Below are 142,631 nucleotides of genomic sequence, written 5' to 3' on the forward strand. Positions count from 1 at the left end.
CGCGCCGGGAGAGCTAGCGGTGTCACGGGATGCCCGCGACTGAGCCCACGGCCGCACCGCGCGATGGTCGTGGTGCTCACGGCCGGCTGCAACGCCGCGGTGCTCGCGGCCGAGGCCAGCGACGCCGGCGATGCTCGCGGCCGCACGCGGTGAGCCCTGTTTCTTCCCCTTCCTTTCTCTCTTTGTTTCTTTCTTTGTTATCTTGAATAAATTAGAAGATAGGGAGGAAGGGGCTTACCTAGCTTCCAGGGCGCCGGCGACGCTCGCGGCCGCACGCGGTGAGTCTTCTTCCTTCCCCTTCCTTTCTCTCTTTCATTCTTCTTCTTTTCTTCAACCTCCCTTCACCAACCCCCCATATTCTCTCTCTCACTCCCAAACCCTCTCTCTTCCTCTCTTCATTCTTCCCCTGTGAAGGAAGAAGGGGGGCTTGGGAGGGCCGAGCCACAGTCGGCGGTGCCACGGCCGAGCTCGCGGCGTCCACAGCCGCGCCTGCGGCTGAGCCCACGGCCGTGCCTGCGGCGGCCTTCTCTTCTCCCACGGGGAAGAGATGCCGGGAGAAGCCGGCGGCACTGCGGAATGCCCGCGGCCGCTCCCTTGGTCTGCCAGCAGTCCCCTTCCTCCCTTCTTTCTTTGTTTCTTTGTTGTCTTGCACAAAACAGGGGGAGAGAAGGCAGGGGGCTTACCTGGCTTTTTGCTGGTTACCGTTGGGCAGTTCTTCCCCCTGGTAGTCCCTCCTTCCTCTTGGAGCTTCAGGGCTCCTTCGCCTTCGGCTCCAGGGCTTCGGCTCTCTCTCTCGTTCAGTGTTCTTGGGGGTCTGTGACTTAGGGTTGCCGGCAGAGGCTTAAACAATTGTTTAGAGGATGAGACCCCCCTCTGAGAGGTCCCATCAGCTCCATTCCTCCCCTCTCCGGGACTGGCCGCCGCCGCCCCCCTGTCTCCGGTGCGCCGGCATCGGCTGCCAGCAGGGGTGAGGGTCACCCTTCCCTGTCGGTCTTATCCCTTCGTTTTTTTTTTCCTGATAATTATTATAATTATACTGGCTACAGTGAAATTTGGGCCCAAACCCTTAACTGGGCCCATTTCTTATTGGGCCTAGTAGATTGTGGGCCCGGACATTACATCCTACCCCCCTTAAAATAAATTTCGTCCTCGAAATTAGTCATACCTTAAGGTTCAAGCTTTAAAAGTATTCAACCATCGAGTCACCCTCGAGATCTCAGTTAGTCTCTCTCTCGGAGTACCTACTGATAAGATTTTGACATACAAAGTCATGGCATCTCAAAACTTGAACCTTTCCATCTATGACACATAGGAGTTCTTTGATCTCTTTCAAAAGAGGACTAATCTTCCAACCTTAGATTTTAAATGCTATGATTCTTGGCCCAAGAAATTAATTGCTCTCGATTAAGTCCACACAACGGTCGTAATCGGGTTAATAGAAATATGTGAGAGCATTAGCATCAAATACTTTTCATAATCTATAATCCTCTTTCTTCTCTTAACTTTGCCTACAATTTAATGATCAACCTTTATCCTAGCAAAACCTCAAACCCCTTTCAAAGAGAAAGATTGAAAATGTTATAGCTAGGTGTAGGGGCCATTCCAGGTCTAAGCCCTAAGGAACCATCAATCCGTTAATACTAAATTTAAGATGCTCAAAATCTTCCAGGAATTGCCACAATAGAAAAACTCACTGGTGAAATTATATAGCTGTCTCCAGATTATTCAGAGAATCAACAACACTTTTCTCCATTAGAATTCTAATTCAAATTTTTCAATAATTCTATTCATCAATACAGTTTCATTATTAGATCTTATCAAAAGAATAAGGTCTAACATTTTCAGATTTGATTCTTTTGGTAGGTGATCTAAATCAAACTTTTCTCTTATACACAAAAATCTACATCTCAATTCTGAATAAGAACTTCGAGTTTCTTTGTCAAAGTATCAACTGCTCTCGATTACCCGATCTATCACAAGATTAGATCATAAACAACTTCAATCCACCCTTGATAGATATTCATCAAAGTCAATTGACAACCTCAATTTCTTTCAATCGAATAAAGGATGGCTATTAATTAAAAAATTCAAGCTTCAAATTTAGGAGGGAGAAGGTTCATACCCACGTATTCTAGATCCAAGATCAAAATCGATGATCTATTAATTCATGTCAAAAGATGCTAAGAAGTTTCTTAGCATGACGTAAAACTGGAGAATCTAGGATAGCACAGTGCTATCCAAAAATCAGAACATTCTCCTTTTATTTATCCAGAAAAATCTTACTACACAGGAAAACAGATCAAATCTTTTGTTATTAAAACTTTCCGAATCAAAAGAATAATACTTCTGGCCAACTTAGATAAATACTTCAGATCACTATGTTTTCGTTGCGCACTCTGATCAAAATTCTTTGAATTCACTAATAACTTTTAATCAACGTACTACTTGTCTACAAACAGGACTATTCAATACCTCATGGATATTTGCACTACAAATCTTTCCTCCATCTAGATTGAATTTTACTTAGCTAGAACTTCTTTTTTACTTTTCCATGAGCGAGCCAAGAAAGGGTATCCCAACATAAGATCCTCTTAAATAAGTGACAAACGCTTTAAATGAATTTTACATTTTCAACAACTTCATTTATTGAAAATAAGCCTTCTTTCCTAATAAGAGATTAGCCCTCAAGCCATCTTAGAACATTTTAAGCTCGGAATTATGTAAACTTCTGAAAATTATTCCTTAGTATCCCAATCTCTTATATTAGGTATCCTTAAATTGCATGAACAATAATCTGCCCTATTTTAGCATTGCTAGAAGGTGATTCTCGATCTCACATATCCGTTAAAAGAAAGAGATGCATACTTTTGTCGTAAGATCTTTATTTAAAAATCTTCTTCTTTTGTGCTCCTTCCACTAGACGATGATATGTAAAATTATCATCCATTACTTTCACCTTCCTCATGAAACAATTTAAACTTGCTTCTCAATGATAAACGAAGGCATTTAGTAATTGCTCATCTATTAGAGATGAAACACTTTATTCCAAATCTTAGAAGCAGGGATTGCTAAATACAAACTCCTGAAACATCATGTGCTATTGGGCATGTTCCCATATCAACTCTATTGCTGATTCCACTCGCATTTCCTAATGATCCCATATCATCATCATTCTCTCTTCTTCTTTTTTTTTGTCAAAACATCAACTAATATTCGTTTAATTGATTTATCACAGGATCACAAACTACTGCACTTTATCCATAGTAGAACATTTGAGCCTAAAATATTCTTCAACATTAAAAATTATTCTCAGAATTTACTAAATGACTTCCAATCGAAATATTAATCTTGCATTATAATTTGCAAAGATCTAATATTTCACATTCCAAGTAAACAAAGGGGAAACTCTTAGATCTCATTTCTCAAATATACTTTCTTTCTATATAATAGTTGCCTGCATAATTGTCATACAGATTTTATCCTCGAAGAATATTAAAAAAATATCTTTCCTTGTCCAAGCCTGAAACAACTTATGAATAAACCCTATCCTGCCATCAAAATAATTAACTTCAAACTAGAAGTATCATCCACAGTACCCAGTACCAAGTTAAACTTCCAATATCACCTATATACTGATACATAAATAATCACAATGTACTTTAATATTCCATGGCTAGTATTCCACTTAACATCAGTCAAAATCTAATTTAATCATAATCCAAAATACAAATTACTCCGTCGAGAAATCTCCAAAATAGCTTTTTCTTATTTTGGCATGGCTCGTTAGCATTCTGATTCAAAACACCAAAATCCTTAGTAGTCTTAAATCTTAAGCTCTAATACCAGACCTGTCACAATCATGCCCCTAGAATGGCTTTGTATTAGCCCTAGCTTCTTTCTTTTTGTTGCTCATTATCACCTATCAAAATATTTGTGTCAAGCAATTTTCGTGACTGACCGATGATACGACCAATAAAATCTTTTCTTTCCTTTCCGGTTATGCGGAATCTCACTAAATGAGACTTAACTACCCATTTCCTTATTAAAGCTTAAAATTTTTACTCATGGTTAACCTATTGCTCTGATACCACTAGAATGTCACGCCCCGGACCCGGATCCGTGACACGGCCGTGCTATTGCCGACTACCGCCCATAATAGTACGCAGCCTCATACCTGGGTAACAGGGTAGTCAAACCAACCGAATCTTTTCATGTGAAAGCATTCTTAGTACAACCTGCTGGTCAGTACCCAAATACAGAGCTTCTATGTAGTTTATGTACATAATAGTATACTTGCTTTACCCCAAAAGAAAGAAGCCCTGATACGAAATTAACGTGTCTCTGGCAGCTATCAGTGGTAAGGATCTGAAAGAAAAAGTAAATAAACGGATATGAGCTACACGGCTCAGTAAGTAATCATACATAATCTTACCGGATCGAACATAACGGTAACCATATTTATGCAGGGTTTGAGAAGCTGACATGCATATTTATCTAATCATCATCATGGCATAATATGTATGCAATTTAAAGGAGATAGCTGTTATAGCAAAATACAACATTGCATAAGGATATATTCAAAAAACCCGTTGTAAAACAATGTATGCTTTGGCCATGCACGTTCATAGATGTCACGGCCCGCCTGCGCAGGGCACGTGACTATCGGGCCCACATGAGGGGGAAACACGGGGCTCCCCTGCCAGATGTTGGCCGGTTCCGGGGCTTCACGCAAGCGTCCTTCACCCCTCACCGATTATGCTTCTCCCCAAAAACACATCTGCAGGATTTGGAAGCACCCGCCTCATATACCCAGGCTCTGAAATGAGCCTCATGATCATGCTTCAAATATCATTTTCATAAAGTATGCATATGAAACCGTGCCCCCGGCATGCCGTGGTCGTGCTCTCAAATGCTACTGCGAAGTCATTCTTGGCCATTGGCGGGACCGGCTCAGTTATTAGGCGGCCACTGGCGGGGCTGGCTCAGTCATTCTCGGCCACTGGCAAGGCCGGCTCAGTTACATTGGGTCAGTAGCTCTTAAGAGTTCATAAATAATGCTCCGTATAGGTAGTACCTCATAGATGCTACGGCGAATTCATTATCGGTCACTGGCGGGGCCTGCTCAGTTATTAGTCGGCCACTGGCGGGGCTGGCTCAGTCATTATCGGCCACTGGCAAGGCCGGCTCAGTTGCATTCGGCCCGTAGCAATAGGAGTTCTTAGGTACCCCCTTACAAGCAATATGCAGCTAGAGCAAATCATTATCATTCTTTACACTCATGCTAAGAAAAATCATAACATGGAACTCCATTCATTTTGCATGTATCACAAGAGCTATGAAAACATAATATGTGCACAACTATGAATTATGTGACTGACATGTACCACTCATGTTCATATTTCATAACTCATATCTTAGCATGTAATGTAATCCCAGTATTTTGTAGGCATAACGGAATATAAAGAATATATCATCATATCTTGTGTAACTAGAGCATGTCAGATACACATATCGTTCTTAGCCTACAGTACATGCATAACATGTTAAATTTCATGTATGATCCATAAAGATTAGGGCAGGCTACTTACATACACGATTCACAACAAGATTAAAACAAGTTACTTACTCTCTTCACAAATCATGTATACAATTCAAATTGTATGAAAAACTCTGGTTCATCTTATAAAACGTAATACAGGATCTACGATAAGATTAAGGCAGATTACTTACAGTGATTCGTTTTCTCCCAAGTTTCTTACGTCCTGGTGACGGATCCTAAGTCACCTACAATCATGTCATAATAACAATATGTTATTTCCTTTTCTACCTGAAATTTAGCCCAAGTCTAATTCCTCTGTATTTGGGGTCTTGGCTGGGCTCATAAGTCTTAATTGGCCTTCCGATTGGCCACTAAGCTTAATTCCCAGCTTAATTGGGTTTAATTTCGGGTTTAGGGTCACTGTGACCCGTTTGGGCCTGAGTCAGGGTCAATCCGGGATCAATTTGGCCCCCAAATTAATTACATTGGCTTGAATTGGGCTTTAATTGGGCCGATTTCCATTAGTTTGGTCTGTTAGGACCAATTCCAGCCGAATTGGGTTTGGGCCTCATTCCATTTGGGCTTAATTTTGGTTAAATTCATAGTCTGGGCTCGTCCAGACTTAGCCCAATTTGATTGGGCTCGGGTTTAGTCAAATTTGGCTAAACCCTTTCCCTTTTTCTTTTTCTTTTTCTTTTTCTTTTCCTTTTTTTTTTCTTCTTCTTTTTTTTTTTTTTCTTTGGGCTTAACGGGTTTCGGACCCGAACCCAGATCTGATCCGATAGGATCTGATCCCACGGCCGCACCGCGCGATGGTCGTGGTGCTCACGGCCGGCTGCAACGCCGCGGTGCTCGCGGCCGAGGCCAGCGACGCCGGCGATGCTCGCGGCCGCACGCGGTGAGCCCTGTTTCTTCCCCTTCCTTTCTCTCTTTGTTTCTTTCTTTGTTATCTTGAATAAATTAGAAGATAGGGAGGAAGGGGCTTACCTAGCTTCCAGGGCGCCGGCGACGCTCGCGGCCGCACGCGGTGAGTCTTCTTCCTTCCCCTTCCTTTCTCTCTTTCATTCTTCTTCTTTTCTTCAACCTCCCTTCACCAACCCCCCATATTCTCTCTCTCACTCCCAAACCCTCTCTCTTCCTCTCTTCATTCTTCCCCTGTGAAGGAAGAAGGGGGGCTTGGGAGGGCCGAGCCACAGTCGGCGGTGCCACGGCCGAGCTCGCGGCGTCCACAGCCGCGCCTGCGGCTGAGCCCACGGCCGTGCCTGCGGCGGCCTTCTCTTCTCCCACGGGGAAGAGATGCCGGGAGAAGCCGGCGGCACTGCGGAATGCCCGCGGCCGCTCCCTTGGTCTGCCAGCAGTCCCCTTCCTCCCTTCTTTCTTTGTTTCTTTGTTGTCTTGCACAAAACAGGGGGAGAGAAGGCAGGGGGCTTACCTGGCTTTTTGCTGGTTACCGTTGGGCAGTTCTTCCCCCTGGTAGTCCCTCCTTCCTCTTGGAGCTTCAGGGCTCCTTCGCCTTCGGCTCCAGGGCTTCGGCTCTCTCTCTCGTTCAGTGTTCTTGGGGGTCTGTGACTTAGGGTTGCCGGCAGAGGCTTAAACAATTGTTTAGAGGATGAGACCCCCCTCTGAGAGGTCCCATCAGCTCCATTCCTCCCCTCTCCGGGACTGGCCGCCGCCGCCCCCCTGTCTCCGGTGCGCCGGCATCGGCTGCCAGCAGGGGTGAGGGTCACCCTTCCCTGTCGGTCTTATCCCTTCGTTTTTTCTTTTTTTTCCTGATAATTATTATAATTATACTGGCTACAGTGAAATTTGGGCCCAAACCCTTAACTGGGCCCATTTCTTATTGGGCCTAGTAGATTGTGGGCCCGGACATTACAGATAACTCATTGTAAAAGGGGGTTATGATTATCTTCTTCCTGGTTTATTAGACCTGAATGATTCAGGAGGAACAGAGACATGATAGTCCTGTATGATTATTCGCCTACTTTAATTAGGAACTCAGGAAAAGAGATGGTAATGGTGCTGTCATCATCAGACATTTTATCTTCGATGGTCTTTGATATTATATTAATCTATAAGGAAGATTCTGTTCCTTATGTTTGGGTTGGACATTAAAATTACCTCTTTGGAAACTTTCAACTAAAATTTCGAGTTTTTTTTTTTACAGAATTAAAATTGCAAGTTACTGGAATGTTTTGTCTACCCTTTGCAGTTGTTCATGTCATTGGTTTGGAGATGGTGATTTTGGGCCCTCTATGGTTTCTGTTTCTCCTTCATATCCATTTACTACCACCAGACGTGTAAGTCGTTGTTTGGCATTTACATATTATGGTAGCAGAATGTCCTGAGATTACAATTGAATAGCATTTTCTTTAATCAAGAAACGGGTATCTGTTTGTTTCCTCGGCATCTGTTTTTCATACTTTTTTTGTGCCCAAATCTTCTGCAATACCTTCCATTACTTGATATTTTATAAAGTAATACACTAATGTCTACTAATACTTAGGAACCAAATTAGTTCCACAGTTTAAAACTAATTACCTATATTATCTACTAACTTATAGTGTTTTTTGTGCTTGAAGATTAATATTAGGTGTACATATGAATATGCATACTTATGCATACTATGTCTGTAAAACAGTCCATTTGATTACTAGTATAAGTGCAAGAAGCCTGAAGGAAGACCTACCCCTAGTCTCAGTCTACCTCGCTGTCTTCATGCCATGATTTTCAAACAGAGGCTGTCAAGCTCGCGAGCACCGTGGAAGATTTCATTTTGCTTCAGGTAAATAGAATACTATGCACATTTAAGATAGATAAGTAGATGGTGTTCCAGTTGGTGGTGAATAAATATTGTGTTCTAGAGGGCAATTATCATATGATTTAGGGGATAATCAATGTCTGTAGTTAGTTAGTTGAGCCTTCATATGCTTGCAGTCAATTTTGTCGGCTTTTGTAAGCCTATCTTTAGATTGTTTCCTCGAAAACCATGGTTTTAAGCTGTACCCACTCTTGAGGTTGATGGAAAGCGAAGTGCAGCAAGGGGAGTCATGACAAGAGACAATACCAGAAAGGCTTTCGGAGGACTCCTGTTAAAGACAGCTATGGAGGGGTTATTAACCACAGATTTAATGGGTCGGAGACTGCCAAACTTAAGAATTTCACAATGGTGGATAGAATTTGACTCTCTTGGTACATACAAGCTGGCTGAAAAAGATAATATTGAAGCTATATGCTTGATGCATATATGGCCAGAGACATCTTGATTAGGACAAAGAGTTTGAGGAGGTAAATTCCGCCGACACTCTGTAGGAAAAGAACCTGCAGGTTGTTCAGCAAACCTGTCAAGGAAAAAGGAGAAGTATGAGGACAAATTGGTATTTGGCATGAGTATGTAGGAAAAGGAGATGTATAAGGACACCCTTCTATGCATATGGATGTGATGTAGAAAATAAAATAAAAATATTTAAGGCATCCGAATTATGAAGTAATTAATGTGTTATTGTCCTTAAAATCAACCAGACATCAGCTGGATCCATGTATAGTAATATAATAAATGAAAATATTTTCTGATACATTTGGGTGGTTTTCCACTGTTTTGCTCAACACATTAGTCCCCCTATCATTTCTCATACCTGCAGATATCATGTCAATATAGGAGATGAAAGTTGTTCTGTTGAATGATTTCTTGGATAAGCGAGTGCAACATGATGATCCATCTGCTTTCTCCTTGTCTTCTAGAATGATTGGTGACGTATTATTTGATAGTCCATATAAGACTGACCTTCAAGGCTGCTGTAGAAACTCCATGCAAGTGCTGATCCTGTGGCTGATGGCCATAAACTGAAGCCCTAAAACGTAATGCTTGAAATCCAAAAGAACTCCAATTCTAGGTATGGTGTTGAATGTGTCCCATTCAGAGGAAGACAAAGGTGAGCATTTCTTAAACATTTAAGAGCATATTGCACACGGAGAAGATATGCTAAATGAACATAATACCATAAGCATCTGTATTGAGAGACACGAGAACTCAAGCCTTACTAAATTTTCATAAACTGTAACCTCCTTTTGAGCCTTGTTCCTGTAATCCAAGGTTCAAATTCCAGTTTAAACTAATCTAGTAGAGCGAAAGCTTGTAATATCACAAATTATCTGAAATGTATGTGTGGTCCTGTCATTAAAGAAAATCTAAGGATTGGTAATATCATGGATGCTCCTTTTCTTAGACTCCTTGTTTTGTTCTTGATGGATAAAGAATTTTGCGCATGACCGGCCACTTGGGTTGGCGTCCTGTCACCGCTGCATATCTAGATTTGTTCTTCCAATTCCCCTTCCCCCTTCCCATAAATTCCTAGTCCGTTTAAAAATAACGTACAACAACAATGCAAAAACAAATCATGTTTTTTTTTTCTTTCAGAAATCGCTACTGAATTTATCTCCTCTAGTGCTCGCAATGTACTTGCAGTGCTACCCAATCTGCGGTCCATGGGACGGCCTTCCTCCTCTCTTCACCTCGACGTCGTGACCTGAAAGAGATCTGCTGCCCGCCCGGCGCCAGTGGGTGTTGCTCCTAGATCCTTTACTAGAGTTGTCATCTTCTTCCTTGTCATTTCTATAATTCAGTGTCTTCACTCTTCTTGATTCAATTAACTCAAGTCGTAGATCAATGCATGGTAATAATCAAGGACTTGATATAGATTCTTCACGGGAAGCTTGGTCATGATTAAGGACCATCGAATGGGCCTTCCCTCTAGGTATTCAGTGAGTGCAAGCTCGAAGGCTTTGTCCTTGTACCAGCTCCATTCATTTTGCGGGGGAAGGAGTCCTGTTAGAAGCCATGAATTCTCTTTCAGAAGAGAATGATAGATTGTATTGTAATTACTCGAGGTAATCAAGGGAGGTGTAGAACTTGGCGATAGTTCTTGAGACAGAGTCTTCCATTCTCAAGCCAAGCGAAGATGCATAGAAAGTCCAAACAGATGTATGATTTCCAATTAAAAGTGGACTGAGGATCGGATCCTTTGATTTGTTGCCTTCCTACGTTTGACTCTTTTCCGTTCGGTCGACATGTACATGACTCTCTATTAAAAAAAAAGGTCATGTATATAACTCTTGAGCCGCGTTTGATTTAGGAACAAGAAAAATAGAAACAGTGAAAATTCTGTCTATTGAAATAGTTATATCATGATTTGTATCGATTTTTATTTGGGATCTTATTTTTGAATAACAAATAGTATTTTTTTGCATGATACTTTGAATGATGGTTTTTTGTCCAAGGAATAGTTTATGACAGTGCTTGCCAGTTATAAACAAGTTTGAGTGGCACAACTATTCTTTGCTATGTTTTCTTTCCAAATATTGTGTGGCGGGCCTAAGATTTATGTGGCCTTGTGCCTACTTTATGCATGATCTGAACCCATGCGACCTTGATGTTTTCAAACACATGCACAAGCTCTCGAGGGAACTGTAGGTCAGTGGGGACTGGTCTTGGTGTCAACCAGATTGAGTGAAATGACCTTTCAGGCTGGAGCAAAAGCTCGGATGTGTTCTGTAGCCTTGAGTTGGTCGATGCCTTGGCCTTGTTTCTTCCCATGCACATGCACATGAGATTCTTTCTTCATCCATCATAGCCTTTTTTTTTATTTGCTGAAAATCCATCATAGCATTCAGAGGGTGTCAGGAGGTATGACTCTCTGATGCCCACCATTTCAACCACATCGTTGCACTTGGATTTAAGCATCTTGCGAGTATGAAAACTATGAAACCACCTTCAGCTAAACTTAAACTCTTATCTTCTCTCAAATCATTGGCATGGCCACAATCAATCGAGTCTTATAATTATTAGAATAACCATGAATACTGTTGCTGGAAATTGGACCCGGGAGCAATCTTCGGTCGAGGAAGAGGGAGCTGCGGGTCACCACGGCGGGGCGGCGACCAGTCGGCGGGCGGCGTCCTCCGTCTGGAGTGGCCGGAGAGAGGGAGCTGGGGGTCCTCACGGCGGGGCAGCGATCCGTCAGCGGGCGGCGTCCTCCGTCTGGGTGCCTGCAGACAAACCGGTGGCCGGGTTTTCCGGCGCCGGCCCTCCGACGCTCAAGTCAGGGAGGGGGCAGATAGTGTAAGGAGGAGATGAACAGTGCTTGTAAGGCGCGGAATTTCCCAACCCCCTCCTGAGAGGCCAAGGCTCCCTTTTATAGGTGGGGGTCGGTTTATCTGTGATGTAACAGGGCGAGGCCATAGTACGGCTCGGCATGTGGCTCAGGTCGGCGCACGGTCAGGCGAATCATTGTGTTGATGTCGGCGGTGAGGGCGTCGTACGACCCGAACCAGTACGCTACCAGGCGAATCATTGCACTGGTGTCGGAGGTATGGCCGAGATCAGAGACTTATCATGGTTGACCAGATTCTGCTGGGCTAACTTGCCGTGGAGAGCCGAGAATCCGTAGATGTCAGGAGCCATGCGCATTAATTGTGGAGTAAGCCGGAGATCCGCATTAATTGTCGAGTAAGCCGGAGATCCGCATTAATAGTGGAGTAAGCCGGAGGTCCACATTAATTGTAGAGTGAACCGGAGGGTTACAGCGGCCATGCGCAATAAATGCTGAAGCAGTGGCAGGGTATGGTCCTCAGTTGGACCTCAGAGGAGTACGGCCGTAGTAGGTGGCTGACAAGGGTAGACCTTGAGCATCAGGACTTTCCTAGGTCGGAGGTCTCGAGGTCGGAGGTCTTGAGGTCGGGCGTTCCGACTTCGGCTGTTCAGGGTCGGCGATTGTGCGGCTTCTTGGGGGCATTTGTGTCACTTGGGGGAAAAAATCTTATTCCCCCAACACTACCCCCTGACTTCCGAGTTCGAGCGGCTTGCGGGCTCGGACGTGGGAAGTAAAGTCTATCATTAAAGTTGGGGGGCGAATCTCGTCCGCGCCCTCGTGTTTCTCGGAGTGTTTATGGCGAGACCCGCGCCCTTGGGCGTTTCGAGGTTGCTTTATTCAGCGAACTTATGGTGGAGCTCGTGTCTTTACGTTTCTCGGAGCGGGTGTAACGGGGGTGGCGTCTCTTGGATCGCCAAGATCGCTTTGTGCGGCGGACTCATGATGAGGGTCCTTTGTAGGGAGCGCGGACTAATAGTCGAATTATCGCCGAAGGTTTTCATAGTTATTGCTCTCGGACTCTGCCGAGATTTCAGTGAATAAGGCTGGAATCTCTGAAGATCGCCTTAGTATCTGTGTTCGGCTAGTGCACTTGCGGCCGGGACCGCTTTCTCAGCTAGACATCGGAGTCTATGTATGGGGGCCGAGTTGGGCCCTAACTTGCGAAGACTTTGTTCAAGTTGAGACTTGACGAGTGGAGACTTGTCGAACGGAGCATGCATAATGTAGTTAGGAGATCGGTCTTAAGCCGACCCATCGGAGTAGCCCGACTTTGGGGCGAGATAGGACTCCAACGTTAGATGATTAGCGGTATGTAGATAAAATTTGACAAGGAGGGCATCGAGTTGGATGTACCTCTTGCATTCTCGGAGTTGTGTTTCACATGGCGGAGTAGGTTGCTTCCCTTCCTCGTCGTTCTCCGGAGTCATTTTGACTTGTAAGGGGGCTCGGGCTTCTCACGGACCCGACGACACCCACCGAAGTTGAGAGGATCTGGGGAGGCTTTATTGATCTACAGTTCTTTTCGAGGTCGAGGGAGCTTGAGACCCTCTGGTCGGACCCCGGGGCGCCCCAACCTTAGTTGAGGAGTCTTGTGTCAGGTCGGCGGGCCTGTGGGCGCTCTACCGAAGTAGGGTGCGCGCTAGTTCAATGGCAGAGCTCTGCTTCAGAAAGTATTGTCCGCTTCGGAGATCGGGGATCGTCGACCGCTCCCGGGGGTCCACTTTGTGGCGCCCCGGGTGGAACCACCCTTTCCACCTCTCACGGCTTCTTCCCGAGGTCGAGGGAGTCTGGTTCTCTACGGTCGACCCTCGGGGCATCCCGACCTTAGTCGAGGGAAAGTATTGTCCGCTTCGGGGATCGGGGATCGTCGACCGCTCCCGGGGGTCCACTTTGTGGCGCCCCGGGTGGAACCACCCTTTCCACCCCTCACGGCTTCTTCCCGAGGTCGAGGGAGTCTGGTTCTCTACGGTCGACCCTCGGGGCATCCCGACCTTAGTCGAGGGAAAGTATTGTCCGCTTCGGAGATCGGAGATCGTCGACCGCTCCCGGGGGTCCACTTTGTGGCGCCCCGGGTGGAACCACCCTTTCCACCCCTCACGGCTTCTTCCCGAGGTCGAGGGAGTCTGGTTCTCTACGGTCGACCCTCGGGGCATCCCGACCTTAGTCGAGGGAAAGTATTGTCCGCTTCGGGGATCGGGGATCGTCGACCGCTCCCGGGGGTCCACTTTGTGGCGCCCCGGGTGGAACCACCCTTTCCACCCCTCACGGCTTCTTTCCGAGGTCGAGGGAGTCTGGTTCTCTACGGTCGACCCTCGGGGCATCCCGACCTTAGTCGAGGGAAAGTATTGTCCGCTTCGGGGATCGGGGATCGTCGACCGCTCCCGGGGGTCCACTTTGTGGCGCCCCGGGTGGAACCACCCTTTCCACCCCTCACGGCTTCTTCCCGAGGTCGAGGGAGTCTGGTTCTCTACGGTCGACCCTCGGGGCATCCCGACCTTAGTCGAGGGATCCTTGCGTCAAGCCGATGTTTCATCGTCCTGCGATACTTCTCGAGGTCGAGGGAGTTTGGGACTCTACGGTCGAGTCTCGAGGCATCCCGATTTTGGCCGGGGAATCTGAGGATCACAGACGACCCAACATTAGAAGAGAATTACAGTCATCAAGATAAGAGAATTATTTGCAGAAAAGGAACTGAGCCCATTGTCCTGATTCTCTTGAACCCCTAGGGGTTTTACTGGTAGTACATTCGTAGATTCTCGGAGTTCCAGCTTCGCAGGATCAGGGTCCCCTCTAGGGACTTTAATTTATACGCCCCTGGTCGTTGCACCCGGGCGATTTGATACGGCCCTTCCCAATTTGGGGCGAGCTTTCCTTGCTCGGTCGGTTGAGAAGCCTCGGCTCTCCTGAGGACGAGGTCCCCCACTTTGAAGAGCTTGGGTTTAACTCTGGAGTTGTAGTATTGGGCCGTTCGCTGTTGGTATCTCGCCATGCGGACCCGGGCAACCTCTCTTGTCTCTTCGACAAGGTCCAAGTTGCTCCTGAGCTGGGAGGAATTGGTGTCAGGGTCGTAATGCTCCACCCTTGGAGAAGGCAGGCCGATCTCCAACGGGATGACGGCCTCAGTGCCGTATGCTAGGTTGAAGGGGGTCTCTCCCGTGGGCAGTCGGAACGTGGTCCGGTACGCCCAAAGGACATTGTACAAGTCCTCGACCCACTGTCCTTTGGACCGATCAAGCCTAGCCTTGAGTCCCTGCAAAATAGTGCGATTAGTTACCTCAGTTTTCCCGTTTATCTGGGGGTGAGCGACCGAGGTGAAACGGTGATCAATGCCGAGCTCAGAGCAAAATTCCCTGAAATGAACATTGTCAAATTGTCGACCATTGTCAGATATAAGGATACGGGGTAGTCCGAATCTGCAGATTATGGACTTCCACACGAAGTCCCGCATCTTTTACTCGGTGATCCGGGCGACGGGTTCGGCCTCGACCCATTTGGTGAAGTAGTCGATGGAGACGACCAGGAACTTCCTTTGTCCGGAGGCTTGGGGAAAGGGCCCCAGGATGTCGATCCCCCATTGGGCAAATGGCCAGGGGGCGATGATAGAAGTCAGCAGGGCCGAAGGTCGGCGCTGGATATTGGCGTTTCGCTGGCACCGATCGCATTTCCGGACGAAATCCGTCGCATCCTTCTGGAGTGTGGTCCAGTAATATCCTTGCCGCAGAATCTTGTGGGCCAGTGCCCGACTCCCCATGTGATTTCCGCAGATCCCTTCATGGACCTCTCGGAGGGCATAGTCCGCCTCGGAGGGGCGGAGACATCTGAGAAGGGGAGAAGTGAATGATCGACGATAAAGTCTATTCTCGTACAGGACATACCGGGGGGCTTGGCGCTTGATTCGGCGAGCCTCCGTCTCGTCATGAGGTAAGGTCCCGTCTTGGAGGTAGCAGACGAGCCCATCGATCCAGCTTGGCTCGGAGTCGATGCACATGGTGGGCTCGGGTTCTTCCGTGCTGGGGATCTGAAGATACTCGAGCGTTGTTCCCTTGGGAAGCTCGCTCATGCGGGAGGTTGCCAATTTGGACAGCTGGTCTGCCCTGAATTTTTCCGCCCTGGGAATGTACTGAATATTGAAAGAATTTAGGGCAGACGTAAGTTCCCGCGCCTTTTGGAGATACTTTTGCATGGATGGCTCTTTAGCTTCAAAGTCTCCTTGAATCTGGTTCACTACCAGCTGGGAGTCGCTGAAGGCCGTCAGGTCTTCCACTTTCAGTTCTTTCGCCAGCTTGAGCCCGGCGATGAGGGCCTCATACTCGGCCTCGTTGTTCGAAGCCGGGAACTCGAGGCGCAAGGCTTGCTCGGCCACCACTCCGTGTGGACTGGTGAGGATGAGTCCGGCTCCACTACCCCCTGAGGTTGAAGACTCGTCCGAGTGCAGGACCCATGGCTGCCTCGGAGCTTCCTCCGCGGATACGGGTGGCAACTCGGGGTCGTCTGGCAGGGTACACTCCACGATGAAGTCGGCGAGTATTTGGGCCTTGATAGCCGGCCTGGGCCGATACTCGAGGTCAAATTCCCCGAGCTCAACCGCCCATTTGGCGATCCTCGGGGCTTCCTCTAGTGCTCAACCTTTCTGTCGAGCTCCCCCACCCGCGGGATTGTCGCCGCGGTTTGCGCCGGCTCACGGCGGTCCGGGGCTGACTCAGCCTCAGAAGGCTGGAGTCTTCTGTTGAGATCCTCCCCCGGTAGCTCTCTCTGGGGGGAAGTCCGTTCTTCGTTATTGGCTCTGGAGGAGCCATGTAGATTCTGGCCGGGGAGAACCGGGCCGTTGGGAAGAAATTCCGGCGGGACCTGGGCCCGCGGGGGAAGCGTTGGTAAAGCTTCCTCGCGTCGCGGGCCCTGAACGGCGGCGGCCAGGGCCTGGACTTGTTGTACTAAAGCATTGAACTGTTCCGGCTGGACCTGAGGAATTGGGTCAGCCGGAGTTGGAGAATTCTGGACGGAGCGTCCAGGACTTTGCGGGGGACACCGGGAGACGTTGGAGGCTCCCTTACTTCTCAACTTCATGACTGCTACTCGGGCCCTTCCTCTAGCGCCAACTGTTGCTGGAAATTGGACCCGGGGGCAATCTTCGGTCGAGGAGGAGGGAGCTGCGGGTCACCACGGCGGGGCGGCGACCAGTCGGAGGGCCGGCGTCGGAAAACCCGGCCACCGGTTTGTCTGCAGGCACCCAGACGGAGGACGCCGCCCGCTGACGGATCGCTGCCCCGCCGTGAGGACCCCCAGCTCCCTCTCTCCGGCCTCCCCAGACGGAGGACGCCGCCCGCCGACTGGTCGCCGCCCCGCCGTGGTGACCCGCAGCTCCCTCCTCCTCGACCGAAGATTGCCCCCGGGTCCAATTTCCAGCAACAAATACAAACCTTGCCTATTTTGTATTCACTTTGCGCGTCTTTCTTCTGTATATATATACTTCAAACATCCTAAAATGAATGTTATACAGTTCAAAATCCCTTCTAATTTCCTTTATTCATTATCATCTTTTTGATCTAAAGTCAAGATATCATCGAGCCCATATATAGTTCTCATCCAACGCTACCCCTTAAAATTATCCTCCCTCACCAAATCATTGCCGAGCCCTGAGAATTTCACTACGTGGTGCAACTGTCGCATGGCCAAGTTTCTCTGCTTGCTAAAATTCTTCTTCTTTTTATGGAAAAGGACGTTAGAATCATGTCTTTTATTGATTAGAGCCAAAGAATACAAGTATAATTTGCTGCCGTAGAAGAAGGCAGCAAATCAAAGAAAAAAGAGTCTTTTATGACAAAGAAGTAGAACAAAGATAAAAGAAGGAAACTCCTCGTGAGCAATCTCATGAAGTGCCACGGGATGACCTTTTCTTATTCTGCTCTTGCTTGACATGGTAAACAGTATTGCCAAGCATTATCTCAGTTATTTAATCAGTTTCATGGCCCTTCTTTTAGAGCAATTACATTTCTGTGCTTCTATTCAAAAATTATATTAAATTGGAAAGACTTGTTAGATTCATGTATCTTTCTTGAAATAGTGTACTTGATAGCTATCTATTTCCATATTATTTTTTTAAGTATTTTATATTTATTAAAATTTTTTATTATTTAAAAAAAAACTTTATTCATTGGATTCGCTTTAGGTCCCCAAATGTATCGAGCCGCCCCTGCTCGTGAGCAATCTCAAACAGAGAACTTCTCCTCAGCTCAGAATAACGCTTCTCACATGTGTAACAAGATCTTTCTTTTGGGGTTTAAGCGATCGGGGACAAAAACCTGGGACTCAAAATTGTTTTGTTTCTTTCCAGAGCCATGATTCATAACCAAATCGATCCGATCTACCATGCGTTCACCGAGAGAGGCAACTAATTTTCTCATACATACCCATGAGCAGTTCAAGTCTATCAAAAAAGATTGCTTTTTTCTTGGTTGTGGGGGGTCTCAGTTCCATCAAATCAAGCCGCGGCATAAGCTACTGCTTCCTGCTATTCCATCTTTAGCAGAGTAGGCCCTGTTTTCTTTCTGTAGCATTCCGTCTCGTCAGAGGGTTGGACCCCATGGACGGTCTTCCGAGATCTTTCAATGCTCCCCCGGAAGTGACCCCCGGTCGCTTCCGCTCCATGGCTGGTCTCCTCGCAGGCACACCACGAAGGAACTGCTTCGCATCTTTATGACTGACCGAGACTGCATCATCAGAGACTGAGAGGGACGTCGCACCTCGTTATTTATCTCACATATATTCCATGCCAATTAAGGCAAGGATAAGATAAATAACCCAGGAGCCTTAAATGTGGCGGTCTCGCCCACCCTTCAGCCAGCTGTAGGAACGGGTCCTGACATCTATAAGCCACTGCAGAGCTAAGGACGCCATGGTATCTATCTGCCTATGGATATATCTCTCCAAGCCTCCATTAGGGCTGGACGTGGCTGTTGCTTAGATCCATCTAGTTTTGCTCCATTAATAGCTACGGTCTTGCCTCGACCGATGGATGTGGTCAGTTTACTGGTAGGCAAGTTGACACCTACGGTATTGACTCCTTCGTTGAAATATTTTTTATGAAAAAAAGTTGATACTTGAAAAAATAATTTTTCTATATTATAAGTTTTTTAAAAAATTATATAAAATATCTGTTATACGTATTTTATTAAAAGATAAGACTTTATCTTTTTTTTAATTTAAGAATATTTTTGAAAAAAAATTTAGAAATTTTATTTTTATAGAAAAATTATTTTTATGATATTTCTTTGTTCTTTCATTGATCATATTTTTCCTCACTGTCGTTCCACAAACCAAATGAGCTCTATACGACTTCTTAGCAAGATTTTTGAAAAAAAAAAAACTAGGGAGGATGGATGCACTGTTAAATATTATCCATAGTAAGATATTTTACCAACTTTAGTCATTTGGTACCCTCTCTTGGCAAGATAATGTAGTCTTACCTCACTCGTACCTGCTTACCAGCTTGAGCCCTTAATACTTTACTTGCCTGACCCTCCTACCCAGTTTGAAGTCTCAAATCATTTTTCTTTTCTAATGCAAAAGATGGCAAGCACATCAAAAGTCTGAAATCGCTTGAATACTCAACCTGCTTACGTCTTCAATCCCATTCAGAATAGGGAGTTCAAGTCAAGGACTTCCTGAGTAACAACATTGTTAGAGAAAATATATGAGGATTTGAAACATCACATAAAGATAGCAATGTTTGAGCAATATAACTACATCGACTCGTACTTAGTCTGGTTAGCAGGTCATGGGTGTCTTAGTCATACCATAGCAAAACTTGTGCTGGTTTTCAAAAGAACAAGAGGAGAAGTGATTGGGTATGAGGGGCCAAAAAACAAAAGAAAAAGCAAAAGTGTAAAGCAGACTTCTTTTCAGCCTTAGCAGCAATGACCTAAAAACAACTTTGCATTGGAGACTCTGGCCTCCTCCCAGGCTTCTTTAATCACACAAAACAGAGGGGAATGTGGGAGCACTGCACAAATCCATTTGAACTTCCAAGAGAGCCCCACCACATCGGATACAGGCAAAGACCGTAGTGTCGGGCATTGTAGGCATGGTGTTTGTTTGTGGTTTGTTTTAATGCCCCTTCTTGCTTAGCTTCACAATTCCTTGTCCACCCGAATCCGACAGCTGCTTTCCCTGTTGCCTGACGGTGGAAAAGAGGCGATGACTTAATCGTTTGGAATTTGGGGGGAAAAAGATCCAGAGAATCGACAAAATCCTAAAAATAATGTTCATTTTACGAGCGATTATATATCTTCAACAAGATTAGAAAGGTGAAAACAATAATTAATAGCAAAAACATTGTTACTAGCAGGGACAGAGTATAATTAATCTGTAATCCCATAGGCATTTTCTTGAATTAATAATAAGTAATTGACAGACAAATCTTAGAATCCGTAAGAAAAAACGAATAACTCTTTATTGATTTGAGTCTTTAGTATAGCTCAAATTCTGAAAGAAAAGAATCATGATTCGTTCGAAAATACTTTAACAATTTGCAAGATATTAGTTACGTGCCTAATTAGCAATGTCACATGTATTTGCTGGACTTCTCAAGACAAGGAGGATGGAAGAAGTGCATCAGAAGTGATTAGGACTTATGACACTTGCCTTGGATGTTGACCTCTCATTCATCTTCACACACACACACACACACAGAGAGAGGGATAAAGGAAAGCACATGAAACATGGGGCTTGGCAGGAGAGCAAGGGGAGAGGCTTTATTGGGAACTTCATTTGGGAGTAGGAGGAAAGTGGAATGTCTTGTGAACTTGCAGCTACTCTCTCTCTCTCTCTCTCCCCCCCTCGTATTGACTTGGTAATGTTATCTTGGACACGGCTCTTGTCGCTCTCATTCAGATGCTATCCAAATAGCCTCCCACCACCTTCAGCTTTAGGCCATCGGAGCACTTGTTTGGGATCTTGCTTGGATTTTGTTTGCATTTTGTGGTGTCCACGTGAAAGACGAGCCCCACACTTGATTGCATTATTACTGTACAGTGGCAGAAGCGTAGCATGAAATGGCTTTTCTTTTTTCCATCTATCATTTTCCTCTCTTTCATTAATTTAGACAACTAAATTAGCACAAAGAAGGTGATAAGAAAGAACACCTTCTTACCAAAATGGAGGAGGGAGATATATCAAGGTAGGAGATATAGATGCATGCCTCTCAAGAAGCCATTTGTTTCTTACCAAAAAAGAGGAGGGACATATATCGTTAGCTCTTTCTAAACATATGCAAAACAAAGGACACCTTCTCACCTGATATTTATCCTCCCTTTCGGCTGAAAGAGTGAGGGTCATGGACTGCGTTTTTGGCCATTTTATTCTCATTTTGTATGATAAATTGTTATCCACTAGTATGGCACTGTACTAGAAGGTAGCACAATGACTTGTCAATTCACTTGCTTGGCCTGTGGCCCTCAGGTATCTTGACATGGGCGACCAAAATTATCTTGGTACTAAAATCCCAATTTATCATATCAGAGAAAGGGGGGACAGATGGGCTTGTCTTTTATGGCTGATGCCTGAAATTCCCTCATCTCTTTTCCTTTTTACCTCGCCACCGACCCTTTTCCTTGAAGATTTTTCAACTGGCACTTTTTGTTTGGTCCCTATGCGGCACAACTCAAGTTAGGAGAGTATTCCTGTGACCCTGTCTTCCCTGGAGGGACTTGGAGCTTAGTATCTCGTCAGGCGTATCTAGGCCAGGTGTTCAGGCCCGGAGATTCCATCTGAAGAAATAGGAGGCAAGAGCCTGGGCCTTTTCTTCCATTTGAACGTGAATCTGAATAGGTTAGAACAAAGTCTTGGAGGAGACAACACCATGGATAGGATAAATTATAGAGCAAATCTAGCATACGTTATGGGATTTTGGTTGTGAATGTCCATGAACCAATCTAATCTAAACTATTGCTGTAGGTGCAGGAAGAATGGCCATGGTAGAATTGTTACGAAAGAGATTAAGTTGGAAGCATCAGACTTGGCCGATTACGAGAGACTTGTAGAAAGATGATAGGGTAGAGAAGGCTATACGATTCAGGTGGATACTAGTTATCTCTTCAGTAACATTGGAGTGTCTTCGAGGCATGGAGATCTGAGAGCAGTGCAGCCTGGATGCATCTTGATTGATGGATTCCTTTAATTAAATTTTGAAAAAAGAAATATTAGAACGCTACAGGATCATGGGATCCCCCCAATGAGTTGTACAACGAAACCACTGAAGAGAGCGGCTGAAGGTTGAGAACAAGATACATTGAGGAGGCTAAGAATTCTAACGAAGCTTAATATAAGGTGATATTTTGAGGAACATTTACCTATCATGATCTAACTTTTCCGCATGGAAAGATGGCAAGACTGTTTGCTATCCCTACATGATATCTAATCCATGCAAATAGCACTGTCGTGGTCTCGTGGATCGCCTAGAAAGAGACAAACGCCTCACGTGTGCATTATGCTCAACTTGCAAGCAGGATCCAAAGATGGGCATGCTTACGTGTCAGAAACCTCACACCTGTGAATACATGGGCAGATACACGTATTCGAGTGTGTGTGTGTGTGTGGGCGAGAGAGAGAGAAAGAGAGAGGATCATACAAAAGATTGTTTCCTGTCACTTGTCACATGAGGTTCCCCACTTTATAGAGGCATCACAAGAACCATTTAACAAATTTGTGCATCATTTTGTTCTTTCTGTCTTCAGTAGTTTTCATGGCTCTGGCTTTCTGGAACTTTTCATGCTTCTTGGGATTAACTAGCTGCTTAACCAATAGAAGACGCTCTTGCTTTGTGGTCCTATGTAAGTGGAAACCTATCTTATCTTTAATATTATCCTATAACTACACTTGCAAGCCTAATGAGGTCTCTCAGTTTACTGTCTCTCAGGGCACATTTCTTGTGTCGTGAGCCAATCTTATGAAATGTTTGTGAAGAGGTTGCCGGAACCTTTGAAGCCTCGGTTTTGGTTTTTCTTTTTTTTTAATTAAAATTTTGAAATTATAAAAACAGGCTATCAATGATTTGGTGGTTAAGTAAGAATTGCATCGCAGTGCTGATCACCAAGCAATCATGCATTGATTGCACTTGGGCTGGGCGAGGTTTACGTTAATAAGGGCAAATCTAGTGCCACGAAAGAAACCTTTATGTTTTCCCTAAATATGTTAAAGTTTTGGTAAGAGTTGCTGAGCAAGGAATTTGCATCATGGAAAGTAAAGATGGAATTTATCAATGAATTTACTATTCAAAACCGAAAAACTGAGCTATTTAGATGATAAGTGGTATATATGTATCTTTTTAATTGCTCCAAAAAAGGAATCTATGCACTTTTAAAAGGATGCATGAGCCCTTCTTCCTCCCTACTCTGTTATGAAGTCATATCTCAACAGTCTCCCTCAGGTTTAGGGCATTTATTTTGGCTGGCCTTATGAACGGCTTTGTTTGATTCAATGAAAGAAGATAAGGAGAAGAGAAGAGCAGGGCTCTTCCTTCCAGCATGAATTACAGCTGAAATTGATCCAGTTAAGCAAACCATCCTCAAGTCCCACACCTTGCAGAAAGGAGTCCTCGTCCCAGCGTCCATGAAACAAGGGATGCTCTTCGGGTCTTGGTTTCATCTAGTGTAAGAAGAAAAGAAGAGAACAGTTCGTGAAACCTCTTCGTGGCTTGCTTGAGCTTGAGCCAGCATTAATCTTTGTTGTAAATAGTTCGAGCTTGCCATGGGGACGCCAAGCATAGTCGCCATTGTTTCTCGGCCAGGCTTAGGCAAATTTTGTGAGACCTGATATCTGTCGAGGATGCACCAAGACCCATTTGGGTTTGGATGTCAGGCCCAAATTGCATAGCCTCTCGCGAGTCCAAAAGTTAGCTAAAGTCGCGGAATCTAGCAAACACCACCTCGGCAATTATCTATTTAGCAATAAGAGAGAGTCCAAAAGTTGTACCATTGCTTATGTGATGCCTCTGCTCCTGATTGATTCTTCTGCAACGTGCTGCTATTCACCAAAATAAACATTTTTAGAATAAGCAAGTGCTGATGCTTGATCTTCGTGAGGGAGAAAAGATAAGTAATTGCTTGAGTGCATCCAAATGAAGTAGCACTCCTGAACAAAGGAGATATGGCAACAAAGTACTCAGTAAACGTCCCTTCCTAGTACCAGGCAAGAGAATTCTTGTGTTTTGCGCATGGCACATATTCCTGTCCTGGTGAACAATCCTGGTTTTACCACAAATATTGCCACTCATTAATCTTTACTCTAATACTCCTAAAGCTCTTTTTTTTGCAACTCCCCTTCCTCTCTCCCTCTCTCTCTTAATTGTTGCCTTGTTTTCAGAAAAAAAAAAAAAAATCGCCTTGTTTTGGAATGGGTGTTTTAGATAACCGTGTTGGTAGTGGGGGAAGGGAAACTTGGACCGCAAATGAGTGAAAAGAGATGACACCAGAGTCACCATTTCTCCCCCTACTAAAAAGGGGGGTTGGTGAAAGTGAAAGGAGGAGGGGGAGCAGAGTGTGACGAGAGGCGTTGCTCCAAGGTGAGGAGACATCATTCCAAGCAAAAGTGCCAGTGTGGGATGTAGTTGGTGGATTCACTCATCATTACAATAATCAAAAAAAGAGATGGCTGGAAGAATACATGGTTCTCGTCTTTGTACCTGGGAACCCCTCCACAGCCCCACCTTCCCTTCATTCCCTCCCCAAACTCCCCTCATTCCTCTTCCCACCTGCTTTTCCGATACCAAATCATCCCCACAAGAAAATCTGTCTCAATGGAGACCATGCACACCTGCATGCAGAATATAAGCCTTAATGAAAGCCCCCTATATGTATAATTATATCACTATCCAATAGTTCAGGGGCCCAAAGACTGAAAAGGAAGAAGATAGGCACATTGCTCATTGCACTTGCGCTAGGAGGCTGGCTGGAGACACTAGTGGACCCTTGCCAAGCTGCATTCCAAGGATCCCACATCTCCACTTGTCAGCCATATGATTACATGCAGCACAAGAATATCTACCTAAAAAAAGCCTATGAACGCCACTTAGTCGACACTTAGGCATCCAAAGTCCCCAAATGAGAAGTTAAGCACATTGATTTTAGGCTCTGCATAGAAAATTTGAAGAGACTCTAAAGTAACCCTACAATAATATAGCTTGAGAAGGATCTCAGACATACTCAGCATAGTCTAATTATGACCCAATATTTCTAATGGATTTGGTTGGATTTCAATTAAAAAAATTGGACGAGTCTCAGAATAGTTTGCTTTGATGGATTCCACTCAGGATTTCCTTAAGCAAACGGTACCTTTACATCTCATGCAGCTGGGTATGGTAGAAGAGAGAGCAGTATACTTATACCCTGGTACGAGAGGGAGCCCTTTTTCATGTTTTTGGGCCCTCCCTTCATCATTCCTCGAATATATCAAGCTTACCATGGGGACCCACATCCCACTTTTTGTCTGGAAGCAGCTGTTGACTCCAGCCGGTACCCTTAAAAAGCATTGCAAGTTCGTATGGACATGCTAATTTTTAGCGAAACCGGCTTCTCCATCCCTATTCCCACAGGGACCATCTCTTGTACATGGTTCTGTGATGATATATCGTTATCAACTCAAATTAATTCCCCTTCCTCAGAAACATGTTTTTGATTGTTCTTTTTATAAAAAAATTGGAAAATGATTTGGATAGCCACAAGGTGTGAACAATAGATTTAATTGGGATCCTTGGGCTGCACTGCGATCTAGTACAGAGATAATAGTACTGCTGTGAAGTGACTGGTTGGACAGTTGTCCTGCCTGTCAATCAATCTATCTCATGGCCATGAGACTGTGAAAATAGCAGCCTTCTTTTGGCCACTCTGACCGGCATCCAGCTTGATAGATGGCATAAGGTAAGTAGAGAAGGAAAGGGCCTGGTACTCTCCCCAATGGCCACCTCACCATTAATAAGATTGCCTTTCAAGTTCTTCGGGGCGGTGGGCAGGTCAAGAACCCTTTGTGTGGTTGCATTGCTGCCTTGACTTGGGGTCATATCACCACCGAAGTTTTTTAGTAGGGTTTAAGGGCCTTAAGAAAAGTATAGTGTGGGGAGGGAAGGAAAAGCTGGAACGATGGGCTATTGGTCTTTCTCGGAACACAGATCCCTATGGAATGCAGGAGGGTGCTAGTGATCTAGCATTCGCTTGGTAGAGCTCGTTCTTTTTGCTTAGTTTAAAGGGACCTCCGATGTTCTCATCAGGTGCTTTTCAAAGAGAATATGCGTTGAGGATTAAATTTGTCCTCCATGGGTGTTTCTCTGAGAGAAGCCGAGAGGGCTTAGTTCTCCGAATCTTTCAGCTTCTTTGCATCAGGTCCTCGTGGAGAGCAGTCTGAAAGAGGAAGATGAAGTCAATGAACAACAGCAGCAGCAGCAGCAGCAGCAGCTGGTTGGGCTTCTCTCTCTCCCCTCAAATGAACATGGAGATGTCCTCAGAACCGCATCACCAACCAAATAATCAGAGTCATCATCACCAAGCGCAGCCCACCCATGCTGCTGTCTCCTCTGCAGTCCCATGCAGCTTCTTTCTGTCTCCACCTCAGCTTAACAGCTCGGGTCTCTGCTATGGAGTTGAAGGGGAGAACGGGGGGCTCTATTCTCAGTTGTCTGTAATGCCGCTGAAGTCTGATGGGTCTCTTTGCATCATGGAAGCACTCAGCAGATCACAGCAGCAAGGTATGTCCCGACTGCTGCTTAATTTTCTTTCTTTAGATTCTTGCAGCTTCCAGACAAGCTACTGTTTCTAAAAACATTTTGACAACCTTCTTTTTCCCTTCCTGTTGAATGTGGTGAAGGAATGGTGCCATCTCCATCCCCAAAACTGGAAGATTTCTTAGGTGGTGGTCCAAACATGGGGTCTCATCATCAGTATGGGAACAACGAAAGGGGAGCAATGGCCTTAAGCTTGGACAGCATATACTACCACCAAAACTCGCAGCCTGAGGGCAATAGAAGCCATCCTCTAGACCTCCTCCAAGTGCACCAGCACCAGCAGCAGCATCCATACTTCCAGCCGCTGCAAGAAGGCTTGTGCTCTGGGCTAACAGGCCATGAGATTTTTCAGGGTCCATTGGAGGAAGAACCAATGGCCGATGATGGAATTCCAAGCTTGAGAAACTGGGTAGCCGGGCACTATGGTACATGCAACAATGGATTGAGTGAGGAAGGGGGCATAGGGACTAGTTCTGTCGGTGCAATGGGATATGGAGACTTGCAGTCCTTAAGCTTGACCATGAGCCCTGGCTCTCAGTCTAGTTGTGTCACAGCTCCACAGCAGATATCTCCTGCTGCACCAACTGAATGTATGGCCTTAGATACACCCAAGAAGAGAGGGACTGGGAAAGGGGGCCAGAAGCAGCCAGTCCATAGGAAGTCCATTGATACATTTGGCCAGAGAACATCTCAGTATAGAGGTGTTACCAGGTCAGTATTGGTGAGCGTGGTGCATTGGTTTCTAAGCTACTCTTTTAGTTATTTTATTTATTTAAGCAAGATGTTGTTCTGGGGTCTTGCCATCTCTTTATTTTATATCATTTTCTTGTTTGCAAGTTTTTTCTACTGCTTGGTTTTTTTTTTTTTTCCATGGGGTGTTTGTACTCTAGTGTGTTCTAAAGGGTTCTCATGTTGGCGTGTGATGATTCTAGCAGCTCTTCTATTTTTTATTTGCTGTCACTTCTATCTCTTGAAATGCTTTATATAGTGATGTTATGGCATATGCTTTGTGAATCAGGCATAGATGGACTGGGAGATATGAAGCCCATCTCTGGGACAACAGTTGCAAGAAGGAAGGCCAGACAAGGAAGGGAAGGCAAGGTTGGTAAACACCCCCCCCCCCCCCCCCCCCCCCCCCCCCCCCCCCCCCGAAAAAAAAAAAAAAAGGCTCAGAAAATCTCATTAAACTTACATTTTATTCCCTTGTTCTTCCCTAATATTTGGGATTCTTACCCACGTTTGCTGACTATTGTATGGAATTCTCCTGTCATATTCTTCCCTGGGGATAATGTCATGGAATTCAATATCTTCTGCAGTTTATCTGGGTAGGCCTCTCTTTCTTTTCAACTAAAATATTGAACCATCTCTTTTTGTTAAAACTTTCTCCTGGCTCCCTCCAAATCCTCTATACTGGTATAGCAACTAAATTTTGCGGTTGCAGGGGGTTACGACATGGAAGAGAAGGCTGCAAGAGCTTATGACTTGGCTGCTCTGAAGTACTGGGGACCATCGACACATATCAACTTCCCGGTATGATTGATCCTTCAAGACTGCTAAGTGCTTACCAAAACTCCAGCATTTCACTCCTTTGTTGTGATCTTATGGCCTCAATTTGGGTTGATGCAGTTGGAAAATTACCAAGAAGAGCTAGAAGAAATGAAAAACATGAGCAGGCAAGAATATGTTGCCCATTTGAGAAGGTAAAATCCCTCTTCTTCAGTCCTAAGCATCCATTTAATATGCTATTTCGAAAAACTTCTCATTTCTTGGTTGTGGTCTTGCTCGCAGAAAAAGCAGTGGGTTTTCCAGGGGAGCCTCTATGTACCGAGGAGTGACAAGGTTTCTCCAGTAGTCAATGTAGAACAACAATCTTTTCCTTTGTTGGGATTTGTTTTTTTGATTAAATTGTCTCTTCCTACTTCTCTGCAGACATCACCAACATGGAAGATGGCAAGCCCGAATAGGGAGGGTTGCTGGAAACAAGGATCTTTACCTTGGAACCTTCAGTAAGTATATGAAGCCATTTAGGTTAATATGTCTGTGTCTGGTGCCAGGCCACATTATTGTATCTGCTCAATCTTACAACTCATCTTTTATGATTGTTTCCAAAAAATTAACAGTTTTATCACGTCACTATTAATGTTGCGATCTTTTTCTATTCAAAATAGTCATGTTTCGGTTTTTGCAAAGCTCTAAGTTGACTGGTTTACAGGCTTGTAATCAGAAGGGAGAACCAAAATGGGCAATTTCTTCCTTATGGTGTTTGAATTATACAAGCTCCACTAAGGCTATCTGTCAGGAAAAATGTTTGGTCCATAAAGTTGACTGTTAAGGTAGTCCTGTTTGATTAAACACAACTCTAGTTCTCACTAGTGAGATGAATTCTTAGGTACTCAAGAGGAAGCGGCTGAAGCCTACGATGTTGCTGCAATTAAATTCCGTGGGGTGAACGCTGTTACGAACTTTGATATAACAAGATACGACGTGGAAAAGATTATGGCGAGTCCTACACTGCTATCAGGAGAGCTTGCCAGGAGAACTAAAGCAATAGAAGCAGGCAACGATTGCGCTTCAGTACAAAACAGCAGCAGAGAGCTTGATCTAACTGAAGAGAACAACAGCAGTGCTTCTGATTGGAAGATGGTCCTCTACCAGTCCCCTCAGCAAACACCACAGTCCTCTGAATCTCTCAATCACAAATCTGTGACAGGTGTAGGTGATCACCGGAGCTCCGCAGCCCTCTCAGTGGCTCTGCATGGCATGGTCGGCATGGAGACGGTGAGTTCAGTCAACGGGGTCGAGGATTCTGGCAAGATAGGGAATAACCACATTTCAAATCCATCCTCGCTGGTGACCAGCCTGAGTAGCTCCAGAGAAGGAAGCCCGGACCGGAATGGTCTCTCGATGCTCTACTCCAAGCCTTCATCCAACTTCACTAGTCCCGCCCCAATGAGTTCTTGGATTCCATCAACCCAGCTCAGACCAACAATTTCCATGGCTCAAATGCCAGTGTTTGCTGCGTGGAACGACGCTTAAGCTTCTGTTATGATGGTAAAGCCATGTAAATTTGATGAAGCAAAAGAAGGAAACACGAGAGAGAAGAACGCATGTTGTATTCGAGAAAGAGGAGAGGAGTCTTGTTTTACTTTTTACCCCTTTTTTTCCAGCAGTGTGGATGAGATTGGTGATTCATGAGGTCCAATGCTAATGGTGGGAGCAGGCTGAGTCCACTGTCAGTAGATTAGATTTCTTTTTGAACACCTTTGGGGCCGTTTGGGAGGAGAATTTTTCCAAGTTGTAGGCCTGAGGTTTCAAGGACAATGATTTCATTGCATGAAATGATGTTTAGTTAGTCTACTTTTGGTCTTGCCAAGTACATCATTGAAAACAGCTCATTGTATCACAGCAATGCAGCGTAATCTTTTGACCAGCATGTCACCCTTTTCCCTCCTCTCCAAGCCTCTTCGTGACCATCATTAACTATGCCCTTTTCCTCTGCAAGCTTTGTCCAAAGGCTTCCAACATTCCGCATTTATTCTAAAGCAGAGAGATTCGCAAATCATGCTTTGCTTGTCCCAGATTCATGATGGTTTTTGTTATGGCATAGCATTCTATGGAAAGACTTTGTCTCCAAAGCTAATGTACGCTTTCCAAGGAAATGTGGTTAACTTTTCTAACTGTTGTTACCCCGAGCTATCTGGTTGAAAGCATGGCTGATGGTGGATTTGAGATAAAAAAAATTCATGTTGAGGGAGCTGAGCTTCACAATGATCTCCATGTAGTTAAAAAATGGAGAGATTTTTCATCGCAAGATGGAACTCGGTCGCTTTCAACTGTAAGGATGTTAGTAGTTGGGTCCAAGTCAGGCATATATATGTCCCTTTTTTTTCAGTTAATAGGTCAGACTATGTGACTAGATCAACAATGGTGAGTAATGAGGCCAGAGTAGGACCAAAAACTCAGACATTGTTCAGACATGGATGCTAATTTATTGTAGCATGGACACTAGAAGATAATAATAAATAGAAGGATTTGGTGAGAAGACATGCTTTATTTATCTACTGGGCATAGGCCCCATGAAGAGGTACACATGCATCAACTGTAGCTGCAAATCTGCTCGCTCACATGCACCATCATAGCCATCTTTTCTTTTGCTAAGAAGCCCCTAAAATATTTCACTTGATCAGTCATGCACCATCATGGCCATCTTTTCTTTTGCTAAGAAGCCCCTAAAATATTGCACTTGATCAGTTATTTTCCAAGATCGAGCAACCTTGGCCTTCAACCACCCAAAAAAAAAAAAAAAAGCTGATTGCCCCCTACCAAGAATAAGAACTCTCTCTCTCTCTCTCTCTCTCTCTCTCTCTCTCTGCATACACCAGCACGAATCATCATATCATTGAATGATATCCATATACACCCCGTGATTTCATGACAAGCTGTCAGAAAACAGTAAAACAGCCCTGCTCAAAGCCACCACCTCGTCCGGATTCTCGTAATTTATATATATGTATGGATGTTTGTATGTATGTATATGTATATGTATACATGTATGTATGTATGCCTATATATATATATATATATATATGTTTGTATGTATATGTAACATACAATCTTACTTGAGGAAAAAATGAAACACTTGTAAGGGATAGGTGGCATAAAAGAACCCTAGAGTTCTTGCTGTAACTTGAGATATAATTAAGCTTGGATAGAAATCAATGGAGAAGGATGTGGTGATAATAATGTTATTAGCAGAAGTAGTTTTGGAGCACAAGTTGAGTAATGCAGTAGAGATATTTGGTGCTCCCGAGGAACCCTTTGGTTTCTACTCATACTCGAGCTAAACTGTGCTTGCCCATTGTTTCCTTTGTATACCATAGGAGAAGGATGCAACAATCAATCTTCTTATATGTGTATCACTTCTTAAACTAAATAAGGGGTCCATTGATGCCCTCATCCTTCCTCATCACATCTAGACACCCATAGGACATGCCTCTCCAAATGAAACAGCATGGACAGAAGTACCAACCAAGCATGTATCTCATTTATGGATCATTCCCCCCCCCCCCCCCCCCCCCACCCTCCCATGTGAGTGCCCAGCTTCAAGCTTCCCTGCCACAAACACTGGAGTTTCGAACCCCTACAAACTGATGGCGATCTGGTGGGACCCCACAATAAAGGCCTTACTGAAGCGGCTCTCGTTATCATTGTGACCCCCCATCGATCCCTCCCGTACCTTCCCATCAAATGAACTCCAAACACCATGCATGCATCTGCTTCTTCCTTGCCTTCAGATTGCAATACAAGCTGTTGCATCCCCCCACCATGCACTGCATGCAACGCTGTGCAAGTGCAGTCTCACGGCAATTGCGTGGCTAGGGATACAAATGGGCCTGCCCTTCTCGTACACTCGGCCCACTTATGGCCCATTTGCTCAATGCAGCCCATCAAGAAAAAGCAGGGAAAAAAAAAGGAAAAAGAACATGAAAGAGCCTCTAAATCATAAGTCTGGTGAAAATATATATGCTTAAAGAAGGATCGAGTCAGCTAGCAAACCAGGTTAGATCTTGCAGGAGTCCGAGTTATCCTAAAATTAGTATGTTAGTGTCTGCCGATCCCTTGCTTATTCTTTTCTCTCCAATTGAATCTATGCTTAAATGCAATGTAGAACTTGGTATTATACTTCCACAAAGATGCAAACGCCAACTTGGTTCAGTACTCTTTCTGCCAGGCAAGAGGCCTGAATGAATTGTAGAATTTAGTGTTCAAACTTGGACGCATAAACGATACACAAAATAATCACTAAGAAACTAAGCTTAGGTTGGAGTCTCGAATTTTGTTCCTTGACATTTGAATTTGGATTTTAGAAGCACTTAACCTGGATATGTCTAAAACTTATCCAATTATTATACGGAAGTCGACATGATACGCTATGTATGCATCAATATAAACAATTGCATGTCTATTATGTGCAATAGGTAAAAATGATGTATTTTTGCAACAAAAATAGTCGAAGAAGTGACACAGTGTTGCCTAAGCTAGATTACCATTTCATAGTGCACTGGCAAGCAGGATCTAACCCTATTTCAATGAGAAGGTATGGCTTGTGCAAATAACGGCTCCTATAATTATATTGTGAAATGTTCTCTGGATATTTTTATTGTCAAAAGACAAATTCTGTGGAGGTTACATTATCCAGTAATTCGACATCACTGAAACGTTTGGAAATGGATTTGGTTCAAATAAAGGAGCACACCTCCTGCCAAAAACCAAAAAACAAACAAATCAAGAATACTGGATGCACACATTTTCTAAATAACAAAACTTAATTCCTATCAATTGATAAAACTCTATTCACCTGCTCCTAAGAACAGTTCAATCCTGTTGTGCCACAAACCCACCTTATGCTTTTTGCTTTTTGCTTTTTGTTTTTTTTTTTGGGTAAAAACTTATGCTTTCTGTTGCTAATCAATGGACAAATAAGAAACTAAAAACTTAGCGGCCTAGAGCAGCCTGAAAGGGAATCTACTATGCGAGTTGGACATTGAACCCGGTTCATATCATTCTTAAGGAAGATTCGGCCACGGTAATTGAGTAGATCCGGAGCCGGGAGCGCATAGTTGATGATCGATCGTTGATCCATGAACTACACAGACTGCTAGGAGAGTGAATTCTACCATGCCTCACATGTTTATAGAAAGATAAACAAAACTGCTGACTGAGTGACTTTTTATGCGGCCCACCACTATAGTGGGTTCGTTTGGATGGACCATAGGTCTGTACTAAGGCCTTTACTACGTAGTTTTCTATTTTCTGATATTATTTATCATATTCACATTTGCAGTGTGTGGGCTGCCGTTGTATCAAAAACAACAATGCGGGCTCATCCCGCTGAAAGATTATAGTGGTTGTATCAAAAAAAAAAAAAGAAAAAGAAAATAGTGAAATGTTGCTTGCTGGAAATATTACTTGATCACAAAATATCAAAAAAGAAGAAAGGCAAAATTTAAGGCCCAGCATTTGGGCCAAGAATAAAAGTAAATAAATAAATGACAAAGCTCTCCTGCCAATAGGGATGGTATTGATGGTACTGCATGTGACGGCCCTGAGTTTGCACCCATGAAATAATAAAATAGCCGAGACCAACTCCTGTGCCAAAAAAAAAAAACAAAAACAAGAAGATTCGTACGGATGGATGAGATGCCTGATGGGGATCCATCAACGTCGCTAATCAAAGTCAGAATCGTTCGGCGCTTCGCGCAGTGCGGCAGCATTGACGGCCGAAGTATGACCCTCACTGTTTTGGTTTTAATTTTTTTAATTTTACTCAATAACCTCACAGCCTTACCGTCCTCGCCTCCGAAGATTCTTTGACCCTGGGCGCCTTGTGGAATACGTACATATATTGATGCATGCATATGCATAATATTATATATATATATATATATATATATATATATATATATATTAATTTTATCTTTCTGAACATGGCATTGTTGATGGTGCATTTTTCATCTTCAGATCCAATTGGTGGATGATTTTGTCCTTCCATCAAATAAAATCATAAGTAAATTATATTTTTTTTAAGTTTATATTTATTACACTTATATTCAATAATACACTTACATCTAGTCAAATTAATGCTATTAGTAAAATTATCCATCTTACATAAAAAGCCAAAATTAATTTTAGATAACGGGAAGAATGTTTTTTTTTAATATTCTTATGTGGCTGCTACATCACTTAAAGTTATTTTTATTATTTTTAAAAAATTTTCTGACGTGATATTCAGAATATTTTTAAATTAACGATTTGACTATTATATTATTAAGTCATGAGCTAAAGTGTTAGGCAAAAATAAACTTCATAAATTTAAATATAGTTTTTTTAATTATTAAATATAAGTATAATTTATTTTTAATTTTAAATAATTTTTTATAATTTATTCTAAAATTATTTACACATGTAGGATAAGCTAATGGGTCTGAGGCTTATCCCAAGCAAACCATCAACTTATCCTGCATGCAAACAGTTTTATCATCCATACGGCAAAATTATTTGCCCGATCGTAGCGCGGAGAAAAAGGGAAATTGCATGACATCCAATTTCGGTGAAAATTTATATATAACCTTTTCTGAATTATATTTGTGAATCAACTTCTTTATTTTTCATGATTCAAGTCTTATGAATTCAGAAGTTTGATGTTTTCTCGAAAATGTACGGTATTTATTGTGGGAAAAATTCATAGCTAAGAAAACAGTAGGACGGATTCTCAAAATAGAAAATTGTAGGAATATCTTAAAGATGAGTGGAATAAAATAAAATAAATATTTATTTTTTGTAATTTTACCTATCGTTAGGACGCCAGGCCTAGGCTCAAAACAAGCTTAGATGATAGGGCTCAGACCCAATTTCGGCCTGGCCCGAATCAAGCCCAAAGGTCCCAGGCTCGGGACCGACCTGGCAGTCGGTAATATTTTAGATACGACTGAGCCCAAGTTGGGCCGCTTTGTATGAGCAACCAGCCTGGGTCCAGCTAAAATCAATCAAACCCTCTTCATTCCTATGTGGATTGGCTTTTAGGATTACTACTCCAATCTGGCGCCTGGATTTATTGGCCCAGGTCATCATGCCAGCCCAGCCCACTGGCAACTCCATTGATCGATTTGATGCCGGTATATGGTATGGTGCCGGTTTTCATATTGGATGTACCGATATAGTAATAGAATGATACTAGTACGAGGCATGAGGCCGAGATGCAGTACCTTGGGCTGTAATTGCAGTTTTGAAGTTCAGGTTGCTAGTCGACTATATATGTTTCTTCAGTTTCCTTGGTACGTGAATCAAGTTACCTCAATGTTTACTTTCCTGATGTCTTATATGGTATAAAGCATATTTCAATGTGAATTCTGGTGGTTCTAACATGCACACAAGAACCATACGAGAACAAATGCACACATCTGTGCATGCAAAACATGCATTCAAGACCTCCAAGCTTTTTTCTTCAACCCTTTCACAATTTACTTATTCCAGTAGCTGTACTTAATTGTTGCAATTTTTCTTTTCCCTGCTACGTCTACAGATGTGTAACCACTACTTGAATTAAAAAAAAAAAAAAAAAAAAGGTTACAACTTTATGTTCCATTAAGATTTTGCTTATCTTCATTCCATTTTGTTGTCTTTACTTCTCTATGATTTTTATCGTTGTATTCAATCTTGTCAAGAAGATAACAAGTCCTCTTCAAACTAATCACAAGGAGCAATTATGGTAAAACAGAAATGTCTCTCAACCACTTTGGGTCCTTGGACCTCCAAGTATGTAGGAATAGTTAACTACATTTCAGAGAAGTGTTTAGAATTGATTTCTGAGGAGCAACCCTGCAGCCTTGGGAATTTTTGTTCATGAATTTAACCTTGGGGTTGTCTGCTATCTTTTTTGGCTAATGTGGTCCAACCAATTGTTTCTTAAATGCACATCTCTTTTGAAAGTGCTAGTTGTTTGCAAAGAGAACTATAGAGCAGCCATTCTCAACATTAGAAGATTGCTGGTAGTTTTATATGACTAAGGCAATGTTATTCCTTGATTTACCAAGTTGTGGAGCTCTTTATAACGAGTCGTGTGAAAAATAACTAAAGAATAGTAAAGTTTGGTTAGGCAAACTTTCTGGAAACATCATAGATGGTGGGACCATGGAAAGACCATGAGGAACACTCCTCAGATGCTGAGACTTGCATCTGGGCTGATTGAGTGAGTTGCTTAGATTTGGAGCCTATCAAAAGGATATATGCTTGATGAGGTGTAAAAGTAGACCTTTATCTTTTGATAGAAAAATGTCTTTACTGTAGATGGTCCATATAATATGTCCTTTCTTGATTTCTATGGCTATACTAGAGCATTATCCAAAATAAATAGCTTTTGAACTTACTGGAGGAAAAAAATTAGATCACTTCTTATGGATTTGTTGAGAATGATTCTGATCTAGTTCATAGCCTATTAGAAGTAGAAGGCGCTCTGGTCGGATTCTCATGGGCAGAAAAAGATGGCAGTCGGTTTGATACTAATCAAGTGACGTTGCATTCTTGGAAGGATATAGTGATTCAGGATTTGTTCATTCCAGAAAATATCTGTCAACTAGATATAGCGATCTGGGATTTGTTCATCGATACATAGTTCAAGAAGGATCATCTGCAGTTCAGGAATATGGTGATGTATATAGGCTTGCAAACACATCAATGATAATTACCATACAGCTGGAAAGATGGTATTAGTTGAGGCTTTCAGGGTCCCATAGAACTGGATTTCCGGGTTGAGATTTAATACTGAGATGAAAAGCAAATCAAATTTGGACTTCCAAATGTGAAATGGGATCTAGAACCTTTACTGTAAGTCTTAGAATACTATCAAGATTAATATGTGGACCTGAAATCTTGAGCACAGGCTCATTTGGTCATTGTATTTTATACTTGGATATCTTCTTTCATGAGATAAGCTGTGACTGATATGCTAGGCCTCTCTTCATATAAAAAAGTTAAGGTAGGCTTCTCTATCTGGCAGCAAACTTCCTAGATTTCATGGCTTGACACCTCTCTTACCTAAAGTTGCTTTGTCTAGGAATTTGCTATCAATTTTAAAGGGTTGCTGAGAGGTTAACTTGTGGTCTAATTATGTGTTGTATTGATATAAATGTGCCCCATAGTAAACCCCATTTTGATGGGGAAAGACTTGGATTGCAAGAAGATGTCCTTTCTACTTACATACGTCACACATATACAAACATAACTTATAGGACTTTCATCTTCTATCTCTGCTTCATTTGTAAGATAATAAATGCATTGCCTTTGGCTCCTATTAAGGGCCATTATCTAAAAAATAGATTATATATATTCCATTCATTCTAGTTTTATTCAAGTAACATTTTGGCAGCTTTCTCACCTTCTGCAGATATGCAGTTTGAATTTAGGATTCTCTTTTTAAGATGCTGACTCTAACATACATTGCATCTAGTCCAGTTATCTTGGTTGATTCATCTATAAATTAACCCCAGGGATTTTAGTTGATACATATAATCGGTGCACTCAATTCTTTCTTTGATAGTTTCACCATGCATCCACCTCATCATTCACAAATTTGCTATACTCATTTTATGCATAACTGCACTTTGGACTGGTAACATCCTTATCTATACAATATATTTGTTTGTGATTTTACAAAACCTTTGTGAATTGTGTATTCCATGCTCTTGGCTAATACCTCATTACCAACTTTATCGCACATAAGCATGGAAAGAGGATGATAAGCTTCTATCCTTCTGCTGTAATCTTCTTTGACAATGAATTACTCTCTCTTTCATAGGATCGCCTGTCCTGTAATGTGTTTCAGATGTACCACTCTTCAATGTGTATGTTTGGTTGGATCCTGTGTTCCATTTTTTCTGCTAAGTAAGCTCTAATTATATGCTCATTGTTGATGTTTGAACTACCGATATTCAGGGAACTTCTTTATATGTAGCCTCCATTATACAAAAGAGTTGTCAATATAAATAACAACGTCTATTTTAGAATTCCGTTGGGGTAATGTACTGGAGATATGATTAAATGATGTAATATTCATGTCTTGTGAATTTCATAATCAAATATCTTGTAATGTGCCATCATTCTCATGTTTGATTAAGGTCAATGTGGACGGTCTCGTAATATTTATTGAGCATATCTAGGTGGCAGACTTCAGTATAATGACTTATTTATACAGAAGAAATAGCAGGCAGTTGCATCAAGATATATCAGATGAATGTTCTTTGGGGTGGTTATATACACTTCGAGTGGTTGTTTTTATTCCCACGACATGAGGATTAGGAGAAACCTTCATTAGATTGCATCAAGATCTTCTATATTTCAGGAGAGAATTGGAAGATGAACAGGTCCATGTACATCAATTAAGACGCATATATTATGTTTCATTTGTGTTATAACCAGGAAGATGAAGACACGAAAAATACTTAAGGGAGTCTTGAGGTTAGGGTTAACAGATATAACAGAGAGGAGACCTTAGAATCCTCGATGGAGATGCAGAAGCAATTTGACAAAGCTCACTATGGCAGAGAATATGCATCAGATGTTAAGCTCAAACAAGACAAGATCCTTGGAGACTAGGCCATTCCACTATGGCATCAACTGCTTTTGCTTGCTTTTCTCGCTTCTAATATAATTTGTGGAGTGATTTATCAGGATACCTACCAGAGGTCTTCTTAGAGTCTTGCACCGAACATATGATAGCAGATGAACTAATGAAGTTAATCAAGTAGAAGGTCTGAAAGTTACTTTCTTGTGAGACAATCCAAGAGGTGGCCATGCTATGTATACACTTGCTGATTTTGATGCCTTAATTACAAAAAAATATGATTAAGATCAAAAACTGGTACTTGGTCCTTCTATTACGGCATGGTTTTTAAAAGTAGAAACATATTGCTGAAAAGAAAGATCTCTCACTTATCAGTAACCACATATTGCTTACTACCTTGAATGCTGAGAGATCTGTCCTCCGTGTTGTTCATTCATTTTCACTTCCTGGCGAGGATGTTTAAATTCTTGGCATATGCAGTATAGCAGGGGGTCATACTAACCAGCCACCTAAAATTGACAGAATTTCTGGTTGGGACAAGCCTAGCCAATCGGTGGGGCCATAAAATCTACCACCTGTCCTCAATTACTTTTTCATGTTTTGATAATGACATGTAATTGCATGGGCACATCTTCAGCATAAGTTTTATCTGCAGGAAGAGAATGTTTTGGCTTCTTTTAATGGGCTGAACATCGATTGCAGGAGGATAATGGATGATTGCTTCTCATTTACGCGTGCATCGATTCATTTATATATATCATGAATCAACATTGTTAATTGAAATTCCACTGCCTTCCTTTTTTCTGCTGTTCCCTTTACTAAACCAAATGTCTTTCATGAGATATTAGCTTTATCTTTGTTATGTCTACTGTGATGGGAGCCACCATCAGTATATAAAAAGCAAGAGATCTTCTTTCGTACATGTAAGAGGCAGCACTCAATCAAAAGCGTACGGAGTGTTGCGTAATCCTAGAAAGGGTGCAACTTTCTGGGAATGCTTGGAATGCTTGCTTGTGGGGGGTGCAACAAAAGATTGTGGAGCATGGGAAAAGGTATTTAGCAAACCATAAAGCAAATGCACCATCCATCCATTAGAGAGTAAGTTATGTTTCATTACTGCTGCTCATGTTTTGAGATTCCTCGCTCTGATATCTTCTCATCGTTGTTGCAGCGGACCGCACCTTTTATGGTGGGCAGCGAGCTCATATTTCAGAAGCTTACTGAATGCATTATAACACACAAGACTTTCAGTTATGGTCAACCCATTGATGTTGATACCTGCAGCCTCTTTACACTAAGTAGTTGCCATTATTCTTATCTATCTATCTACACTTTATGCTAAGGAAGTAGCTGCCATAATTCTTATCTATCTACCTGTGTATCCAGGTTCACACTCCATACATGCTGCAATGCTGGTTGTGGTAGACTAAGTTGTTACCAAGTAGTTTTGTGCTGATAGACTAAGGTGATAGTTTTGCTTTCACTTTCGGTATAGCTGGAGTTGTTGATTTATGTATCGTCTGTACTTTTGAACATTAGCTGATAGGAATTTGATTGCACACTTCCACAACATATCCCAGCAAAATGCTTGAATTTGCTCGAGATTGTCTGCTTTGCAAAAACTATTGAATGTAGTTCCTGCTTGCAGTTTTGCTTCCAGTCTCTGTGGGGCCTAAGAGTCTAAAACAAGCACCGGAGAATGTGAGGATGGGATGCCCTGCATTGCAAGTAATGTAAGAAGTTATGTGACAGGGTGGTAAAAGGGTTCTATTCGTTCAACTGCTTTTCCGTGCATGTTTTTATCAGAACAGCTGCAACTAGCTCTCCTCGAAAACAACAAGACCACTGCAGTTAGCAAAGAACCCTTCTAGATTTATCTTAGCGTGGAAAGTCCTAAAGAAAGGAGGAAGAAACCAGAGTTTGTTGCCAAATGCTGCACTACCTTGAAGATAGGTATCGTCTCCTAAATAATTAAATTAAAACACAAGTCCAACTTAAAGGCCCGAGCCTGTGCAAGCATATGTTTAGTTCCACATTAACTAAGTGCCGAGGAGATATTGGATACTCATACAGGACAAAGATCCTAGGTTACTACAATATACATAGCCCAGTAGACTAATTTGAAGTTAAAATCACGCTGTTTTTGAAGCTGCAACGAGTATTAGCCAAGCATTGGCTGCTTAGATGTGCTATCTCTGAGCATGGGAAACGATATTGATTGACATATCTGGCATTAGTCTATTATGGCTTTAGCGACCAAGATCTCGAAAACCAAAATGTTCTTGTTAACATCGATAAAATGATTTGATGATTCACCTTTTGACCCGAGCATCTTTTCATTATGCATGTCCTTAATAGCCACTGTTTCCACAGCAGAAAATCCTTAACAGAGTTGTAATGGCGGTCAAAATATTGGAGACATGATAACCCTCATGAAAAAGTGTCCATCCATTCTTCCTGCCAAGACTGGCATGCTCTGCTCTACATGGCTTCATATCATATAATTATGGTGCATGCTGATGCATGGGAGGTTCTCTAATCCGAACCACAGTTATTAATCCCATGGGAGGACTATTGGATGCTTTTTGAAGGTGTTTAGTATTCTTTTATCTCACATACGCCAATGGAGGCAGGCAGAAACGTGATCTTCCCTGCCAGGACTTGCATGCTCTGCTCTTCATGTTTTCATATCACTAGAACTGGAACTGCAGTTATTATTCCTATGCAAGGAGCATTGGGTGTTCTTTGATGGTGCTTAATATCTTCTATCTTCTATGTCACATTTGCCTATGGAGATAAGCATGCAGCAAACTGGACTACTCTTACAGATTGTGAAAAAATTATTTTGGAGAGCAGTGCTGAAAAGTTTTCTTGCAAGCGCCGTCTTTATATATCAGCCCTTCGTTTAAGCAAATAATATCAAATTTATAGATCTTCCTGTCCAGCTTAATTTGGTATAATACAATACCATCCATATAGGCCTTGGCTAATTTGTATCAAAATTCATGAGAACTGGGGACTATTGAACTAAAATCAAGTGGGCCTCGTAAAATTGCCATTCCAACACATTCAAGGTTCAAAATAATGGCTGCTATAATAGTTTCAGGCCCTCTCTATTTTGTTATATGTAATATAATAAAAGAGAAAAAGATGATTATAACTGGTAATTTAGTGCTACAATGACTCGTAATAACAGGAATACTGCCTTTCGAAATTCTACAATTTCTTCATAAAAAGTAAGAACTTTCCTAAATTCAGATCTTTGCACAAAATTTGCCTCCAAACGAGTTTGTATTATCTAGAAAAAATAATTTTTATTAAATGTTATATGGTTTATAGATTGTGTCAGGTTGATGTAACAGAAGATATGGATTAGAATTACCCAATTTCATAGAATTTAGTATCATCCATATTGTCCCAAGGTAATTGCTATCTAATTTTATGGTAATCCGAAATATAGATCTTAAAATGAAGTGGGCTTCTTAAAACTGCCATTCCAATGCATCTACTCAAGAACTCATTTTTAAAAGATATTAGTATCTAAATTAAAAGATGCATGCCTATTGTAATGATATGCTCACACCTACCTGCCTACTAGTATCTCACCTACATGCTCGCACGAGTCTTCACATACTTGGAGGACTCCTGTTGGCATATATTTAGTTCTATTTAAATTATGCACTAAATAGATTTGGGCACTTATCTAGCATTGAAGAATCCAACTAGTCATTTTAGATGAGATCCTCGATCACTACACCTATGCTTTCTATAGAATTTGAAAAATTGAACTTTGATACATATTCCAAATCTACAAAGTCATGCTTTCAGATATGCTTATATATAATTCGACATTCTTAAAGATTAATTTTCATATTCATCAAAATTCTCCTAATCTTCCTCAAAGAATTTTAGCAATGTGAAATAGACAGACGATTATTTTTATCTTCTGATGGTCCTTACGAGACCACGAAGCAGTTAGTCATCCATGGAACTTCAACGTGAGATCTCAATCCTCGACAGATGCTGAAATGCGAATCAAATCCATGGGTTCACTGCTCTACAAGCAAACTCCTGCAGCATGGATTTGTGAAGGACAGGAAGGTTAAAAAGATAAGATTCCACATGTTTCTAGTAAAAGAAATGAGGGGGAGAGAGAGAGAGAGAGAGAGAGAGAGAGAGCTGTGGGGGGGCTGGCAGTGGGAAAAATGAGTAGAAATAGTTGGCAATGTGTCAGTAAACAGACATATCCTTCAAAGCTTGGTGTTGAAGAGAAGCACCTTCCCTCCTAAAAAGCAATTAAAATAGACAAGGGAGTACAATAGAATAAGCCCCTTCACTTTTTTAAACCACAGGAATCCATCTAAGACAAACTATAAGACCTCGCATGCTTTGGTTAGATTAGCTCGCTCCAGGCCTTTATAAAAATATATTTTACAGAGGGTAGTTGGCAGTGGTTAACACTTGCAGCCTTTCTTTCAGAAAAGGACCATTTCATCTCTCTGGCAGGTCACTCTCCTCCTACCGCTTGTTTCTAATCTCCTAGAACTGTCTCCCAATTCTTAATTTTCTTGCTATTATATGGTTTCCGTGTGGATACAGTAGAATCTTTATGGAATTCAAGTGCTCATGCTGAAAACCTTTGTATTTTGATCCCTGATAAGTCTCACTGGATGAGTTCCAAGTTCTTCCAATTCTGCTGGGTTAACCTAATTTCATGGTTTGAGGCTTGTTCAGGTGTCCATTGAAGGAAATGCTGAAAGAAATTTTGCTGGCGGGGTCTTTTGTTTACTTTTTTTTCTTCTTGGTTACTTCTTTGCTTGAACTCTAATTCAGAACACAACAATATCCATTTACTTTAAATTACATCTGCATCAGGAGCTTTGGTGGGATCTGCTCTGATACCCATTCAGGTAATTTTCAAGGGGTTTCTATTTCTCGCCAAAACTTTTTTATTTGGATGCCTGAAAGTTTCTGGCATTTATGGTCTCCACAGAACCATAACCCATTCAGTAGGATCTATTTCTGTAGGATTTTCAGCAGAATTTGATGCTTTGAAGTTTTCATGCAGATCCCTTTGGGGGAAATGTTCAAAGAGTTAGCCCATTGGCCTTCCTTAGTAGCTGGAAAGCTTCAAAAATTTCTGCTGTGGTCCACTTGTGTATAAATTTCTGCTGAATTTGATGCCTCAGGGGTCTTTTTGTGGCTGCCTTTTCTGGAAAATTCCAAAGGGCCCTCTTGTTTGTGAAAGGAAAGCTCATGCATTGTGAAAATTTATAGTGAAGGCATTGCTATTTTCCTCTTACTGTCATCCTTCCAAACCTATGTCAGGCCTCTCTTTTCTCTAGATTAATTTCTCCCTGTTGTTTCCCTGAAAACCTTATTGTTGTTGGCTTGCAGCTAGCTTGAGTTTTTAAGTCCTTGAGAAAAAAAACGAAGGTGGTAGCTTTGCTTTTCTGCTAGCATATAGAGCTATATTATATGTTAAGGGATCATTTCTTCTTTGTCTCCTTTATGCTCTGGTGATGAAAGGTTCACTTTCTTGCCTGTGGGGCACTTTGCAGTAGAATATATGTTTTCTTATGGTTTTAAAGTCATCCAGCTGGTGCATTGCAGGGAAGAGTTTTGATCTTTTCCATCTTTCGTGTTACTTGTGTATAGGATTCTTCTTCCAAGGGACTACTTTTGCTTTTTGAACCTTGGTGTAAAGCTGCTAAGGTTAGTTGCTCCTTGTTGAGCCCTGCAAGAAATTATCAGTCAACCTTCATTCATCTCTTGGGCTAAAGATGCTGCCATTTGATTTGCAGCACTTGCAGTATATGATTTGAAGATTCTATACTATATTGAGTCTCAAAGACTTGAGCAGTTGAAGGTGTCGTTTCTTATGGATTGTTCATTTGGCGGCATAGTGCTTTTGTTTTTGGATAATGATGCTAATCTCTTGTTTGAGCAGGAGGAAAAGGGGAGTTCTGCAATTAGCCAATCTTCCCAAATGTATTCAGCTCAGCAATCTGATCGGGCCGCGAGAGCATCTTCGATGACAGCTCCCCGTTCTTCTGTAAATGTTACTGAACAATACGTAGTTACTGATTGGAACTCCCTTGTTCCGGTGGATCAAAATATGGAGTTTGATGGATCATCTAGTATCTCTTGTTGTAATGTTAGGATACCGCTAAACCAGGAAATGAATAGTTCTAATGCTGATACCAGGCCTTCTTCCTTCGGCAATGAGAGCTTTCCTGAGATGGTGAGTTATTTTGATTTATCAAAGAGCTGCCGGATTGCAGGCGCTATCAGTCCTCCAAATTCCCCTTTAACTAACAATCATAGCTTTGAGAAAAATTTCAAGGGGAAGAAAAGGAAATATATGACTGAATGTGGTTCTGTGCATCCCCATTCTCCACTTGATCGGATTCGGGTAGACGAGTACTCTTCTTTCCAGTTTTTTTTTTTTTTCTTCCCTCTCTCTCGTTTTCAACATGCAATTTGTGAGGTAGTTGATAGTTTTTTCGTTTGTCCACACAATACAAGGCTGAGGCTGAACAGGAGAGAGATGTCCCTGCTGAGTCTGACGAAAGCCCAATAGAGCAAGATGAGAGAAAACAGAAGAGTGAACTGAATCCATGCATCATGACTCATAAACAGGCTTTTAAACATGCCAAGGAACATCCGCAAGATGGTGATGCTCCCAAAGAAGATTACATTCATGTCCGAGCCAAGCGCGGCCAAGCCACCAATAGTCACAGCCTTGCAGAAAGAGTAAGTCTTATGCTAGGACATGTCTTTCAGCATTGTCTTCTTATTTTCTCATTTTATACCTAGGTTTAATTTTCATGACATGCAGGTGAGAAGGGAAAAGATCAGCGAAAGGATGAGGCTTCTTCAAGACCTTGTTCCTGGATGCAGTAAGGTAATTCATGAAATCTCTCTCTTCCCATTTATGCCAAGGCTTTTTTCCTAGCAAAATTAAACTGTTCATTTTACTCTGGCAGATTACTGGCAAGGCTGTCATGCTTGATGAGATAATCAACTATGTGCAGTCGCTGCAACGCCAGGTTGAGGTATGCTAGTTAGCTTTCTTGCTCAGTACTGATGTAATGGTAAGAGAAGTTGAATCCTGATAACAGCGACGAATTTGATCTTCGCATTAGCTAATTAATGACCTATCATAAACTGTTGCATATGTTAGAAATTTGTGTGAAACACTCAACTAGGACGTACCATCTTCTTTTTGGCATATTTTTGCTGCTATTAATAGACCTTGCTGCAATCGGAGTCTGCAGTTCCTATCGATGAAGCTTGCAGCCGTCAGCCCTGAACTGAACTCCGACAATGAGCAGAGCCTTCTGAAAGATGTAAGACTGTTTAGTAGTTGGCAGCACATCTCTAATTTAGATCCTTTTGGCGTTTATATGGTTTTGATATTTTCTTGTGTGCCTCATTCTATAGATTCTTCATGCACAAGATGGAGGTTGTGCTGTTCTGGGGTTTGGTCCAAGAATGAGCAGCCTTCGCCCTCGTTTGTATGGGCCATCAACCAGGGGAGTTATGCAGACAGAAATCATTTGCAGTGTGCCCAATTCAGAGGACATGCTTAGAGCTGCCCCACCCCATATTTCCCCAGTGGCTCAAGTACTTCAAAACGTTTCTTTTCACCATTTGTAAAGATTTAATGTTCTTCAATTAATTGGATCTTTGTACACAGATATCAAGTGTATGGCATGATGAACTGCAAAATGTTGTTCGGATGGGCTTTGTTCCTGATGCGCCTGCTGGTGGAGGCACAGAGCACAATGGTATAAAATTGTTTACTGGCTTTGAATCATATGCGAAAGTTTATCTGTGGTTCATGCGTGTCTTTGGGTGATGCAGGTTCCATGAAGGTGGAGCTATGAATCCTCTAGTGGAAACATCTTTATCCTTCTAACCGAGATGGTGCATGTCAGAATGTATTCACCATTACTTGGAATCTCTGTCAAAAGATCCATGGCCCTCTGTTACTAAGGAACATAGTATTGTACAGTTTTACAGGCCTAACCATTTGTCTTCATTTTTTAGAAGACCTTGTGAAATGTTCATGATGATTGTGTATTTCTGAGCTCATATAAGCTGATTCAATCAAAGGAGTTGTCGTTTTGATTGGTATTACATTTGTTGTATGCAATGCTTGGGGGAATTGAAATGGAGTTCATGACTTATGTTAAAAGATGCGTGGGCTAGTTTCATACCTCAAGTTGGAGTGATTTCTCAAAAAATTAGCTGTACTTTACCACAAAAAAAAAAAAGATGCATTTAGGGGAGTGGCTCGTTAGTAGTTTGTGGTGACAAAAGGAGGCTTGGGAGCAAAAGAGCATTAAAGAATGAAACTTCTGCACTCATCTCTTTAATGATTGAAATATCAAGTCGTTGATTCCTCTCATTATGATGCATTTAGAAAGATGTTTTTAAATGCAAGCTTTTTGATTGTTTATGTCAAGGGAAAGCAATAAATAAAACTTGAAATCTAACTGTTGGGGCGTTTATATGGCCCCTCCTTGCAACACGCACCAAGCCTTTGACTTTTCGTTGGAAAAAAATAAAAAAAACAGAGAGAATATCGGCATCAATATCGGCAAAAAAGAAAAAGCTTAAGAAGCATGTATTTGTAGAGTTTTGTTTCTTTGGTGCTTTGTATTACTATCATTATTATTTAAAGACGGCTGTATAGTGCTGGATTTGTGTTCATATCTTGTTTTTTTATAGAGCAGAGTCTTAATCGTCTTGTAGAGGTTTAGTTTTGGTGGTCAAGTTCGGAGATTTATCTGTTTCATAATTATTATTTTTTTCTTCTCTGCTGCAACATTTGTATATATAATTTTTGAATATTGCTTAAAAAAATATTATCTAAGAAATTTATTTAAAAAATATTTTAATCGAGCATCAAAAGGACTTAGAAATTTATTATTTTTTTATTTTTTTAGATGTATTTCTATTAGAATGATATAAATCATCCATTCTACCAAAAAAACATTACAATCGTATTTGTGCACTGTAGGTGGTATTTGTTTGTATTTTGCCAGGTTACTCATCATGCGCGACATTTTTAAGAACGTGCACGTGTGAGCGACACGTGTGGTCTAACAAGGAGCACCAGGTGAGGAGAACCGAGGCGGCTTGAGTCTCGGACGAGGGGATCTCTCTCTGACCATGGCTTCTTCCTCCTCCGTCTCCTTCTCTCTTCCTCGCATTCGATCTTCGCTTCCCTCCAAACCCTACCACCTCCGCCTCCTCCTCCCCTCCCTCCCTCTCCTAGCCTCCGCCTCTCGAGTCCGGACACCGCTCCGGGCCTCCCGGAGGCTCTCCGGCTACCCCCAGGAATCGGTGGTCGTGGTCCCCGATCCTCGCGCTTGGGTCGGCGATCTCCACGGCGAAGGCGGGGACGATGAGGACGACGACGACGACGACGAGGACAACGACGACCGGAGCCTCGATCTCCTCGTGCGCTTCCTCCACAACGTCTTCCGCAAGATCTCGCGGCGCGCGCGCAGGGCCGTCCGATCCGTTCTGCCCCCTCCGATCCCCACTAAATTGGTTCGCTCCCACCTTCTCGTTTTCCCGTCGAGTGATTTTTTTTTGGGAAGGTTGGGCTTCACCTTTTAGAAGTCAATGGAATTGGGCAATTTACGTGTTTTCCCGTTATTTCCTTCTTATGCTAAAAAAAGGATTTTTTTTTTCCTTTTTTCAGATTGCAATTTTAAATTTGGATAAGCTAAGGCCTTCTTATTTTCCCTCGTAATTACCTCTTCGTTGTGGGAGAATTGGAGAAAAAAAACAGAATTGGATAATTGGGAATTTGAAGTGCTGACGTTTCTTGTTTTGTTTTTTTTTAATCTCTCCCAAACAGGTGGGATTTTCGGTTAACGGGGTTTTAGTTCTGGCTTTGTTATGGATTTTTAAGGCATTTCTTGAGGTAATTCTGCATCTTTAATATGCATTTTTTCTCCTTTTGTTATGCTATTTGCCATTCCTTATATGGTATGCAGCTTTACCGCATTAGAAACACCGCTATTTAGTTTTGTTTTTGAGCAGTTTCTGGATTCTATTGCATACTATACTGTGTTTACGATTTTATCACCAACTAGCTTGGGTTCTTTGATGGTAACTGATAAGCAGAAGGAAAATGGTATAAGTTCTCAAATTAATGTTTGTCGGTGGTGCAATCTTTATCCTCAAAAGTGAGGCTAGGCTTAGTTCTTAAAAACGAAGGTTAGCTTAGTGGCTTCCTGCCCTTTATGTCTCAGTTTGTGTGTACTCTCAGATTATGTATATGTTGAATCTGCTAGGAGAGTCCCATGTGTTATCTTTGGATTTAAACTTCCCTAAATTCTATTGTATGTTAAGATGATCAGTAACAACTCTTGAGCTGCCCATGCATTAGAAGTTACCGACTAAGGACTGAGCCAAGAAGCTTCAGCCAATTTAGGAGACATAGTATTACCATAGCTACTACAACAGCTTTAAGAAGAATCAGCTGAGAGTGATGATTCTTGTCCTGATATGATCCAAGTTACTTTTTGTGTACAAGCATAAGTAAACCGGTTGCATTGGGTTAGTTGGGTATAAAATGCTTTCCTGATGTCAATATTGCAATTGTCATGTCTATAAGGTAAGTGTTGAGAGAGATTATATAGAAGAAATTCTAAAGATCGCACTGGCAATCCCAACCACCAACCTTGAAGAGATAATCCAGACATTAGAAGACACAACTTGTATGACTATCTCTACTTGTTACATCATCCACGTCTATCTCTGGACATCCTTGATCCAAAGAACTAAACGAAAAAAGAGCCCTACACTATCTGTATAGCTAAATTTTCAGCACAATTTTATGTTATGCTGGAGAGATTGCTTTTTAACAAGAATAGTCCTTGATATGATGGTCTTATTTTCATTTTTTCAGAGCTTACTTTCAAGCAATTATAGGTTCATTGGAAAGCCTATTGGATGCATGCGGCTCAACTGGCTGCATCTTTAAGTGCTTCATGGATATATTTTGGTCAAACAATCTTTTATTTGATTTTGCACGATTCTTGATTTAGCCCAACGTTGTTTCAATATGCAGTACCCATGCCTCTCAACTCTATCTTGGCAATCTTCTAATTTCTATTCATGATTAAATATTACCTATTATGTTCCCATATGTATCATTATCGCATTTTCAGTTGACACGACTATTCTCATTAACCAGCAGATATAGGAAGGTTGCACTGCACAGATTCCTTGTGATCAATGTGAGGGGAAAACATTTGAATATATGGAGATTACTGTATGAAGAGCGCGGGGGGGGGGGGGGGGGGGGGGGAGGGGGGGGAGGAGGGGGATGGGGGAGCATATGCCTTTTAGTCTCCTCTCCAGTTCCCCTTCTAACTGTTGCAACACAATGTCCATGCTGTCTCCATTGTCTATCATCATCTTTGTGGTTTCCAAAATTATGGGCATCATCGTAATACCAAATTAGTGCTGATACTGGCACCATAAATCCAATCATTTGGCTCAAAAGGTGTATTCTAGTTCTAAATTGTAACAACCAAATTCTAGAACCCATCTAAACAATCATTAAAACAACAAACAATAAAAAGAAAACAAAGGGTAAAAAACTGATGTCCTAGTGAATTACTAGGATGCTGACCCATCCCAAGTGTCGGGATGATACTGTCATGGTACTGCGTCTTGACACGTTCCCTGGCCAACACTGAGTCTGAGACCAGGGATTCAAAACCCTGTTTAGGATCTTGATACTCGAAAATTTATGGAGCCTTTCTGCTTCAATGTTTTCCATTGCTCTGTGACTGTGCGTCTGACAGCCTCTAACCTGTTCGAGAAAAGCTTTACTCTCTAGGATCTTGGCAAATAGAGATGAATGAAATATTTGATCCTAGGTTTGGTGGGTGGGACAATTGTTAGTGATGTTCCTTTTCCTATAGGATTAATTCTCTTTGGATTCTCTCTTATGCTCTAATGGATTATAGGGCTTAGGCTTTCACTTTTTTGGGGGAAAAACTTAAAATCTATCATAGCCTGATAAGTTTTTCTTTTAGGCTCAAATTCCTACTGAGTCTATTGTACCTCAAAATCTTTTATAGTGCTTCCAGTGCATTCATCACTGTTATTCCAACAGTAATGGATGTGATTTTCATGATGCAAATGGAAAAATTTTCTTTGATATTCCTATCTCAATCTACTATGTTGTGATACTTTCTGCCTGCATGGTTCCTTACTTCCTGATGCAGTTGTGTTCTTTAATTTAGGAAATTTTGTTTCCTGTTGTGGTAAGGAATAAACTCAATACATTCTTGAAAACCCTCAGATCTCTTTTTTTTTTTTGGTTAACCAACCAACAGGAAAGATAAAATTGAAGGTTTTCCTATTTCCTTTTCCACCATGCCAAATAGTGAAACGGTTAAGGTCCCTCTCCTTGCACCAGAGAGCTGAAGACATCTGTTTTCCACTTTCATTTTCCATGCAAAGGACCTGCTTTTTCTTCTTCTTTTTCTTTATCTTCTGTTCCTTCAACAGAAGTAGTAATATTCACTTAGCGGTCCTCAAGGATATTCTTTACTCCCTAACTTCATTTGATGTTATTATACTCTGAACATACATTCAGCATGTTATGCGACATAGTGAAAAGCAATTGTCTTTTTGCACTTACAACATGAAGGATTTATATATTGTGATATATTTTTAGAGCACAAAGCACACCTTGCCACATCAGTAAGGTTGCTCTATTATGACCTGAGTATTATGAGTTCGAAACATATCCTACAGTAGCAAAAGCCTCATGCATTAGGGCGCTTTTTGTTTATATATTAAAAGAGTCCCAATTTGATCATTTCAAATATTAGGCTCTTGACTGCACATAATTATAGATTTTGCTTATGAATAGAATTTCTGAATGGCAATCTTTGTCCATTGAGCATTATTATGTTTTCTGGAAAACTAGTTTTTGGCTTTTGATATATCATTAAATGTCAAATAACCAAATCTTAGTGAGCAATTGTTCATGGTCTCTTTTATGTGCTTATGAAGGAAGCCTTGAAGCACAAAAACTGACAATCATATGACCATAATTATTGCCTATTTTCATCAGCCAAGAAGCTCAAATGGGATGGTAATAGATCATCTATAATTCGGGGCTTCTAACAGCCACACTAACAAAGTGCCTGTTCCTTCATAACAGCATTTTGTATTATGATAAAGATTATATAATAGTCTTATATGTTATCCTTGAATTTTAACCATTTACTAAAAATCTCTTTTTTTGGTGCATGATAAAGGCATATGAGTTGGATCAAAGTTAAACCAAACTATACTAATGTTAAATATAAAAATAAAAAGTAAGTAAAATTTACCAAAAAAGAAGGTTATGAGAAGGAGAAAAATGGAAGAAGTGAAAAATATATATATTATTTTGGGTAATCTCTTTGATGTCAATCACTTTTGGATTTGCTGTTGGTCTCTTTTTCTTAAACCAATTTAATTAGTTTGTGTTGCATTCATTTTAGGTGGTCTGCACGCTTGGGAGCATGGTGTTTGTAAGCATCTTGCTTGTCCGTGGAGCATGGTCTGGTGTGTCCTACATAAGAGAAAACCAGAATAGCTTCATGAACAGGATTGACAGTGATGACAGCAGATGGAGTGGTGCACAGGCTGCCACTTGATTGTTTGTTTGCCCCATCTTCTGGGTATAGGGAGCTTGAAGAGAAACTTGCCATCAGAATATAAACAAAAGTCTCATGTATGCAGATCTTGAGATGAAATAGAAAACAATAAACTGCCGGTGGAATGATCTCAGAGGTATCAGCATCAACAACTAAAACCTGGTGATATTCTTTTGAAGGCGTAGCAATTCATACAAATATACACTACCAAGAGAAAGGATCATGTGTTTTAAAATTCAAGGAGCCCTTTTGGGATCTGGGACAGTATTTTGTCTCATCGTAGTATTCTTTTTGAGACAGGGTTGTGCAGATGGGTTCCAAGTGAAGGACAGTCAAACAATAGGAATTTGCTATGATGGCAGCTGCCACTCGATATCTTTGGGATAATTTGTAATTTTGTATTACTTTACAGATCCTGCCAAGTTATGCGTGGTGATATAAGCCAAGGGGGATGAAGCTAGCTCACCTAGGAACCTTGTTTGCGACCATTAAGTATGTAACAAAATATCTTAATCTACAACGATTAACTGTTGAGTCAGTGAGCGGTTTTCCCAACGAGGAGCTATTTTCTGCATTTCAAATCATTTGTCTTGAAAGCAAATTGATGTCATTTAGCATCTTGGAAACTGCTCATTGTTATAACTACTACAGCTCATTTTATAATCAAGTCAAGCTCGAGTTGCTCACTGTTCGTCCAATTTCTGTCTAACTAAATATATGCTATATAGATTGTTGTTAGAACCGACGAACAAAGTTTAAATTTAATTTTTTACTCTTACCTGTTCTACTCGAAGAATAGTGGTTGTAAGAGGTCGATCCACAGGGAGGCGATTGGAGTTGCATAAAAATTAGAACGTTCACTCGGATTTGAAATCGATTTTTGAATGATAAAAGGAAAACATTATTTCGGAGATGTTGATGGATTCTCTAGTCTACCGGATTATGATTTTTAATTGAAATTAACTAGAAGACATGTACTTAGATTCAAAAAGCATTTTTAATGAAAAATAAAGCTCTGGCATAAAATTAAAATGGATGAAACTAAGGGGATTGAAGCAAACATAAATTTCATAAAAAAAGATTTAATGTATTGCATAAAAAAAATTAAAATTTCAGCATAAATACAATCTTAAAAGTAAAACACTCCTCCAAAATAAAATTCTCTAAAGTTAAAACTTAAAACATTGTTCTCAAGTAAAACTCAAACTCAAAACACATTGCTCTCAATAAAACTAAACATAAAGCATTGCTCTTTAAAAATAAAACTAAGCATGAAACATTGCTCTTAAAAATAAAACTAAACATGAAAAGAAAAAGAAAAAGAATAAAAAAAACAAAACAAAGGAATGTGCTCTGTTTGAAAACAGAGCATCAACACTCCTCTCTGTTTCTTCTTCCCCGAACCAGCCGATGGCCTCTTTCCTTCTTCTTCTTTGGACCCGATCCCAGCCGAGCTCCTCCTTTGGTTCCCACCCCAATCGAGCACACCTATGCCGATGGCCTCTCCCCTCTTCTTATAGCCGCAGGGTCACTTGGATTTTGGGTGGAATCACGGATCATCCGGGATGCTGGGAAGGAGGAGGAAATGGTGGAGGATTGCTCCGGTCGACTTCCCTCTTGGGTCGCGGAAGCGAGATCGCCGGACTCCTGATGTGGAAGGGGGGGATTTTGGGATCACCGGATTGGAAGGAGCTGGGATGCGGTGGATGCTGGGAATCCGGAATGGCTTGAGACGCGGAGGAGGGGCTGAAGCCGGAGGAGCCGATCACGGCTTGGTGGGCGCCTGGGATCTCGGACGGATGCCACGGCTGGAATCCGGAAGAGGCTTGATGGGCGTTGGTAGATCACTGGAAATCACGCTTGCTGGGATGCAGTTGGGATGCTGGCAGCGCGTGAAGAAGCTGGGAATGTGGCCTTCCTTCTTTGGCCGGATTGGGGCGTTCGTGGCACGCGAGAACTTGGATGCGGAGGGATGAGCTGGGAGCGTGATCGTCGGGATTTTCTTTGCCCTCGTGAGATGGAGCTGGGAGACACCAATTTCCATCCAATTAGTCATCTAGATAATAATAAAAAAAATAGTGTGATATGAAATTTGGCTTGTAGACGGACGAACTTGGTTCGTCGCGGGTCATCTGTTCTGACTAGAGGTCAATTGCAAGTCTTTCAAGTCATGGGTTACCCAGCACCTCATACTTATGATATGGCCAAATTAGATTTGCCCCAAAATTATTTTCCAAAAGCACAAAAGAAATGGACCTGATTCGGATCCGAACCCGACTCGGACCCGACCCGATCTTCAACCGAGTCGGATCTGGGAAGGGATCCTTCTTTAGTCAAATTTGTACTCAATGTGCATTTTATCTCTAATTTATGAAAATCTATGCCAAACCCAAATATAATATTAATCCAGTGAATTTATCATTATCGGTTAGCAATAATACTAATTTAGGTGACATGTAGGTCGCACTTTTATGCTCTCATCACACCCCCCAACTAGCTTATTGCTAGTCTCTAGCAATTTAGTGCGAAAATGATAAAATAAGAGTGCAAAAGTGTTATTTATTATATAAATATACTAAGATAAATACTCACTTTCGTAGAGCATTACGATTGCACTTAGCACGTGCAACAAGCCTTTAAACCCCTAGGTTACCTTAGTGGACGAGTGTTGTCTCGTGAGGGTTTGCAGTGAAGTTACCCACAAACTTCAATCCCAAAATAAAATTTGATTTGTGAAATGAAAGTCTTACTTCAAGTACATAACTGATAAGAATTTCAAAAACATACAAGGTTTTAATTACTAAGTAGCCCAATTTCTAGGTTAGTATGCAATTTAAGTTGAAGTTATTAAGTTTTCCGTTAGGAAGTTGTAAGACTTATTTATACTTGAGTGCTCAGTGAAGTTTGGACCATGCACAAGCTAAGGTTTTGGATCTCCAAAATATCGCTAATTAGTAGTTTCCAAGAATTGGTCGGACAAGACCTATTTGCTGATTCAAAATCATCTTTTCTGCAGGATTTCGAGAGCTGTGGATGTTTACTTTAATACCTCATGGGCTTTATCTGTAATATTTCAGTTTACTCGAATTTTTACAACGACGGCTTTCACACTATTGTCTTTCTTAAGGTCAGTATACATTTTTTTTTTCATTTTTTTTTTTGCATTAAAGAGAAATGATAATGTATATATTGTGCACTTTTACTTCTGTGATGATTCCTCCATGTAGCGAGCAATTAGTCGACAATTCTCACACCAGTTGGCATGAGGTGTCGGGCATCAAGACTCCCCTACGAACCTATGCTCGGGTTCCTCATCACAAGCCCGCTGACCTTTGACAATAGGTAGCCCTTTTCGATGTACCTGACTAAATCCACCATTTTTTTTTTTTGATCAGAAAAAGATGGTTCATCAGGATTCGAGGTTGCTACCATATTCTCAACACAATGTCGAACCTATACCTTAGAAAATGCAGGCCAGATGTGTTGTGAAATTCAAAGCACTAATTAGCTTACAACTCACTAAAAGGAACTTAATAAAAAGAACTCACTTTGCACTACTTCCAACTAGTCATTGGGCTCTTAGATTTTATATACCTTGTGTGTTGTATTTTTTTTTTTCAAAAATTTTAACTAAAAACTTTTTTTTTTAAAATTTCAAATGCGTAAAAATACCCCCAAACCTAAATCTAACATTGTCCTCAATGTTAAAGAAAATTTAAAGCAGTAAGAGGACAGAGGAGAGGTTACCTGATATGGGTGGATAAATTGAAAATTGGGGCAAAATCCCCTAAACCTGCATGTTAGTAATATATTGATGATGATTTATATATATATATATATATATATAAAAGAAACTTACATGTTGGGTTGCCTCCCAAATAGCGCTAAGTTTTATGTCTTCAGCCAGACAATTCCGATTTACTCATAATAGATAGGGTCGGTCAGAAGTGTCTCCTCGACTTTTGGACTCAGATACTCAAGGTATGGTTTTAAACGATGTCCATTGACTTGAAAGGACCTACCATCCTTGGTATTGCATATTACTACTGCACCATGTGGGTGCACTTTCTCTACTGTGTATGGGCCAGTCCAGCGAGATTTAAGTTTTTCAGGGAATAGATGTAATCGAGAATCATATAGAAGGACTTTTTGTCCTTGGTGAAATTCCTTACGAATGATCATTTTATCATGCATGATCTTCATGCGATCTTTGTACTTTTTGGCACACTCGTAAGCATTGTTTCTAATTTCTTCAAGCTCATCGAGTTGAAGCTTCCTATGTTCTCCTGCTTTGTCAAGATCGAAATTTAAATGTTTAATTGCCCAATAGGCCTTGTGTTCTAACTCGACAGGTAAATGGCAAGCCTTGCCATAGACAGTTCTATATGGAGACATTCCAATTGGTGTTTTGTAAGCCGTCCGATATGCCCACAGTGCATCTGTTAGCCTAAGAGACCAATCCTTCCGAGATGTATGAACAGTTTTTTCAAGGATGGTCTTGATCTCCCGATTGGAAATTTCGACTTGTCCACTTGTTTGTGGATGATATGGTGTACTGACCTTGTGATTAATATTGTACTTTCTCATAAGGGCTTTAAAGATTTTATTACAAAAATGTTTTCCCCCATCACTAATGATAGCACGAGGGGTGCCAAAACGAGCAAAGATAGATTCTTTAAGGAACTTGATCACCACTTTGTGATCATTGGTCTTACACGCGATAGCCTCAATCCATTTTGATACATAGTCAACTGCCACAAGAATGTACTGATGCCCAAACGACATAAGAAAAGGACCCATAAAATCAATACCCCAAACATCGAAAATTTCTATAATTAAGATAGGGTTTAGGGGCATCTCATTCTTTCTCGAAAGTTTTTCTAATCGTTGACATCGATCGCAAGATTTACAATAGTCATGCGCATCTCAAAAAAGTGTGGGCCAATAAAATCCACACTGCAAAACTTTTGCAGCAGTTTTCTTCCCACTAAAATGACCACCACAAGCATGGTCATGACAAAAGAAAAGGACATTCCTTTGATCGTGTTCAGGGATGCATCGTCTGATGATTTGATCAGGACAGTATTTGAACAAGTATGGTTCATCCCAAAAATACCATTTTACACGAGCTAGGAAGCGGAATTTCTTTTGTTTGGTCCATGAACAGGGCATTCGTTCAGTAACTAGATAGTTGACTACATCAGCATACCATGGAACATTGGTATGAAAAATCATCATTAGTTGTTCATCAGGGAAGGTCTCGGACACAGGCATGGATTCTCCGGATGATTCGACAATTAATCTGGACAAGTGGTCAGCTACAACATTTTCAGATCCCTTTTTATCTCGTATTTCAAGATCAAATTCTTGAAGCAATAGGATCCAACGAATGAGTCTTGCCTTGGCATCCTTTTTTGTGAGAAGGTACTTAAGGGCGGCATGATCAGAATAAATAAGGACCTTGGATTCTATCAGATAGGGACGAAATTTGTCAAGAGCAAAGACAACAGCCAACAACTCTTTTTCAGTTGTAGAATAGTTAAGTTGGGCGTCATTCAGAGTTTTGCTCGCATAATGAATCACGTGGGGAAGCTTCCCCACTCGCTGACCTAGGACGGCACCTATTGCATAATCAGATGCATCACACATGATGTCAAATGGCAGATTCCAATCAGGGGACCTTATGATGGGTGCTGAGGTTAGTTCAGACTTTAATCTTTCGAAAGCAGTTATACAAATTGGCGAAAAATTAAAAATAGCATCTTTCGCCAACAGATCGCATAAGGGTTTCGACAATTTACTGAAATCCTTAATAAAGCGGCGGTAAAAACCCGCATGCCCTAGAAAGGATCTAACTTTCCTAACAGTTTTGGGAGGTGGTAACTTGGCAATTAATTCTACTTTGGCTTTATCCACCTCGATTCCCCTTTGTGACACAATGTGTCCCAAAACAATACCTGATTGGACCATAAAATGACATTTTTTCCAGTTAAGAACTAAATTTTTCTCTTTACATCATTCTACAACAAGGGTCAAGTGATGGAGACATTCATTAAAATTAGATCCGAATACAGAAAAGTCATCCATAAAAACTTCTAAAAATTTCTCCACCATGTCGGAGAAAATGCTCATCATACACCGTTGGAATGTAGCCGGTGCATTGCATAACCCAAAAGGCATGCGACGATAGGCAAAAGTGCCATAAGGACAGGTGAATGTGGTTTTCTCTTGATCCTCACGTGCAATTGGAACTTGGTTATATCCAGAATAACCATCAAGAAAACAGTAATGAGAGTGGCCAGCTAGACGTTCTAACATTTGGTCAATGAAGGGTAGTGGGAAGTGGTCTTTCCTAGTCATGGCGTTCAGCTTTCTGTAGTCGATGCACACTCGCCATCCAGTTTGGATTCGAGTTGGGACTAACTCATTTTGGTCATTCTTGATCACAGTAATTCCAGATTTCTTGGGTACAACTTGAACTGGGCTCACCCACTGGCTATCAGAAATAGGGTATATAATCCCTGCATCTAAGAGTTTAATGATTTCAGCTAGAACTACATCTTTCATGACTGGGTTAAGTCGCCTTTGTGGTTTTCTAGAGGTTTTTGCATCCTCTTCTAGATGAATTTTATGTTGGACCACAGAAGGGCTAATCCCCTTAATATCAGCTATAGACCAGCCGATCGCTTCTTGATTTTTCTGAAGGATATTTAACAACTTCTCTTCCTGTTCTTCAGTTAAATTTGATGCAATAATAACAGGTAAGGTGTTGTTGTCCCCTAGAAATGCATATTTTAGGTTTTCAGGCAGATCTTTAAGTTCAAGCTGGGGAGGTTTAACACTTGAAGGTACTAGCTGGGATTCAGGTATAGGTAATGATTCAAATTTAGTCGCCCATCTGCTAGTATCCATTACAGGAATGGAATCTAGTAATGCATTAACCTCCTGATTCGACTCTCCTTCCTCACAATCTTGATTGAATTGGGCCAAACATCTTTCTAGTGGATCAGAATAACTTGACTCCTCGAAGGACTTGCTGATTATGTTTTCAATCATGTGAATTTCTTCTAAATCGTCCATCTCAGATGGTTGATTACTACTGTGAAAGACATTGAGTTGGACGGTCAAGTTTCCAAATGCTAAGGTCATTATCCCATTTCGGCAACTGATCACAGCATTTGAAGTGGCCAAAAATGGTCTACCAAGGATTACCGGGATGTGACTTCCTAGGTTTTTCACTGGTTCAGTTTCGAGGACTACAAAATCCACAGGGTAGTAAAACTCATTTACCTTTACAATTACATCCTCTACAATTCCCTTAGGATACTTCACAGTCCTATCTGCTAATGACAAAGTGATGTTTGTGGGTTTTAATTCCCCCAAACCTAGTTCGGTGTAGACAGAATAGGGTAATAGGTTCACACTTGCTCCTAAGTCTAATAGGGCTCTCCGAATGATGGTTTCTCCTATTTTAATTTCAATAGTGGGGCAACCAGGGTCCTTGTATTTTGGGGCAATCTGCTGTTGAATAAGAGATGAGGCTTGTGCAGCCATCACAGCTTGCCTAGGAATACTGGTTTTTCTTTTCACCGTGGTTAAGTCTTTTAAGAATTTTGTATAGGAGGGGATTTGTCTGATGGCATCTAGAAAGGGTAAATTTATTTGAACATTTTTAAAGACTTCCATGATTTCATCGTACTGAGATTTTTTCTTTAAGTCTTGTAGTCTATTAGGAAAGGGAGCCTTAGGTGTGTAAGTCTCTATTAGTTTCTCCTCTATTCCTTGTGTTCCCTATTCTTGTGCCTTTTTCTGGGTGGGGTTTGGTTCATGTTTTTCTTCTTTTTCTTGCACAGGAAGTTGGACTTTGTTGTCCACTTGCTTGCCAGATCGTAAAGTGGTAATTGCCTGGACTTCATGGTTAGGGTTTCCATTAGAATCAATATGAAACTGGCCTCTCGGCCCTTGATTCTGTTGCCTACTAGGGTTAGGCACTGGCTGACTGGGCAATTCACCTTTCTTCCTATCCCCTAGAGAGTTGGCTATTTAGCTCAGACTAACCTCAAGTTTTGCAATCGCTTGCGCATGGAATTGGTTAGTCTGGGTTTGAGCCATGTTGGTCTGTTGTTGTTGTTGGATGAAGTCTTGTTGCTGCTTCATCATGTTAGCCATCATGGCTTCCAATGATGTAGTTTGCTGAGGGATAGGGGCACTATAAGTAGGGATAGGTGGAGCCAATGATTGGTTTATTTGTGATAGACCTATCCTGGAAAAATTTTTCTGAAAACCTGGTGGACCACCTTGATGCTGAATAGGTTCATTTTGCTTGTATGAGAAATTTGGATGGAACCTATTATCAGGGTGGTAGACTGGGCTGAATGAATTGGGAGTGGGCTTCTTGAAGGCACTATATGAGTTTAGAGCATTTGCCTGCTCAGCCTTAATGTTGGGTAAACTAGGACAGCACTCCACTAGATGCTCAGAACTATTACACAAGATACATAAACTATGTGACTCGTGATCCACTTTCATGATGGGATTTAATTCTTTATATGAACTCGAGCTAGTGGAAACAGTGAAAGTATCAAACTTTTTGCTTAAGTTGTTCATTCCAGTCACCAGATTGGACATGACATTTTTGAGTTCTGAGTCTGCTTTCATTTCATAATTACCTGATTTTCTAGACCCGAACTCATCTCTATTTACTTCCTCACCATAGCTACTCCAATTTTGGGCGTTCTCGGCTAAGTCAACAAGAAATTCATAGGCTTGATCTGGGGTTTGGTCCATGAACCTACCCTTGTGCATGGACTCAATCATGTTTCTATGTGCCGGAGGTAGTCCTTTGTAAAAGAAATGTACTAGGTCAGCCTTGTCAAGCCCATGGTGGGGGCACTTGACCAAAAGATCATGGAATCTTTCCCATAGTTGGGAAAATTCCTCCTCAGATTTTCCTCTAAAAGTTCTGATTGCATCCTTAATTTTTTCAGTTTTTACCATGGGATAGAACTTAGCCATGAACTTCCTAGATAGTTGTTCCCATGATGTGATGGAATTTGAAGCTAGGGAATACAGCCATGCAGCAGCACGATCCTCTAAAGTCATGGGAAATAACCTTAATTTAATACCCTCTTCATCTAAATTTTGATTTCTAAACGTTTGACAGATTGTCAAAAATTTGTTTAGATGAATGTAGGGTTGTTCACTCTCGAACCCATGAAACTTGGGTAACATGTTTATTGTTGCAGCCCGAATCTCGAATTGGGCTGCATTATTAATTGGTAATACTATGCAAGTAGGGGGGCTAGCGGATGCGGGTGCAAACAATTCATTTAGGGTTCTAATATGTTCACCCATTGTAGAGATCGACGGTTGGTTTACAGTTCGCAGGTTGTGATGAAAAGTTCTTTCAATCTCAGGATCAAATGGGGTTAACTTATCCCTTAATGACCTTCTACCATGCATACATTTTCCACAACTTAATTAGATTCGACTCCTACAATGAACGAAATCCTAAAAGAAGAGAAGGGCTAGACACAGATGACCACAACCAACACCACACAATAAATTGACCCTATTAGTCTTAGAACTAAGTGAGGTTTAGTAGCTTCTTAAATCTAGTTGCACAGAGATGTATCAGGTTAAAAAGTTCCTGAAATTCTCTTCTAGATTAGACAGCTCCTAATCTCCCTTTCAGATTGAGCTTGAGCTTACCAGTTAAGCAATCCAGTAATCAGTGACCAGAAAAGTCCTGGGGTGTGTGGTGGTGCCAGAAGGGATACACCGATACCACAATACCCGTAACAGTTCTCACTGTTGTAAAACTTTCCTAGACATCACCAATTACTAAATTCTCACTGGAGTGGCTTTCAGCCGCTTCTTTCCAAGTGCCTAATTGAGCTCGAAAACCCTAAGGCCAACGTCTAATTTGATTTTAATTTAATTTGGCTTAGGATAAGTATGCAAGGTGGTGATTTTTGGGCTAAGGACAGGTAATGACTTTCCGACCTTATCTTTTTAGTGGGTTTTGCCCTTAATTACTTTATGCAAATACTTAATACTAAATGCAGCAAATAATCAATATATTTTTTAAAGTTTATGCAATGTCATTAGGTTGTATTGATTAAATGAGCAAGCAATTTTTTATTTTTCTTATTTTTTAAATTTTATGTTGTTTTTTTTTTATATATAGGAATAACTTGAATGTAAACTAAAACTAATCCTTATGCGTCAGTCAATCTCCGAATACCCGTTGAATAAGCTCTGGAGATTACTCCGTGAGGAGCCCCAATAGAGGTATGATCACCTCGGAGGATTGCACCCTATCAATTACTAGCAAAAATAATATTTTTTAAATTTAATTAATTTTTTATTTTTACTTTTTTTAATTTAAATTTCAAATTTCGAATCACAGAATTCGAATTTTGAATTTAAATTTTTGAATTCTTGAAATTTTTTTTTTAAAAAAAAAAATTATTTTTTTTTTACTTTCTTTTTTTTAGAAAACTTTAATTACGAATTTCAAATTTCAGAATTTAATAACTATGAAATTACTAACTAAAATAATCAAAATAAGAAAAATTAATAAAAATAAAAACTTACTACCGGAGTGCGTTCACTCCGGGCATCCAAAATTCAATTTGATCTTCGTGATCGTTCTTGCTTCTCGATTTGCCTCCCCGCCAATGGCGCCAAAATTTTGTTCGTCCAATTTCTGTCTAACTAAAAATATGCTAAACAGATCGTTGTTAGAACCGACGAACAAAGTTTAAATTTAATTTTTTACTCTTACCTGTTCTACTCGAAGAATAGCGGTTGTAAGAGGTCGATCCACAGGGAGGCGATTGGAGTTGCATAAAAATTAGAACGTTCACTCGGATTTGAAATCGATTTTTGAATGATAAAAGGAAAACATTATTTCGGAGATGTTGATGGATTCTCTAGTCTACCGGATTATGATTTTTAATTGAAATTAACTAGAAGACATGTACTTAGATTCAAAAAGCATTTTTAATGAAAAATAAAGCTCTGGCATAAAATTAAAATGGATGAAACTAAGGGGATTGAAGCAAACATAAATTTCATAAAAGAAGATTTAATGTATTGCATAAAAGAAATTAAAATTTCAGCATAAATACAATCTTAAAAGTAAAACACTCCTCCAAAATAAAATTCTCTAAAGTTAAAACTTAAAACATTGTTCTCAAGTAAAACTCAAACTCAAAACACATTGCTCTCAATAAAACTAAACAAAAAGCATTGCTCTTTAAAAATAAAACTAAGCATGAAACATTGCTCTTAAAAATAAAACTAAACATGAAAAGAAAAAGAAAAAGAATAAAAAAAACAAAACAAAGGAATGTGCTCTGTTTGAAAACAGAGCATCAACACTCCTCTCTGTTTCTTCTTCCCCGAACCAGCCGATGGCCTCTTTCCTTCTTCTTCTTTGGACCCGATCCCAGCCGAGCTCCTCCTTTGGTTCCCACCCCAACCGAGCACACCTCTGCCGATGGCCTCTCCCCTCTTCTTATAGCCGCAGGGTCACTTGGATTTTGGGTGGAATCACGGATCATCCGGGATGCTGGGAAGGAGGAGGAAATGGTGGAGGATTGCTCCGGTCGACTTCCCTCTTTAGTCGCGGAAGCGAGATCGCCGGACTCCTGATGCGGAAGGGGGGGGATTTCGGGATCACCGGATTGGAAGGAGCTGGGATGCGGTGGATGCTGGGAATCCGGAATGGCTTGAGACGCGGAGGAGGGGCTGAAGCCGGAGGAGCCGATCACGGCTTGGTGGGCGCCTGGGATCTCGGACGGATGCCACGGCTGGAATCCGGAAGAGGCTTGATGGGCGTTGGTAGATCGCTGGAAATCACGCTTGCTGGGATGCGGTTGGGATGCTGGCAGCGCGTGAAGAAGCTGGGAATGTGGCCTTCCTTCTTTGGCCGGATTGGGGCGTTCGTGGCACGGGAGAACTTGGATGCGGAGGGATGAGCTGGGAGCGTGATCGTCGGGATTTTCTTTGCCCTCGTGAGATGGAGCTGGGAGACACCAATTTCCATCCAATCAGTCATCTAGATAATAATAAAAAAAATAGTGTGATATGAAATTTGGCTTGTAGACGGACGAACTTGGTTCGTCGCGTGTCATCTGTTCTGACTAGAGGTCAATTGCAAGTCTTTCAAGTCATGGGTTACCCAGCACCTCATAGTTATGATATGGCCAAATTAGATTTGCCCCAAAATTATTTCCCAAAAGCACAAAAGAAATGGACCTGATTCGGATCCGAACCCGACTCGGACCCGACCCGATCTTCAACCGGGTCGGATCTGGGAAGGGATCCTTCTTTAGTCAAATTTGTACTCAATGTGCATTTTATCTCTAATTTATGAAAATCTATGCCAAACCCAAATATAATATTAATCCAGTGAATTTATCATTATCGGTTAGCAATAATACTAATTTAGGTGACATGTAGGTCGCACTTTTGTGCTCTCATCACTCACGGACAACTTGTTTCGAGAATTTAAAATTATTGAGGCTTTCATTGCTGTCGGAATACTTTTTTACAGCATTGTTCTGATATATATTAGGTAACAAGCTATTATATTATAGGTAACAATCAATTGGAACTTGTTCGACACCTAATATTTTGCTCCTCTATTAGGTAGTAAGGAGGTCATGACTTGAGGTACATTTGGTGGCATTATGTGCAAGTAGGTGTGTTTTGGGCTGATTCATATGAGTTTGGTGAGTAAAAGGGATGGTATCTTTCTGGATGCATAGCAATGAAACATTATTGAGCTGTGATTTATTATCCTGCTGGTAGGCTAGCAATTAGACTCCATAATCTCTTTCCACACTAGCCGAGCAATCTTTTCTCAGATGCCAAGTGCAGGCGTGGGACTTTCATGTAATCTTTTTCTATTTCTTTTCTAAGATAATTATTCTCCTTTTTCAATCTTTTCTAAGTTGAAACCTCATTAAATTAAACATGGTAGAAAAGCATGTAACCATCTCCCAAACTTCTCAAAGATGGTTTAGGGGCCAGAAAATGGTACGGTTCCTCTTGAGGAGTTCAAGTGGACCCTATGATAACTAGTCCCATTGTAATATATGTGCATGCTTTCACGTAGGCTGTCCCACTTTACCAAGATACCACCAAAACTAGCTCAGATAAAAATCCCAACTAATATAATCAGAGCCTATACTACATCAAATGCTTTGTTGTTGGTGGAGCTTCTGAGGCTTTAGCATTATAATGGTGGAAAGATGAGCAATACTACTCTGACGTATGACTTTTTCTTCCAGCTTCCTTTACAAAAGTGACTACCTCTGTGGGAGGTTGCTGTGCTACCAAGCCATTATTGCTTACCGACTCCACTTGGCTATGGATGTGACAGAAGGCTATGCAGGAATGTATCATGCAACATTTGGATGATGCATGAGGCATGTAACCATTGGCAGTGCTCTCTTTCTTTCGCAGAACCTGTGCTTTTTGAGCAGCACAATCTACTCTTTGCTTTTATTATTTTCGCAGAATCTTCGCCATTCTTCTATGGTGCCGAATTACAGGAAGGTGCACATCTTCAAACAGCGCAAGTGAGGTAAACAACTTCTTTGGGTCATTCTGTTTCTTTAGAAATTTTCATCATCTTTACTTAGCCATGTACTTGGAGCCTGCACCCACATTGGGAGGGGTTTATAATATACAGACTGCAGAGGGAGCATGGCAGAGGGAAACACATTACTTGAATTCTCTGAATGCACTTTCTGGTGCATGGCCGAGGCTTACAAATATTTGTTGAATTATTTCAATGCCTTTTCTTTCATATGTAAAGCTAGGAGTGGCAATTCTGTAGTTTAACTGCTGCATTAGTTCCAACTTGAAAGTTATTTTAAAGAAGAAAAAAGAAAAAGTTTCACTTTGAAAGCTAATCATGTGGGGTGATGCTGACAATTGCATAGGACCAGGCTATTAATGAAAGCTTCTGGGCTGGAGAGGTTTATCCCACTGAGTGGGGGAAGTGAAGCATAGTTGCTAAGATTTCATTGTTACCTCGACCCATACTGGATGCTCTGCTGGTTTAAACTTCTATCTACCATCCTGCAATGTCGCTGATCTTACTTTATCATACTGCTTAGAGGTGATCAAGTTGGAGGATCATATCAGTAATTTGCCTGATAGTCTTATTGTAACCATCATTTCTTTGCTGAGTACAAGGGAAGCAGTGAAAACACGTTTTATCTAGAAGGTGGAGGAGCCTTTGGACAAACATAAAGAACATTTATTTTGATCTCTCCAACTTCCTCTCAGCCATACTTCCCTGAATTCTGTATACCAGTTCATGCAGCAGTATCAGAGGGGACTTTGACATGCTAAGAGTTTGCCATTCCCTCTGCTCTTAACACTTGCAGTATCTTGACCAATGGGATCAGTTACTGCTGGTCCAGCTCGTATAGAACATCTTTCCGTCATGTTAGACTTTGATTTTGCATTTCATGAGGGAAAGGGGACTTTGATTCTGCTGCCATGTTGCTAATGTGAAGACTAGATATGCTGCCTCTATAAATCTCAAAAATCTCAGGGCAGTTGGTTGGTTCTGGGGAAATCAAAATTGTTGAGCTCCATGCTTTGATTCTTGTAACTTTTGAATAGTGTACTCCTTCAATAGCCTTCTCATTTCAAAGAGTTCCAGAATTGTTGGAATGTTAATTGGCGTGAAGAAAGTTATTCTCCTCCAATCGTACCCTAGAGAATTTCCCTAGTGAGCTTCCTCAACTTCACAAATGGATGTTGGATGTGCCTTCTGCTTATTTGAGTGAGCTACCAAAACGAGATTTTCCGCACTATAATATTTCCTTTATTGTTGTTTCTTCATGTTAGCTTCTCTTCAATTCTCAGGTAGATATCCTTCCTCAGAGTAAATATTCTGCAACCTTAAGCATCTATTGGTGTCTGTCACGTACAATAAAGGAAAAAATGAAAGAAAATTCAAGGAGCCTTTTTGGGATCCAGATCATTATTTTATCTCATCCCGCGTCTCCATCTAAAAGCTTCTTTCTTTTCCAACAACAGTAAGTGTCTGTATGAGAGAGCGAGAGAGAGATCTAGCTAAGATATAGTATGCTTGTTTGAGAGAGATAGAGAAAGAGGGGCGGGCGCGGGGATCCATCTCAAATTTATTGAGAGATAAAATGGGAACAATAGGTATTAAGGCCAAGAGGAATTTAGGCACAACCTTAATCCATAAACCTATCCTACATAAGTACATGTTTCATGTTCTTGATCGGATTCACGTTGCCCATCTCCAACATATTCACTTAAATGCAGATCTAAAGCTCATGAAACCAATAGCCATGTTAAGAAATGTTAGCATGATTTTGTATCAACATATATTAATTTTTTTTTTTTTGTCATCATGATTTTGTTAGAATGATTTTAAGTTCACATAACAGCCTGTATCATCCATAATATTTTTCTTTATTAGCGTGATCATACATCAGCCTATATTATTTTACTTATATAGAGTCCGTACATAAGTATATATAACTTTTAAGATGTACCAAATGTGATGAAATAGAAAAATAAATTTTTTTTTATTTTTTTATTTTTTTTCTTCTATAAATATTTTAATAGTTAGGAAAACAAAAAAAAAACATGTAACCATAATCATAATCATAATTTTCAAGCTTTCTCTCAAGGATTCGAGGTCAGTTTGATGAATCTTTATTTGTGAAGTAATTTTATCATATGAACAGTTGATTATATATTGCAAAATAGTTATATGCAGCAAATCACTGTAGCATAACACACTCAGTACACTTTGCTAGCTACCACCTAATCTTCGCTCTTTATAGATATCTCGAAGGACAAGGTGTATTCAACGAACCTTAAGAAGAGTATAGAATTGCTGATATCTATATTTTGGCATATTTAGATCGAGTAGAGATAGAGATACATACATACATACATACATACATATATATACATACATATATATATACATATATATACATACATATATATATATATATACATACATATATATATATATATATATATATATATATATATATATATATATATATAGAGAGAGAGAGAGAGAGAGAGAGAGAGAGAGAGAGAGAGAGAGAGAGAGAGAGAGAGAGAGAGAGAGAGAGAGAGAGAGAGTAGCCAGTAGGCCATAAGAAAAGTGACACTGTGGTTCCTTAACTCAAATCATGGGGCGGTGGTGCACGAGGAACAAGGTCTTGTCGGACATTGACCCAGATAGAGACTTAGGCCGGCTCCACTTCCAAATAGTACACTACTCGTCTGTTAGCACGTAATTATGGGACCATTGCTATCAGCGTCGTTTTTCGGTAAACGGTGGAACTATTATATAAGAGGCTGAGACCTATTATTCGATCAAAGGTTGTTAGCATTGTGAATGGTTCTTTTTCTTTGGAGGAAGACATATATGCTCGGTCGCTCCATGGATATATTCTAATCTTAAATGGTTTGTGGGCAGTGGAGGTTCTATTAATGTGATTCAGGATCCTTGAATATCATCCATCGCCATTGCAAGATAGAATAAAAAATAATAATATGATAATTATAATAAATTATTAATAATAACATATTAATTCTAATAAATTAGATTAGAATAAATTAAAAATTAATATAAAATATTAATTTATAAATAATTATAAGAGAGAAAAAGAAAGGTAACTATGAATGGAGCAAGCTTTGTGATTAGAAATGCCAGCCATATAGGGGTTGCAGCAGGTGGCATCAAAGTGTTTCATATCATGCTATTGTGGCAGAATTGCATGCTATGTGGGAAAGATTGATATATATGCTACAAAAACGTTGAGGGCTTCTCACATTATTCTTAAGGGAGACTCCTCAGCAATTATTAGGTGGCCATCTCATTTACTATCTTCTGAAACCAATTCCCATCCCCTGATACATGATTGCCAGAGAATGACAGCAACCCTATTAGCATTTGAAGTGATATATTTGTAGGGAATCTAATGCTGGTGCAAATAGAATTAGCAACATATATAGCCAATCATACTATAACTAGACCAGTTTAATAAATATTAGCTTTCATTGTCTTGGGTACATCCATCTGAAACTATGGTGGCCTACCATACCGCCTGCCTGTGTGTGCAACGCGCGGTCCAATTATATGCCTGAAGCCATGCACAAGATGATTTCGAGTTCAATGGACGGTTCGCTCCCTCGCACTCATCACTTGGCCCTAACCATAGACTTTTCCAAGAAATTCTGAGTTGGATTTCAGTTCCCAGTCCAGATGAGATTCAAATGCAACCAGCTTTAGCTATCACTTCTCATGAATCACACCCCATTTTCTCTTTACAAGCTTCGATCTCCAACATGTGTCCATAAATTACACGTAGGCTCTTGTTCGTCGCTGCACGCAAAACTACTCCTTCCAAGTTTGCTGTGCTCAGCTCTGTCTGCCCATCTCACAGACACATTCACAGCTGAAGAAATTGACTCCCAGACCCAATCCATATAATAGATAGGATCCATATAATCCATATAATATAATCCAAAGCAAAGATATCCATGGAGACCGGTTCATCCTATCATCAATATCGATACCGTCACTATCATCAATCTCATGTATCAGACACGTTGCTACCTCAGCTCTCTATATCCTTCCATAATAGTAACTATAGAAGGATAGCAGTCAAGAAAAATATACTTTGACCCCCTCAAATTTATCTGATTAATACATGGATCTTCCAAGTTACTTAAGCAATCCAATGTGATCGTGCTAAGACATGGCATAATATGGCCATTGCATGATAACTTTAAAATATTTTAGCACTAGAATACCTTTATGTTATTCGATGAATGAGAAAAAAAAAAAGGAGAGAGGATGGACAGCCACACCATCCCCATGCATTCCATATTCATTTTATCATCGCACTCCATATAATTGGATCCTTTTCTTTCGAGCCACCAAATAGTTTTGTTGCAGCTCGTATGCTAGCACATATTACAAACATGTTTACAAGAATCGAAGCCCTTGCGGACGATGAAAACCATCACACGTTGAGCTGAATCTAAAATTTCTAATTGCAGGCATGATGTGATCAATGCTAGCATCATCATAAAGCCAGTAAATAATCAATCGTTTATTCCGCATATCTTTGCCCTGGATATAGAAAGACATCAGAGTATTTCATGCTACAACATTCCTTCATCCACCATATCAAGAAGTAGTTGACATTTCTTTCCATCTTGTAATCGTTTACAACAGTGCATTGACACAAAGGCAACAATGGTAGAGATCTAAAAATTAATTTTAATAGCTGAATGATAAAAGAGATTATTTAAAGTGAGAAGAATGGATATCTCTGTGACTAAAGTAGCCCTTGCGTCAAGATGATGCATGTAGAACTTCAAAGGCTTCGTCACATTTCCCATTTTGCCTATAGGGAATTCGAAACAAAGGTAATTAAAACAACCAGATCTTTGATAGGTAATTAGAACAACATTCTAGTGGGCATGGCACCAACAAAGGAACTGAAGTTTTGGTTGATTCTCCCCTCCTTTTCATCAAAGGGACATTGACAAAGGTGCTGGAATTAGGCAAGAAATTGTTCCCCTGCATCAACTGGAGATCCTTAAAAGCTTCTCGGACAGAGCTATTTGAACAATAGCCTGAAATCGGTGCATTTGGAGATGTTTGAGTTGGTGATAGGTTGTAGAACACTGCTGGTACGAGAGACGGGGCCTTAACTCTAGGCCTAGACTTATGTCAAAACCGGACAGCTCCACGTAGAGTTGGGATTCTTCTCTTCCTTCTTCTCAGTAAATCCAATGTATTCTCTTCCATTAACTTTTCTTCTATGTTGTTGTGTTTTGGTATGTAGCCAAGGATAATTTGGAAGCCCTACTCAAAAAAGGCCAACTTGGAAGCTCTAATTGTACATATCCACAAACACTAGAACAAGAGTCTCGCTCCTAAATTGTATAAATCTAAAATATCGAAACCTCATCATAGGATTTTCTCTTTCCTTTCCTTCTAATAAGTACAAAGATTAGATTTTTTTAGATTTTTATAATATGAAGAGGTAATTTGGATTTTTAAAGTACAATGTTAATGGTACTGTGGGGCTTTTATAGTTGACTGTGTCTCATTGTAAATTAGACAAAATTGCATGGGTCAAAACACATTTTTCCCTGAGAAAAAACAACCGCTATTAGGGGTAACCTCACCGGAGGCACCGAAGCCTCGTCGTAACAAAGATCCCCACTTACCCACGGGAACCGAGACAGGGAGAGTCTCGGAGGCTGCTCTTTTACAATCCCCCAACACCTCTTCTTCTCTCCTCCTCGCTCCCATGTTGCCGCCGCCGCCGCCGCCTCGGCCGGCGAAACCATCTCTCCTCCTCCTCTCCTCCTTCCACCACCGCCACCACCCATTAGCATCACCGACGCGGCCGGGCCGTGCGGCGGTGGCGCCGGCCCTGCTCCTCCTCCTAGTACTAATAGTATCACTGCTTGAGCTCCCTCCGGCTGCCGTCAGCGACCCGGACGATGAGCGGTGCCTGACGAACCTCCGGCAGTCGCTGTCGGACCCGACGCACAGCCTTCGGAACTGGAGCAAGACCACCTTCGCCGCTCCCTGCAACGGCTTCACCTCCTACCTGGGCGGCGCCACCTGCAACAACGGCCGCGTCTACAAGCTGTCGCTGGCGAATCTGTCCCTTTCCGGCACGCTCTCCCCGTTCCTCGCCAACTGCACCAACCTCCAGTCCCTGGACCTCTCTTCCAACGCCCTCACCGGGCCCATCCCCCCCGAGTTCTCCTCCCTCCTCAACCTCGCCGTCCTCAACCTTTCCGCCAACCGCCTCTCCGGCCCCATCCCCCCGCAGCTCGCCCTCTGCGCCTATCTCAACGTCATCGACCTCCACGCCAACGCCCTCTCCGGCCTCATCCCGGACCAGCTCGGCCTCCTCGTCCGCCTCTCCGCCTTCGACGTCTCCTACAACCAGCTCTCCGGCCCCATCCCCGTCCTCCTTGCCAACCGCTCCGGGGGGCTTCCCCGCTTCAATGCCAGCTCTTTTATTGGCAACAAGGACCTCTACGGCTACCCGCTGCCGCCGGCGACGGGGAGGGGGCTCTCGGTGCTCGCCATCGTCGGGATCGGGCTCGGCAGCGGGCTGCTCAGCCTCGTCCTCAGCTTCACCGCCGTCTGCATCTGGCTCCGCGTCACCGAGCAGCAGGGGACGATGCCAGGCGAGGAGGGCAAGATCTCCCACCTCATGCCCGACTACTGAATTCGATTTTTATTTACTAAGCTTCCCTTCCCTGCTCCATCCACCATAAAAATCGCATCTTGGGACTTCCCCTGTTTCTTGTTGGGCTATTGTTCCTCCTCCTCTCATATTATTTTTGTTTTCTTTTTTTTTTTCTTGGGGGGGGGGGGGGATTGAGTTAACCATTTGTAATTTTTTGGAAAAAAAAATTAAGCTTGATACATCCATATGTATACCATAGCTAAGAAAACTAATTGCGTCTTTCTCTCATTTTCTCTTTTTCCTTTTCTTTCATCCTTTGATTTGGTAGTAAAGGAACGATTTTTAGCCCAAAGATGATTTTATTTCTTTCCTTTCCTGGGATTTTTTTCTCTTTACAGAATTACAGTGTGGGAGTTTGGGACCTTGAAATGCAGAGATTGGAGATTGGAGAGGCTAAGAATGTGTGATGGGATCCAGTTGTTGAGGTTCTAAATTAAATGCTCTCTCTCTCTCTCTCTCTCTCTTTCACGCTTCCTTCGTTTGTCTTTTTGAGAGTTTTGAGTCTATTACTAATGCAGGATTAGTGGCTAAAAGGAAGGATTTTTCAGCCCGAGAAGGACCAAAGATGTTGCTCTTCTTTTTTTTTTCTGGTCGTTACCGTTAATTTCCCTCAGTTTAGCTACTCAACAAATATCCATCTTTTCTGGGGTCTTGGCGTCTATGGCATGTTTAAAGGTTACTCACCTGCCATCTGTGACTTTCTTGCTTTGTGCCTGGGGACTGAAGAAGATGTACAATTTTTCTGAATCTATAGCTCATCATCTGGCTTTTATCTTGTTAACGAATATATGCTCTCCACTAAAGCCTCTAGTTCCCGTTAAAAAAAAAAAAGAAGAGCGGCAGCCTCAAGCCTGACTGCTGAGAGAGTTAGAGAGAGAGAGACAGAGGAAATGAGATTAAAGCGAATAGGCCGGCAAGATCTTGTCATGGTTGCAGCTCAAAGGACAATAAAAAGCAGTAGTGGCCATTTGAACCTAAACTTCTCTTTAGGCAACGGAATGACGGATAATGGTGGCTCGGAAAAGTGCAGCTCAAGAGGGAAAAAGGGGGACCATATGCAGCAGAGGAGTTACGGTGAGATCATGTGAACTGGCTTGGATTTGGGTGCCGGAGAGAACCCATATGCCTTGGTGCAGGGTTTCTTGGAAGCAAGAGACATGAATATATGGGGGCCTGCATTCCTCAAAATGGAACATTTGAGTGAAAGCATAACTAGATGCTAATGTAAGATTCTCCAATGGATTGTGCTCGAGCTTGTGGGGACAACGTTGGTGGAATGAACGGAGATTTTAATCCCCACCATTGTCCCATCTTTTTCTATGGTACTCGACCTGCTATGTGTAAGAAAATATAAAATATATAAAATAAATCTACCTCATTCTATTAGCTTAAGTTTTTAGGATAAGTGGTGATTTCAACTTGGTATCAGAGCAGAGATCCTGAGTTCGAACCATGTCTCCGCACTCTTTAAACCCATTATTAAAAAAAAATTTATATGTTGGGCTCGCCCATTGAGGAAAATCCGACCCACATGTGAGGGGAGTATTAGAAAATATAAAATATATAAATAAATCTATCTTATCCTATCGGCTTAAGCTTTTATAAAAAATGGTGAATTCATGAGTTCGAACTCTATCTCTGCACTTTTTAATCTCATTATTAAAAATTTTACATATTGAGCTCGTCCATTAAAGAAAAGTCCGACTCAAATGTGACGAGAAGAGTAAGAAAATATAAAATAGATAAAATAAATCTATCTTATTCTATGAGCTTCTAGTAAAATGGTGATTTCAACTTCATGTCCTATTACTTTATTATAGCTCGTTAAGTAACTTGATCAGAAAGGTACATAGATGGAACAGGACTCCCTCCTAGTGGAGTGTCATTATTTTCCTCTTCGAGCAGTGGTGGACCCCAAAAAACACTAATTTATGGCATGCCTGGATCTCTTTGAGGATCGCAATTTATACCAAAGAAAATAACACAACTTATGAATTTGGAATGTTTAGGCTAACGAGAAATACACAAGCGTGCTGAGAGGAGGCTTTAGGTGCTGTTCATGGTGTTGGAATTATTGTAGGTGGACAGTTGTGGGAGGTATTTGTGACTTGACCTGTAAAATGTTGAGGCTAATGCAGTTATTTGATCTTAATGGCTGAATTGCAAAAATTTCAAAAGAAAAAAAGAAAGGAGTCGATCCGAAGATATTGAGTGCGTTGACTAACTCCAGGGGGGAAATATCATAATACCCATCATGTCATGGGGGCTTTTATCATGTCTCCATGCCATTGGCACCTTTTTGTTCGACAACATATGCAGGGCAGGGCAGGGCAGGCGTGCTTAGGAGACTGAAAAGATTGGATTGATGTGAAAAGGAGTGAGCATCTTAGGTTGGTTTCGCCTTGTGCCGGGGCTCCTAACTTTGTTCTTTTCCTAATTTAAAACAAAAGCTCCTCTCCTCCCCCTCTCATCTCATCCATGTCCTTATCCACCCAATGCCTGGAACTTGGCATGAGGAGCTAAAGAGAGCGGCTTCCCTTTCATGAGTGGGGTGTGGTATGGCTTCAAACAAGTTTTGGTTTAGGAGCCAGGTATATGATGAGATCAGTACTCTCTTTAGTTTTGGTTGGGTCCAAGTTGATAAAGCTATTAGTTATGCCAACAAGTTAGAAATGGATCAAAGCATATCGGAAGTCTGTGATGAACGTAAACTGGATCACCAGATAGAACACTGTACATGGTATGCTTCAAACACTAGCTTTATTTGGCTGACTTTGTAATGAGATCAGTACTCTCTGCCTCGTCCGTAAGACAACGGAACACTCTCACCTGAAAATGTTTTGTTCCATTGAGGAGTAGCCAGCGCTTGGCTTTTGACCATCAGCAACATGCGTGCATCTGGTTGTTAGAACAGCCATCCCACATCCCTAAACACAGTAGTTAACAACTTGGATTAGCCTTTAATATATTAGAGCGAAGGATCTGTTTGAAAACTTGGATCTATTTAGTGGAGACTCTGTCCATTGTAAACCCACTCAGAGATCTCGGCTACCGAGGTCCTTTAAAGATTCCGTTTAACAGGTGGGAAAAATATTGTCGTGCCAAGATTTTTTACGGCAGGTGACGGACCAATGCTGAGTGCTTTTTTTTTTTTTTGCTTTTTTTTGAGCAAATTATATATATCATCCTCTTTTAATTTATATTTATCATACTACATCCAATAATTTATAAAATCCATACTTACATCCAATTAAATTAACAGTATTAGCGAAACGGTTTGCCTCATGTGAAAAATTGAAATTACATTTTGGATTTTTAGATAGTTGTTATGTCACTTTATGCTATTTTGGTCAAGTTTGAATTTTTTTTTGATTTGGTTTAGATTTTATTCAAAGTTAACGATTTGACTAACGTTTTGTTAATTTATAGATTAAAGTGCTGGATAAAAATAAATCTTACGAGGTGCATATATATATTTTTTAAATTATTGAGTATAAATATAATTTATTCCTAACCTCGAGAGAGCTTTTGTAATATTTTTTTTGATTGGAAGGGAGGCAGACGCCATTGTTTATAAATAATAGAGTAAAACAGAATTTACATAGGATGCACAGGGAGATACGAGAACGTGTGAAGGAGTATCAGAGTAGTAAACCTAGCAAACAGCTACTGTTTGGATATTTTGAAGAGAAGCAGTAGCACAGAGAATCAAAATCAAAGGCTAACAGAGAGGGAAAAACGAATTTGCCGCGCCAGGAGAGATATTTTAAGACAATCTACTGCAGATGCCATAGTACTTTGGCTATATAAGTATTCAAGATTTTCTCAGTAAATAACCGATATAAGACTAAACACACGTCCACACGAGTCCTCACATGCTCTTTCTGTTCAAAAACAAAAATGATCTTCTAAATCAATTTGTTGTAGATGCCACATAACTTCGATGTAAGACCAAACATACGCCCATACGGATCCTTATATACTTTCTTCGTTCAAGTTCTGATGTTTTCGTTAAGCTAATAATTCAAATCCATTCAAATCTAATCACAAACACCACGATCGGCCCGTAGTCAACCCTAATGAATCCGTACTACAGTATCCCCTAATCCATATAGGTTATAGGTCAGATCCGCTCTAATATCATTTGTAATAACTCAAAATTTTTTCTCCAAATTCTACAAGAAAAGATCCTAATTACACAAGTTAGACCAGTTATTTCGCACTGCAAGATCCCCTCAAGCAACAAAAGCGATGGGGGACTGATACAACCCGGTCCCGGGCTTGAGATCCCGTAATTGGATTGGATCGTGGTTGGGCGGGATCGTGTCATACCGATAGCCAGTTTATGAGTTGGGTCTGGGTTTGGGTTCAGGCCTTCAGCCCATTTGCATCCACCTGTGGATCCCCCTTCTCTTTCGGCCGCTAAATATATCTTCTTCTCTTCCCTTCTCTAAAACCCTAATAACTGACCACAAGCCATGGGGGCTGTGGCCAACGGAAACGGAGAGCGAGACGGCAGAAAGGAGGAGGAAGAAGAGGAGGAGATAGGCTTCGAAGAGCTGGGCGTCGACCCCCGGCTGATTCGAGCTTTGTCGAAGAAGTCCATCACCAAGCCGACCCCAATCCAGCGCGAGGCCATCCCCTTGATCCTGGTCAGTGGCCCATCCCCTTAAAAAAAAAAATCCGGTTAAAACCCTAGACAAACTGATTTCTTGACCTTTTCTACATATTTCTTATCTGAATTTAGCAAAGAAGAACATTTTATTTTACCTGTTTAATTGCTTTATTTTGATGAGTGGGACGGTGGGTTTCTTTGATTTGTGCGTGTAGGAAGGCAAGGATGTCGTGGCGCGGGCCAAGACGGGCTCCGGGAAGACGTTCGCCTACCTTCTTCCGATGCTGCAGAAGCTCTTCTCCGAGAGCGGTTCGAGAAAGACCGCGCCGAGAACCTTTATCCTCGTGCCAACAAGGGAACTCTGTCAACAGGTGCTTTGTGCTTTATATTACTTATTTGCGATCTGTAGCATGACCTTTTGAGAAACGAGCTGTCTTTATTGTTATTGGATTTTGATTTGCTCCGTGTGGTCGATGACCCAATTCATATTTTCAGGTTTATAACGAGGCATCATCGCTCCTCGAGTTCTGTAGAGTTCAGTTGAAAGTTGTGCAATTGACGGCCAGCATGCCAGTTGCAGATATGGTGGGTTCTTACTTCTTTTGAAATGATCTTTATATTGAAATTTGTTAAAGAGATGCTTTGCACGGTGGATGTGTTACAAGTCAAACCCTGCTTGATTAATTATGCGCCATGCTTGAATCATTGTTTTGCTTGCAGAGGACAGCACTGGCTGGGCCGCCTGATATTGTGGTCTCCACTCCAGCTTGCATTTCAACATGCATGTCAAAAGGTGTCCTTCAGACATCAAACATCAAGGATTCACTTTCATTGCTGGTTCTTGATGAGGTGCGAAGTTGATTGATTCACTACATGATTTTGCAGTTATTTTCTCCATTGTATTCCATCTCTCAGAATCTGAAGATTGGACTGCAAAGTAGGCATCAATTTTATAGTTCACTTATCTGCTTCTTGTTGCAATCATGAAGAACTTTCATCTATAGTGGAGACAGTGCACAGTAGTTTTAGTAAGAAGAGTTTTTATCAAAGCTCCTCAGTGTGTAGCACTTGGTATTCTGACTCGCAATCCTAAAGAGAGCTTTCAGGGCCACGTGCGATGTATGTAAGCAGTCTAGAAGCAAAATCATAGAAAAATGGACTCTTTGCATTGAATGTAAGACGTCAAATACTTCAGTCTTGACTTTTCAGTACTAATTTTTATGCATTAGGAAGCACTGGGTGAGAAATTACCAAAACCAGATTGTCAAAGTATGCATCTTAGACAAGGGCCAAAAGGAGACTTTGTTAATTAGAATATTCATTTCTAGTTAGGATGTGTTTTGTGTCACATGCACACACTTCAAGGAAATTCTAGAAGCACATTGGGCACATGAATTCACAATTCCAAGATCCAATCGTTTGGATTTTGGATTTGACTGAGTGGTTCATGTAGACTTGGTTGAGGATGTTCAGACATCATTGACTTTTGAGCATTTATGATGAGTCAGTTTGGGTAACTTGTGATTAACCTTAACAGTGGTCAAACTCACTATATGGGTATTCAGTATGAAAGAGCGGTGCTGCAGGTTGCTTTGAGATGTCATTAACCTTTCAGACTTTCAGAAGCTTGAATTTCTCATATTAGGAAAAACAGATATATTGGAGCGAAATGGTTAGTAAATATAATATAAAGGGAAATGGGAAGGTATACTCCTAAAATCTTTATGTCATGTTAATGATAGAAGTAATGATGGAAATATTGATGTTTGTTTGGAGGTGGATGTTGTTACCTGGACGCCCCAAATTTTGGCTTTTTTTTGACATGTGGAACACTTGGACATGTGGGACACTCCTTGACACTTTATACCATAAAAAATTGATGCCATTATGTGTCTTCTTTTGGGACTTATATATTTTAGAGCTTTTAATTCTAACGTAATAATTAGCAACCAATTTATTTAACCTTGTGAATTTAAGGAGAATGAGTCCATCTCATTTTTCATTATATGGACATATCTAGACATGCATGTATAAAATATGAATATATCCCCATGTTCTTTTTTTAAAAGGTTCCCGTGTCAGATTCGCCTAACACTTGGACACTTGATATCCTTATCACATGTCCAAGTAACAGAGGTTCTTGATCTTTCTTTCTTAATCTTTGTGATTGAATGTGGAGCTTGTTACTTATTGAAAAGTAATTCCATTCTGAAATAGTTGTGACAAGGTTTTCATTCTCATGGTTAGGAATGTTGCTAAATATATAGTTGATATTTGAAGTGTATATACTAAACCTGAAACATGCTTGCAAACATTTTGCTTTCCTTAGTTGCCAACTCACACCTGTCTTTTTAAAGGAAACATTAGTATTAACTTGCATATTGTTTTATGTTATGATTGGTCAATGAGTTTATATTGCAAGAGGCAATAATTGATTTATTCTTGATGTCCAGGCTGACCTCCTATTATCATATGGCTATGAGAATGATTTGAAAACTCTTATTCCCCATGTGCCACGACGTTGTCAATGCCTCCTAATGTCAGCAACTTCAAGGTCAAATTACTTGATCCTTTACTGGTCCTTCTACATATCATTTGATGCTTTTTCGTCTCAATTTTTTCCGTGTACGTGTTATGTACTTCTAGAAACACACTTAATACTACTAGCCACCTATAGGAGCACTCAATTTATTAAAACAAATGAGTCAGAACAAAGGACACCTCAGCAGTCATCCTACCTTTGTTTGCGTCTAATATTATTACTTATAGTGTTATATTTAGTTTTTTTTTTCTGGTTTTAAACTTCTTGCTGGCTATATATATGACTTAAATAGGCTTTCTGGTTGATTTGATACTTTATCAAAACTTAGTCATAGCAAAATGGTGAACACAAATTATGTATTGTTTTATCGTAGAACTCTCTTTTTCTGAAATTTGGAATTCCATCTCATGCTTTATGAGTAAGAGAGTTGATGCTTCTTGAGCATATCATGAAACATTTAAAAAATAAGTGTGAAATAACATGTTTTTCTGCTTTCTAAATTGTTTGTAAATGAAGCACAACCGTGTTTGGTCGCCCCTAAGTTATTTGTTGAGTATAATGCAAAAGGGCATTCCTGCTAATTAGATTAGTCATAGAAAGTAGCTATTTAGCAGCTAAGAAATCTCCTGAAATACATCGCTTAACTGGTATGGCTCTTAATGTACATCCAGCTGATGGATAAGCCTAAATGCTATCAATAAAGGTATGGTGCTAGGAATGCATCAAATCTATTGAGTGGTATTGTTGTTGTTCTGGACTTTTGAGTGAGAGGTTTCTGTTTCATGCTAACTGCAATCTGTGAAAGGGTTCTCTCTCTGGCTACAGACATGAGGGAGGGTTAGTGTTCTTTGCCATAGTCATGTATTTGCTTTACCAATCAATAGAAAATTCAAGTTATTGTAGAGTTTTTTCTGAAAATGTTGTATGAAAATAGATTGATGGCACAAACTAGAATCCTTTACCTAGGCTTGCTTGATAAATTTGTGTACAAAGGCAAGGCTGCTCAGTTGAATTATGGGCATTTGGACTGTGAAATTAGGACCTAATTTGATCATCAGTGGGTGTGCATCAGATGCATTTACAATTGTGACTTCTTGAATTATATGTCGTTAGTATTTCTTCATCAAATTGTAGTGGTTTATCTTCCCTTTATCTAGAGCTTTTAAAGTTCATGACTAAATATTATTTTCTACATGCTTTTCTTGTAAACTATGGCAGTTCTGATGTCGAGAAATTGAAGAAGCTTGTGCTGCATAATCCTGTAATCCTGACCCTATCAGAAGCTGGTCACTCAGATGACATTATTCCAAAAACTGTACAACAATTTTGGGTAAGAATTAATGTTTTGTCAAATAAACTATTAGAGAATGACGCAAGCTTGTGTTCTCATGCAGATATGGCTAACCTTGTAATTAGACACGCATAACCATAAGCATAATCATAATCATCAAGCCTTTTACCAACTATTCGGGATTGGCTCTATGAATCTTGATTTGCTAAGGATTCTTGATCAGGACTTTCTCTTCTTGCGTTTCCATATCATTTTCAATGACTTCCATCCTTATTATCTTGGGTCTTTCTCTTCTTCAAAATTCTTTAACAAGGAGTGAAGCACCTTTTGCACTGGAGGCCTCTTAGATCTTCATTGTAATGTCAACTGGTTCTCCATTACTTCATTGTTATGTGCAACTCCTACAGCTCCTTTAGTAAACTCATTCTTCACTCCATCCAATCTAGTATTACCACACAACCATGTCAATCATTTTTGCTATATTCAACCCTTTTTTTCGGTTGGAGGGGGATCATCTAGACACAGAGACCTGTGCACATGGATGCACATTCATATAGGCAAACATACTCGAAGTTTAATGCTTTATTTTGCAATATAGACATCCCTTGCTTGCATGTGTTTTGCTATTTTTTTGTTCAACCTAGTTACCTCATTGCTGATAAAACAATATTAAGGAATCTTATTTCAAATATGATGAAGTTTGATATTTTATTACCTTGGATACAGCCTTGAATATTTCATTCTAATACTAGCACTTTTATCATCGCCCTTTCTAATTACATATAGTGATTAATTATTGCAAAGTATTTTACTTCTCATTCATGCAGTTCTTTTTCCCAGATTTCATGCAGTGCTCACGATAAGCTACTCTACATCCTTGCTCTGTTGAAGTTGGAGCTTATTCAGAAAAAAGTGCTTATATTTCTCAATTCCATTGACATGGGGTATAGATTAAAGCTATTTCTAGAACAGGTGCGCTCACATCTAAGTATGTTCATACACATGTATAATTATGAGATCTGATCCTAGCCATTTTTCGTTTTTGAAGGTGTTTGACATAGTCACTATCCAGTTGTTATGGTCTTTAATTGTCTTAAGCATTATATTCTCTTAATCAATAATTATTATTACCATGAGAGACATTTTGATGCCTTTGATGATGCATGATACCTTGGTCTGTTTCGACTATTACAACTCACTGGAAGACTTTTGACCACCCAGTAACTGCTGTTTGTTAGGATTGTGCAGACCTCTAGGGTTGTGAATGATTCTAAGAGTCCGTTGAGACTTTGAAAACTTGTTTGGGTAGCCAGCATAGTTAAGGCAGACGACCGTTCTCTAAAATAGGAATTTGTTGTTTTTCATCCTGAGGCTTGTAGGCTCGACTACCATTAATAAGTGTCATTAATATTGAATATGCGAATCTTGTTTCACTAACATAAAATTCAGTGGAGATACTTTTGAAACCTACTTGCTAGTCAAGTAATAGAGAAGTCATGAATTTGCAAGGCTTCATACTATGTGGAAAACACACTGGAAAAAAGAACGTGGACTTTGTCTATTTAGGACTATCAACTAATATTTGAAACAGCTGAGGTTTTTTACATGGTTAGTCAATATTAGCAAAAACTACCTCATGGCTAATGGTAACTTGTATTCTTCTTTATTCTATCTGTTCTTTGTTAATATCAGAACGTCAAATTCACTTAAAATCATCATTTTGGAGAGTTGAATGTAAGCAATGGCTGAAATAAACCTTATCTAGTGTGTCTGTAATTGCCTTATAGATCTTTCTTTACCAGTGGTTCCCATCCAGGGCCAAATCTTCCCAAATGAAGTCATCTTCAGATCTCTTTTCGCTGCTTCCATCCATGTCTTCTTTAATCTGTTTTTGAGCCCTTTGTGCTGAGGCTGGAACACCATTCTGCTTAGACCCTTTAAGCTGAAGTTGAAACCTCTCTAGACTATGGCCGAATTGCTCATGGCCAAGCCATTTGAAGTATTTTCCCATCATTGCCCGCAATTCCAAAATTTCTTCCTATATACTTGCAATCTAACTCCCACTCAGCTTTGCTTTGCTTCTATCCTCTAAAAATAATGCTGTTACGCAATTCATTAAGTTTCTTTTTCCCCCCCTATGCTTGTGTAAGGAGTTAAATAACTTGGTTAACCTTCGTTTTCCTCAAATTTCCTTGTCAATTCTTCCCAGATTTGGGCACGAAGAACACTACTAGATCTACTATGCCAAGAGCATTTTACCACTGCAGACTTCTGATGGTTCTCAAAGTTTGCATGTACTGGTAGTGTGTATAGAGGTTTACTGTATAGAAAATCGTGACAGAAGTTTTATGCATTTCATAGCCAATAAAAATTCTATTTAAATCCTTTGGGTAGATTTAGTTGTTAGTTCAAAAGAGAGACTTTAATCTCTTGTAAATGTGATTGATAGAGGCCTGACTTGGCTACGCTTAGGTGCATAAGTTTTTATTCAACACATGGTTATAGAAAAAAAGGCTAGTTTTTAACCTCAATAACATGATTGGTAGCTTTTGTACTGAATGCTGCTCATTGTACTTGCTTCTGCTATTGCTTTCCTTCATAAAACTAGTAAAAACTATTATACACTAAATATTTTCATTCACAAGTCTGTGCTCTCTTGTTCAGTCCCCTGCACTTCCAGCATCTAGGGCCTATAATGTTTGGTTTAAACCTAGTTTTGTGTCTTATATATGGCTCTAGAGCTTGACCTGTAGGGACAATGAAGCATATTATTTGTTGAGAAGCTTGATGGTGATTATGATCTTACCCAAATTAAAGGGCTTATTTAATTAATTCTAGGATTTTATGGTCAACATGAAATGCTGAATACTGCTGGAAACTTCTTTTGTATGCTAGTAAGAAGCTTTTGGTGTTTGGTCAACCTTAGCATCTGGTTGGTTTAGACCCTGTTGCTACGCTTAAAGCATATGGGTGGGATGTAAATGGGCTAGGTCGGAGCTAAAGAAATTCAGAATTTTCAAATGTGCCAGCTTGACAACACAGAGTGAACAGTGTAGTCCTACAGGTAGCTCTATTTGCACCCGTACATGGTAAGCATTAACATGGGTATTCTGAAACTCAAGATGATGAAAACTGTAGTTTACTTGGGAGGAGCTAGGTTCTTGGAAATGGTAATAGGAGGTTTAAGCAGGAAATTCCATCAATAGATTATTTGGCTTATGACTATATTGAAAATTCTCTAGGCCTTTCAAGTTTAGGCAGGTTTAAAATGGTTCAAGGTTCAGTTTTAAAAGGTTCAGAAATACTGTATCATGGAGATTGACTTCAAAGGTTCTGAATGAGGTTGGTGCTAAGTGGTAATTCTTTCAACATCATACCTCAGGTGATTGCTCAAATGGCAAACTGTGAAAGTACTTGGCTCATGTAATTTGACTAAAATCATATCTATATGTGTCTCACCCTTAAACCATCTAGATGTGCCATTTGCATTGGACAGGTTGAATGCTTTTTTAAATTAATTTTACTATTATTAAATCCATATATCTAACATCAGTAATATATTCATATGAGTTACTCCTTAGGCTATGAGTTGTCTGGGGACACATGTATCCAGAAAAAAAGGTGTATGATGCATTTCGTACCATCTGCGTACATTTGCTATATTGTTAAACATTGTTAATTTTGGTGCTTTAATTGAACCATAGATGTATCTTGCATGTTTACTTGACTTTTTTTTGTGCTTGTACATTTATCATCATCTTAGTTATGGACTTTGCTTGTCACAGTTTGGGATAAATTCTGGAGTCTTAAATGCTGAATTGCCCCAAAATTCACGTCTTCATATTCTTGAGGTATGTTTTCTTCAACTCCTTGCACTCTACTATATTGTATGGACAGCTAGGATGGTAGTGGTGCTTTCTTTAATGGTGATATATGGGCTGTATGTCCTCACTCTCTCTTTTTTGTCGAATGCACCACTTTGTGAGAAAAAATTGTACCACATCTTATAAAGACGAGTGCAATTAACTAAGTCCCGGAAGAGGAGTCAGGTGATGTTGCTTATATGCGATATGCCAATAAATACAACTTTGCAGTTTATGTTGTGAGTTGTGACAATAGATATTTGGTCCTGCTTAGCTGAGAACCAAAGTTTCAGTACAGTCTCTATGCGTTTATATCCATGTCTTTTCCCATCAAAATTTGATGGGGAAGAAGCTTCTGAATGGATCCTACACTGGTAGGATATGTTATGAACTTATAACAATGCTGACTTGGCCATAATTCTGAATATAGGTTATTCACAACCCTAATTACTACACTTTTTTCAGAATAATATAATATACGTAAAGATTTTGTTTCACCAAAGATCTTTCAACCATTAGCCTTGGATTTTATTTAGCACTGTAACTCCAGGAGTAGGTGTTGGAGTGGTGCAATAATGCTGTAGGAGCCACTTTCTGGCACCAGCTGGACCACCATCACCTCCAATAATCTCTCTCCCCTACCATGTTGCCACCAGCACAAAAAAAATCCTACTTTTTAGCCTTGATTCTCAACACCCAACCATCTAAGTCATTCTTATAATAATAAAAAAAATATGGCAAAAAGAAGGCCAAAGCGAGCTAGGTCAGGACTAATCTTGAGTCAACCCTTTGTGGCTTGACCCTGGGCTGTGACCTGTCCTGTTCCAGCTGGTGTCCAAGTCCAATATCTAATCAGAGGGACCATTTTTAAGATCTGTCTTTATTCTACACTTGGCGAATATGCAAGCTACTGCAATGACAATAAGTTTGATGGGCTCCTCACAGTCAATGCCATATATCTGATGTATTTTGTAGAAGAGTGGGTGCAGCTAGCTATATAAACAAGCTTGGTTCTGAGTAACATCTGTGATTTAAGAATGATTTCGGTGTTGTAAACACTTTCTTTATGCAAGTCTTAAGAAAAACTTCCACACTCATGTTCACATTATAATAGTTTGGTTTAGCCTATTGAATTATTGCCCCACATATGTTGTGTACTCCTGTTTGCACTTGATGACTTGAACGAGAGAAATGTGTAAATTCTAATTCGAGCATGTATCATGGGTTTTGACAATATTTAAGCTGCATGTATCTTCAGAAATTGAACGAAGTTGATGTCCTATTCTGGCTTATTAAATAGCTCTTATGTTGTGAATTTATATTGCAAATTTTCTTTTATTATCCTTGTCCTGATGAGAGCTTTTTACTTTTATTTTTCTACCGTTCATGTATGATTATCTTTTTTTTTGGCCCTTCCTTGGTTATATAAATATAGAATTATGATCGATTATAATGATCTTCACTTTCCCTAATCAATGTTTCAACTATTGGTTATTAGGAATTCAATGCAGGGTTATTTGATTATTTGATAGCAACAGATGACGGCCAGACAAAGAAGGAACAAACAAGTAAGGAAAATCACATCCAGTCAAGATATTCAAAGAAAAAGTTAAGACAAAAATTGGATGCAGAATTTGGGGTCGTGAGAGGAATCGACTTCAAAAATGTCTTCACGGTATGCTCACAGTCACAGGAGTTGTATTTGGATGTTTACATTGTTGGACTACTTACAAGTGATATTTTATCAATAAAAAAAAAACTGGAACAATCATGCATACATGGCTATGATTTGGACCTCATGAATTTATTTGTTTGGGAATTTCTGATATTAACAACTGCGTTAAGAGAAAAAGGGCTTAAATTTGTGATTTTAGTACTATAAACATTCTTTATTGCTGGGCTCCTGATGGCCTTGTGAAAGTTATAGAGTTTGGTTCATTGCCCTGCTATATAGAAAGGTGGAGGCCTGACATTAGGTTGGCAGACAGTTTTAGAAATATGCAAAAACTATCAAATGGATCCAAGGTGAAAGAGGATCCATAAAGCCGACCCAAATTGTTGGGAAAGGCTAGATGGCTATGATTGTGATTTAGGGGGCTGTTTGGTTGCCCCCATATCTCAGATGCTGCATCAGCCGTAGACTTGTAGGCAGATAGATGTAGGTGTTTGGTTACATGTAACTGGGTCAGGTGTAGACTTTTGAGATGCACCCTTAGGCTTTGTTGCATCTAGAGATGCAAACTCTAGATGCAAATCCTTAAAGGCTACAATCACCTCCCATTCTCTGATAATAATGTTTCTATGATTATAATAATAAAATATAATAATATTATCATAATTCTCAGTATAATGGTTATATGATAAAATAATAATTAATATCATGATATCATATGGTAGTATATACTATATATAATTATAACATAATGATATAATATAACTATAATAAGAAGATATACAAATATAATAAGTATTATTAGATTAATATGGTAATCATTATTATAATATATTATATCATCGGTGCTATTAATTAAGAAAGCAAGATAGTATGATAATTACATGATTTGATATTATATTATGATATTAATTATATTATATAATATAATATACTATATGATAGTATTGTGTTATGCTATATTGTATTATATTGTATTGTATTATGTTATGTTGTTTATTATTTATCTTATAAGAAAATGTTATATTATCTTATATTAAGTTATCTATTATCTTATAGTGTTATGTTTGTTGTATTAAATATTATATTATAATATTATGATATAATATGATATAATAAAGTATAATATTATTATATTATATTATATTTCATTATAGTATATTATGTTACATATTTTGTTATAATTTTTTTATAACATATGATAGTATAACAAAATATTATACTATAATTAATTATATTATTATATCATATATATATATATAATGTGCTATATTATGTTATATGCTATTTTATCTTATAGTATGATATAATATTATCTTATAATATAACATTATAGGATAATATTATATTTTCCATTGTATATTATTATAATATAATATGATATGTTATATTATATTATTATAATTATGTAATATGATAATATAATAATGATATAATAGTATCAATGGAGGTAATCTTACCATGTTAGTTGCAAGATGATTGCACTCTTTTCGGATTAAATAACCAAACGCAAAAATTGTAGATGTAGTTTCCAGATGTAAGCAAACCAAGCAGATACTTGCAAATACAGATGCAGCATTTCTACTTACAACTGTATCTAAATGCAGAAAATCAAGCAGCTCCGAAGTTCACACCACTACACAGATTGTCATAAGGTAACCATTCAGCCAAAGTTGCAAGAAAGTATATTCGAATTTCTAAGTTCATCTAAAAGATCATGGTAAGTGTACGTCGCATATTGGATGATAAAAGTCTTAATATGCAGTAGTATGCATTTGAGTTCTATTAGGGCTATAAGTTTTGGACATGGATATCGCCTTTCCTGGTCACCTAAAAAAGGTTGGCTTATACTTGTGTATATAGTTATAAAAAGATAAATGTATGAATTCATGAATTACTAAGTAACATGCTAAATGTACTTGTTGTTTTAACAAAACTAGCAACCAGGTACATGCAACACATGTTTGAGGGAAGAGAAAAGAGAGAGCCAGTGATAGAGTCCTATTTGTTTAGGAGTCAGATTAGAGTCCAGTGTGTTAGGGGGTCGAATTAGAGAAAGAGATAAAAGTCCAATCCATTAGGGCGTTTTAAGAAGGGGGTTTATGATTGGGAAAGGAGAGAAAGTGCATGTAGTAGCTAATGCGTTAGAGAAAGCTAGTGGGGTAATTAACATATTTTTTAAGATCAATAGAAGTGGTATACTTGGTATAAAAAATGACAGGCAGAATAAGAGGGAATATTTCCTGATTTCAGAACTGTCATTTTTATAGATAATATAGAAATCGTCGTTCCATATGTGACCTGTCTTTTTCTATTGCAAAGTGTTGTTTGCAATTACAGGAGTTTCTTGTTCAATGTCATTTCTATTTTAAAACAGCACATTGTTGACAACATCTTTTTTTTTTTCTGTATTTATTGCATTTAATAAGTCCTGTTCTTAACTTTATTCAGGTAGTCAATCTTGACATGCCTCAGAGCTCTGCTGGATATGTTCACAGGATTGGTCGCACAGGAAGAGCTTATAACACTGGTGCATCGGTGTCTCTTGTAAGTATGCCACAATATAGTTTTAGATGCACGAAATACTAGATTAATCTTTAACAGGCTATTTTACCAGTTTGCAAATGTAAAGAGGAAGTAATTGTTTATGATTCAGCATTTATTGTTTGTAATTTTTGATACTCTTTTAATGAATTTATAATTCTCTGACGGAGCTTTCATAGCTTGCTTCTTCTCAATACAGTTGGTGCCTTATGTTATTGGAAGAATCGTAAGGCAGAGATTGTTTCATTCTGCATGTTTAATATTCTCATATTGTCCCACTTTTGTGGTTTAACAGGTTTCTCCTGAAGAGGAAGAAATTTTTGAAGAAATCAAACTCATGTTTGGAGACGATGAGAAGCAAGACTCCTCAAAGTCTATTGAACCTTTCCCTTTACTTACTAAAAATGCTGTGGAGTCTTTACGATATAGAGCTGAGGTAATATAAGTAGCATTTGATTGGGAAATTATCAGTTTGTCAAACTTCCATGGCACCATTGTTCAATTGCCCTTTACCATTTTACATAATTGTGCATGAATGTTGGTGGGTTTGGTGGTGCGGGAAGAGGGAGAGTGCATTGCACCATGGTTGGCGGACTACTTCCTTTTATATCCTTTGATAGGTTGGCATTGGTTTGCCTAGCTACGAGGGTGGAATGCACATGATTCTCACAAGCATGCACAACATTGCCATTCAATCTCCCTTTTGTTATTTCCTATTTTTTCTAAGGAACCCCCTTTTAAATCCATCCATGTTTTTTATTTGAGTGATCTCTGGTAGGTCCTATTGGCAAATTTCTTGGCCATTTGGGTGTTTGGATGACTCTTGAGATGACATCTATAAAATTTCTAGCTCTCAAATGTTTACATGAAACTTTATCTTGATATAGTAACTTGTTGCTTCATTTTCTTGTGTCTGCCTCCCAGATCATTTTATCAGTACCAATTGCCTGATACCAGGACTGTAATCTTCACTAATAAACTTTGGTACATTTTTAGGTCTAATTGTGCTGCAATATTTAATCCTGTTAAGGACAACATTCCCATTTGCACGACATACACCAAGCCTATATGCATTTGGGAAGTTCAACCCAATTTCTTGTCTGGTTGACCCAATATCTTTCTTTTCCTTTTTGTTGGCTAGGTCTTTTGTTTGACTGCCATCACATAATACATTACACAGTAGCATTTTCACATGTGGCCATTTACTTGTTAACATTAAGGTCTCCTGTACTAAGATGTATTGCCTTGTACAGACCACATTGTACCAGTATGGTACTGGCACAGTACCTAGGTTCGGTTCAGCATATGATCCTCCACGTCAGTCTGTGCCAGTTTGAACTGAGCGAAACCATCCCATACCACTAGGCATCGACCCGTGCTGCCTGGTTTAGGTGGTACCATGGTTGAGAGCAAGAAAAAGTATTGGAAGCCTGGCTCAATATGGGATGTGTACCATTGGTATGGTTCTCGGTGCCAGTTTTGTGGGCTTTGGTTAACATTTTGAGTTTAGTTCCTGTACACACTTAGCCTCTTTTTCTTGCACATGGTTAGGCCTATCTGTGTATGTGGTTACTTGAGGAGGCTGCCTATTCACTTTGTGGTTCATATTTGCATCTTCGACCCAATTTGCATCATCACTTGGTTATTATTCTGCCATGTCACCTTATTGAAGCCCTTGAAGAAAGAAGGAAAAAAAGAAAAAAACATGAGGTGAATCAAGATTGACTATGACGTCCACATATCTTTCTATAGACTTTTGCACTCCCTTTCCTTCAATGTTCCAAAAACTTCGAGCATTGCTTTGCAAACTCTTAGTGTATGATTCATTGTGATTTTGCTATGGGAGCTACAGATATGGCTTATTTAATAGACGTAGTGTGATTTTTATGTCCTGTTAGTTTGTATACGTCGTGGACTTGTGTTTTATTTGCACACTCTTTGTATGGAAAGTTCTTATGTTGAGAGCCATAGTAGGTCTTGGACCTGCCAACTCCCTTGAAAAATTTTCTTGGAGAAGCTCCTTTCTTGCCGATAATTTACCTTTTCCTGAAATTCAGCGCTTTAAATCTAATTTTGTAGGCTTAATATTTGATTAGCATTATGTAGTGAAGCATTTACAAACTTTGACAGATGATACCTTGATCCATAAAGTTGCGCTATATAGATGAAATGAGACATGCTTGTTAAGGGGCCATTTGCCTTTAAACTGGCTGTATTGGACTACTACTCCCATTGTCTGATTTTTATTTTAACTTTTCACGCTGGAGCCACTAAAACAATGTGTTAGCCTTGCTGGTGACTTTTTTTGTACATCTTTCAATTCATATCTTCTTATGTGTTCCTCACAACTATTTTCTGGTAACTGTAGCATCTCATGTCTCTTAATATTCCTTCAAACCAGTCATTTCTTCTCTGATTCATGGTTAGAATTCTTTAAAAGCAATGTCTAATGCATGTAAATGATGGATTACTACTTTTACAGGATGTTGCTAAAGGTGTAACAAAAGTTGCGATTAGAGAAGCACGAGCTCAAGATCTCAGAAATGAAATTCTTAATTCTGAGAAGTAAGAAATTTTTTTTGCATTTTGCAGCTCTATATATAATGTTAATTAGATGGTTCAAGCAATGGTAATACCGCATGTATGAAAGAAGTTTTATTGTTTGCAAATTCGTAAGATTTTGAGAAATGTCATTTATATTATTCCCAAAGAGAAATATAGTTCAACTTGGAGAAAATTCCCTCTTTCAATGGTTGAGGAATAACTCTTCCATTCCCTCTCTTGGTTGTCATAAAGAATTTTGAATCCACATTAATTTCCCAACATTACAATAGAGAGAGGAGTTACCAGGATTTGCTGCAAATCATTGCAAACTTCTGTATATCCTCATTAAGTGATGGTACAGTTAATTTCGAGTTCTATTGAGCACGGTTATCTTGACCGCCTTTTATATTTGCTACTAACTGTTTGTATTATAATTCATATTTGGGCTACCATTGGCCTTAGCTTCAATAGGTTCTTTACTTGTATAACTGATATCAATATATATTTCTTTTCATAGGCTGAAGTCTCATTTTGAAGTTAATCCAAGGGACTTAGGTAATAAAGAAAACTTTGGAGGAAGATATTCTTGCCATCTAGAATTTAATTTTATTTGTTTTTGCATGATTTTTTGGGAACAATTTAATTCTCAGTGTATAATTTTGGCATCTGCAACGGCAGATTTACTAAAGCATGACAAGTTACTGAGCAAGAAGGCTCCTTCATCTCATCTACGTGAGGTACCTGAATACCTCCTTGATCCCACGACAAAAGAGGCCAGCAAGATACTCAAGCTCTCAAGAGCTGCAATGAAGATAGATACCAAAAAAAGGCGTCCTGGTTTTAAGAAAGGATTTGGTAGAAGTAGAGACCCCCTCAAGACTTTCTCTGCCGAGGTACATGCACCTGATCATCTTATTCAATTCTTTTCTTGTGTAGGCTTTTTAATTTCTTGTGAACCTCAAAAGTTTCAGTTGATGTTCCCTTCTACCATAGCATAAATCTTGCTTTCTTATAGGATGTAACTAAATACACTTCAGCTGTTAAATAATACCACATAGTGGCCTCGTGTACACCCTCAAAAATAGGGAAAATGATGGCTTATTCTAAAAATGTGTAAAGCTTCAATATTCATGAACACGGATCGTGGTAAAAAGAGTGCACATTTGGTGAATGGCATCATAATTCGGCACCCTTCAGGCCAGGATGGGTGATAGTTCTAGCTGTTTAATTTGTTAATTGCTTTTTCAGATGATTTCTTACTGCAAGATAAACATACTCTTTTTTTTTTTCCTTATAAATGCCCCCCGCCCCAGGCGCATACACATGCCTGCCTGCATGCATATACTTGTTATCTTACTTCAGTCATTCGATAATGATAATTATTTTGGAGGTGTAAAAGGTTTACCAATGATATCAAAAATGAATTCGGCTTGGTTCTTCATGAATTTGGTCACAGGAGAAGTCGCACAAAGGTGAGAAGAGAAGGAAGGACAATGACGAAGTCATTAAACATAAGAAAAAGAAGGCCAAACAGGGCATGTAATATTACTCGCCACATTGATTTCTTTTTATCTTTGGAGCCTGGGGTTGATGCTATGGAAAATGATGGAGCCCATGGTGTTAACCTCTGCAGTTTTGTAACATCTAGGAGTGATGCTAGAAAATGGCAGCCTTGTACTTGTTTCGGTGAAATTTTTATTCCGCTCTATCAGCAACCTCTCTACATCTTCATGGTGTAGTTTCATTACGTATGATGTACATTTTCTGGAGTAAAGGCTTCAATTAAGTAGCCGGTAAATTGCTAATTATATTTATAATGCTGTGGCAATTTCTTTGAATTATCGAGTTATTTCTATTTTCTGTGCTCCTAGTTTATATGTCCAACAGAACAAAGTTTGCCAACCGTTAAACAAGAGCTAATTGCTTGATCTCGTAAATTTGTCCCGTCTTACAACTCTTGGTATTGGAGGGATCCCGTCTTACAACATGCCAGCGCTTTTAGTGTATCAAGATGGTTGCCAAACCACTCTTTGCCACGTGGCTGCAACCTGTACGTCTCCTCTTGCTTGTCTTTCACCATAGAGGGAAGCAAAGCTCGGTCTGTACTTGATGTCTAAGTGCAGTTCATTTGCTCCTGTTTCTCCACGGAATAGGATCTGAAATCTGCATTTCATATGAATTACTTGTTGAACTTTAGATTGAATTCCATTATGGTATCAGAACTAATCTATCCAGTGACATGACAGCAGAGCGGGCATTACAGTCGGTATTGATAGCTGCTGAGCAAAAGAAACCATCTGTTTTTTTTTTATTTGTGCTATATATAAGTTCATGACTCGTGCGCGAAGTGATATAAGTTCACTCATTTGGCTCTGGTTCCGGGGCCATAGGGCCCAACTTTCCGTGCCATAAGGCCTAACCGTGGTACCAAAACGCCACACGCCAAATGGGTGGAGAGCATTGGCGCTATTCCAGAAGTGCACTAAGTTTTTTTTTTTAAAAGTTTTTTATTTTTATTTTGTCGTTAGAAAAAAAAATACTGAAATTATAAACATCTTCATCACACTATGAACCGGTTCGTGCCAAGAAAATGCAATGTGATGCGAGCCATTTAACACCTCCTGTATATTGTCTCAGAACAAATGTACCCCATAAAATAGCCCTCTCATGTCGATGTCCTCATGTAACAGTAACAAACTAGACCTGCTCCCTCTACTTCTCAAGTAGAGGATTTACAACACAGCAGAAGGAAAGAATCAGGGAACACCCACACAATACACGCATGGAAGTATCCCCGAAGAAATCACTCGTAATTCCTAGGTGAATCGTTGCAAGCTGCCACGAGCACCGAGAAGAAAGCCAGGGATAGAGTCATCACATTAGCTGCCGCTTTCATTTGTAAAGATACCATAGATGTCGCTGGATATGGCGATAGTGCTGGAAGAAACCGCCAATAGTATCATGAAGCACGCCAAAACCTTGTCCTTCCTCGTCATGACTTCATAAACATCCCTGCCAGCATTTACAGGCATTCATATACTTTGTAAAACAGTCCGAGATGATGGAGATAATGTTACAACATCTTTTTCCTCTGAAAAATGATATCACGACGGCTATTATTGGGCCATTTCATTCAGATTTCATCACGTCTATAAAATATTCATGTTCAGATGACAGTTCAGATAACATGTAAATGCAATATGGCGTTACTCAAAATTTACCTGAGTGCAACAGCTGCAGGGAAGATGAAGCCGATGGCCACCGCCGCAGTTGCGCCTGTGAACTGAAACGCATCCCATATGCTGGGCACGAAGTTAGCACCGCAAAACACTGCTCCCATCAGCCCCACTGTGATGGCAGCAAATCTCTGCCCATCATAGGTGAGGGGGATGGCCAGTGGGAAGAGGAGGCCATCAAGGTTGAGGCGAAGGGAGTAGAAGATGATGGGAAACACCAGCATCAGGTGCAACACATAGCTCACCCTCACTATGCCACTGAGGAGGGCACCATAGGTGGGGAAGCCCAGGTCTGCGTCAAAGTTGGCCAGAACGTCGTCCATTGTTTCCTCCCCAAACAACATGAATCCAAACAGGCTTGTAGCCACATACACGGTCGAGCACAGACACATTGTGGCACGAGTTATGGACTTCATCTGGCTTGGGTCCTTGAGCTCATTCTCAATCGGGTGCACTGAAGCAGCGGAGAAATCAACAAGGCACGATTAATTCAATGAACAATGGCGAACAGATTCAGCATGGAGAACAATTCGGAACGTAAGCAAAGTAATGAAATGCAAGCAAATTAAAGGACCCTTCAGAAGGGTAGGACAATATACAAAGTATGGACCATGACGACCCAGAATAATTAGGACTAGCAAATAGACAAAACGGAGGACCATCCAGCAGAACAAAAAGAAGATCTGAACAGTGAAGAAACTACAGCTCTTGAGGCTATCTCGAGTTCGGGATAAGAGAAGTCGGCTCCACCAATGCAGGACCTCCTCAAGCTAGAAACGATGCTGCGGTTTACCACCTTTTGCAACCTCCCTTCTTTTTTCTTTTTTTTTTCTTTGCCTCTAAAGAAGTTTAACCCAGCAAACGTGACTTCAGTTTATTAACTTGAGCAACTAGCTACCACCAGTTACGTATCACAACCTGTATTATTATTCATTGTTTTATAAAACTGCTTTCAGTAGTTTCTTGGAAGAATTATATTCATATATATGTCAATGCACAGAGATAGCAACACAGCCATTCATTTTTGTGGATTAACTCGAACGAGTGATTGGTAATGGCAGCACAGCCGTTCACGAATATTTACATTCATAATTCGCAGAGTATTGAAAGAAAAGCCATTCATTGGGATGTGTTGCTGTTCTTCACTTACCACTGTACTGGCAGATGTAAGCAGTGACCAGAATCGGCACGGTGGTGAAGAGCTTCCAGAAAGAAGCCTGGTTCAGAATTTCCGGGAGCAGTCTCGGCAGGCCGGCGCTGCCATCCATCAACTTGACGACGGCGATCCCCGCGGTGACGACCACAAAGACTAGCGCCAGCGCCACCGACAGCGCCGACGTGTACCGCAGCGAATCTGCACCAATTCAGAGGGTCAGACGAAGAACCTGATGGCACCATGCACGGCTCTCAAAGCATCCGCACGAGCTTCAAAGCACTCACCCACGCGCTTGAAGGAGATGAGAGGGGCGAAGACCAAGAGGGTGGTGGCGAGCAGCACGAAGGAGCGAGCGGTCCACCAGTGCCGGCCGAACCACCCCTCCAGCACGCCCGTGTGGTGATCTCCGCCGTCCGATGGTGACGTCCCGGATAACACGTCCCCTGTACCATCCAGTCCCCGCCGTTAATCCACCACACAAGACGAAAGGAAGGCAACGCTGGTACACCAGAAGCCGGATGTACCATCGCCGGAGATCAATCGGCAATTTGAAACAGCAGAAGGAGATGGATGTGGATGGATACCGATGATGATCATGTAGACGATGAGCATGCCGAGGTTGTTGACGACGACGCAGGTTTGGAGGAGGGCCCGACCGGCGCTGCCGAAGGCGTCGCCGACGACGGCGGCGTAGGAGGTGGCCCGGGGGCCCGACGGCGGCCGGCCGGCGCGGAGGATCATGTCGATGGAGGCCTCGGTGAGGAGGGCGCCGAGGACGATCATGGCGAGGCCCGGGACGAGGCCGAGCACCTTGACGGCGGCCGGGAGGGCCATGATCCCCGCGCCCACGACGGTGGTGGAGAGGTTGAAGACGGCGCCGGAGAAGGAGGCGCCATCGAACCCGCCTTCGCCGGCGGCATCAGCGCCCTCGTGGCCTCCGCCGAGCTTGGGGAGGAGCGGGGCGCGGCTTGGCCGGCGGGGCTTCCTGCCGTCGCGGGCGAGGGGCAGGACCGTCATTTCCAGACTCTTATTCTATTTTGTTATTATTTATTTACTTTGGGGACCCTCTCGGTTTCCCTACGTGAGAGAGAGGCGAGGTACATAAGCGCCCGGAGGAGCGGGCCGGCCCATGGAACGGCGGTGTTTCAGGGGTAAGCAACCAATGGAGGATGTACACGTAGATACAGGCGGAGCTTCGGACGCGAAGGTGCATGTTCCAGCGCGAAGGTAGCTTAGCTTCGAGCTTTTCTTGACGTTGGACGGATCGCCCGGTGCAAGTTCGGACCCTCTCCATGGCTTCTCTGTTGTAAAACAATTGTAAATTAGCGTCATTGTGTGACATTAAAAAAAGAATACATCGGATATGATAAGAAGGTTGTTGGAAACTAATTATTCTTTCAGGAAGAGCAAGAAAAAGAATTATTAGATCTACATAAGAACAATCAAATGCATCTTGTTTTGTGCCAGTCGTTGGAAAGTATAGGTGTCATGACCTGTTAGCCATGGTAGGTAGCTTCCATCCATGCAGACAATGGTGATGTACTATCATGTCTTTTACTTAAAAAATATACAAAAATATACAGATATAAACAACTAGACATACTATGATCTTTTAAGCCCTGAGACCATGATATGATATGCTATACCAATCCGAATCAGAATGGTACAAGCTACTTCGTTATTGATATCCAATACGGATGGTATACTGATACTCGGTACACTAAAAAAATTCTGTATGTACCGTATCGATACTGTGCTAGTGTGATACCGGTACAGAGTCCAATACCGAGACGACGAATCTTGCATGAGACCGAAGTTCGCATGATAAGTACTAAAAAAAAGACTGCCTTTTGCTAATAATATGACCACCTAATATTAAGCATAGGAGTGGAAGAGACTTTTAGGCAAATAGATAGATAATAATTAATGGGGAGAAGTTACAGACACAAGCCAGGTTCTCAATTTTTGTTTTGAAGAAAACAAAAATATTATTTGTGATGTTCTGGATCCAGTTGCAATTTGGACTCTTATTGAAGCCATGGAGCCTAACATTGGGGTTCTTTTTGTGCTAAAAACTGTAATGAGCACCCAAATCCCAGCCCAATAGATGATGGACTTTCATTACAGAGCCTGTATCAGCTCACTAAGAAGCGTTACATCAAAACTCTATTGATTCGATATAGACGAGCTTTCACAAAAGCACAATCATTACATTGGTGATCATTACTGAATTTCAAAACCATGCAACCTTGAAATAATAGAAGCTATCGACCCAGACTTGCCTCAATATTTTCCTTTCTCATTTGACACTTCTCTTGGTGCTGAGTCTTTGGATCATTGTTTGATTGAAGTTGACAACATGCAGCGCACAGCTGAGCTCCACAACGCCCCTTTCAACATCTGATGGGGCGAAACAATCCCCATCTACACTCAATTCCTGCAAAACAATCCCCATCTACACTCAATCCCCATCATTATCAAAACTTACTGATTTGTAAGCAACATAGTGAAGGTGGCCTCCCGAAGCCAAGCTCAAGGTCATCTACATCTAGGCATAACGTATATAAAAAGGCAATAGAGTCTCTGCGACATTTTGTCGAACAAGTGCTTTTCCTCTAGAGAGCTTCCAGTGGACGAGGTGGCGGAGCTCCGACTTAGAGAAGAAGGGGTGGGGTTCCCGGCGGCGGAGGAGGAGGGGGAGCTTGGTGCGGTCGAGGGATTGGAGAAGGGGTGCGACGCGCCCACGACGCCGCACTCGAAATACATTGGGGGATTCGGACTTGGGACAATGGTGATCCTATATAAGTAATGAGGATATATCTAATACGTAATGAATGCGAGACTAAATATATTTTTGTAGGATTCTGATAGGGAGAGGATATTGGTGGCTACCTAGCTGTCTGTCCATGGAAACCAAGCACTAACAATGGTGAGAGATGAAGGGGAATAGAGGGCAATGAAAACTAAAAACTTGGGTGGGAGGCAGGGATTGGCGCAGCCTGCACGAGAGGTAAGGACCGAAGGGCATTAGAGAGAGACAAAAAGAGTTGAGGGCCGAGAGGTCGGGTAGTTCTAAATACACCCCCCCTATTGCTCAGGACACCCCCCAAAAATTAAAAAAAAATTAAATACTCTCTACACCCCCCCATTTGCTAAGGACACCCCTAAAAAATTAAAAATTTCTAAATTACCCCCACCCTCCCCACCCCCCGCCTCTGCCTCCTCCTCCTCCCCCCTCCTCATCCTCCTCCTCCCCCTCCCCCTCTTCCCGCCCACCTCTGCCTCCCCCTCATCCCTCTCCCCTCCTCCTCCGCCCCGCCTCTGCCTCCTCCTCCTCCCCCCTCCTCATCCTCCTCCTCCCCCTCCCCCTCTTCCCGCCCACCTCTGCCTCCCCCTCATCCCTCTCCCCTCCTCCTCCGCCTATTCACCCTCCTCCTCCTCCTCCCTCCTCCCTCCTCCTACTCCTCCACCCCTCTACCTCCGCCCCCCATCCCCATCCCCTCTTACTCTGCATCCCCCTCCGCCTTCTCCCCCTTCTTTGCCTCCTCCTCCACCCCCTATTCCTCCCTGCTCCCATTCCTCCTCCTCCTCCTACCCCTCCTCCCCCTTCTCCTCCACCTCCCCCTCCTCCTCCTCCTCCTCCACCTCCCCCTCCTCCAACTACCCCTCCTACCCCTCCCCCCTCCGCCGCCTCCTCCCCACCCTCCTACCCCTCCTCCCCTCCCCTCCGCCGAACAGAAGGATTCTGCTCGGTTGAGGGTTGCCGAACAGAAGCCTTCGGTTCGGCACTGGATCGCCGAACAGAAGCCTTCTGTTCGGCACCGTTCAGCCGAACAGAAGCATTTTGTTCGGCGATCCAGTGCCGAACGGAGCACGAAACGGAGGAGGAGGAAGGGGGGTGTACTGAGAAAATTTCAAGGGCAATATGGTAATTACACTAAAGGTTAGTTTGGGTATTTTTTTTAATTTTTGGGGGGTGTCCTGAGCAATAGGGGGGTGTATTTAGAACTACCCCGAGAGGTGCGGTGACTGTGAGTGAGTGGATTCTACATGAGAGATTAAAAATGTCCGAACACCTATTTAGATGACATTCGAAGATTGCTGAGAGAGTGTAATACCTATCAGATCGTGTATATATTCCGAAAGACAAATTGAGTTGCTGATTGAATCGCTTCCTTTGCTGCTCATCATTTTGGAGAGATTTTTTGAACCTATTTTGTATCTGCCTTGATGTTGTTTGCCAACTCATTAATCACCCATTGTCATTTCTTATTAATCAATTGTACCGAGAAAGAGGAAGTAGAACTTTTATGTCGTAAGATGAGGGAGAAGAGCTGTACCACGACTTTGGTTCTAAAACATATTCTGAATTAACGCTGCAAATGGGTTGGGTTGACCCGTGACCTGACCCAACCGATCAGTGTAGATCCGATCCGATTCGAATTTTAGGACCCGTGGGTCCGAGTTGGATCCTAAAATTGGACCCAGATCATTTTTTGGATCGAATCTATGTTTACCGAACGGATCCGATCCGATCCGACCTGAACGGAACATAGCGGGGAAAAAGCAAAAAAGAATCTCTTCTTTTTTTTTTTTTGTGTGTGTGTGCGGGTCGTGGTACCATTGGTTGTTTTTAAGTGAATTTATGGCGGGTTTCCAAGGCAGACAAGAAGTAGATATGGATTTCTTAGGAGCCTGTTAGCTTGCTCCCATGGCCTTATTATTCTCTAATGGATGGGAAATGCTAGCCAATGAGAAGGAAAAGCTTTGTACCAAAAAAAAAAAAAAAACAAGAAGAAGAAGCAAAAAAAAAAAAAAAAAAAAAAAAAGAAGGAAAAGCCTGAGGGGAGTATGGTTTAAGCGTGGAAGGATGGCAACAAGCATATAGGTTCACAGAATCCAAAGGAACCTCGGCCCGTCAGGATTGTCTCTCGATCTATTACACTGTTGATACCTCTGGTGTCTCGGTAGCTGGTTTTTTTTTGTTTCTTTTAACTTTTGAAGGGAGAAAGTGAGGGAACACTGAACTAAATATGGGTCATGTGCCCGTTTTCTGCAAAGGAATTGGATTTTGGAACCTGAGAGGGGCGCAGGGAGACACCAAGTTCCGTCCAATTAGTCATATGGATAAAAAATAGTGTGATATGAAATTTGGCTTGTAGATCGACTTAGGTGGTAAGTCATGGGTCATCTATTCCGACTGGAGGTCAATTGCAAGTCTTTCAAGTCATGGGTCACCCAGCACCTCATAATGACCAAATTAGATTTGCCCAAATTCTTTCTCAAAAGCACAAAGAAAATAGTAACATCTGATTTGGATTCAACTCAGACTCGGATCCAATCCGGACCCGATCCGGACCCGAACCCGACCCGGACCTAACTTGAACCCGGACCAGACCAGACCCGATCTTCAACTGGATTGGGTCTGGGTCCAAAATTAGGATCCAAATAAAAAAATCAAGTGACCCCGATCCGATTCGATCCATTTGCACTTCTACTCTGAATCAAAATGGATGTACAACCAACTCATTCGCTCAAAAGAGGAGCAGTAAGATAAAGATGCTGGTTAAAATAATGGTTCCATGAATTTAACGAGACTGAATGATTTTCATAGAAAACTAAGTTTAGATTTATAGACTACAATCCCGACATGGCTGTCGAGCTTGTGCCAAAAAAAATCTTACTTCGAAATTCGCATGCTGCTCCTTGATAATTTTTTATCTACGGCACCGTCAAATTGCAGGATAGTGAATACCAATCTCAAAAACCAAAATATGCTGCATCCGCACTTCATCGAAAACACAAATTCAGCAATGTAATGAACCCAAGCTAGCTGCACCTCAAACTCGCTGCTTAGTGAAGGTGAAAAAAAAAAGTGTGCTCCTTGGGCGCATGGCGTAAAGGGGCGGCCCAAGGCAAATGACGGTGGTAGAGAGCTCCATTTGCCCTGAGAAATATGTAATCCCACCGACATCCAGAAGGAGATGCATGTCGTCCGTATACGGATAGCGTTCTTCAAGTGTAGCCCTACCATCACAGACTATAACATGGTACGATATCAGTTTTGAATTGAGTTATAATTTTGATTTAGTTCAAAACTAAAAAATAAAAAAAATCTAAATATATATATATATATATATATATATATATATATATATATATATATGGTAATGAAAACTTATATGCATGTTGTTTATGTGTTTATCCGACTATTGATATGATATTTATTTATTTGGTATTGTTAATTGATTATTTTTTTATTACTTATGGTGCAGCAGTTTGGAATTCTTACTGGCTATAAAACTCACAACGTCTTCTTTTTACTCTTTTTCAGAGTTGCAGTTTGCATAATATTTGACTATGATTGAGATTAAAGGTGGAGGGAATGATTAAATAGAGTATCATCGGTACTGATTGGATGATTAAATTTTATAATTGGACCAATTTTATTGTTCGTTATGAAATGAAATCATTTTTTATTATGGATATTGAAGTTGTGATAGATTTTCAAAATCTTGCATATATTCTGAGGCCTTGCCTTAGGGTGTATGCGGCCGTGTCATATTCCAGATTCGGGTGCTGAGTTTGGGGTGTAACATATATGGATTTTTTTTTTTCGTACTGTGGTTGATGGTTTTGGGCTAGTGTGATTTCAGTGATACCATCATTTTCAACAGAAGATTGGAGTGTTTTCAGACCGATGAAAGTTGCTATCCAATAGTCCACAAACTTGACCAATCATATTTAATGAGACAAACTAATTTATCATGGCTCACCTTCAAACTTAAATGGGTCTAGATGGCAGTTCGAAAATGGTTAGATGTGATTATCAGTAGCACATTTTGGCCGCACGTAAACCCCTCTTTTCCATTTTCCCGATCATAACGTAGAGTCATACGTAAGTCATCAACTAAATAATTCAAACATTTGTCATCCCATGAAGAATCCTAAATGGATAGGAGACATTGTGTCCAGAGAATCTATGGAGAAAGTAACTATACATCTTGGTATTATTTGCGGATAAAATTTGCCGTATTCTATACTAGTATCATATTAGTATACTATCAATATAATACGGTATATTTTTTTTTAATATTCTGGCATCGAGCCTATATGATACCGTACCTCTGTGCGGTATAATTCGGATTGATGTGGCGTGCTATTTTTGCAGAGTTTGCCCCATCAATGAGGTGATGATGTCGGTCGTACTTAGGTGGCATTCCATTCTTAGGTCCTTGAGGTGTCCACGATCCACCTCACAACGTGTCAATGGAGCCGAACGTATATATGTGGCTACGCGACAAGCCCCTCGCATTACTGCTTAATTAGAAAGAGACGTCACCATCAAACCATTGGAGCTCATAACTGCGGTCTTCACGAGCTCCGCAGCATCTCCACCGTGAATCTTGCAGACAAACAAAATATATTAGTAGTATTACTGTTCATCTTTAATTCAGGGCCCAAAGGACCAGTTGCTCCTCGTGATGGGCATGTAATATTGACCGTCAACTTTCGTTACAAGGCATGTTATGTGGGGTATCAGCATTTAATTTTAAAAAATCATGCAGCGCGTCAATCTTTTGATCATACGAATTCTCAGAGCCCGAAGAAAGCAAATATCAAGCCACCGGAAAAAAAAAAAAAAAAAAGGAATGGCCTGTGACATAGGTAGCCACTCAATTCGCAGCTTCGTTAGCCTCTATGAAAGGTCCGTCCATCTCTTACCATTATCCAGATATCTCGAAATAAGGGATGATCCAAGTTGGCACCTCTTCAGGATAATTGAGCTAGCCTATAATACTTGCCGCACATATCGAAGTCCTGCCGGGCAGCCTTCAGCTCTGTCCCGGGGATCGAAATGTTGAATAACTGACAGTCGCCCGTTACCTGCACCATGCTGAAGTTTGAAAGTACCATGTGAGTCAGAGAAGGAGAGTTGTTTCGGATACTTCACGGTCTTTTGTTTTCTGACTTTATTGAATGTATTCACACACGTAATATATAAAATACCTACTTTAAAAAATATATATATAAATATTGGTGCATAAATACTGAAACGGACTCCCAACTACTTGTTTTGCTTTTTCAACCCAAACTCTCCAGCCACCACCCGTGGGTAATCAAATCTTGATGCTACATTTCTTGGGTGATTCAGAATAGAGGGCAATGGCTAATTCTCTTACTTTAATAGATGGAGCATGTGCAATAATTAGATATAGAAGGGTCATTAAGAGTACCGATAGATCTGCTTAAAAAATCTTGTAAGATTGGACTCAATTTTTTACAAGATTTATGAATTAAACAATCTATTTGAGTAGATTCATATCAACCTAACACCGATCTCAGCTCAAAACCTCGTGAGAAAAAACAGACTGTGGATCTTCCGCGGACTCAAATTTAGGTTAAAACTTGAATGGATCGTAAAAAAAATACGGAAGGGATAGGCCGACACATGTAATAATTTCTATAGAAAGCTTTTTGTTTTATTCCTACGAGGAGGACACCTCTCTGGCTCTCTTGCACTCTCTTTAAGATGATACCGCCAGAAACTTCCAGAGGCGCCCTTAAACTTAACCTAATCCTTTCCCATTCTCATTTATAACAATAAATATCCAATCAAAATTAGCTATGAGTTAGCCATCGAACAACTTAAACACAAGCTAAATAAACAAGGATTAGCATATCAACAAGGATTAAACAACTTAAACGCTCGCTTAATCAAGCTCTTAAATCCAGGAGCCGTGCGGCCGTGCCTAGTTTTGTCGTCCCCCCCGGCCACTTTCCAGCACACCACGTGTCCCAAAGATTCGCCCACGTGCCACTTGTCGTCACGTTCCGCACGTGAACCTTGCCTCGAGATTCCCTCGCTGTATGATCAACGGCCATGATGCCCTCCACAGGCGTAAATTACCCTCCTCTTGCGGACCGCAGCGCGTGAGCTGTCCCCATCTCTTGGCTGTCCGTTGTCCATTAATCTCGCCTTTTCGGGGGGCGTGCATACCGTCACCTTCGGTGAGAATAAAGCGTTCCAACAAGGTATCGACGGCGAAGATACAATAGGGCATTTTGATCGGGCGGAGAACCCGAACCTCATCCTGTCTTTTTCACGAGTAGAACCGATCCGGCTTCGTTGTATTAATTTGGCGCTCGTAGGGGGACGAGAGGGGTGGGGGACGAGAAAGAGCGCTTTTCCGAGGAGATGCGGGGCGAGTATCTCGTCGGAGGGATTGCCGGCGCGATCTTGGGGTTTCTCCTCCTCGCCGGAATCCAGGGGAGACGGCGGAGGGGTGACAGAGATCTGGCCGGGGAGGCGGCCGCCGACGGGAAGGGGGAATGCGGCTCGGAATCCGCCGGGAACGCCGGCGCTGACATTATCGTCGTTGGGGCTGGCGTCGCCGGATCCGCCCTGGCCTATACTCTCGGAAAGGTTAGATTTTTTTTTTTAAAAAAAAACTTCTTGGTTTTTATTGAGATCATTTGCCTTTGTTTTCGGATAAAACACTAGTTAAACCTCAAATTGATTGGATGGTGTTAAATTCTCTCAATTGAATCGTGCCTAGGGCTTCAATCGTCAGGCTTTTAGTTCATTTTTACGCTATAACGGAAGGTTGGTCATTGATTTAATTCAATGTCTAGGTTAAATCGGCTCCATGCATGCATGGTTGAAGTAGGATCTTGTATTGGCACGCGGTAAGATGCCAAGGTGTTTGTTCTAATTTTCTGAGTTTTGAGATACTCGTTCCCATGCCTTCCAACCTCTGGGGCCAATTTGGCAGAGCTTTTGGTGGATCTGAAAACACTTTCTGACCCTTCAAAAACTACTTTTGGATGGATTATAGGTGTTTGATAAAAAAATCGGAAAGCGATTTTATCTTTGCAGAAAGCTAAAAATGTCTGCTTGTGCTGCTTAATAGGTGGCTGACTGGTAGTAATTCTAATCAGAGGTAGCGGGACCATGTAGTTGGAACAAGACTGATGATTATTGTTATGTTATGACTGTTGGAGCTACGTGGACCACATGGTGGTTGAGATACATGGATCGCGTAGTGATTGAGATAACCACAGGATTTTTCTAAGAAGAAAGAGATTTTATTAGGATATACTGTGTACACAGTTTAGTGAGAAAGATCATTATAGATTATAATAAAAATGAAAAGGAAAGTTAATAATTTTTAAAGAAATTAAATTGAAGAACAAAAAAAAAAAAGCAATCAGAAATTTATCTAAAGGAGGAAAAAGGTCCCTTTTTCTTTTTTGAAATTTGTATGATCTTCAACTACATGCATTGCTGAAAGTAAGTTCTTTGTACAGTGCTAATTTCAAATTCCAACATCATTAGGGACAAAGAGTTACTTTTTGTTTTTAATTTTTTTTTTTTTTATTCTTTCTGTTGCACATGCTCTAGATAGGCTGGACTTGAGAGACTTCTTTAAGAATGATCTGATTGAATTTATTGCCTGTAGGATGGGCGCCGAGTGCATGTAATTGAGAGAGATCTGACAGAGCCTGATCGAATTGTTGGTGAATTGTTACAACCTGGGGGCTACCTTAAATTGATTGAGTTGGGCCTTGAGGGTAAGCATGGGAATTAATTATGATTCTAGATTTTTAAATGAATCAGAAACATTGGGGATCACTGGTGAAACTGAACATCATCATGCATGTCTAAAAATAAAAAATTGAAAGGCCATCACTAATGCTCTTCATATTTCAACTTCATAAATGATCTGAAATAGAATATTTTTAGCTTTCTGGCCCAGATCTAGTGGGCATATGATTATTAGAGCACATTCTGCAGATGCTTCTAATATTCAAGTGTATCTTGTTTCTAGACTGTGTGGAAGAAATTGATGCTCAGCGGGTCCTTGGCTATGCTCTTTATAAAGATGGAAAGGATGCCAGACTCCCTTACCCCTTGGAGAAATTCCATTCTGATGTTGCTGGAAGGAGCTTCCACAATGGCCGGTTCATACAGAGGATGCGAGAGAAAGCTGCATCTTTGCCCAGGTAATTACAGTTTCATTTTAAGACTCTTTCATTTCGTTTCTATAAATTCAAAATACAATAAAGAACAGCTTGCTGTTTTTCTTTTTAGTATAGTTTAATGTGTTGCGGCGTTCTTGCTTGAGACTTTTTTTTTGTATTTATGATAACTACCAAGTGATTTGCGTTCATTTTTCTCCTCTGATTCGAATCTTCCTACATGGTTTTTCTTTCCTTAAATTCCAGAGTATGAGTTATTTTCCTAAAGCTTAAATTAATAATTAAAGAGGCATTAGCTTTTATTCCTATTCCATTATAACTAGTTTTATTCCATGATTAAAAAAAAGTGGAGATTATTATTAGGTCAAAATCAGACTGGATAATTAATTATGAGGTTTCACATCTAAAAGAGGCAATTGGATGCATTGGGGTGACGGGGGAACGGAGACAGATTAGAATTTATGTTATCAGTCAGAACTTTTGACCAGGGCATTAATGGAGACGCCACTAATGCATGAAAATTACTAGATGACACCAGTAGTATACTGTGCGGTTATGTTTGTAATATAAGTGTAGAAATATGATAAAGAAAAAAAACTGTTTAATTGTTGCCATGCTTCCCATAACCATTAGATAATTATATACACAGCATGTGATCCCTACTGACCTTGTTCCCTTATTTCTAATCCATGCATTAGCATCTTGATGCTGCATACCTTTTTTAAGTATTTATCACCTGGTGAGGACACTGAAATTGTTCCTAAAACATTTTCTTCAGTGTTCGGTTAGAGCAGGGAACTGTGACATCTTTGCTTGAACAAAACGGGACAGTAAAGGGGGTGTCATACAAGACCAAGTCCGGTGAAGAGTCAAAGGCTTATGCACCTCTAACAATTGTATGTGATGGTTGCTTTTCCAATCTGCGACGCTCTCTCTGCTCACCGAAGGTAAAGAATACAGCTCAAGTCCTGTCTGCCAAGTTTCATTTTTCCGAAAACATGATCTCTTTTTCTTTACTTAAGAGCCCTAAATTATCTTCTGCGACACTGTTTTCAGTTTCAATTTGTACTGCTTATCTTCATGCATGCAGATGCATGAACACATGTATTCACCAGCATAAAAGTAAATAATTTAGATTATTGTTTAGATCGATTCTATTAAAACCTTCTCATAAGTCATTATTTTCTTTGTCCAGGTGGAGGTGCCCTCCTGTTTTGTTGGTTTAGTCCTGGAGAACTGTCAGCTTCCATATGCAAACCATGGGCATGTTATTTTAGCAGATCCTTCACCCATCCTGTTTTATCCTATAAGTAGCACTGAGATCCGCTGTTTGGTTGATGTGCCTGGGCAGAAGGTACCTTCCATAGCTAATGGGGAAATGGCAAATTATCTGAAAACTGTGGTGGCACCTCAGGTATTTTTTGAATGTAATTTGCATTCTGAATAATATCTTCTGCACATTCAGTTGTTCGTACTTTTTTCCCCTTTGTTTCATCCGGATTTGTTATTATTCTCTTATTGTAAAAGATGTTGAAAGATAACCTACTTCCTACCTGAATTAAGTACTGTAAATTGCCAAACATGTTTTGCGATATCAGATTCCAGCTGAACTTCATGATGCTTTTATATCGGCCATTCATAAAGGAAGTATAAGAACTATGCCAAATAGGAGCATGCCAGCTGCACCTCTTCCCACCCCTGGAGCTCTATTAATGGGGGATGCGTTCAACATGCGTCATCCTTTAACTGGTGGAGGAATGACTGTGGCCTTATCTGATATTGTTGTGCTCCATGATCTTCTCAAGCCTCTGCGTAATCTGCATGATGCAACTTCTTTGTGCAAATACCTAGAATCTTTCTATACCTTACGTAAGGTAAGCCATGCTTACTGTTTGCTCGTTGGCTGATTTGTTCTTTGATTTTATATTAGTAAACATGGAGTCACTAACAAGTGACTGAATTTTGGCACTTCATTGAGAGTTTGTGTAATTTTTCTTCTTTTGCAGCCAGTTGCTTCTACAATAAACACATTGGCAGGTGCTCTGTACAAAGTCTTCTCTGCCTCACCTGATCAGGCTAGGAATGAGATGCGTCAGGCCTGTTTTGATTATCTAAGCCTTGGAGGTGTGTGTTCAAATGGACCCATTGCTTTACTCTCCGGTCTTAATCCTCGCCCACTGAGCTTGGTTGTCCACTTCTTTGCTGTTGCTATATATGGTGTTGGCCGTTTACTGTTGCCATTTCCTTCACCCAAACGATTGTGGATTGGAGCCAGATTGATCTCAGTAAGTAACAAAATTTGTTCTTGTGAATTCCTTTTGGCTTCTGTAATTGTGTAAATATATTTTGTTTCTCATGCTCGGATTTTTCATATTAGACTAAATGGAGGTTTGAAATCCTGCAGGGATGTTTTCACCCGTATTAGAGAGGCACAATATTATTAAGATAGCCTTCAATGCTTTTCACTCGGCATACTAAGAAATATATTTTCCTGACCACAAGCAGATAGGGCATCATTTCTCTTTTAATAAAGAAAAAGTCAAAAAAGAAAGTCAATTTTTACCCAAAAAACTAGAGAAAAAAAGTCAAAAACTGGTACATGCAGATAATGCTACACAAATATCCAAAGGGGGATGTATCGCATGGAATCAAGTTCTATGTTTTTTTGTATTCATTCTTATGGTGCTGTGTTTTATCTTGTAGGGTGCCTCGGCTATCATTTTTCCCATTATAAAAGCAGAAGGGGTTAGGCAAATGTTCTTCCCTGCAATGGTTCCTGCATACTACAGAGCTCCTCCTATGAAATGAAATTCTGAAAAATATCCATAACCATGGTGTAACTCAGCACCTGAGGACACTAGACATGTTGTTAGCTTGTCTTTTCTCTGGATGGGTCTGGGATTTGCAAGTTTAATATTCCGAGAGTGCTTGGACTGTTGTGTTCTTTGAGTCCTTAAATTCAGAAAACTGTTAAATAATCCTGATTAAATTTTCAAAGTTTTGGCAACATTAGTTGTCTTTCTGCTTTGTTGTCAGTAGTTGTATGAACTTGAAACATCTGTCTTTTCTTGAAGCACTAATTCAATTCTGTGTCACCCAGTGAATTCATATTCCCTATTTACTCAAGTTTTTTTATTTGGCTTTTGCATCAAAAATTTGTTCTTGTGGATGAATCTTGTGGCTTGTTGGAGCTTGGTGTGGAACAAATTTTATTCTTCGAAAATCTATAATTGCTGGCCTCAAATTATAGAAGATGATTGGGAGTTTGGTGGACTTACTCAAAGAATTGCCCTCAATTTCTTTCTTCCATGTCATATTCAAGCTCATTTGGGAAACTATAAGGAGCTTTCTCAGCAGATATTAGCTAAATAGTTCTTTACAGGGTACCAATGAAGTAATGCAGGTCCATGTTCATTGAGATCCTCACCATTGTTTTATCTACTTCGATGCCTCCCCCCACTGTAGGAATGAAGCCAGAGTTTTGAAAGTGGCATCGTGGTGTAATAACACATATGAAAGCACAAACTTAAGCGCCAAGCAGCATCTTAGGGCTCGTTTGGTTCGCGGGAAAAGAAGGGGGGAAAGTGTGGTCAACGGGAAAGTAATGAGATGCCTCTTGTTTGGTTGGAGTTTTCAAAGGAGAGAGAAGGGAAAGTTATATTCCCATGGGAATGTGATTTCCACATTTCATGGGAAAGTCTTTCCCATGAGAAACATGGGAAAGTTACTTTCCCATGAGGTGGGAATCACTTCATTTTTACTTTTTCCCAAAAAGTCCTTTCAGCATTAAAGAAGCATTAAAGAGGCATTAAAAACCTAATTTTTATTAAGGGCATAATAGGAATTATATATAACTTTTCTAGGAAAGTGGATGGCCAACCAAACATAAGTACCTTGGAAATTTGTCACTTTTCCATGGTCAACCAAACATGCCAAAATTACTTTCCTAGGCATCCTCTTTCTAGGAATTTGTTTTCCAGGAATCATATTCCTAGGAAGGAAAATGCTTCCCGCGAACCAAACGAGCCCTTAGGTTATGGGTAGGTGACATAGACGGAGAAATTTCTACAAAATTTAATAATTTTCTATAATGGCGTACGATCCTAATGATGCCCTTCTGTAGTGGTCGAAAATTTTTCCGTTAATACAATAGAACTGGGGATTGAAAAAAGGAGAGAAAATTGCATGCGAGAGTACAAAGAATTGCATATATATGGGAGGATTTTTTTTCCTTCTTTGTTATCTTCAACTTACTTCTCGCCGAAGTACTTGTTAAGGCTTGTATGCATAACACACGCTTGTCCTCTTTGATTGGGGGTTGGTTGGCTGCTTCTTCTGCTACATGGGATTGATTTAGCTTTTGCTATGAATCTTCTAGTAGTTCATAAATGATCTAGGTTTGAGGATCCTTTTTATCAAGCTTTTTGGATATAGTTTACGCAAGAAAATGGCTCGCTTGGGCAAAAAAGAAAAAAGATTTTTGTTTCCACATATATATCCTTCTAAAAATTAGAATTTACATGTATATTCTTTCAAAATTTATATTTACATATATACCCTCATTAAACACTTGTTTTGTATGTATACCCTTCTTTTTCTATTTTTTTATGTATGTACCTATGCCATCTAATGCCGTTAAGAAGTTAGCGGTTTAAAATTAAAATGATGGAAATATCCTCAACAGGTAAACATGTAAAAAGAAACGTTTGTAATGGTATACATACAAATAGCAATTTTGAATAATATTCATGCAATTTCATATATTTAGAAGGGTATATACGCAAAAAAAAAAATCCTTGGATTTTTGTATAAATGTCCTTCTAAATATTAGAATTTGCATGAATGCCCTCTAAATTGATATTTATGTGCATGCCCTCATAAAACACTATTTTTGTATGAATACTTTTGATATAGCGATTAAGCTAACACGATCAACCAAACTTTTTTTATTTAAATTAAAAATTAATTAAATTTTTTTGAAATTATCTTTTTATTCATGAAGCGGGTAATAGGTTAATAGGTCTCACTAAAGCCTAATATTTCTATTTTCTTTGTAAAATTTTTCAATCTCTCCCGACCCTCTATTTTATTTCTCAGTCTGGAATCAAAACCATTCCCTCAACTCCCTTCTCCACCATAGACATCCCTTTATTGTATCTTTTTTTACATAAGATGGTTAGGTCTTGCCTTTAGCTTTATAAATTATTTTTTAAAAAAAGGTATTGTAAGAGATTTATAATATTTATCTTTTAGTGTATGAGATTTGCAATATTTATTTTATAGAGTTGAAAATTTTCTCATGTATAGACTGGTGGCTGATTTAAATTACTATGACAAGATAAGCCCTATACACTAGATCTCTTCTTCTTCTAGAAAATTAAAGGTCCAAAGAAAAGTGGCTTAAGGTACACAACGTAAGAGGTGGTCTTCTATCACATGGCTGCAAAGGTTGTTAATAAGTCTGAAGGATTCGAAGTCATTTAATAATTTTGTTTGGGGATGATTGATGTTGTTCTTCCATCCATAAGTATAAGAGTAGCAAGAAAGCTTGATCATTGCAATCTATTATGTGCTTTTAAGAGATTCTAATCCTTTTCTATATTCTAATATATATCTTCATATATACATCTAAAATAATAAATATTATAAGCTATGTTTTGGTGAAATAAAATATAGTGATTGTTATAAATGAAGAAGAATAAAATAGAATAATCCCATGATTGGTAAAAAAAACTTGCATAACTCTTTTTGCTATTTAATTATCGAATAAATTTTTTTCTTAAGCAATATTTTTATGAAAAATATTGAGGAGCAGGCATCAGACAAATTCGAGTGTTAAAAACAGGTTGAAATACAAAAAAAAAAGATTAATTTTTTTGCATATAGACCCTCCTAAATATATTAAATTGCATGAATATACTGGCAAAATATTATTTGCATATATACCCTTATAATATTTTTTGCATACATTAAGGGTATTTCAATTATTTTTAATTTTAAACTGCTAATTTCTTGATGCCGTTAGATGGTGTAGGTATATATGCAAGGAAAAAAATGAAGGGTACATATAAAAAATTAGTATTTATAAGGGTATATATGCAAATATCAATTTTGGAAGAATATTCATGCAAATTTCAATATTTAGGAGGATATGTACGCAAAAAACTCTTTATTAAATTTTTTGAATATATATTCTTTAAAATATGAGAAATTTTATGAATACCCTCGTAAAGTTGCTATTTGCATACATATCTTATTACTTCTTTTTTTGCAAATTTATCCATATGGGTATTTAAGTCAATTAAGTTTTAAGCCATTTATTTTTTAACGATATTAGATGGTATAGATACGTACATTAAAAAAAAGAAAAAAAAGATATACATGTAAATAGTAATTTTATAAAAATATTTATATAATTTTATATATTTAGAAGGTATACATATGAAAAAAAAATCTAAAAAAAAAATTAAACATAAGAGTTTCTCACATTTTCAAGGGCCTTTCATTAACTATAGAACAAAGGGCGTTTCATGATAAATTTACCTTGGGTGGTTCTATATACACCCCCCTTATTGCTCAGGACACCCCCCAAAAATTAAAAAAAAATTAAATACTCTCTACACCCCCCCCATTTGCTAAGGACACTCCTAAAAAATTAAAAATTCCTAAATTACCCCCCACCCTCCCCACCCCCTCACCTAAATTGCTCTCTACACCCCCCAAACCCCCCCACCCCGCTCTTCCCCTCCAAAACACCTCGCCAACGCCCAAAACCCCCCCGTTCCCCTTCTCCCTCTCGTCGCCGGCATTCTCCCGATCTCCGACCACCTCGCCGGCTTTTCCCGGAACCACCTCGCCGGCTTCTTCCGAAATTTTTTTTTTCACGGTTCGTGCTCCGTTCGGCACTGGATCGCCGAACAAAAGGCTTCTGTTCGGCTGAACAGTGCCGGACAGAAGCCTTCTGTTCGGCACTGTGCAGCCGAACAGATCTGTTCGGTTGAGGGTTGCCGAACAGAAGGCTTCTGTTCGGCACTGTTCAGCCGAACAGAAGTCTTTTGTTCGGCGATCCAGTGCCGAACGGAGCACGAACCGTGAAAAAAAAAAAATTTCGAAACAAGGTGGAACACGTACCTTTGCAGCCGATTCTTCGTCCCAAATCACTAGTTGCTTGTTCATGCTTCGAATGGGGCTTAAATCTCCTTCAAAGATCGCCTAAACGATGTAAATGGATCGAGGGGTTTAAGGGGGGTTTGAGGGGTGTTTTTTTTTTTCTTTTCAAAACGAAACGGAGGAGGAGGAAGGGGGGGTGTATGAGAAAATTTCAAGTGCAATATGGTAATTACACTAAAGGTTAGTTTGGGTATTTTTTTTTTGGTTTTTGGGGGGGTGTCCTTAGCAATAGGGGGGGTGTATATAGAACCACCCATTTACCTTTCATATAATGACCAAAACGCCCCCGTCCCAAATTACCTCTCTGCGATGACCTAATCAACCCTAGTCTTTCGTCAGAATGCCCAAACAGGCTTCTTCTCTCTCTCTTCCCCATCCCTCTCGAACCCTTCCCCCCTCCTTCCTCCAATGGCGGAACCTCCCCACCCTTCTCAAACCATCGATCCACATGGGGCCTTGCCATCCAAATCCCTTTCTCCCCCCTTCCTCCTCCCGTCCCTTTCCTCACCATAATTAACCCCAAATCGAAGCCGGTGATCTATTCGGGCCTTTCTGTGGAGCCTGAGAGCTGGGCGCTGGAGCTGATCCCGAGCTTCTTCGATCTCATTCGGTACACCTTTTGAAATCCAGGCCTCCATTCGATTCAATTGTGTCTTAGTGTCGTATCACTCAAAACCCTGTAGACAGAAAATTTCTGATCATTTTTTATTAAATCGTAATAAATTAAGTATTTTTATTGTGATGCAAGATTTTAATTTTAGTACAAATTAGTTTTTTTGGTCGAATTTTGTACTGCTTTTAAGTTTTATTGTTGTTTAGTGATCGATAGATTGCTGCTTGTTCTCCTTTTCGATATAAGTTCTCCTGTAAATTAATAAAATAACAAAAAAGTCTCCCGTTTTTCTTAATGAGGCTGTCACTCTGGGTTTCTGTTTTTGTTTTGTTTGCTTTTTTTTTTTTGCAGCGTGTTATGAAAATGATACGGGACAAATATCTTAGTGAGAATACTCACAATTGTCGGTGGCAAATTGCCTATGGGTTTGCCACCATAATTTGAGGAGTTGGAGAGTTTCCAGGAACCCAAATGCTGTTTTCTTGCTTGGGAGTCCACTAAAATTATGGAAGTTTTTGGAACAGCCCATTAAAATTATGGAACTTGGTATGTCTGTAAAGTAGTCGTAGTTTTGAGTTTGAGGGATTAAGGAGAATGGTCGATTATGTTTGTTTCTTTGAGTCCTGCAGATGGCAGCCTGTAATATAGGTGTCATCTTGGACATTCTGAAAAATTACTATAGTGATTAACCATAAGGAAAATAGTTTTTGTTGTCTTTATAAAGGTTGCTGTTATAATATACTTTCACAATAGTTATTGCAACGGCCAATGTTTACGATAAACAGAAATGTGGCTATTCATTCTTGTATGTTGGCAAGTTGTTATTGAACTTGATAGCTTATAAAAATTATGGTATAATGCTACCATTTGATTTTTAACATACAGGCAGACAAATATGTGTTGCACTGAATAGCAATATTGACTAGAAGAGCATATGAGCTAGAGAACATGATTATCACATGACCCACAGCAACCAGCATCTGACATGTATGCTAGGCTATGGTCAGATTTGGTTAAAAAAAAAATGGTATTGAAATTGTCGGGTGCCCGTGCAAGATAAGTATGTGAGAGGTATTGCTTTGCTGCTCCTCACCATTATGGTTCTGTTTTGCTTACATCAGGATGCTGCATATAGATTAAGTTGCTTGTATCGGCTGTTGATTAGAGAGTACAAAAGATTAAGTTCCCTCTTAAATTTAAGTATCTGTGATGCAGGAAATTTTTTTTATTCCTTTATTAGAGTTAATTTGTTGTTATTACTAGTTTAAGAATAGGGTATTATGCAAGTATGTTGCATGGTATTTCTTTGTTCTAGGCCATATCAAGAAAAAAACAAAAATTAACTTTAAATTGTTGCCTGCCTTATAGAGTGTATTTTCTTCCTTCTGCACTATTATTCTTGTGCAACAAACTGACCTCAATTTTACTTATCTTTAGGTGCTTGGGAAGTAGGTCATTTCTATGCATAAATTATAGAAAGGCTGACCTTATTTGGAAAAGTTGTATGGTTCATGAGGAAAGAAAGACTAAATCTCAAGCACTGAAGAGCATTGAGCTCCTCTTTGCTTAGTAGATGGAGGACTTCAATTTTGTTGTTGGACAGCAGTTTGCTGATGTCAAGACTTTCCGAAAGGCGATTAAAGAAGCTGCAATTGCCCAGCACTTTGAGCTTAAGATCATAAAAAGTGATCTGATTCGCTACTTTGCTAAATGTGCTAAGGAGGGTTGTCCTTGGCGCATTCGTGCGGTAAAGCTTCCCAATGTCCCAACCTTCACGATAAGGAGCATCGAAGGAACACATACTTGTGGCAAAAATGCACAACTTGGCCATCACCAAGCATCAGTTGATTGGATTGTAAATCTTATAGAGGAGCGGCTACGAGACAATGTGAATTATAAACCAAAGGACATACTGCAAGACATTCAAAAGCAGTATGGGATTACTATACCATACAAGCAAGCATGGCGAGCAAAAGAAAGGGGTCTGGCTGCTATTTATGGATCTTCTGAGGAGGGTTATTGCTTGCTGCCAGCATACTGTGAGCAGATAAAGCTTTCAAACCCTGGAAGTATTGCTCAAGTGTTTACTACTGGGTCAGACCATCGGTTCCAGAGACTTTTTGTTTCTTTTAATGCATCAATAAATGGTTTTCTGCGTGGCTGTTTACCTATTATTGGTCTTGGTGGAATGGAGCTAAAGAGCAAGTATCTTGGTACGCTACTGTCTGTGACGTCATTTGATGCTGATGGTGGATTGTTCCCGGTTGCTTTTGGCATTGTTGATGTAGAAACAGAGGAAAGTTGGATGTGGTTTTTATCTGAATTTCATAAGCTGCTTGAGATAAGTACAGAGACCAAACCTCAGCTTACAGTCTTATCTGATGGACGGAAAGGTATTGTTGAAGCTGTGAGAAGAAAATTTCCTACTGCATACCAAGGGATATGCATGTGTCATTTAACTGAAAACATCAATAAGGAGTTCAAGAATGGAAGGCTTGTCCAGCTTTTGTGGAAGGCCGCTTATTCTATCACCACCATTGGGTTTAGAGAAAGGATGGCAGAAATTGAAGAAGTTTGTGCTGAAGCAGCCAAAAGGATCCAGCAAGTTCCACCAAATCGCTGGGCTGTAGTTTACTTTGAAGGGTCACGTTTTGGTCATCTTTCTTCAAACATTGAGGAATTCAATAAATGGATACTTGAAGCGTGTGAACTTCCCATCATTCAAGTTATGGAGCAGATCCATGGCAAATTAATGGCCGAGTTTAGAGACCGACATGAAAAGGGTATGACATGGACATCGGTACTTGCCCCTTCTGTTGAAACGCGTATTTCGGATGCTATTGAGTCTGCATTGACCTACCAAGTGCTCCGTTCAGATGAAGTAGAATTTGAGGTTTTATCAGCTGATCGTTCTAGTATCGTGAATATTGGCACTCGCTGTTGTTCATGCCGTGATTGGCAGTTGTATGGAGTACCATGTTCTCATGCTGTTGCAGCCCTCCTTTCATGTAGGAAAAATATCTACGAATACACGGAGAAGTATTTTACAGTTGCAAGGTACCGCGAGACATACTCTCAACCAATATATCCCATTCCAGACAAAAGTGAGTGGAGCAAGGCAACCGAGGGTCTTACAGATGATGAAAATCGAGTGGTTCGTCCACCAAAGTTTCGTCGTCCACCAGGACGACCTGAAAAGAAGCGAATTTGCATGAAGGAGGCCAATCGTGAAAAACATACCGTGCATTGTAGTCGCTGCAACCAGACAGGACACTACAAAAGAACATGCAAGGTGGAAATTGCTGAGAGGGTAGATCATTAAGTCTGTGCAGTATTGTAATCTTAATCCATGCAGCCTGTTAGATCTGTTATATTATGAAATAGTTCACCTGTTAGATGCATGCTTTTCCATGCAGTGTAAATTAAAATCTGCCTTTTATTCTCATCTGATTTCGAGCCAACTAGCCTTCTTAAGGATAGCACTTTGGTTGTGTTTGCTATATGTTTGTATTTGGTTGCCCGAGTGAGATTTTGGTAGGTAATTGTACCTTCTTTGGTTGCATTAGCTTAAGGTATTTCTATCTGTCACTGTGGTGGCATATGCAACACGGCATTGGTTCATTACCTGTGCATTTGCAGGATAAATATGTCCACAGAGAAATGCTATGTGGCTCAAAATCACAACAAATACTGTTTTCATGCTTGATGCGGTTGAAGGAATTGCTTAATGAAGCCTTCTGTCATCCTTTCTCATATGGAGCTCTGTGCCCTTTTAATGGTCATGTTTAACCAGTTTATGCGAGTTTAAACCGTCAAAATCTCAGACAGGAAGGAATGTATGCTTGATTTCAATTTAATTAAAATGAGAAGGAAAAATATAAGAACTTTCTAAGGAAGAGGGTGATTCTTATGTTACAACATTTGTTCACTTGGGGCCCCCTAAGCTTAGCTGGTTGGCAACTCTCTGCTTGGGATGGGTGGAGGAGGATTCAGTCCTTTGTTTTAGGAACCCAACGTTGTGACAAGTACTTCATCCCTTGTCCATCAACCATATAGTTCCATGAACTAAATTTGAAGGGTGAAATCTTTGACAAGAAGAGGATAAATAACAACAATAATTTGTTGAAAAAATTGTCAGTGAAAGGTTGAGGACCAAATATTTAATCAGTTGATAGATCATAAGTAATTGTTACCTCCAAACTCGTGTAAAAACATTTATGTGAACCCTATATTTCCTAGTAGTAGCATCCTAAAAGGTCCATTACATTTGCTTATGAATGGCTACTTTCAATTGAAGTTCTGTGTGATGCCCGACTTTATTAAGGCCTTTCCTTTTATCCTACAAGAAAAACTGTCGTCGAGCTCACAAACTTTGAATTATTTTCCGTGCAAGTGTCCAGAAACTTAATCAATTATTTAAGGGAGCATCTGAAATCTATTAAAACAAATTATTGCGTGATAGATTTTCTCTTGAACAAAGCCACAGGCATCAAACGTGTCACAATGTAGAATAATGGCTACTATGTGACAAATTTGTGTTTGCTTTTAACTTTTTCATGCTTTAAAATTCGGAGATTAGGGGACAGAAAAAAAAAAGTCTCCATCAGTAGGCGAAAGTCCAACAAAAATGTGTTGGAACCAACAGCAGTGCCGGAAAAAGATGCAGGAGATTTCCTCACCTGCTTCTCGGACAGTAATCCTCCGATTCCTCCTCCAACCCTCGGAAGCCTGGCTGCCGCCGCCGCCGCCCACGGCGGCGCCTCAACCTCCACCAGCCGCGCCCACCACCACTCCACCACCTCGATCGCTTCCCTACGGCTGGTGCAGGCTTGGGAAGCTCATGAAGCCAAGTTTGTATTGGTTCAGGTGGTACATGGTGTGCACCACCTTGATCGGTGGGTTCGCAGCGGCAGGGAAGATGGAGGACGGATATGAGCTTTCTGAAAGAGATGAGGGGGAAGGGGAGCGAGCCAAATGCCATTTCTTGCACCACTTTGCTTTTCTGAAAGCTGTTCTTTACCAACGATTCCACCCCTCAAACAAAAAAAAAAAGAAAAAGAATCTATCTCTATAACAAAATGGACCTGCACTTTTTTTACGTAATCTACTATCAGATGATCAATAGGTTCAGGACTGCCTGGAGATATTACACAGCCAAAATTCTCACAGAACCATGGCATGGCTTGGCGGGCGGAGATCATTATTGAGATCTTGTGCTAGTAACCTTGTGCTGCTTGTGCTCTGGAAATGCTTTGGAGAACCATCACTTCAACTTTTGAGATCATTCCCTTGGTGATTTGGGAGCAGCAACCTTGGATTTTAGCAACTATGGCAATTGAAACATACATATGACCTGTGAGATATGCTCTTAAAGTTTTCCATTGCACATAATACCAGCATTGGACCCGCAAAGCAGACATTTTAACAGTTGATTTTCCATGCATTTAAATAAAGGATATTGTGCAAAAACTGAATACATTGTAGAACTTTCTGTACTGTATGGTGGTCAATATTATTTTACATAGATAGTCATGCTCGTAAAGATGTGCTTATCCGAATAAAAAGACTCGTTAAGACTCGAGCGTACAACAAACACCAAATTTTTCTCTCTCAATTAGCTTCTAAAATAAGCGTCCTTCCGGATCAGATATTAAAAGCAGAAATTACTGCAAGGCTAATTTTGATGTCATCACCATCATCAAGTAATGAGACCCCATTTTAATTGATATATATATCTTGTTGGTATGCTCAGAATTTACAAGTACTTTTAGGATCAATAAATTCCTTTTTTCCTCTCTTGCTTTATTGCTTCATAAGACCTCATCACTTCTTTACATTTTTCCTAAAATATGAATTGAAAGAAACAAGTTAACTTCACATTAGAAGAAAAGGACAACGCTTTACATGCCTTTATTATCTTGGTTTTGATCAGGGTGGTACTCCATTGCTTTTGCTCTGAAAGCAGTCTGCAATACAAAGAGCACCAGGATTATAGTCAGAAACTACAGCATTACTACTGAAAACATGGCCTCGACATCTTTATTAACTTTCCCATGTCTCCTGAAATAGAAGGAACCCTTTCCGTGCCACTTTAGAACACTGAAATGTCCAAGGGACAGGAATTGGTGAGATTGAAATTATCTCATCAATTCTGATCCGCGGATCGCCTACTTGTCCGAGTTCCTACTACCGGAAGAGCGAGGAGTTTATTCACGACGACCCGCTTGAGCTGGAATTGGTGAGATTGAAATTATCTCATCAGTAGGGGGCAAGAAAGCAAAATGGCGTGAGGCAAATAATCCAAGGATGTATATACACTTATAATGGTTGTTTGCTTACTATTTGGTTGATCGAAAAGTTAACTGGTGTGTTGTAAACAACAAAAAGTGAAACCTCAATACGGTTCATTTTGATATACAACAATGCAAATGTAAAAACATATGATAGATGATAAAAAAAAACATAATCTGGACTATCACAGGTGAGATGCTGTAATGCAATACCTTAATCTCAGCATCTGAGTAGGGTTTTGCCCTTGACCTGAAGGAAAAACATGAAAATGACGGATTAGAAGATTCGAGTTCCAAAATTGTAGCCACCATATCAACATTTATTACATAATTCTGTCTCTCTTTCCTGCTATCTTTTTGACAGTAGTACAGAAATACCATAAATTCATACCAGCATTAGGCCTAAATCGTACACCGCTGCAACAAATCTTAGCTTTATATTTTTAGTTGTTTGGTTCTATTCTATTAAAACAGGATTCAATAAGTAGGCAATGCGAATATGTTGTTTGGTTGTATATTATATTAGTTTTGGCCTTTGAAGGTATAATCCAAAACTTCTATTCAAGCAAAGAACGGCATCAAATAACAATGCCGAATAAACGAACACCGTATCAATAGCCGAAAAGGCTCATAAACAACATGCACATAAATTCTTATTTTATATATATATATATATATATATATATATATATATATATATCATATCTAACCAATTGTTCAACAATAATTTTTTATGTCATGTCATTCATTTCCTATTAACTTCTTTTTCAGATTTTTTATTAATTTTTTTTTCAATTTTGAACGAACCAAGATCATGACTCAGTATAAGACTGATATCGTATCATGTTATAGCCCGTGGTGGCTATCCACCTCACGTTATAGCCTGTGTTGGCTATCCAAATCCTACGTTATAGCTCATCGTTGTTTTCTATGTGGCAGCCTATGGTGCTATGACGAAGTTAGTCCAAACCATATCTTATCCATCTGATTTACTAGTTACTCTGCTCAAATCAATTATTACGCATACAATGAGTTTCTTTGAAATTCAAGGTATCTTTGTTTATATAATTATATACTCAACATCCGACACATATAATAACCACATAAATATATTTGTACTAAAAATTATTTAAAAATATATCATTACATGTCAAACTGATACAAATCTCACGATGTAAATCCAGCAATACAAACCAATAAACATATATATATATATATATATATATATATATATATATATATATATATATGGTGATTCAAGTACAAAAAATTCTTACCTCTATTGAAGACTAACTAACACAATGATCACAGACCTACTTTAGGATCTATAAGATGAGGTGCAAAGTACCCTGATCAAAATTTTCTTACGCATATGACTCTCCCTCTATAGAATCAAACTCGATTATCAAAAAAAAGTCAAACAGTGGACTAGTAACCTTGAGTGCCTACCGGCGTCCATCAAGAGTTTGTCACCAGGTCCCCCGGGATCGTGTTACCATCTACCCAGGTCAACTAAAGTGAGACACCAAGAGAGAAAAAAAGAAAAAGAAGAAAGAGAAACTAGAGAGAGAAAATAGAGAGGAGAGAGAAAATAGAGAGAAAAGGGGAGAAGAGAAAGAAACCCTCTCTTTTCTCTCTTCATGAATGGGGAGGCTTGTCCTCCTCTTCTCCTTTCTCTTCCCCCCCCCCCCCTTTCCCCTATAGGTCCAAGGGGGCAGCCATGGTGGCTTGGCTCCCACTCGTTGGCAATAGGCGGCCACAACCCCGGCCAAAGTGGCGATCAGCAGCAGGCAAGCTCGGAGGAAGAAAAAGGTGCAACAGAGACTGCCCTATTTCATGCATTCCAACAGCTTATCAGCCCCATATCAAGTGGTGACGATGGCCATAACGCCGAAAAACTAAGAGGAAGAAGAAGCTTGACTCATTACCTCAGTCCGACGAAATTCCGGTGGCGTTTTCGGCGAGGAATCAATGAGGAGATTTGGAGTTAAGAATCTTGGGATTTGCGGCTATACCTCGAGAGATTGGTAATGAAATTCAACAGAGGAGAAGGAAAATTAAATAGATGAAGCCCTCGAGTTTTAGATGAACTTGGATGGCCTTCAATTCCGCCAGAATCGGAAGCGGAAGAAGGCTTCGGCTCCAGTTCAGAGCCTTCTTCGCTCCAACTAATGGGCCTATTCCTCTTGGGCCAGCCCAAATAAATCGGGCTGAATTGGTACAATGTATATGGTGATTCCACAGGATATTGTACAAGTTATCGGCGTCGAAAAAACTTGCCTGTGTATCAAAAAAAAAAAAAAAAAAAAAAATTGCCCAACTATATTTTTTGCCTATTTCAGGGAGAAATATGTTCAGCTTTCCGAACATGCGAATACAGTTTGGGTGTATTATTATATTGCAGGGGCCTATAATGTGGTGGCCAACTACTTGGCAAGACTACAATCTAATTGCTCAGCCTTTAATTTGATCAGAACTTACAATTTTGAATGCGTAGTTGAAATAACTATTTAGAAAGTTTAGTTACCTCAAATAATTTCCAGAGGTTCAACTTCGAAATCTGTATATGGATTGAATGGCCTTGGAATGTGATGTGATGTGATGCTTATGATGTATGCGTCGGTAAGCACCACAACAAGTGCAAAACAGAAAACAAGGAAGATGTCTTCCACACAGAAAGCCAAACATAACCTTTGGAAGAAGGAATATGCTGCCATGCTAATACACCATTTTAGCTACCTGTATTAAATGTGGTTTTGTCCCTAACAAATCTTTGTACAGACTTTTTTTTAAAAGAAAAATCTTTCTACGGACTTAAATATATGAAACGTTAGGTTTGCTCAGAAAACAAAAAATAAAAAGAAAAAGAAACGTTAGGTGAGATAGGAGACTGACGGCCATGGTGTGAAGTCTTACCAGAAAAGCATGTCACATCGCCGATCTTTAAGCTTGGACATGGTTCTGAGGCCCAGTTGCGGCCTGAGCTCCAATCTTGGGTCCATCAGGTAAGTCCAAGCCCTTAATCAAGCGTGGTTTGCAAAATGAGCCCAAGCCAACCAGCGAGGGTGGCTTTTCCGGGAAAGGGGGTAAGAGAGGGAAGGTGTCCCATATCTGCCTTAAATTTGTTCTTGGGCTCTACTCAGTAGGTAGAACCTTGAGATACATTTGCCTCTTGTCTATATGTGTCTTGGAATTAGATTCATGCATCGCTTATTCACCAGCAAGATCAAGTCAGGGTGTGTCTAATCAGGTTTGGGTTGGGTCATTCGCTAGTATTTTTTTTTTTTTAGCCCAACATTTTGTTGCATCCAGTATAGCAGGCCATATGGACTCGTTTCGGAGCCCTTTCTTCACAATAAACTCATTTCTAAATAAAGGCTGAAAAGTTCTTCTCTTCTTGCTCTTACAGCGCCCATATATGTGTTCGTATCCTGAGTGCCTCCACCTCCTGGCTTCCTGAAGATGAATTTCGATGGCAGAATAGCCGACGACGGGAGATGCGGAGGTGTAGGCTTCGTCATCATGAGTCCAGACTAGTGGCGGCGGGGAGTCGGTGGATCTTTGACTCTTCGGTGGTGTGTACTGAGCTCAAAACCGCTTGGAAGGGTATGTCCTTTGTCCGACGGACATTAGGTACGGACCGGCTCATCCTCAAGGGCGACTCGGCTACGGTGATCGACTGGGTCGTGCAGGCGAGGATAGGCTGCTGCTCCTCGACATTCGCAGACATGGCGCCCATCAGGCCACTCACATCTACAGGAAAACGAATGGTGCAGTTGATTGGATTGCCTCCTGTGCGGCTCACCATTTCGGAGGCTTCATATGGATGGAGCGTGATAGAGTATCAGGTTCTTTATTTGTTTTGTTATTTTCTGATTTTATTGGTCTCATCCACACACATGCAGAGTATGAAACGCTGTTGTACCAAAAAGAAAAAATCTTTTTCCATGCAAAGTTCAGGTTGTATTGCGACCCAGATCGCATATTTTAGGCTCGTTAATAATGCAGCTATTGGACACTAGCTGGTACAAGTTTGATTTTTGTTCTTCAGAAAGATTCTTGTGCATTTACTTCCACATATTTGCGGATGCATGGAATGTCGAGCAACCAACCAAAGAGCATGCTGCGCAGCTATAACCCATGACCAACTTCACATGCAAAGAAACGTGCCCTTAACTATTGGAACATGAATGATGCCGACGTGAAGATACTAGATAGTATGTTTTATATAGCAAGTATAGATTATGAGGAGCATAATGAAGATTATGAGCATACTTTTGAGCAAATTGGAAGCGAGGATAGCTGGGCAACAAGTGAAGATAGGAGCATAAAATGATCACGCTAGCTTCTCTTCCTCCCCATTCTATTCCTTTCCTGTTACGTACGTACTAACTTTTGAATTATATTCTACGAGACTTGTCTACCACGACTGACAGGATTTTTGTCATTATGAACCGTAAGAAAGTTCAGGTCTCAGAAAGTTCAACACCTTTTCTGTTACTTAATTCCGTTTCAAACCATTTCTGAAACCTCGCCTATCAAGTAGAGTAAGTCCGCTTGGAGCCGTGTGGGGCATATAAAGTCATGCACCTTCCACGTTAAGCTGTAAACGTATGTCACCTCATTCAACCCTTTACCGACTCTTTTAATCTTGTGAAATTACAGAGCTATAGGCATTTAAAGATGGGAAGATACCACGACATCATATGTCCCTCGTGTCAAACATATTGCAGCTTCCGGGGCCTCACATGAACATAAAAACAAAGTCAATATCTATGCATGCTGGGACTAGGGGGTGAAGATGCCATCACCAAACGATGGCTTGTCTTCAAGGTTGTGAATTCAAACACCAAATACACAACCTCATGTTGCTCTCGTGACCACTTTAGTTTGGTCAGTATGTACGTAGGAAGGCTTGGTGTATATCTCAAATTCATCGACTATTAACTTCCAAACATTTACTTAATTACGTTTAGTGCATCACATTTGTTACATCCAATAATCGGTCGTTGTGGTTGACATCGGGACGTTAGATGTAAGATGGAACAAGTCATGGAGGAAGGGAGAGGAAAACCATGGGCCCAAAGAGATGGTGAAGAGAGAATTTTTGCTTTTTCACCCTTTTTCTAATGGGAAACATGATGTCGTATGAGGGCCTACGCTTTTGAAGAAGAAAGCAATGGGTCCATGCTTTGTGATCAACCAAAGTGGCTTGAGAATGGACTCCAAGGGTGCAGTGCCATGTTAGTTGTTACCGAGGGGTACGTCCATCATTGTTGACCAAGCCATGAGATGTTTTGGGCAGGTTATAGATGGTGGGGGTCTCATGTGAATTTAACCCTCCCTAGTTGTGCCACTGCAAGACCACACGGCCCCCATGAATCCATGCAACCTAGACGTTAACACCGCGGCATGGAAGTCTTCTGATATGCAACGACAGGGATACGGCCCCTCTCACAACTAGTCCAATATGATATGCTTTGCCGTAACTTTTAATGTTCATGGGTGTGAGTTTGATCCCTTGCACCAATGTCGAGGACGTTCATTAGCAAATGTCGAGGACGTTATTGCAGCTGAACGGCATGGACAACGTCAAGCATGTAACAACTCAGGACCTCATCCAAAATGGCTAGCTGGAAGGTATTATTTGGATTACTTGATCCTGTACGTATAAGTACCCAAGATCTACCTAGCGAATAACCGATGTGGGACTAAACACACACCCGCACGGGTCCTCACATACTCCCCCCGTTCAAGCCCTGACGTCCTCGTCAGGCTAAGGGTTCAAATCCATTCAAATCTAATCACAAACACCACGATCGGCCCGTGGTCAGCCCCAATAGATCCGTGCTGCAGTGTCCCCTAGTCCACATAGGTTATGGGCCGGGTCCGCTCTGATACCATTTGTAACAACCCAGGACCTCACCCAAAATGGCTAGCCGGAAGGTATTATTTGGGTTCCTTGATCCTGTATAAGTATACAAGATCTACCCAGCGAATAACCGATGTGGGACTAAACACACGCCCACACGGGTCCTCACAAAGCATCAGCAGGCCAGGACTGGTCAGACATGCATGATGCGGGCCAGAGAAGGAAGAGGAAATCATATCATGTGGGTTTGGCTTGGCAGTTCATCCCTCCTAAGTTTCCATGCATGATTCCATAAAGAAAGAATTTATCCAACAAGGTGGCTAAAGAAAATAACATGAAAGAACGCACGTGAGCACCAAACTAAAATTTCTAGCATGCAAGGCACATTTTATGTCACATAGCAAATTAAACATGCATAAGATTTCGAATGGATTTGTAGTTGGAGTTCTATCATCTTTAAGAATTTCAAATAATGGATTTGTAGTTGGCGTTCAATCATCTTTAAGAATTTCACATGTGAGATGCATGAAAGATTCCCCATGGCAAAAGTCAGTCCAGGAACTTTCAAGGTACTACCATTCTTCTTTCTCCTTTTCTTTTCTTGATGGTAGAAGGCGGTATGCTCTTCTTGTTAATAGTTCTCATTTTGTTTGATCTTTCTAGATAGGAAACATGTAGATATCTTTATGGAAAGAGAGATCTAGAGAGAGTTGTATCTGTTAAGAAGGGAAGGGGCCAGACGTAAATCAAATTATATCAAGGACAAGGTTGTATCATTAATGCGGAAGAAGGATTCGTCTTTCTTTGCACGGATCAATAGTTGGATTGCGGAATAGCAGCTACCAATTCCATGCAGATGGATAAATAAAAAAATTTAAAATATCTTAAGATCTATATATAGTACAATTTAAGAGTCAACATTGCAAAAAAAAATAATTATTTTTTCGTGCAAAAGATACATCCGGACCCTATTGGATGGATGTAAATATAAAGAAAGGATGAATTGAACATGCAACATTTATTAACATTGGCCATGAGACCGAGCTAACCTTCCATGGTTACTACACGTCTTATCTTATAGTGACCCTATAACTGTTTCACAACGAGGATTTGTTGAGCTTGTTTTCCTGTAATTGTTACAATAGTGCCTACTGTCTCCCAAAATCAGATTGAATAGAGTGCAAAAGGGCATCGTCGGAGTCCTTGCTTTTAGTTTATATTGATGAGGACTCGAAACCAAAACATGAAGCCCTTAATTAAAACGCTAATTTATGGAAGTCAATGGCTAGGGTTCTAGGGTCTTTATCTTGTGGTGTTTGGAGGCCCCTTGGGAGAAGCGGGTAGGTGGAGCTAAAATTTTTTGATGTATAATTGAAGCAAAAACTAAGCTTGGGGGAAGCTACATGGCAATTAAGACCCCTCGATCCTTTCTTTTTTTTATATATATATATGAAGAGGGTGAGAAAGCCACCTTTGACCCCTCGTTCCGTTCAAAGTCGGTTCTTGTACTCTCCAGTCAATCCCTGCATTTTCTTACTTGTTAGACAACTCGAACACACCCACCTCCGACAACACCGACTTGGATTAGAGCACCCAGGGCCCACAACCAAGGTTTACAGTGATGTGATGTAACTTTTGTGTGGGACCCAGGTGTCGGTTCAAGACGGGCGTCAACTGAGTGGGTCTCTTCTAATAAATTGGTACCCCTTAGTATGCGCAACGTCGGCCCTTACTTTTACGCGACATGACATGCGACATAGCCACCTTGTAAAAGCGTAATTCAACATCTTGAGTATTAATATATTCGAGCGTCAAAGGGTGAAAACATAAAGCCAGCATTTGGAAAAACGCAGGATAGGGAAACGTAGTTCGTATTCAATGATCTCCCTGCGTCACGTATTTTCCTACTTGTTGCTGAAAATTTGATTTGGAGGTGACCGCAGACCGAGAAAGAGGAGCTCCGATAGGAAATACGGCGGCGGACAACTTTCTCCGAGGGACCTGCAAAAAATCGATGGCCGGAAGTTCCGGCACCGGCCCTCCGATGTTTAAGTCATAGGATTTTTTTTGTGGAGCAAGCAGAGAGATTACGTAAAAAGATCTCCTCCTTTGGGAAGAAGAAGTTCTCTTTTTATAAGAGGGATGTAGAAGTTACTTGTGACTGGACGTGACTGTACGAATTAATGAGTTAACATAGTGATTGGACGTAATCGTGTGAATTAATGAGTTACCGTAAACGATCCGAGATTTTGGGCTGGCTGGCGGTCCGTTGAGATCGTATGCATTTAATCGTTGACAGTCGTTAAGGCAGAGATTGCGGGATTGGACCCCGGATGAGGAGAAGGGGGACTTGATTTTTAGTGGAGTGGAGGAGGTCTGCTTCTCCCTTTGACTAGGTCTTCTTTGGACCTGAGGTCGATCGGGTTCAACTTAGTCGAAATCAAGGTGTAAGCTCTGGAACCGGGCGCGCTGAGGTCGGGCGTCTTGAGGTCGAACGCATCGAGGTCGCGTGCAGGGAGAGTATGCTCGCTGTCGTCACGTTCGTCATCAAGTGCTGGTGATTTATCCACGTGCTTTGAGCGATCCATTTTCCCCCAATATTATCAAATAATAATAATAATAATAAGTAACCCAATACATGCAAACAAGATGTATTAAATGCACCATATCACGAGAACATGAATAGCTATCAAATAATATGTACCGTGGATGATATATGGATCGCAACTAGAAGTGAAAGGATTTTCTGACACATGACACGGTCCTCTGCTCAGTTAGCTAGAAAAGCCTATTCCTTTCTTCTTCATTTGGATGTTGCTCAAGGAATTGGGGTAGTTGTAGGCTGCTTAACAATGATAGCCTATCTAATCCAATTGTGTCGTGGCTGTCCCTCCCTTTGGAGTCTCAAAAGTAAATGTTGATGCTACCGTAATACTTGATAAAGCGGCTGCTAGTTTTGTTATTCGAGACAGTCCAAGCCAGTTCAGACCCTTATGCCGAACTTGTGGCCATCTGGGACTGGATGAAGCTTCGTACTGCTGTAGTTGATTTAAATGCATTGGAAGTGTAGCTGGAGGGGGTTATGTAACTGTGATTTCCTAGATTTCTAATTATCCTGTTGTCAAAAATCTGAAGCTTTCCTTCCTGAGGGCTCGTTTGGTTCGCGGGAAAAGAAGGGGGGAAAGTGTGGTCAACGGGAAAGTAATGAGATGCCTCTTGTTTGGTTGGAGTTTTCAAAGGAGAGAGGAGGGAAAGTTGTATTCCCATGGGAATGTGATTCCCACATTTCATGGGAAAGTCTTTCCCATGAGAAACATGGGAAAGTTACTTTCCCATGAGGCGGGAATCACTCCATTTTTGCTTTTTCCCAAAAAGTCCCTTCAGCATTAAAGAAGCATTAAAGAGGCATTAAAAACCTAATTTTTATTAAGGGCATAATAGGAATTATATATAACTTTCCTAGGAAAGTGGATGGCCAACCAAACATAAGCACCTTGGAAATTTGTCACTTTTCCATGGTCAACCAAACATGCCAAAAGTACTTTCCTAGGCATCCTCTTCCTAGGAATTTGTTTCCCAGGAATTATATTCCTAGGAAGGAAAATGCTTCCCGCGAACCAAACGAGCCCTGAATGATATATATATCGATCTGAATGAAAGGCAGCCTGGCAGAAACTTTTGCTCTCTCATACTTACTGAGAAGCCAACAAGCAAACGGAATTTATGGCTTCGGACAGCAGAGGATTCTATTCATCCGGTTCTTTTTTCTATTTTGCAGGCCGATGGTTATGGGATATCTCATAGTCGAAGATAGATCTGCGTATATAGTTTGAAATGTATATGTATAATTGTAAGATAGTTCTGCTATGATGGGGTGCTTTGCTACATATATTCCCTACTCAAATCTTCCTGTATCTCTGGTGGCTTTGCTGTTTTTTTCCCTGTACCGGAGTAGTGGCTGTCATGAAACCAGAGTTCAAGCTGCGCATATATGTTGGGTTTAGGTAGTAGGTGTGCTGGAGCTGTGATAGCTGTTTGATCTGAGTTGTACTCCTTAATTTGTTTCTTAATGCAAGATTTCAGCTCCATTTCTTACCAAAGATAAACAACTTGCACTCTCGATTGTTCGCCATGCCGTGTTGCAGTTATTTCCTTCCACCCTATAGCCTTTGTTTACCTACAAAAGAGTGTGACTGTCGGAAGATTTGAATGGGTCCGGTGGGGTTCATACCTCCAATCAAGTGATGATGACACCAAAGTGGAGCCACATTAAAGAATGGCTTTTGAGGTGGAGCACTTAAAATCTGTGGGCTAAAACATACGGCCATGGCTTACCTATTTTGGTTGATTTTGAAGTCTGATACATATTGATTAAACCGAAGAAAGAGACAGGAAGAGCTCCCATGGGTACATAGCAGGTTAATGTGAAAAAAAAATAGGAGCAGCGAAACAAAAATCTAATCAATCCTTCTTTTGAGGGAATCCTATTACGTAAATATATACATCCAATAGATTTGATGTGATCATGGATAACTTGCGAGAATTCTCCTGGATGCCAGATTTATTCCAAGTTGATTGCATATTTTTTTCTAGTGAGATTGATAAGAAGAATGAGGAAGCAGGTTAAAATGATGTTTCTCTGTAGAAGGAATTGAAGTTTCGAACAATATGAAGAATAATGTAATCAATTCCTTGAGGGAAGCATGGGACCCCGCATTGCACAACAGCACATCACCTATGAGATAGCCTGTCGGCAGGCACACAAACTTACGCTCTCTTTTTTTTTTTTTTTTTTTTTTACATCGGCGCTTTACACCGAACGTAAATGAGTACAGCCAAAAGAAAATCAAAAAGAAGAAGCTGACCAAGCGGTTAGACAAACACTCTCTCTCTCTGGCTGGTTTCTCTCTGCATACTGGTATATAATAACACCTAGTTCTCCATCCCCCAGGCATCACCAAAAGCACAGTGTTGCTCTTTCTCCTCTGCCCCTTTTCTCTCTCTTACCCTCAAACCAAAATGCATAAGAAGCTGCTCTCAAGAAAGGCGGCATGCAACTCCCATGGACAGGACTCCTCCTACTTCCTAGGGTGGCAGGCGTATGAGAAGAACCCTTACGACCGAATCACCAACCCAACTGGAATCATACAGATGGGCCTTGCAGAGAACCAGGTTAATTAGCACCATCAAACACCATGCATCTCTGCTATTTTCACAAGTTGTACTGTAATAACAATAGTCTCAGCTTTTCTCCGTTCATCTTTTGGCAGCTATCATTCGATCTCATCGAGTCTTGGCTCAAGAGCCACCCCGACCCTGCGGGGTTCATCAGAGACGGCGCATCCATATTTCGCGAGCTGGCCCTGTTCCAGGATTATCATGGCCTGCCTGCTTTCAAGAAAGTAAGTCCACCAATTAAGCTGCCCGGTCGTAATCAAGCGAGCGACATTCTTTTCTTTTTTCCACGACACTAATTCACTCTTTCAAGCAATCATTATGATCTTTTACGTTATTAGAGACACGTAAAACTAATTTTTTTTCTGATCAAAGTTTGCAACGTAAATACTGACAGGCACTGGCGAATTACATGGGATACTTGAGAGGGAACAAAGTAAGGTTCGAACCCAGCAACCTTGTCCTCACAGCGGGTGCCACGTCGGCTAACGAGACTCTGATGTTTTGTCTTGCCGAACCCGGCGAAGCATTCCTTCTCCCAACTCCTTATTACCCTGGGTAACCATTGCTTCTGCCGCATTTCTCATTGCTATGCTTGTGCTGTCTATAAATATTGCGAAGTACCAGAACTTGTACTGTTGTCTGACATCAGTTTACATAATTTCCAACAGGTTTGATAGGGATCTCAAATGGCGAACCGGAGTGGAGATTGTTCCGATCCATTGCTCGAGCTCCAATGGCTTCCAAATCACCAAAGCCGCCCTAGAACAAGCGTATCAACAAGCAGAAAAATGCAAGCTGAGAGTAAAAGGAGTCTTGACAACCAACCCTTCGAATCCGTTGGGCACGACGACAACCCGACGTGAACTCGACACCCTTATCAACTTTGTCGTCGCCAAAGACATCCATCTTATCAGTGACGAGATCTACTCGGGGACCACGTTCGACTCCCCAAGGTTCATCAGCGTTGCGGAGGCCATGATCGGTCGAGACGATGTTTCGCACCGCGTTCACATTGTTTACAGCCTTTCCAAGGATCTTGGTCTCCCGGGATTCCGGGTTGGTGCAATCTACTCTGGCAACGACTACGTCGTGGCTGCCGCTACCAAGATGTCAAGCTTCGGCCTGATCTCCTCCCACACTCAGTACCTCCTCTCTGTGTTGCTCTCCGACAAGGACTTCACGAGAAAATACACCGAGGAGAATAAGAAGAGGCTTAAGGAGAGACATAAGCTACTCGCCGAGGGACTCCGGGAGGCCGGCGTGAGTTGCTTAAAGAGCAACGCAGGTTTGTACTGCTGGGTGGACATGAGACACCTGCTCAAGTCCAAGACATTTGAAGGAGAGATGGAACTATGGAAGAAGATAGTGTTTGAAGTGGGACTAAACATCTCGCCCGGCTCTTCATGTCATTGCGTCGAGCCCGGGTGGTTTCGTGTCTGCTTTGCTAACATGTCGGTGGACACCCTCAATGTTGCCATGCAACGCCTCAAGACCTTCATAGATACCGGTCTCAGCAGCCATGACTCCGGCCGGCGGGTGAGATGGCCGGCGCGTGAGAAGGCCAACTGGCTGCTGCGGTTATCATCCTCGGATCGCAAATGTGAACGATAGGGTACTTGGCCAGAATGAATGAGTGACTGTTCTTAGATTTTCGTTTCCTTTTTTTTTTTTAGCTTGTTTTTGTGTAAAATTAGTATCATTCCGTTTTTTTTTTCTTTCCCTTGGAGCATTCAAATCCCTTCTTGAAGTGCCCAAGGTTTCTTGCATGTGCAAGAGAGTCTGTTTTGACTTGAGTTCAGTTGGGTTGTTTAGTTTCCCACGTATTACTTAATCGATGTTACTGATGAAGTCTTTATCCAAAGTCAGACATGGTACCAGCTATTTGATTCTATACAATAACATTAAGTATAAAATAAGCATACTTACTAAGCATCTAGTAAGTGATGAGTAATTAAAATGGAGAAGGACCATCATGATGATGTCATGGCTACCATGTAACATAATCCAAACGTAAGCCCCTCCATCACCATGAACCTGTCTTGACAATTCATGGCGTGGGTGGATCACATTTAGTTGCGATCTCTAATGCACCAACGAAGTCGAGGACAAATTATCTCAGGATTATTATCTGATATCAATATGAGGGAGAGGTATGCCAGCTGATGAGAAGTTGCAGGATGTTTCGGTGTCCATGAATACATTAGAGTCTTAATGAAAGACGAATCCATGAAGCAGAGGTCCATGAATACGTTAGAGTCTTAACTGTGTTGAGTAGTGGGTTTCGGGCGCCGCGGAAACCAGAAAACAGTGGTCGGCCATGGAGGGCTGCTGTTTTTGGTGTATCTTGCCTTCGTTCTTGCAACCGACTGCAAACTTTTTGGTACAGATGTAGGGGGGGGTCCACGTACTCTAAAAGCAATGCAAAGCGGTAGCTATGATTAAAGAACGGGCACTTGCTTACAAAAGCAACGAATAGTTGCTTGACAATGATTTGAGATTTCCAGAATCTTAAATTGTTTCAACTAATATGCGGTGTAAAGATTACGCGGTTCAATTTATACTCTCAGATCACGTGTCTTTTTGTTTGTTTTTTGGTGTGTGTGTGTGTGTTAGAAAACGCGCTTTCTCCTTTCATCCCTATCTGTTAACCCTAGATTGCTGTTGTAACTTTTGAAGTTCTAATAACAGTTTAACACTGGCTTTTGGCTACTTCTAAGTTTGGCATGTTTTTGTTCCACCTACCATAATGTATGACTGTCACAAGCTTGAAACGTACAATTTGGTGTATCGATCCTACATTACACATTATTTTCCTGCTTTCACATCATCAATTTATCGTCTTATGATGGGAAACAACCACAGCAGATGTTGATTGAGACTGTTAGAAACATTATTACTTTTCCCATTAAGATTGGAGGTAAAGTTTTTTTTTTTTTTTCTTCTTAATCGGAAAGAGAGTGGAGAAGGAGCTTCTCCGTATTTATTAATAAAAGAAATTATGTACAAGAGAGAAAGAAGAAAGAGAAAATACAAAGGCAAGATTCAGAATTTGGCTAGGAAGATGATGGATAAGAGTCGCCGATCTATTAATTATATAATGTTCCGTGACTATCTATCCTCTGTAGAGTGGAATACATCGAAGAATTTCTTTTAATGAAAATTCTCGCATTTCTCTCCTTCCATGCCTCCTGGCAAAGAGCAGCGCATAGTCGGAAGCACCTTATAATCATCAATATATAGTGTTTAGTCATGGAATTAACGCGATATGCAGAGAGTTAGCCTGAGGTTGTACTATGAAATGACTAAAATTCATGACTACAAGTTTATGGTGCAGGCTACCTGGTATAGAGCACATGTTATCAATGCTTTATGCATATTAGGTCAAACGGTACAAAGAATGAACTACTGTAGCATTGTTATGATTTGGAGTGTAACTTGCGTATGAATATGTATGTATGTATGATTTGAAAGTCCTATAGAATGATAAATCACTTCATTAGAAGTGATGTATGCCCAAGAGCTAAAGGCTTTGAATGCCTCTATTATGTCTCTATGTTTCTGTTAAATTTAAATTATGTTACAATGCCTTGGCTCCCTTATGAAAAAACAATGTTTACGTATAATCTCACTCTCACCATATTCTTTGAGGACATGTTTTGATGGAGGGATTAACTATTAGTTCTTAAACTTCACAAAGAGTCAAAGGTGGAAAGCAGAGGAGCAATGTGAGAAGCTCGTAGATCACATGATCAAAAATTTTATAAATTTTAGATTCTTTCTTTATGATTGATGATTGGTTGCATCTTAATTTTTATGAGAGTGGATGCATCGAGATCTACCTAAACAGTTAAAACTTGTTTTATCTCACCCTTATCTCCCCCTTTTTAGTAATCATGAACAGATAGATATGTTCTAAGAATAGTTTACTCAAGTTTCCATATATCCCTAAATAAAAAGAGTTGTGCCACCATAATATCAAAGCCTCACACTAAAAAGTTACACAATCAATGTTTACCAACCAATAATTTTCTAAATTTAGGTTGTCAACTAAATTAAGACCCACAAAAAAGTTAAACATTAGCTATGTATTTTTTCCTTCCTTAAGATTTTTGTGTTACTAGCATGTTTTTGTATATATAACACAATTAAGCATGCATTGGCTATATATTTTTTTCTTCTTTTTTATTTTTTATATTATATTTAAAAATATATATTTTGTCGGAACTCACCTTCTCTCTTTTTAAGTTATGTGACTCCAATGAGGTTACTCTTTTCCCTTTGGGGATAAAAGAGGCAGCTCGCTAAGTTACATATATGGGCTAAAATTAATCTGCATATATAACCAAGCAATTTGCTCACCTTGCTTGCTGATCAATCAGTAATGTTTAACAATATTTTGTGGGGATTATCAAGTTGTTGAAATAACTAAACTTAAACAAAATCTTAATTCAAATAATCAGCACATTCATGGTTTAGGTTCCTTGTAGAAATACTTCATAATTTTCCTATGTAACTGCTCGAAGAAAATGAGAAAAAAAGAGACTGTATAAAAATACTTCGCAAATATATCCAGTCTTCTGCATGATTTTGAATGCCACGCAATGATTCCCTTATAGCATGATTTTGACTCTATTCCTATAAATTGTCGCCGTGGTTTCCTCGCGATGCTTTTGCTTTATCAATTGGTATTTTATTTGAGGCAAATATTTTGTGTCATGGATGCAAAACTCTCCCTGCCGGCACACGAGAAAGAGACGGAGGAATATTGGCATTTTAGGCCTTGCCTACTGTGACTAGAGCCATCGGAGGTTCCAAACTTCCGATTCACACCTGCCTGGGCTCCAAAGGGATGTTGAACCCTTCCCGCGGCAGGAATATCTGCAAAGCAAGCACATAATATTCTTCTGGCAAACAAATGAAGGCCATGCTGTCGAGGTTGTCTCAAGAAAATCCAAAAGCCAAAGAGAGTGGACCGTCTTGTCTAAGTCTATGCTAATACCATGAACGACTCTGTAATTGGCCTCCCTTGGCGACAGAGAGGCAGCCGTGGCCCCGTTACGTCCTGGCCGGCACCCTGAGATCAAGGAAGCCCATCACTCAAAGCATCAAGCGAAATGGTCGCATGCAATTAAATTAGCAGTGCGCCATGGACATTGGCATGTGGAGGGGCTACCAATTCCTACGCACCAGGATGCTTTCCATGTGAAAGCACTCAGAGCCATGTCATAGGCTGGCGGCCGATCTCTGCGTGCGAGCCGATGGGAGCTCTGGTCCTCCCCGGGGATGCGACGTGTTCGCCGTGACCGGGACAGGGGAGGGCCCATGGGGGGAATGGCGCGCCCTTGGTTTCGGAGATACGCCCCACCGACCACCTGCGCCCCAAGAGTGGTGCTCCACCAATGGCCGCAGTGGAGTCAAATCAAACTGTGTCACGGAAATTGGCACTCATTTGAGTTCAAGCATGGACGCGCAGTAGCAGCAGTACGGGACTTTGGTAAATGTTTTTGGACCGTGACCTGCTTCCAAGCCGACCCTCCGGAGCGTCTTGGACACGGGAGGTACGACTTGCGGGCGTTTGGTCAATTGGAGAAAACCTCATCGTGCCGGCCACGCCACAAGCCGATGCCTAGGAAAATGCAGCATGGGGTTCCACCGCAGGGACTTGGGAGCGTAGGGTGGGGCGAGGCTTGGTCGGTTGGGGATAATGGGCACGGGCAGGGACTCCCTCTGAATTGGTTGCTGTTCTGGAGGCTCAGAAATTAATGAGGATGTGACCGTTTACTTGCCCCTGGAGGACAAGTCTGCAGGCATCTACAGCAAGGGCCGGTGGAATCTTCCATTATCTGGTTGCAGGAAATTAGTGCAGTTAAAATATATGACAAAAAATTTATTAGCTCTGCAATTTTCACTCCAAAAGATTGGTTTCAAATTTTCTAATTCTGCCTATCAAAATTTATTGCACAACTAAGAATTAATTCAGATGGTTGGCTGGGCCAATGCAATCATTAAGATCATAGGTTGTGCTACGGTTGAGTCCAAAGCTATTTATGGGCCCTATAATATTCTTGCTTGTTGCGCTGGCTCAATCTATAAATTTAATAGAATTTTCGGCCCAATCATCCAAATAGTCTCTTAAAGTCATCGAAAATTCCTACGACATAGAAGAGAGGAGTCATGAGTACTATGCGATACATGCTACATAAACCATAAGAAGGCTCGGTCGTCCGTGTGACCCGTGCATTGCAAGGAGCTGAGACATCACAATTCAAGAGGTCATTCAGTTGGAACTGCAACATATATGGTGTGTATGATATGGCACATATCTATGAAACACACGAAATTCAAGCCAATAGAGGTGGAGAAAAGTGGGAATTGGAATGCACCATGCACTGGTGTGATGAACATGTTGAGTTTGCTATATATTATTGACATATGTCCTATCAACTTAAATTTTTAGATTATGTTAACATAATATCATAACTCAACTGATATCGAATATTGATCCGCTCTCTACCAACTTAATATATATCCATCCATTGAGAAGTAGATGTATTTACATTTTGCATCTCAGCCAAGGTTTCCATGAAGCTATTGTTTAATATATCTCTACTGAAAATTTTATATTGAATTGTCTAAACTCTTCTTTTCTGAGCCAATAAAGATTAGCATGATTTAAATCTAATACTATTTTTTTTTCTATTTTAGATATTTTATTTTTAAGTTTTTTTAACAAAGTACTTTGATATGTAAGTATATCTTGACATCAACTTCCCCATTTGAGATTGCAAAGACAGATGTCCCAAAAACTTATGAGATACTAACTATGGCTAACCATGCGCAAAGCTATAAGAATTGGCATGAAGAGCAGGAAGAGCCCTCCAATATGTACTTTTAAAGGTTAAAACCTTAACCCTCATGTCTCATGAGATCTTATTCATATGATTGTATTTAGTCTAGCAAAAACTAATTGCTAAATATAGGAAATTAAGTCAATATAATCATAAATTGCTTGTGCTAAATTTAGGCCTATTATTCGCTAAAAAGGCGTATGCCAATTTAGATAGGTCAAATATACTCGACATTATTAATTCCAAACATTTTGGACTCAACTCATTCCACAAGGTAACAATTGAAGTTTTGGGTTGAATCCACAAAAGGGCTACATCTTACACCAGGTGGTATTTTTGCATGACATATTAGTAGATGAAGTAGCTGCAAACCTAACAAATGGTGCAACTTGTCATGCACTAATTTGCACGATATGTTTTTGGGGTCCAAATCCCACAAAACGATCCAATTTCTCAACCCAATTTAGAGCACTTCTTAGCATCTATACAGATGATGACAGACATCACCAGTTGGTCCAAAATTCTTAATCAGCTTAAGGCTACTTGAGACTATAAGATGACGTGAATCCCTGCGTCCAATTCATGCAGAACTAGTATTTGAGAGAGGTAGCCTGGGTGTAGTTGGCCCTGCATCTGCATATATTCATGTGTATGCTTAACCTTTTCCTGTCCAGGGTATATAGAGCAGCAAAAGTAAAGTAGCTTGGTCGAGTGCAAATACTAGTTGGTTGAATAACTCAAAATAAATAAATAGATGCTAAATTTTTTGCAATTCAAGATGAATTAAAGTATCCGAAAAGTTGCATAAAGTTATTCTACCTTCCTTGATGATTGGATTTATTCAGGTTAATGTGGTTATATACTAGTTGACCAAATAAAAGCTTTGGTGGTTGCAAATGAATAAGAAATTGGCAGTAAACCCTTTATTCAAAACTTATTTAGGGTTTATTTGCAAAGCAAACACAACATAAGTACTGCTGCATTGAAGAACAAAAATAGATGATAAGACACACACAATGGAAAATGAGATGTGATTGGCGAGGATGGCAATGCACATATATTAGTGCAGCATTAAACTTTTAAACTATCTCTGTGTTAATAAGGCCGTTAAATGGGCAAATTGTTCATAAGACAACCTGTGCTATGCTCAAAAAATCAGCAAGATATTGTTATCCAAAAAAAAAAAAAAACTTGAATCAGATCAAATAATTAGCAAACAAGCTGAGGTAGAGTGAGATTCAGCTCACTCTAACTTATTGGTTCAATTGATCTTCAAGATAATATCGGTACATATATATAAAAGATCTCATAAACTAGCTATTTCTGAATAACACAAGTTTGGGTCAAAATTAGATGAGCTAACTCGAGATTAGCTATAATGATGCAGCATTACCCAAAAATACTAGTAAGGAAATATTATATGGGATACTTGGCCCTTCTTAAGGGTCCTAATACTAGCTTGATTATAAAGAAGCTGAGCTCGAGCTTCACTTACGTACACCTTACTTGAATCTCAGATTTTTTTTTTATTTATTAACCTTTAAAACTTATAGCCAACTCTCTATTATTTAAACTTTTATATTATTTTTTTTCAAAAATGGAACATAAATTATTTTTAAATAATTAAACCTGTAATAATGAAATAGAAAGCAGCACTATAGCGAGATATAGTGTATATATGATGTGCAATTAAATATTGGTAGTTATTTATTTTGATGGTTAATCAAATGAATTTCCATCTATATATGTACCTTGACTATGAAATTTAATCGAAGATGACGACTTTGAATTTTCTTGAATGGAAAAACATACTTACTATATATGACTAATTAGTGCGAGAATGCCATGCATTGACTTACTGTATAAATACTTACATGACGCTGGCGATGATGGCATATTAAGCTGTCTAATACACGGATTCCTGCTTTATTTATCGCTCAAGTCAAGGTTTATTCTGGCTGCATGATTAGTGTTTGAAACCTACAATCTCCCTTGGGATGATGTGATCATGGTATGGGCTGGGCAGTATGAATTCATTTGATGCGTGCGATGATACTATTTCCATACGTGCATAATTTCTGATTAACTTGAAACGATGATCGACCGGAGTGGCCGATTCTTCCATCTTTGTGGAGTGATTGATTAAAACCCTATTTGATTTTGATGAGCTCAAAGCATTTGAGTATATCTCTTGTTTACTAATGAATTCAATTAAGTGTTTCAGTGAAAATCTTGTCTAAGTGTCTCTAGACTTAGTTCATAATATTTTGGATAAGTTAAGAAGTCAGCCTGAACCAAAGTCTGAGACTCGAGTCGACTCCAGAGTATCACGAGTCGACTCCAAGCGTATCAAGTTCACTGGCACGGGCTCGAGTCGACTTCGGATAAGTACGAGTCGACTCCGACTTAGAACAGACAGACGAACAGAAAGCATCAACTCAAAATCTGTCAGCGAGTCGACTTCTGAAGTGCGCGAGTCGACTCCGATGTTCACCGAGTCGACTCCAGGGTAGCAAGAGTCGACTCCAAGGAGCCACAGGCAGAAAAGTCAGAGAGCAGTTTTCGGGTCTGAGATTCGAGTCGACTCCAGTGGAACGCGAGTCGACTCCGATGGTTGGCAAGTCGACTTCAAAGAAAGTGAGAGTCGACTCTCAGAGGAACACAAGGAAAAAGTCAGAGAACGTTTTTCGAACTCTGAGATTCGAGTCGACTCCCGCAATACGCGAGTCGACTCCGAGACTCCGCGACCACAAAGAAGACAGAAGACCAATTTACTGTCTCTGAGATTCGAGTCGACTCCCAGACAGCTAGAGTCGACTCCAAGGCAGCTCTACATCAAAAAGACAGAAGACAGTGTTTCGGAAACTGAGAGCCGAGTCGACTCCGGAGAAGTTCGAGTCGACTCCAAGACTGGACGAGGCAAAAGACAGAAGATAGGGAGTTCGGGCTCTGAGCGCCGAGTCGACTCCCAGGATTGTCGAGTCGACTCGAGTGGACCAAATTCAAAAATAGATCCACGAACTCCATGAGATAAGCCGACTCCGAGAAAGCCAAGTCAGCTCCAGAAGTTGGCGAGTCGACTCCAGGTCAAGACGAGTCGACTCCCAGTCTAAGAGGCTACTTTCATTCAAATCCGAAACAGTTGCCGAGTCGACTCCAGAAAAGCATGAGTCGACTCCCGCTACAGCCGAGTCGACTCCTGATCGCGCGAGTCGACTCCAACCCACCAACGGACACATTGTCAGGGTGTACAGAGTGTGCAGAACGGGCAGAAAAAGCTCTCTAACGGCTAGTTTCCGTGGGGGTTGGTTTAAATAGCCACAGAGGACTGTAGCAAAGAAGAGGACAACCATTCCACTCCAAGTAATCAAGCTTTCAATCTCTGCAACTTGTTCTTCAACGAAAAAGAGGGAAGAGCAGCATTAACTGCATCCACCTACTTCTTCCCAACATTGAAAGAGCCTCCTCCTGCATTCAAGTCGACTACACATTCAAGAGGAGATCCGAAGTTCAAGAAGCCCTTCCTCTTCTCCAACTTAAAAGCGTTTGAGGGCTCTTAACTTCGTTATTGTTCATATTGCCATTTATCTGTTTTTGAGAAGCTGTATTTTTCTGTTTGTTCTTTTCAT

General features: G+C 40.6%; 8 protein-coding genes, 1 long non-coding RNA gene and 1 pseudogene across 28 annotated transcripts; 9 read left to right on the plus strand and 1 right to left on the minus strand.

Annotated features, from left to right (window-relative positions):
- The first annotated feature begins 25,692 nt into the window (after window positions 1-25,692).
- Window positions 25,693-29,828, plus strand: LOC103703547 (AP2-like ethylene-responsive transcription factor ANT). Its single transcript, XM_088700877.2, has 8 exons — window positions 25,693-26,416; window positions 26,536-27,163; window positions 27,471-27,553; window positions 27,894-27,982; window positions 28,079-28,152; window positions 28,241-28,291; window positions 28,382-28,458; window positions 28,842-29,828. The coding sequence occupies exons 1-8, from the start codon at window positions 26,086-26,088 to the stop codon at window positions 29,486-29,488; spliced, it is 1,980 nt and encodes a 659-aa protein (XP_088557003.2). The 5' UTR covers window positions 25,693-26,085; the 3' UTR covers window positions 29,489-29,828.
- A 13,147-nt stretch (window positions 29,829-42,975) lies between these two features.
- On the plus strand, window positions 42,976-46,715 carry LOC120111141 (transcription factor bHLH74-like). 15 transcript variants are annotated; one of them, XM_088700883.2, is made up of 13 exons: window positions 43,080-43,480; window positions 44,229-44,285; window positions 44,375-44,439; window positions 44,521-44,625; window positions 44,733-44,814; window positions 44,917-44,985; window positions 45,099-45,326; window positions 45,412-45,477; window positions 45,560-45,628; window positions 45,851-45,922; window positions 46,017-46,199; window positions 46,273-46,363; window positions 46,440-46,715. In XM_088700883.2, the coding sequence occupies exons 5-13, from the start codon at window positions 44,752-44,754 to the stop codon at window positions 46,460-46,462; spliced, it is 864 nt and encodes a 287-aa protein (XP_088557009.1). In that variant the 5' UTR covers window positions 43,080-43,480; window positions 44,229-44,285; window positions 44,375-44,439; window positions 44,521-44,625; window positions 44,733-44,751; the 3' UTR covers window positions 46,463-46,715. The 15 variants fall into 15 exon arrangements, with proteins under 15 accessions (XP_038983590.1, XP_089780265.1, XP_038983589.1 ...); XM_039127661.2 differs by adding an exon at window positions 43,021-43,076 and having other exon boundaries at window positions 43,446-43,480; window positions 44,521-44,985; XM_088700884.2 differs by having other exon boundaries at window positions 43,048-43,480; window positions 43,639-44,285; window positions 44,521-44,814; window positions 44,917-44,993.
- A 957-nt stretch (window positions 46,716-47,672) lies between these two features.
- Window positions 47,673-52,931, plus strand: LOC103707519 (ATP phosphoribosyltransferase regulatory subunit). The gene is made up of 3 exons (XM_008792044.6): window positions 47,673-48,137; window positions 48,451-48,516; window positions 52,109-52,931. Exons 1-3 carry the CDS (start codon window positions 47,754-47,756, stop codon window positions 52,262-52,264), a joined length of 606 nt encoding a protein of 201 aa, XP_008790266.3. The 5' UTR covers window positions 47,673-47,753; the 3' UTR covers window positions 52,265-52,931.
- An 11,981-nt stretch (window positions 52,932-64,912) lies between these two features.
- LOC149753091 (uncharacterized) lies at window positions 64,913-66,973 on the plus strand. The gene is made up of 4 exons (XR_016395845.1): window positions 64,913-65,007; window positions 65,087-65,170; window positions 65,569-65,864; window positions 66,226-66,973. It is a non-coding gene; the product is annotated as an uncharacterized LOC149753091 (long non-coding RNA).
- A 4,309-nt stretch (window positions 66,974-71,282) lies between these two features.
- Window positions 71,283-73,332, plus strand: LOC103707520 (receptor-like protein 44 pseudogene; annotated as a pseudogene). The gene is made up of 2 exons (XR_015967121.2): window positions 71,283-73,010; window positions 73,104-73,332. The product of XR_015967121.2 is annotated as a receptor-like protein 44 pseudogene (transcript).
- A 3,628-nt stretch (window positions 73,333-76,960) lies between these two features.
- LOC103707521 (P-loop containing nucleoside triphosphate hydrolases superfamily protein) lies at window positions 76,961-93,494 on the plus strand. 4 transcript variants are annotated; one of them, XM_089924140.1, is made up of 16 exons: window positions 76,967-77,237; window positions 77,416-77,571; window positions 77,696-77,785; window positions 77,921-78,049; window positions 79,654-79,754; window positions 80,961-81,072; window positions 81,874-82,005; window positions 84,819-84,884; window positions 86,395-86,571; window positions 88,176-88,223; window positions 89,020-89,115; window positions 89,408-89,548; window positions 91,595-91,677; window positions 92,174-92,211; window positions 92,335-92,549; window positions 93,113-93,494. In XM_089924140.1, the coding sequence occupies exons 1-16, from the start codon at window positions 77,064-77,066 to the stop codon at window positions 93,197-93,199; spliced, it is 1,845 nt and encodes a 614-aa protein (XP_089780266.1). In that variant the 5' UTR covers window positions 76,967-77,063; the 3' UTR covers window positions 93,200-93,494. The 4 variants fall into 4 exon arrangements, 2 of the variants coding, with proteins under 2 accessions (XP_089780266.1, XP_008790268.3); XR_016395846.1 differs by lacking the exon at window positions 92,174-92,211 and having other exon boundaries at window positions 76,961-77,237; XM_008792046.5 differs by lacking the exon at window positions 88,176-88,223 and having other exon boundaries at window positions 76,969-77,237.
- A 901-nt stretch (window positions 93,495-94,395) lies between these two features.
- On the minus strand, window positions 94,396-97,199 carry LOC103707522 (amino acid transporter AVT6A-like). Its single transcript, XM_008792047.6, has 5 exons — window positions 96,633-97,199; window positions 96,333-96,491; window positions 96,043-96,246; window positions 94,878-95,346; window positions 94,396-94,668 (listed from the first exon to the last, which is right to left on the minus strand). The coding sequence occupies exons 1-5, from the start codon at window positions 97,063-97,065 to the stop codon at window positions 94,536-94,538; spliced, it is 1,398 nt and encodes a 465-aa protein (XP_008790269.3). The 5' UTR covers window positions 97,066-97,199; the 3' UTR covers window positions 94,396-94,535.
- Window positions 97,200-105,098: 7,899 nt separating this feature from the next.
- On the plus strand, window positions 105,099-110,144 carry LOC103707523 (squalene monooxygenase SE1). Its single transcript, XM_039127656.3, has 8 exons — window positions 105,099-105,475; window positions 106,512-106,623; window positions 106,881-107,055; window positions 107,810-107,978; window positions 108,227-108,445; window positions 108,630-108,905; window positions 109,038-109,316; window positions 109,735-110,144. The coding sequence occupies exons 1-8, from the start codon at window positions 105,248-105,250 to the stop codon at window positions 109,837-109,839; spliced, it is 1,563 nt and encodes a 520-aa protein (XP_038983584.1). The 5' UTR covers window positions 105,099-105,247; the 3' UTR covers window positions 109,840-110,144.
- A 4,330-nt stretch (window positions 110,145-114,474) lies between these two features.
- LOC103707524 (uncharacterized) lies at window positions 114,475-118,275 on the plus strand. Of its 2 annotated transcripts, XM_008792050.6 has the most exons (3): window positions 114,528-114,811; window positions 115,700-115,885; window positions 116,252-118,275. In XM_008792050.6, exon 3 carries the CDS (start codon window positions 116,388-116,390, stop codon window positions 118,134-118,136), a length of 1,749 nt encoding a protein of 582 aa, XP_008790272.1. In that variant the 5' UTR covers window positions 114,528-114,811; window positions 115,700-115,885; window positions 116,252-116,387; the 3' UTR covers window positions 118,137-118,275. The 2 variants fall into 2 exon arrangements, with proteins under 2 accessions (XP_008790273.1, XP_008790272.1); XM_008792051.5 differs by lacking the exon at window positions 115,700-115,885 and having other exon boundaries at window positions 114,475-114,811.
- A 13,631-nt stretch (window positions 118,276-131,906) lies between these two features.
- Window positions 131,907-133,994, plus strand: LOC103707525 (1-aminocyclopropane-1-carboxylate synthase 3-like). Its single transcript, XM_008792052.5, has 4 exons — window positions 131,907-132,148; window positions 132,247-132,378; window positions 132,549-132,709; window positions 132,823-133,994. Exons 1-4 carry the CDS (start codon window positions 131,996-131,998, stop codon window positions 133,763-133,765), a joined length of 1,389 nt encoding a protein of 462 aa, XP_008790274.4. The 5' UTR covers window positions 131,907-131,995; the 3' UTR covers window positions 133,766-133,994.
- Window positions 133,995-142,631: the final 8,637 nt, after the last annotated feature.

Source organism: Phoenix dactylifera, chromosome 7, assembly GCF_051530095.1.
Source record: "Phoenix dactylifera cultivar Ajwa chromosome 7, Ajwa_hap1_PhDact_Kaust_v1.1, whole genome shotgun sequence".
NCBI classification, from domain to species: domain Eukaryota; kingdom Viridiplantae; phylum Streptophyta; class Magnoliopsida; order Arecales; family Arecaceae; genus Phoenix; species Phoenix dactylifera.

Bases quoted from the DNA above. Each gene is read 5' to 3' on its own strand.
- LOC103707523 (XM_039127656.3), top strand. From the start codon at position 105,248: ATGCGGGGCGAGTATCTCGTCGGAGGGATTGCCGGCGCGATCTTGGGG. The intron at 107,056-107,809 runs GTAATTACAGTT...CATTTTCTTCAG, and splicing joins AAAGCTGCATCTTTGCCCAG to TGTTCGGTTAGAGCAGGGAA. The intron at 107,979-108,226 runs GTAAAGAATACA...TTCTTTGTCCAG, and splicing joins GCTCTCTCTGCTCACCGAAG to GTGGAGGTGCCCTCCTGTTT.
- LOC120111141 (XM_039127662.2), top strand. From the start codon at position 44,560: ATGTATTCAGCTCAGCAATCTGATCGGGCCGCGAGAGCATCTTCGATG. The intron at 45,629-45,850 runs GTATGCTAGTTA...CGGAGTCTGCAG, and splicing joins CGCTGCAACGCCAGGTTGAG to TTCCTATCGATGAAGCTTGC. The intron at 46,364-46,439 runs GTATAAAATTGT...TGGGTGATGCAG, and splicing joins TGGAGGCACAGAGCACAATG to GTTCCATGAAGGTGGAGCTA.
- LOC103707519 (XM_008792044.6), top strand. From the start codon at position 47,754: ATGGCTTCTTCCTCCTCCGTCTCCTTCTCTCTTCCTCGCATTCGATCT. The intron at 48,138-48,450 runs GTTCGCTCCCAC...TCTCCCAAACAG, and splicing joins CTCCGATCCCCACTAAATTG to GTGGGATTTTCGGTTAACGG. The intron at 48,517-52,108 runs GTAATTCTGCAT...CATTCATTTTAG, and splicing joins TTTTTAAGGCATTTCTTGAG to GTGGTCTGCACGCTTGGGAG.
- LOC103707525 (XM_008792052.5), top strand. From the start codon at position 131,996: ATGCATAAGAAGCTGCTCTCAAGAAAGGCGGCATGCAACTCCCATGGA. The intron at 132,149-132,246 runs GTTAATTAGCAC...ATCTTTTGGCAG, and splicing joins TGGGCCTTGCAGAGAACCAG to CTATCATTCGATCTCATCGA. The intron at 132,710-132,822 runs GTAACCATTGCT...AATTTCCAACAG, and splicing joins CCAACTCCTTATTACCCTGG to GTTTGATAGGGATCTCAAAT.
- LOC103707524 (XM_008792051.5), top strand. From the start codon at position 116,388: ATGGAGGACTTCAATTTTGTTGTTGGACAGCAGTTTGCTGATGTCAAG.
- LOC103707522 (XM_008792047.6), bottom strand. From the start codon at position 97,065: ATGACGGTCCTGCCCCTCGCCCGCGACGGCAGGAAGCCCCGCCGGCCA. The intron at 96,492-96,632 runs GTATCCATCCAC...TGGATGGTACAG, and splicing joins CGTCTACATGATCATCATCG to GGGACGTGTTATCCGGGACG. The intron at 95,347-96,042 runs GTAAGTGAAGAA...CCGCTGCTTCAG, and splicing joins TTACATCTGCCAGTACAGTG to TGCACCCGATTGAGAATGAG.
- LOC103707521 (XM_089924140.1), top strand. From the start codon at position 77,064: ATGGGGGCTGTGGCCAACGGAAACGGAGAGCGAGACGGCAGAAAGGAG. The intron at 77,572-77,695 runs GTGCTTTGTGCT...TCATATTTTCAG, and splicing joins CAAGGGAACTCTGTCAACAG to GTTTATAACGAGGCATCATC. The intron at 92,550-93,112 runs GTACATGCACCT...ATTTGGTCACAG, and splicing joins TCAAGACTTTCTCTGCCGAG to GAGAAGTCGCACAAAGGTGA.
- LOC103703547 (XM_088700877.2), top strand. From the start codon at position 26,086: ATGAAGTCAATGAACAACAGCAGCAGCAGCAGCAGCAGCAGCTGGTTG. The intron at 26,417-26,535 runs GTATGTCCCGAC...AATGTGGTGAAG, and splicing joins CAGCAGATCACAGCAGCAAG to GAATGGTGCCATCTCCATCC. The intron at 28,292-28,381 runs GTTTCTCCAGTA...ACTTCTCTGCAG, and splicing joins ATGTACCGAGGAGTGACAAG to ACATCACCAACATGGAAGAT.